This window comes from Miniopterus natalensis, chromosome 19 (assembly GCF_054644295.1).
Source record: "Miniopterus natalensis isolate mMinNat1 chromosome 19, mMinNat1.hap1, whole genome shotgun sequence".
In the NCBI taxonomy this organism is placed as follows: domain Eukaryota; kingdom Metazoa; phylum Chordata; class Mammalia; order Chiroptera; family Miniopteridae; genus Miniopterus; species Miniopterus natalensis.
Window position 1 is genome coordinate 8,113,160 of NC_142099.1, and position 141,444 is coordinate 8,254,603.

The following is a 141,444-nucleotide window of genomic DNA, read 5'->3' on the forward strand; positions in this document are numbered from 1 at the left end:
CAGCCCAAGCGGAGAGGCACCGGACGGGGCTCAGGGAGAGCGCCGGGGCTTGAGGAAGGGCAGGGCCAGGAGGCCTCTGAGCTCCCCTTTCCTCACCTGTGGTCACCTCAAGGATGACCGAGACCATCCAATGAAATTGTGGCCCCCCCCGGAAAATGTATGACAAAGGTAGTGCCCTAGCTGTGGGAGGGTGGCCTGTGGGGGTACGGAGGAAAGTCCCCTGGGGTGGGCAGCCTCCACCCGCCTCCCTCGACCACAGGGGAATGCAGACCCACAATCGCCAGATCTTGTTTTTCGGGAGAAGCCGGAAATTCAGGGGGGTTTTTTTATATGAAATTTTCCAATTTTTAAAATACTGAGCAGGCCAAACAAAACTTGTCACTGGGCCAGACCTGATCCATTACAAATGAGTGAATTACAAATGAGTGATCCCATTTTAATCAAAACACCAAACTAATTGGACAAACATTTCTGTCCTTCTGAGAATTTGGCCCCTGGAGGTGCATTATGTATTCAACTATCAAGTACCCACCGTGGGCCAGGCACAGAGAGGGTTCTAGAGGGGTTTTCTCATCTCCTCTCTGACCACAGAGCCTCTTTTCTCCCTTGTTCCACCCATTAGGTTTTCTGTATGTGGGAAAGTGGGAAGAAAGGAAATAGGAAGAAAGAAGAACATAGGCCTAGAAGAAATGTTTAATTTGTGTCTCGCTCCACAGTTGAAGGTAAAATTATGCCCCAAAGCCACCGTCTTTGTGGCCTCAGAGCTCATTGTCACTCACTGAAAGACCCGCTAATGAAAAGGGCATCTATCTGTGGACTGCCCATGTGTGCCAGCCCCAGTTGTGGTATTGTTGTGATCCTGGGCTTCGCATTTCATTCCTCATAACATTTCTATGATGCAAAGACCACTCTGTACAAGATGGGGACACTGAAGCCTAAAGAGACTAAATAACTTGCCGGAGTTCACAGCGCTCTCAAGTGGTGGGGCTGGGATTTTAATTCAGATGCCGCTGACTCCAGTACACACATTTTTAACTTTATACTGAATGAATGAATGAATGAATGAATGAATGAATGAATGAATGAATGAATGAATGAGTGACTAAGTGAATGAATGAGTGAATGAATCAGCGAGTGAATTAATGAGTGAGTGAATGAATGAATAAGTGATTGAGTGCAAGAGCTGAGGCCCTACTCCCACTCTCCTTCCCCCACCCTCCAGCCCCACTCTGTCCTCCCAACTCACCCAATGGTTCTGGGATTTAAATACTTGAGTTACATTTCTGTAGATTTCTCAGAGAAATCTTGGGGCCATCCCCCCACTTAGTGGCTCAGGGCCTCTTAGGAACTGTCAATGTTTAGATACGCACTGAGCCCCCTTCCTGTCACACTGATCATTTACCTTTTAAACATGTTGGTGAAGGGAAAATATTGGAGAAAGCAGCAGGTTTTCCGCATCAAGGAGGGTTATTATTTACCAGCGTGCTCGTTTCTGTTATTTTTTCTGTACCCTAGTGTACAATCAGAGCTCATAAAAGTGCTACTGTGTGGGAGGTCTATATTTCCTCTCCATTAAGCGTCCCCAGATGTTCGTGGCTCCTGTCCCTTCCTGCCTCCCTGCCTGCTCCGTTTCACCTTCCAGCCTCTCTCCTCTTCTTTGCTCCAGTGAGGAGCTCAGGAGCTCGGCCGGCCCGCCCTGCAGTTGGCTAATCACTCGCATTTCCCAGCCCTGCAACTCCATGTCTGCCTGAGCGTATTTCCTCCTTGATGTGGTCCAGTGTCTACTGGCTGCTCTGACTCAGAAATCCTTCTTTATGAGAACCTGACACCCCAGCGCACATGGATTGATACCCTTGCTGCTTTTGGAAGTCACCAAAGCACCCCCCTCATCTCTGTGCAATCAGAGAGGCCCCTGTGTGGTGCATGCTCACCCCATGACTAGCCAGGGGATCCTCTGTCACTGCGGTCAGCAAGCTCGCAATTCAGGAGGTGCTGGGATGAACCCAGGAAGCACTGTGGTCCTCCAGTGAGGTCCAATGGTCTATTTTTGCAAAGTACCGTCCTAAAGGATACTAGGGATAACCCAGCTAGGGGCTCTCTGCTTTCCACCCAGATCCACCCAGGACCTGCTCTGTGGCTCTGTGGCTCTGTCTAGTCCCCGCTTGGGATCAGTGAGTGATCTGGGGGTGGGAGGCAGTTGACTTTCTCTTTACATTTTCCTGTTCTCTTCGCTCCTTGGTGCTGAAGAATAAAGAAGCTTCCTGGTTCTTCAGGAAAACCATTGGTTCTTGGACCTCCAGGCGACTGATCAAATGAGAAGTTCAGGGGAGGGAGAAGGTGCTAGCACCTGGGGGGAGACGGAGGAGCACGGACCAGCTGATGCCTGAGCTGGCTCCTGAAGCCCGACCAGCTCGAGGGGCGGGTAGGGAGGGCCTGTGAAGGATGCCTGGCGAAGGGAACAGGTGAGCTGTAAACGTCTTCAAATGAGGGTTTACATGTTGTTGGACTGTGACTCTCCAGTACTCAAAAAGCTCTGTTCAATGAGTAAAGAAATGAATGAATGAGTAGCAATAACTGAGTAGTATTGTAATTAAGTAACTGGAAGTTTAAGGATGTGGGGCATCTAAGATCAGTCTAGTTCAGTTCAAATCCCAGTCCAACTATCATTTACAGGATCTGTGACCCTGAGAAAACTTTTTAATGCCCTACGGCTCGGTTTCCTCATGTATACAATTGAGATTAACAAGAGAACCTCCCAAGTTTAACATGATAATTAAATGAGATAATCTATATAAATCAATTAGTGAAATACCCAGCACGTAGTAAACACTTGATACATATTTGCTGTCATAACCATTTTCAAATTAGGAAATTGTTTATGAGGCGCTTGGAAATGCTTTTTTGAAATGTTGATGGAATACTCTCCCTGAAACGTTATTTTCATTAACTTTAATACTGTCCTTTTCACTGATTATTGTCATTGTTAATTTGCAGAGTTAACACTTAGTTAATAGCTGGGAAAGTTCAGCCCAGCCCGACGTAACTATCAAAAGAGGAGCTGTTGGAGGTCCCAGAGTCAGGGGGCTGAGGGATATTATCTTTCATTCCAGGAACAGGGGAGGAGGTGGGACTGTTGCCACTCACTTATGCTTTATGCATTTTCCTGAGTCAGAAGCTGGATCATCAAAACATTTCATTTGCCAGCACCCCAGAGCCCTGCTAACTTTTCTATCCCCTCCCCCACTCCCCAGCACGCCTCAGGCCTAGTCTCTTGTTTTGTGGGTTAGAAAGTGGATGGGATGCAAAGATATTTTAATATTTATGGAAGCAACACATGGATGCTTCAGAGCCCGTGAATAAAGCAGAGTAAACTCTGAGACTAAACCCAAATCATTTCGGACCAGGATGCCCAGGTGAGGAATCCCCACCTCGAGCGAAAAGGAAGACTGCCTCTCGAATTCCGAAAGCCTATCTTGCTTACTGAGAGCTCATTTCAACAGCTGATTAAACAATATCACAGATTCGGTGGACAAACCACCCATCAGCTCGTTTTCTTCTGTTAATACCCTTTTACCTGAATGAACATTTACATTTGGACTCGCTCCAGCTGTTGTTGCTACCAGATGGTTTATAGATGCGTGCTGAGGCACATCTGAAAAGTCACATCTGGAAACCTGAATAACATTCTTCTTAAACATCCCTGGGGGGACCAGGGCCTCAAGAAGAGAAAAATCCAAACTTGTCGTGCCTATTGGGAAGGATGTGAGATATTCACATTTTTCTGTCTTAGTTAAAACTTCCAGAGAACAAACCAGAAATAGACCTAAAATTCTAATTGCAGGGCATTAATGCCATGGAAAAAGTGTCACCTTTTGCGTTGTAGTTTGAAGATGTCACTTATGAGAGCGTCTTCTTTAATACAAGTTTATGGAAATGCCCAACCACTCGAAAGGTCTGTGCTCAAGACCATTTGTCCAACAGCGATGACAGCTTTGAGCTGACCCCCTTCCCAAAAGTTCGCTCCAAGGGCCTGGAGCAAAGGACCTCCCTGGATTGTTTCTCGGTTTAATGAGATAATGTAGTAAAAGTGCTTTGTCCAATGAAAAACACTTTGTGCGTCGTAAAGGGCCACATTAACACGTGATTAGCCCCCTTTAAAGACAAACCGTTTGACCAGAACTCATGCTACAGCAAATAATCCAGGAGTCGAGCACAGAAAAAAGATTGGCTCAGGCAGCTACAAAACCACAACTCAGTCTTTATTTTCAGACCCGTGATCAAACCACCAGAATCAGAGGGTCGGCTTGCATTACAGACTTGGGGTGGGGATAGGGAGCTCCGGTTTTTTCAAAATTGGAAAACACTCTATATAGAATATTACCCTAATTGGGACTTCCTTTTCTACTGTAAGTTTCAGACTTTCTGGGGCCGCAGGGTTATTACAAACCATTCGTGGATCCTTATGCAGAGCCAGCCCTGAGGGTAGTCTGAACAGTGCGGATTCACTAGGCCCTGGTAAATATTTAGTAAATGAACAAATAAGTGAACGGATAGTCCATCTCATTCGTGGATATACTAGTATATTTAAAATCATATCAATAGCATTGTGTTTTGATTATTTATTGCTACATCACGAACTGCTCCGAAACTTTATGGCTGAAAACCACAATGAGCTGTCGCGTCTCGTGGTTCTGTTGGTCGGCTGGTTGGTCCTGCTGGCTTTGCCGGGGGTCACTCGGGTGGCTGCATTCGGGTGGCAGGTCAGCGGGGATAGCTGGGGCCTCCTCTCCTGTGCTTTTCGTCCTCAAGGAGGCTGAACCCTCCCTTCCTCTCTCCCTCCCTCCTCCCACCCTTACTCCATCCTTTCAGGAACCAACCGGGACCTGAAACCTGGTGTTCAAAGCTCAGGGGACAGATCTGGTCTGGAATCGTCCATCCCTTACCCAGCGGGTGAGCCGCAGGTTACTACCTCTGCCGGCCCTCGGTGTCCTCTGTGGAGTGAGAAAACCAGCCTCCACAGCCTGGGGTGGCTGGGATGTCTTTAAAATATTCCAAGCAGTTCCTGGCAAGAGGCAAATGGCTGCTGTTGCCTTGTTCCCATCGCTCCCCCCAGGACGCCCGGCCTGTGCGCGAGCCAGTTAAGAAGCTGCTGACCTAATTGCTCTGCCTTAGCGCCTCTGTCAGCCTCTGTGGCTTTTCTGCTCGCAGGGCCTCTGCCTCTGGGGGTCGGGGCGCTCGGTGTGTGATCTGTGCCTCGCCGGGTGTGTGTTTCTGAGACTGAGGCGCTGGTGCCCCAGGCGAAGGCACCCGGCCTGGGAGGTGGTGCCCTGAGAAGCTTCCCCAGCGCCCCGCGTGCTCCTGTGTGTGGGTTTTGGCAGCTGCTCCAGAGGCCGGGGGAGCTGGGCTGTGGGGCGGCCCCCCTTGGGTGGACCCCGGCCGGCCCTGTGTGTTGGAGAAGGGCTGGCCACCCACCTGGAGGAAGCAGGGACAGCTGCCCAGGCCCAGGCCCAGGCCCAGGCCCAGGCCCAGGCCCAGGCCCAGGCCCAGGCCCTGCAAGCTCTGCTCACAGCTGACCAGCACCTACTCGCTGGGTTTCTCCCAGTCCCCTTGGGGAAGGGCAGGGAGGGCTGCAGGGAGGCTCACCTCTGTCAGGTACCTGCTTCGTTTAGATTCTCTGCCACCCCCGGAGCAGGGCCATCTCACAGTCTGAAAAAGGCCCCCTCCTCTTGCGTGCCTCGAAGCTGCTGCTGTGTTTTTAGGAAATGGATAGAAGCCAAAGTGGGCTTGTAAAGAGGACAATTTATAAATTTTACATGAGCGCTTTTAACAAAGAAGCACTCACTGAAGGACCACATTTGGAGATAATCGGGTCCCGTTTCAGGCCTGGCTGCCTCCTACCCCTCGCTCTCTGCTCTCCAGGGTGGTCCTCTGCAGGCCAGGCCGTGAAACAGGGGAGATGTGTGTGTGTGGAGGGTGGGTGGACTGTGAATATTATAGGAAGTGGACTGGCTGTAGAAACAAGAGGCTGGTGCTGGGCCTCATGGGGGACACAGCTTCCTCTGGACCTGGGTGTGAGGAGGACCGGCCTCCCCAGTCCTTCCTCCAACAGCCCTGCCCAGCTTGGAGCCAATCCAGTCCCGTCTCCAGTCACTTGTCAATGGTTGGGTGAAACTGGGACCTTTGACCCTGGGATCCCTCTGGATCCTTGGGCATAGAGTGAGGACATGGGAGGAGAGCCCCTTTGCCCTGGGTCCCCACATCTCCCCTGGAAAGACCAGGCTAACACTCGAGGCGACATTGTCTCTTAGAAACGGCACATGACCTGGAGGACATGCTCTTGTTCCCGTGGTTCCACGCTGGGCATTAAGGAACCTGCCCAGCGTATCTGCATTAGTAAGACTTAGGGCTGGCGCAGCAAGAGGTCACCGGTTCGATTCTCAGTTCAGGGCACACGCCCAGGTTTTGGGCTTGATCCCCAGTAGGGGGCCTGTAGGAGGCAGCTTCTCTCTCATAGATGTTTCTGTTTCCCTCTCCCTTCCTCAGAGCTTCCCTGCCCTCTGGCTTCCCGCTGGGCTTGGCCAAAGGGAGGCCCCAACGCAGATCCCGGGAAGCAGAGATGGATCTGAGGAAGGCTGAGTAGGGGCTCAAGTGACAGGCACAAGGTCTAGACGCCTGCGAGACTGTGAGCAGGAGACAGGCAGGGAGGCGACCGAGCGCTTTGAGCCAGGATGTTGGAGACGGTTGTGGTGTCGTCAGCTCTCCTAGGGACGGCAGAAGGAGGTATTGCTTCTGAAGAAAGGGGTACAGGGGGCGCCTGGTGCTGAGGGGCAACCGGGACCCGTGCCTGACCCTGAAACTTCAAGCTTTGCTGGAGGCCCACGGACACCCTGACTGGGAGGGCTGGTGGGCAGGGAGCAGAGCCCTGCTCTCCAGGTGCTGCCTCTGACGGGTCCTAGGACAGTCCCCCCAGTTCCCAGAGCTGCCCGGTGAGCAAGTGCGTCCAGATAGTCAGCCAGCAGGAAAGCCTCCTACCTGCTCCCCGCCTCTAACTCCGGCCTCTTCAGGGCCGACCTTTCTTGGGGTGGCGGACGCTGCCAGCGTAGATCATTTAGACTTTGTCTTTCCTGGCGGAAATCCTCTGACAGAGTTTCTTTTAAAGAATCCGGAGTCTTTTCCGAGTCCTTTCCTGGTCGGGCTGAGGATTGGGCAAAGCTGGAGATGCAGCGAGTGCTGGCGCCACCTAGTGACTCAGGAGCCACCTGTCACCTGCTGGACGAAGTGTTTGGTGGGCATGAAAATCACTTGGGCTGCTTGTTTAGAATGAGGGGTCCTGGGCTGCATATTTCCTTTGCCCCCAGCAAGCACCCCAGCTGGTGAGGTGGCCCTGAGGTTTTAATACTGTCTGGGGTGGGGGGGATCCAAGAACCTTTTCTTCTACCCAGCATCTCAGGTGTTGGTGAGGCAGGGCGCTAGGCCACTCTGAGCCAGTCTCACGGAGGACCGTATCTGCTAAGAGCCCTGGGGTCAGGGTGGTAATGCACACGTGCATGGGTTCAAGGACCAGGCTGACAGCTCCGAAAGCTGGGTCTCTAGCAAAATCTCCCCGGCTTTGCTGATAACTTTGACTGATCGCTCTCTATCTCTAGAAACAGACACACATTTAACATGTCCCCTCTGAAGCCTTCATCTCTGCACCTCCTCCCCAGCCTCCTGTTGCTTGGGAAAGAGTCGGCCTTTTTTCTTCTATTCAGGTCCTCCACTGATTGGATGAGGCCCACCCACAGTAGGGAGGGGGGTCTGCTTGACCCTCTCTGCCAATTTAAATGTTCAATTCATCCAAAAACACCTTCACAGACACACCTAGAATAACATTGGATGGAATATCGGGCACCTCATGGCACAATCAAGAAGAATTAACCATCACAAGGCCACTCTTTGTCAACTTAGCACCCATCACATCACCTGAAACCACACAGTCTCCAAATGAAGACAGTAAGAGGTCCTAACTCCACCAAACGTGGTACAACTGTTCTGGGTACAACTGAATATGCACTAGCCCCTCCCCCTGGAGAGGAGGTAAAGTCCTTGAGTGGTATCTACTCCTCTTGATATCCTACAACTCAAATCGATGACGTAAAATTAACAATACTTACATACTATGTTAAAAAGTCAATGCATCTTGTGTTACATGACAAGAGAATAAAAGAGGGAAGGAAAAACATTTTTTTTTAATATATATACTTTCTTCCACTGCCCATTCCATATTTCCTTGGCCCTCAGCAAGTACCTCAGCAGTCGTGGCTCTTTACCTGGTGAGGTGACCCTGAAGGTCACCCCTGAAGGGCCTGGCCGTTAGTAGGCCGGCCTGCATTGGGTCGTTGGATGTTTCCATGAACTCTTCACTGTGGGGTGTGGGACCTGACTTCCTGAGCAGCAGTGAAGGCCCTGATGATACACTATGGGAATGCGGGGTAATGAGTATGCATCGTATGAATCTTGCCCAATGGGAAGTGAGGTGAAAGGCAGCCAGGAGGACAACTCCTCCTTTCTCTCTCCTGCGGATTACTCTGAGGTGGGGGTCCCTCCTCACGGGCTTTCTGGAGAAATTCAATACACTGCGCGCACACAGCTACCAAGCAGCCAGTTGCCCTTTGAAGTAGTAAGTGGCCCCGTTAGGCACGAGGTCACGTTTCTTCACCTGTGCCCTGCCTCACTTCTTTTCTCTCACCTTCCCCTCCCTGGGCTGTTCCTTCCAAATGTGTTAATACCCTAACTTTGCTTCAGGCTCTGCTTTTAAAGGACCTGGGCTAAGACAACTTAAAAATGAATCATGATGAAAAGTGTACATAGAAAAAGTTTTGGAATGCAGCTCAACTATCTAAGAGGGTACTTTATGCATTAACTATCTATATTAGAAAAGAAGAAAGATTGAAAATTAATGTGTTAACTATCCACCTGAGAAGTTAGAGAAGGTAGAATAGACTAAACCCAAAGAATATATAAGGAATGAAATAATGAACTTCAGAGGAGCTAATGAAATGAAAAAGTTCTAGATTGCTACACCCTAAAGTTGTTTTATTGAAAATACAAATACTTAAAAAAATACCTATGGTAAAGTGATGACAGAAAAATAGGAAGACACAAATAACCAAATTAGTATTGAAGAGAGTGGGGAGAATTATAGCAAAGATTTAAAAAATAATAAGCAAATATTTAATTAAATGTTATGCCAATAGACTTGAAAACTCAGTAAAAATGGCAATTTTCTAGTTATAACTTCAATACTGGCTTAAGAAGCATATTCATACCACTAATTACACACACACACACACACACACACACACCCATTCATTAAAGAACGTGAACTGCACTGTACTAACAGAAGAGGGTGCTGTTGAATTAAAAAACCCGGTAAACCAGCTGTTTCAGCTGGGTTCCCACTAAACCAAGTTTGAGACCAGGGTTTGCAGGCAGATAATCTGAGATGTGATCTCAAGGAACAGGAGTGAGGGGCTAGGGAGAGGGTAAAAGGCAGGAGGGAAACTCAGGCCAAGGGGGCACGATGGAGCTGATTACTGCTGTAGGCAACCAGGGCTCAGTCTTGCGGGAGACCCTCCCTGGAACCCTGTCGGATGCAGCACCTGCTGCCCTGGGGATAGAACAGGGGGATGTTGGAGCCACTGGTTGAAATGTAATTTAACCCTATTGGTTAATGTGGCAGCCATGAGGGTGTGCTATTCGGATCTCCTTTCGGGAAGGAATTTGCCATTTGGTTTCAAGGCGTGCGTTTGGCTGAAAGCTTCCATCTGCAGTGCCCTCGGGACCTGCCCTGGCCTGTGAGCCAGTCATGCCCTTGGGGGCAGCACCCAGTTAATGAGCGAGTGTGGCGGGGGCCTCAGGACCTGGGCATTTCTGTCCAAAGCTGGGCTCCTCGAAGGGGCAAGGTTTGTGCTAGAGTTCCCTGTTGGGCCAAGGCTTGGTCAGGTTTGCCCACTGCTGGAGGCTCTCCCTGTCCAGCGCTCTCTCTGTCCAGCTCCCTCCCGTTTCCGTTCACAGGTCTTTGGCCTGCATTGTGGTCCAGAGGTTTTTCCTACCCACTTCTACCCCCACCCTATTTCATCTTTTACAGAAGTTATGCCCAAATAAACCACTTGCATCCCTAATGCCACCTCGGTCTCTGCTCCCTGGAGGACTCACCTGGATCGCCCCGTGGAGCATTGATTTCCTTCCCATTTCCACGTTCGCACACATCTGAGAATGGCCACATGGACTCATGAGGGCAGTGCCTGGAAACCCAAGGGAAGAAAGCTAGAGATACACAATGCAGAGGAGGCAGAAGCTGTCAGCTCACAGATGTGCCCAGCTGGTGGCCTCAGCAAAGGCCAGAGTGGGACAGGTGACCTGAAGAGACGGCAAGCCAGACATGAGGTGTCTGTTACAGCTGAGCACCTTTGACCCATCAGACGCATGCCTGACATCAAACCCTAACCGATATGGAGCCTCCAGGGTGTGGTCAGACAATATGCAGGACTCAGCAACATAAACTAGAGTGTGAGTGGCTGTAACAGGAGCCAAAGCCACCATTTCCTCTCCCCATGTCCCTCCTCCACCTTCCAGAATTCCCTTCCATCCAGCCAACACTTCAGCGGGGCTGGGCTGGGGCCTGTGCGGTGCTTCAGCCTTGTCTCAGAGGGGTCGATGCCCTTGCTGGGCCACGGAGAGGCTTCCCTGGGGTTCCAGGTGGATTTCCATTGCGTGGCAGCCCCCTGGTCTAGGTCTTCTGGTCACCTGAGCCACGCATCCCTGCCAACACTGCAGCTCCTTTCTTTACCTGGGGCTCCACTGCCAGAAGGATCCCCAAAGACCAGGTGGTAGTTATAGCTTCATTTCCAGGGGAATCCCTACCGGGTCCCTGGCAGGAAGCCGATAACTTTCCTTTCCCTCCCACCCACCTGTCCCAAGGGAAGAGTTGGCCAGGCGGGAAAATGCCAGTCATTCCTTTTTGCAAGGAAAGCGCTTCCCCGTTTTCTAAGAGCAGCATTCCTTGGGCTCCTCATATTTGGCTTGAGGGTAAGAGGGCCCCCCACATGGGAGAGAGGAGGAACTAGCATTGTCTACACCATCCCTCTCAAGGCCTCCTTCCTCCCTCGCTGGCTCACTGCTTTCCCTCTGCAGGCCCACGGTGGGTGGGCGAGACAGCCCGGGCCTCCTCCCACGGGGATGGGCCGGCGCTTCTCTTTAGAATACGGTCTATTCCTCACGCAACCTCCTGTTTTCAGCTTTGAGGCTTCGGCAGAAATTCTGAGGCCATCCGAAATGTCCAATTCAAGATGAAAAGACGCCCAGCCTCGCTGTGGTCATAGAAGTGGAAATTAGAGCCATAACAAAGCATCATGCTTTTCTCATCAGTTTGGCCGAAGTTAAGGAGAGCAGTGAAAAGCCAGTTGGACAGGACCTGCCGGGGGTGGGTGAGGTGTGGTGACACATTTTTTCTCTCTTTTTTTCATATTGGGGAAAAGAGGCTTTTGTACCTGGAAAACACTGATTACAGTTCATTGTGTCTTTTTTACATCTAATATGCAATGCATTAAAGTTTTCATTTTTAAAGCCTAATTTACTTTAAACCTTCAAGTTCAACTTACAAACCGTCTTGTTCTATTAACTAACAACAATTAAAAAAGAATTTTAAAAGTTGTTTCTCCCTGGCTCAGTGTTAAACTAATTAATTTTAACAGATTGAAGCCTTAAACATTTACTCCAGTGATTTTTTAAATGAATCATGTTTCCTGAGACATGTGAACGTACAAATGCAAATTTAATATATTGGATTCTTCCAAGCAATGAAACTCCTGTCGTGGCAAACTTAACAAGCAAAATCATTCTCGGCAACTATGTTACTTTCTTAAATTACTAAATCAATCTTATGAATGTGGTTTTTCAGGTTCTCGTACCCGTGTCCCAAGCGGCAGGGACAGACAAGCGGACAAAGCAGGTGCAAGCAGCAGGGTGGCTCTGAGGCTTGTTACAGATCCCCTGCAGTACAGCCCCCTGGAAAGAATTCCACATTATTATGCCATTATTTCGATACTTATTTGTGTGCCCGCCCAGGATTTATGAACTGTTTCTCTCAACCGAGGGAAACAAAATTACACCCTCAGCTGCCTGGTCCTATGAGAGATGCAGGTTGCAAAGCGACGTTTACTGCCTGGTTCGAGGTGCGTCCCCACCCCCTTCTGTGCGCCTTGCTTACCTGTCGCATCGCCCACTCTCTCCAGGGCAGTGTTGGCACAGGTGGAGGTCCTACAAGCCCATCACACCCTTCAGCTGGTTGTCCCCTCCCCACCCCACCCCCACCCCCGCCGTGAGGTCCTCACATCATCCTGGTGGCAGAGGAGTCCCAGCGCCACCGGCCAGTCTGAGAGCCCGACCTCTCCACGAGCTTGGCTTCCTTGGCGTGAAAGGGAAAACCCACCTGCTCTGGCCATTGAGAAAAAAGCGTGACTCGAGTGCCCAGGGAACGAGGCTTCATCCCAGGGTGAAGGAAGCTGGAAAGAATGTCTAACACTAAGGAGAAGCTGGGTAAGCCACATAGTTCTAATTTTTATGGAGCCTGTGAGAAATCTGAGTTCATGAGGCAGCCAAGTAGACCAAATTCCAAGGGGAGACCGGCCCACAGAGGAGGGGGAGACACGCAGATCCTGTCTCCTGGGCGGAGCGTGGGAGAACCGGGCGGCTGCCAAGCGAGCCAGTGAGAAGTAAACTGAAATGTTAACAATCTCCCGGAGGCCAAGGTCGGGTCAGCATGTCACTGGAATAGCTGGGTCCCCAGACTCAAGGAGAGTTGCAAGCTCTTCTTCATGAGCCTCTGCTGTGGGCTCACAGGAAAGCCTAGGGGTGGGGCAGAAGGGTGATCAGTGGCTTCTCTGTGACACAGGGTCCCTGGACCCTTTTTTCCTTGTGAAGCAAAAACATTAAGCCACTGAGGGAGAGAGTGAACCCTCTGGATCCACGGCTTCTGGGAGAAGGGAGGGAACCCTCTCCCGGGACGTAGGCAAAGAGCCACGGCTGCTGGAAGAAAGGTGGAAGCACAAACCCTTTACCCCTAGGGGGAGCGAGAGAGCTCGTGGGTCCAGAATCTGCACTCCTGTCAAGACCGCTGGGCTGGGAAGGGGTAGGTCAATGGAACAGAACAGAGCCCAGAAATGGACCCACAAAAATGTAGTCAACTGATCTTTGGCAAAGGACAATAGCAATACCATGGGGCAAAGAGAGTCTCTTCCACAAATGGCGCTGGGACAACTGGACATCCACAGGCAAAAAAAATTAAACTGGACACAGACCTCACACCCTTCACACAAAAAATAACTCAACATGGACCACAGGCTTCGAGATAAAATGTAAAACTGTAAAACTCCGAGAAGATAAGTAGGAGAAAACCTAGAAAATCTTGTTACGGTCATTTTTTAGATCCAACACCAACAGCACAATCTATGAAAGACACAACTGATAAGTTGGGCTTCATGAAAATTAAAAACTCCTGCTCTGCGAAAGGAAACATCAAGAGAATGAGAAGACAAGCCACAGACTGGGGAAAAATATCTGCAGAACGCACATCTGATAAAGGACTGTTACCCAAACATACAAAGAACTCTTGAAAATCAACAGTAAGAGCACAACCCAACCGAAAATGGGCCAAGGACCTGAACAGACACCTCAACAAAGAAGATGCAGATGGCAAGTCTATGCAGGGTAGCTGGCGTAGCACTGGACAGCCTGAGTCATTTCAGCAGGTCCTGGGGTGGAGAGGCCGTGTCTGCTTGTCAGGCACCTGACCTAGGGGTGATTAGGGCAGGTGAAGGGTGGCCCAGAGTGTGAGAGCCTGATACAGGAGCTGAATGGGGCTCTGGATTGGTTGGTTTGCACGGGACCAGGTGAGCCTGTACTACCTCTAGGCATTAATTACCCCCTGGGAGGTCAGCAAAGCCCATTTTTTATATTCAGAAATACAAAAAGTAAAAAGGCATGATTAACACAACCCTGATCACCAGGATGGATGAAAAGTGTTGTCCTACACCCAGACCTGCCCCTCCGCTCCCCCCTCCTCGCCCCCTTCTGCAGAACCCATGGAAACTGACTTGGGGTGAGGCGGGGGGGGGAATGTGTCTCCCCTTTGTGCCTGTGTCTGCTCCACAGCCAGGAGGAGTCAGAGCCAGGCCCCCAGTGCCAGAGGCTGGTTCACCCTCAGGACATAATGCCACCTGGTGTTAGTCCAAGTAATTAGCTTAACGCGGGATGTGGGGTGTTATTTAAGTGTTTCTCATAAATAGGTAATGAATTACTGATGACGTCTCCATAGATTAAAAACAACATTAAAGAAACTTCCGGGCCCCAGAAGATGTGATTAACTAGCCCAGCCCTGCCCATGATCGGCCCTGGGTGCGATACTTGGCCCGGCCCAGGCAAGTGGAATCACCTTGGGAACACCCAGGAGGCCCAAGGCCGTGTGCACGGACTGGCATCTTCAGCAGGATCGCTGCCCCTGGCTCGTATCCTTCCCCCTAATAACCAGGCTGCCGAAGTGCAGGGTTGACTGTAGGCCTGGGAGGATCCTGCTTCTGAGATCTAAGCTCTGCCTACGTCCCCTCCCAGCCCCCAAGGGAATGATCGCCTGGGAGTGGGCCCGCCTGCCCAGACCTGCAGAGCCGCGTGGGCACCAGGGCCTGGCCCACTGTGGAGCCAGTGCATGTGGTCTGTGGGCCACGGCTGCTTGTTAGGGTCCTCGTGGGCCCAGTGGCTTTACACAGAGCACATTTGCTTTGGTCCACAGCCTACACTCCAGAGCCCATCAAAGCCAATTAATAGAAAATCCTGCCATTTCAACTGCTTTTTCAAGTTTGCACTTGGACATCCCACGAAAATAATTCTTAGACACAGAAGAGACCTTAGAGAGCACTGTCTGAGGTCCTGCAAAGGCCCACAGGAACTGCGAGCCCATTCAAATCATTTGAACAAAAAATTGGGAATGTGCGTTTTTCTGTGGTTTCCATCCTAGTGACAATCGGGTTGTTGAAAGGCCCCTGAGAGCCCATCACACACACCCCTTCTCTCTGGCCCGACTCCATTCCTGGCTTTCTGTTGGAGCATCTTCCCCTCCTTCTTGGAGAGATGCCGAGATGCCCTGGACCTCCCACGCCCACCCTGTTTGCTCACCCCCTACACAGGGCAAGTCCTTCCACCTGGCCCCTTAGGTTTTGAAATTTAAATGTTCTTCTCCCTGGTCTATAAACAGGCTTAAGACTATGTCCAAACAAAACTATAGTGACACCTGTCTCACCTCCGCGTGTCCCTGTCCTATCTCCTTGCTCCACACAGTCTGCACTCTCTACCCGCCTCCTGCTCTCCTCTCCTGCGTCGGCAACGACCTGTCATCTCCGGAAACAATACTCATCTCAGGAGCCCGTCTCCTCCCGAGTCCTGAACCCACGCCGCCCCAGAGCGGTCTGGCTCAGAGATCAGAGGCGGGAATCCACGCTCAGCCAACCGGGGCTGGAAGCCTGGCCCCCCAATCAGCAGCTGTGCGATCGACCGCCGGTCTACGCCTGAGTGTCCTGCCCTGTGAAATGTAGATGATTTAATAGCACAGCGTGGGCCGCAGTGAGGAATGCAAGACACTTAGCACAGTGCCTGGTATATAATCAATGCTCAGGAAATGGGACCTTTTAGCGTTTGTCCCTGCACATCCCAAAGGTGCGTGTACCCGACGAGCTGTGGCCGAGCTCGCCTTTCTCCTCGAAATTCCTCTCCCTCCTGGCTCCTCACCTGTAACTGAGACGTGCCTGTGGCTGCTCAGGCTGCGGCAACTCAAGCCCATCATTGGTTCGGCTCCCCGTGTCTCACCAGCCTCCTATTTGGCCTCCCTGCCTTCGCCCTTTGCTCACAAAGCCGCCCCCCACACATCGGCTCGTCTTACCGTCATAGCCTCCAGTGGCTCCCTAGTGCCTCCCAGAAAAAGCCAAACTTCTAAGCCCACCACACAGGGCCCTCCGAGCTCCGGCGTCTGCCCCTCTCTTCCAGCGGTGCCCACGCTGCCCACCCATCCTGGCCCTGCTTCCTCCCTTCCACTGTCCCCATGCCCGCCTGCCAGCGGGCGCGCTGAGAAATCATGCGGCTCCAACGCTCCCTGCCCTCCTGTCCTCCCCCGGGGACACCAGTGGCAGTACCTCACGCCTCCGGACCCGCAGGCCCACGCCGCCCGGCCACCCCGACCCCACTCTCCGCTCTCCCTCGGCACTGCGCACCGACCGCCATCAGGTACGGCTTCCTGCACACGCCCTGTCACCCTCCTGTGCCTCTGCCGGGGACGCTGCGCCCTCTTTTCCCGCCAAGGGCTCGTCCTTCACGCTCTGCTTGCGGGGTCGGGCCGGGGAGGCCATGCGGCTTCTGCGGGCTGAGCGGCCCCTCTCCCTGTGCCCGCCGTGTTCCCAGCCTGCCTTTGCTCCGTGCGCACTCGGTGTCCAGTTTCCAGGCTTCGTGTAAGTCTCTCCCCGCGGCCCGAGCTCCTCCAGGAGGGGAGGGCATCCCCCCCCCCCCCCCCCCCCCCCCCCCCCGCTGTCACCGATCCTGCTGTTTCCTCTTAATGTGTTACCGCTGACTCTCACTCACAACACGCCTTGTCTGTTTGTCCGTCTCTCCCCGCTAGAATACAGACTCTATGGGGACAGAAACATTGTCTGGATCCCCAGAGCAGGAGCATTGTCTGGATCCCCAGAGCCTCAAATAGTAAGTGCTCAGTAAATACTTGTTGAAAGAATTGTTGAATCGCTGGTCACTGTTACATTATGGAGCTTTGTATCCCTCCCTGGTCACTAACACATTGCCTGACTTGTAATAGTTACTACGTATATGTTTTTGAATGAAGGGACAGATGAATGAATGCTTGAGTGCGTTGCCAGCCTGTTTTAAAGAGCTCAAACACTAGTGTTGAATTCCAAGTTCAAACATTTTGGATGACACTTTTTCTAATATTTTTTCACAACTTCCCTGTCTTCTTAAGTAGAGTACTGTATACAGAATATCCACCTAAACTTTATAACTCAGTGTCGCCAAGAAGGACACTGTTACTCCATGATGTCCAGTGTGCCAAGAGGAGTCACTGGTAAAAAGAAAGGGCGTGAGACTTGGAATTAAATAACCTTCACGATGACCCCCTGTGCAATGCCTGTGGTCTCCTGAACTCACCCCCTCCTCTCTTTTAATGTGTTTCTAATCTAGGCTGGGCTTGGGAATCAGATGACACTTATTAGAAACGTTTGTCAACTAAGTGTAAACAGTATCTAAGTGAGGTGTTGAAATATTGTTTTATTTATAAAGTCTATCTGTTTTAAAGCACGGATTTTGTACTATCTATTTTGTTGATCACAGGCCTTTCTCACTTCACTCCTGCTTTTTCAGGTGTATTATTAACCTCCCAAGAGCAAGTGGTGTTTTAGTCCCTCATTCATTTGCTAAAGTATATTTTAAAGCAACTACCATGTAGAAACAGGGCTATGGGGGTGGGGGAAGAGAATGGTTTCTGGCTGGGAGAACCCGAGAAGGCTTTGGGTGAGAGATGGCATCTGAGTTGGATCTGGGCAGCCAGGAAGAATTTTTGTGGGCAGCATCCTGGGGGTTGGGAAAGCTGTGAGAATAGGCCGGAGGGAGAGAGAGATACATGTGTCAATTCGCGGAGAGTATATCCTGCTACCAGCTTGAGAGCACCCGGTGGGAAGTACCCCGCCTCCCTAGTTGAGTTTGGAAAAAATGGATAAGTGAGACAGATAAATATGACCTTTATTACCGGTTACGATTAAGCTGGAGAACTTGACTTTGGGCAAGAGCTGAATGAAGCTGGCCCACTCGCGACAGGTAATGGGGTCCAGGTTGCACAGCCCACAGCTCAGTTCCTGGGAAGTTTTCCAACTCTTACCTTTCAACTAGAATACTTGAGATTGTCAGATAAAAATGAACAGTAGATGGCATTGAAAGGCGAGCTTATATCTTAAAACTGAGTTTATTTTACAAGACCCCTGTTTCCCACAGAAGCACCACACGGTAAGGCAGCTAGGCTTACTAAAGTGGATTAGATTCACTCTCCGTGAAAACTCAGTGATGATCTGTAGATCGTGGGGGGGGGGGGGGACTATTAGGAAGTATCATAACTGGAACTGGAAGTCCCTGGCCTCCTGTACCTTTGAAGGGTCTATATTGTAAAATGAAAGAGACACATTGTTATAAAGCTCTGCAGTGAAGCCTGGTGGCAGGTTGGGGGGGGGGGCGGGGAGGGGGGCGATGAAGACAGCACATTGAACATATGATGTCCTCTGAAGAAGTACAAAGTACGATATATGGGGACCAGAGGGGAAGGGGAGAGGTGGGGGGGGAAGTGAGGGCTTTGGGGGCTGGAGTTCCCTAAGGAAGGCTAGTTCAGGGAAGGTGTGTGCTTCTCCATCCCAGCTGTCCCCAGTGTTCATTACACGCCTCCACTCAGAGCTGTGTCATGTACGCAGCTTTGGGTCCCAGCCAGATTTCAGACTCCCCACATGGACCCCCAACCCTACCCACACAGGACGACTGAGGAAGGGTGCAAATATTCATCTAAATAGTCCACAACTGCTCAGTGCCTGCTGGGCACCAGCCACTCTCGGTGACCCTCACCACAGGCCCGTGAGCTTGGGCTGGTCCCTCTCACTTCTCAGGAAGGGAGGCAGAGACTCAGCCAGCAGCAGACCTGGTTGAATCGGGGTTTGCACCCCGGCTGCCAGCCTGCAGAGGTGTGCTCTCCCTGCAGTTTCCCGGAGGTGGGGTGGGGGCAGCGACTGCTCCCTTAGGGCAGGAGGAGGGAGGGGGCTGGCTGTGGGGGCTGAGGGGGGCTGAGGTTGTGTGGTTATTTGTGGGGTCATTTCCGGGGCTGCCTGTGAGTTAAGTGGAGTGTACTAGTGGAGGTGGGGGTGCATATGGGTATTTGTTGGTCAGTTCTTGGAATGTGTGTCTGTGAGTGTGTGTTTGGGAAGGCAGGGGTTAGCCCCTGAGCTGTGTGAATATGTGTGTTCGGGATCGGGCGAGGGCACACGGGCTTGGATTTTGCGCATGGTTGTGAACATGTGCGTGTGTGAGTTTGAGGGTGCAAGGATGTTGGGGTGCTGGTGGGGTCAATTCCTGGCCATGTGTTCATGATATGTGAGTGAGCGTGTGTGGGGGGGATCGGTCTGTGTGCCTATGAGTGTGTGTGCGTGTGCGTGCGCGTGAGTGTGCCCGTGCGCGTGAGTGTGCCCGTGCCGGGAGGGGGGGAGGGGGAGGCGCCCGGGGCCCCGCCCTGCGCGGCAGGTGGGCCGGCGGCGGCCCGCTCGCTGCTCTTGGCTCGCGGCCGCGCGGGGCTCGCGGGGCTGGGCTCGGGCTGCGGGGCGGCGCCGGGACAGGAAGCGGAAAGCGGCGGCGCGGCGGCGGCGGGGCTCAGCCTCTCCAGGACCCAGCGCAGGCCGCGCAGCCGGGCGCTGCGAGCCGAGACCGCGGCCGCGGAGCCGCACGGCCGGCGCGAGGTGAGTCCGCCGAGGGGCCGGCGCGGCGGCGGGCGGCGGGCGCGGGGCGCAGACCGCCGGCGGGGAGACGCCCCCGGTCCGGATCCCGCACCCCGGCCGCAGGACTCACACCCGGCTCTCCTCCCGCCTCCCCTCCTCCGGACCTCACCCCGTGGGTGCTCCCCGGGATCCCACTCCGCTCCCATCCCCGCGGGGTGCGCCCCTCCTGCCCCTGCCTCGCGCTCCCCGCCGCACCCCACTTCCTTGGGTCCCGGCATTCCCTCCTGGCTCTTCGGACGCCCTTCTCCCCCGGCTGCCCTTTGGGGTGCGCCCTCGGGGTGCGCGTTCGGGCGGCCAGCAGGGAGCGGCAAGCTTCCCCGGAGGCACCTCGGCTGCGCGGGCCGGGGGGCCGGGCGCGCACCCCGGTCCCCACCCCGCCCCGGGCTTGACCCGGGAACCGCCAGCGCCCGGGGGCCGCCCGGCCCAGGGCCAGAACCCGGCACAGAGCTGGCCTGTGTTCACACCTCGCTTCCAAAAGTGAGGCGGCCCCGGAGGCCTGGGGGGGGGGGGGGCAGCCTGGTGGCGCATCGCGGAGCGCAACAGGCAGGTAGGAGTTTACTTTCAAAAACGCCGGGGTGGAGCCGCAGGCGGCGGGCGCGCCTGTGCGCGCGGGGTCCCGGCCGGGGAGACCTCCCCGCGCCCGGGCCGCGCCGCGGGGGGCAGGACCCGGTTCCCAACCGCTCCGTCTGAACCGCCCTAAGCAACGCGCCCGGAGGAGTGCGAGGCTTTATGAAAATTTAAACGCGTCGCCGGCGGGGGCGGGGTGGGGCGGGGCCGCGGCCTGGCGGGCGGAGGGGAGCTCGGGGAGGCTCGGAGCCGCCGCTGCTGCTCCGTTGTCCCGTCTGCTGCTCGCGGGGGGCCGCTGGGGCGCTCGGAGCTGGTGACGGCCTGGCTGGCACTTGCATTTTCTTAACCCTGCTTTTTTTAAAGTTTTGCTTTTTTTTTTCCGGGGCCCTGGTTGGAAATGAGTGTCTTTTTAGACACTGATTCCAAAAGCTAGCAGGGTGTACAGAAGTTGGCACTTTTCAGTCTGTAAGTTTTACAAGGGTTGCTGGAAATATTATAACTTGCGTCGCCCATCCTCGGGGCTAATTAGCATTCTCCTTGCTGGGGGTGGGCTGTTGGAGGACACAGCTCCTGGGCTCTGCAAGTGAGATGGCAGGAACTGTCTGCGTCCAGGGAGATGTAATTACTCATTTTATGTAACCACTCATTAGAGTTTTTAAGAGTCAAATTAAATCGATGTGATATGGTCGGGGGCTTTGATTTGTGGGAGGGAACTGTTTTATTCTGTGGTTCAAAAGAAATAACACTTTCCGCCTATCTGTGAGCACGTCGCACTTGCCAGACGCTGGTGTCTGCGTGTGATTAGTGTGAAATTTTCACTGTGACGGCGTTGGCGGTGTGACTTGGTTGCAATTCAGCTTGTAAGTAAAATGGGAGAAGTTTGAGAACGGTATATTTGTAAGGACTGCTTGCCAGGCAGTATATCTTTTCACTGTTGTGTATTTGAGTGACCAGCAGAAACCATAAAGGGGAGTTTCCTTTCCAGGCAGCAATTCCTTGTCCCCCGGCTCCACTGACAAATAAACAGGCATTGAGTGAGGAAGGCGTTCTCCCCTCCACCTCCCTACCCCAAGTAAGTACACCGGGAGCCCAGGCCGCAGCAGCATTTGGGTTGCCTGGCACTTATCACATTGTATTTTAATAGGCAGTTTCCACCTTTGGGCTGTGAGCTCCTTAGGATTAGGGCTACTTCAGGTTTGTTTCTTTTCTCCTGGACTCCCCCCGATGCTTGGGACACTGAATCTGTGAGTAGGAGTTGAAATTGCAGCATACTTTATGGGTTATGTGTGATTTGGGACTATTTAGGATGGTTGCCCACCTTCCTTTGTGTAAATAAATAGTTCTGGTAATTGCTCCACTGCTATACATTTCCCGTAGCTCAGAGCACAGGTTTCTGGCATTCGACCCTCCGAGTTCAAACCCTAGTTCCAGCACTTACCAGGTGTGTGACCTCCGTGTCCTTAACTGTAGCGTGAAATTAACATTTTACCTCCCTTATAAGGTTTGGTCTGAGAAGTGAGTGAGATATTACATGGGAATGACTTAAAACAGTCGCTCACACATCCTCTATCTGTAACGTGAGCCAGCTGTGGTTATGGCTCTCGCTGGGCACGGGCAAGTGATTTGGGCATAGTGCTGTGCTATATCCCAGAAGGGGCACAAGACAGGATTCGGTGGACTTGGGGCTGACTCATGTTTCTCCTGGGGCCTTTGATCTGGCCTGAAGCCTGATGAAAAGGGTGCATGTGTGTTCTGCTGTCTGTCTCCATCACTGTCCTTCTGAATCCCTCTTAATGGACATCAATCATTGGACCCGGCACCGTGGGATTACAGAGGAGGTAGTCCCCATGAAATCTATTTTGCTGAAGCTTAGATGTCTAGCAGGGGCAAAGCGCTGGCTTGAAAGCAAATATACACCATAGAACCCCAGGCACGTTAACTTCACAACTCTTCAGAAATCTGTACTGAGCTGCTGGGGTTTTAGAGGTAATTAATGACTCCAGCCAAGAGCAGTTATTTCGGGAAGGTGAGCTGAAATCATCGGCTAGGCAGGTAAAATGAGGTTGACATTTCCTTTCCTTGTGAATAGTGGCCCAGAATCATTCATTTATAAGAGCTCTATTGTAACGAAAGAATCACGGGATTTGCCATAAATGCCACAAGCCCTCTGATCCCCACATCAGTGACCTGGATGATGTTTTATGGTTTATAAACCACAAGTTCAGCAAAATGTTTTGCAGACCTTGCCATTGTTCTCCACACCCTTTCTTACAACCCTGAGGTCCTTCAGGTAAACCCAGTAAAAAACGCACAGCCTTCTCTGATCTCTGGGATAGTCACTTCCAACCTGGGAGCAGTAAAAGGAGGCCTGCAAGGGACAGATTGGAAATCATTTAAATTACTTAGCTATAGTTAATGGTGTTCATTAAAGATAGACTATTATGGACTCCCAAAAAGTATTCATAAGTTCAGTGAAAATGAAACGATAGTTCTATGCCACACTAAGGTATTCTGAGAGAATTTCACTTGATTGAATAATAATAGTGCCCTAACAGTTGTGGGTACTTATCATATGCCAGGCACTGTTCTAAATGATATGAATTATCTCACTTAATAGCCACCATGAGCCTATAAGGTAAGTAAAATATAAATCAGTTGTTATAGTGAGGGAAACCAGCACAGAAAGGTTAAGTAACTCAATCTGAGGTAACACAGCCGATAAGCACCGGAGCCAGGATTTGAACAGTGACAGGCTGTCTAACCCCAGGACCTGTGCTCATTGCTTCTCTTCTGTAGAAAAAAAGTTGACTCTAAACAAAATTATCTAAACTGTCACTTTCCCCTTGAGTGCCATATGAATATACACGGGTAGCTTGAGAAAAGTGTTAGCTTCAAAACATAGTCCAAAGGGGGGGTGGGGGGGGCGGCGAGGGCTGGGTGGAGGTGGGCAAAGGAGGAGGGATATGGGGACATCTGTAATAGTATCAACGATGAAAATAAAGTAAGAAAATAGTAAAAATAATAATTAATGGAGTGAACCCTTTAGAATTATGTATGTGATAAAAATTAAATATTCAGAGTCATGTACACAAAATACTTCCTCCCCTCAGAAGTGCACCCACTGCAGAAGGAGGGAAGTGAGGTGAGGGCAATGGCCCCCTCAGCTCAGGGTGTCTCTGTGCCCTGCCGGGGAGCCTCCTACCCTCCTCACCGGTTCCCTTAATTACGCAACAGCGCCTGGCAGAGCTGTTGATGTTTTTGATTCCTTTCCGTGCAGGTTGGCTTCTGTTTACCACTGTCATTACCGCAGCATGTCCTTTCCCTCCCTCCGACGGGTTTCTGAACGCCACGCTTTCCCCTTAGGGAGTAGGTGCAGCTTATGTGCGTGAATGTGACTTTAGGGGAAGATTCTCTTCGAGGCCACGGGCCTTGACTCTGCTTTTCTAAAGGGTGGCGAGGCAGGTTCCCCGGGACACTTTTGCCCGAGAATTCCAGAATTGAGGATGCTGCCGCTCAGGAGCGTCCTGTGCACCCGTCTCCCCAGCACCCTCCGGCCTTCCCTAGGTGGGTGTGAGGCCCCGGCCCTGTCCGGTGCCCGCCTCCCGCCGTGCCCCTAGCTCCTCGGGTTGTGACAGGCAGGCGGAAGGCAGCGGCCAGGGTGTGTCTGAGACAGAAATGGTGCCTCTGAGTGAGAAGGCGTGGGCGCGGCAGGGCCGCGCGGGTGCCACCCTGGTGGGTCTGCGTCACGGCTGAACCTGATGCCCGCGCCTTTTAAAATGGGACTTTTTTTTAAAAAAAAGTATGTTTTTACTGATTTTAGAGGGCGGAAGGGAGAGAGAGGGAGGGAGGGAGAGAGATAGAAACATCAACATCTATCGGCTGCCTCCTGCACGCCCCCTGCTGGGGATGGAGCCCGAAACCTGGCACGTGCCCTGACCGGGAATCGAACCGTGACCTCCTGGTTCCTGGGACAACGCTCAACCACCAAGCCACACCGGCCGGACAAAACTGAACATTTAAGATATAGACAGCCTCTAAGGGTCCTACACAGTAGATGCATGGCCTCCACGGCCTGAGGATGGCCACAGACACCCTTCACTCAGCACACAATGAGCGCCCGTTAGGACCTAGGAGCTGGGGAGGCGGTAACGAAGGTGGTGGCTGCCCTCGAGGAGCCAGACACCAGGTAGTCGCTCAGATGAACTGGACGTTGTGATGCAGAGCAAAACCGGAACTGGGCCGGAAGGGGTTTAAGCAGGAAAGTGACCTCCACCTTGTGACTGGAGAGATCATGCTGGCTGCTGCCCTGCTGGGTCAGTAGGAGGACAATTCCAGGGTCCGCGTTAACTCCTTTATGTGGCTACCTCCTGCGCAGGCCCGTGTGGCCTCCTAGCGGTTATCACCCTGGGAATCTGGTTCCTTTTTATTACTTTATTATCTTCCCGATAAGGCGGCCCTCTGACCTTATGTGAGTTCTGCTAATTTCCTGTGCATACAGGGGAACTGTCTTGTAAATATTGTCATTGCAGTGATAAGCTTCAGGACGTGCTCTTCTGTTGACTGCATAGTCCCTTCTTACCCACGGCTTCTGTTCCCTGTGGTCAGCCTCTGTCCGAAAATATTAAACGGAACATTCCAGAAATAACCCATTCATAAGTTTTAAGTTGCACGTCATGTCATTCCGAGTAGTGTGGTGGAATCTCGCCCCATCTGCCTGAGAAGTGAGCTGTCCTGCTGTCCAGCGCCTCCTCGCTGGAGATGCTACACGCCCCTTGGTCGGGTGCTTGTGTTCCAGTGACCATTGTTTTACTTAATAGCTTCTCAGTCACCCCCTTCATCTCATCACATGGGCATGGTATCATCTCAGCATCACAAGAAGGGTGAGTACCGAACGGGAGGTGTTTTGAGAGCGAGACCACACTCACATACTTTTATTACAGTATATTGTTATAATTGTTCTGTTTAATTATTAGTTATTGTCAGTCTCTTACTGTGCCTTATTTATAAGTTAAACTTTCTCATAGGTATGCATGTATAGCAAAAACCAATGTATATATAGGGCTCTGCTGTTTCAGGCATCCACCGGGGCTCTTGGAACGCTTTCTCCCCACGAATGAGGGGGGACGGCTGTGAACCGAAGCTCTTACATCGGCTTTTAAAAGGAGTTCACTCTGGAGTCGTGTCACTTGGCTGCCTGTTGCTGCTTCTAAATCCCCACTTAGGTCTCCGACAAGAGTTCACAGTGATGATGGAAACAGTGGGATGTAGAAGAAGGGGCCTGGGCTCTGTAAACTGGATTCGATGAGGAAACCTGCAGGCTTTGTAATAGGTTAGCCCTGGAGGCAGTGGGCGGCTGAGAGCCGGGGCAGTGAGGGGGGATCCTGGGGGCCAGAGGGCACTTCGTGGCGAGATGGGTGTGGGATGAAGGAGAGAGAGTGTGGAAATGGCCCAGGGGCAGAGCTACAGGATGGGTGGGAGGATTGCGTCGCCCCCGGGAGGAAACTGGAGAGCGTCGGTCAGGACAGTGGCGAGCAGCTGTGAGGGTGACCGAGGAGAATCCCAGGTGGAGCCGAGCCCGTGTGGGAACCGTGCCTTGGGGCTCATCCTTTGGGTACTTGCTGGGTGGGTACCTCTATGTTCAGAGTGTCCTGGGGGTGAACGGCAGCTCTTGTCTCAAGGATCTTATATTAGAGTAAGCCCATGGGTGGAGACTAATGGTGAGTTTGAGCCTTAGGGGAAAGCTTGATGGGGAGAGGGGAGGGCGCGTGGGAGGAGTAGCGTTAGTGCATCACATCGATGGTGACGGTGACGGCATGCCCGTGCGCTGGCACCGCTGTGCCCCGGCCTTGCCAGCAGGGTCTCTCCAGCTGCTTACTGGATATGGCAGCGGATGAATGAACAGATGGGATAAAACCCAGGGAAAGGAAGACAAGGTTGTGACCTTTGGATGGGGCTCTTAGCAGTCGCTGGCCGGCTAAGAGCTGCTTCAGCGGAAAGGAGGGAGACTTGGGGTGACCGTCGAGGGGGGAGTGGCAGCATGTACAGGCCAGAATTGTGGGAGAGAAACTGGACAGGGGCGGCTGGTAGGGTTAGGTGAAGCCTTTTTCCCAAAGGGAGCAGCCCGTGATTTACTGCCGGACGTGCCTGGAGTTGCCTTCGTGGATGGCCAGAATTGTTAATGAGCATGCAGCGTGACGTCGCTGGGAGAGGAGTGGAACTTGGGTTGCCAGCTGCCAGAGGGGTTACGTAGGGAGTCTCGATTGACACTCACAACCACCCTAGGAAGTGATCCTAGGAAACGGCCTCGTTTTGCAGGGGAAGAAACAGAAGCCCAGAGAGGTGAGCATCTGCCCCAGAGTGTCACCGCAGGAAGCACAAATAGGATCAGCCAGGTCTGCAGGACCTGGGCTGCCTGCCTCTGAGATCCCCCCAGCCCCCCAGCAACAGGTAGCCAAAGCCAGCTAGAAGAGGGGCTGGAAAGGGCAATCAGGAATTATGGTTTGGAAGGCAGAGGTGTAGGACTTGTGGGTGGTGAACTCCGAGTGGAGAAGAGGCAGTCAGGGTCCTGGGCGAAGCCTGCGGGTCAGCAGAGGGCAGGGCGAAGGGCCCGCAGGGCAAGAGGCTGGTTCGGGGCAGGCCTGCGGAGCTTGGCTCGCCTCCCGATGTTCGTGTCTGCCAGGTAAGAAGCAGTGAAGCCTGAGCAGAAAGGAAGCGAGAGTCTAAGGTGCTGAAAGCTCATTGAAATTGCTCGTGAGCATGGTGGGAGGCAGAGGAGGGGGCCCATGAAGTCTTCCAGGAAAGGGGGGGGAGCAAAACTAACACTTTTCAAAATGCCTGCGACGTTTGTTTTCACATTCACGGTCACCCCAGAAAACAGGCTGCTTTATTTCTGTTTAGGAGATGAGGAGACCTGAGGCTCCCAGGGGAACCTGTCCTGCTCAGGTAACAGCTAGTTAGCAAGCGGCGGGCTGAGGTGCCAGCCCAGTGCCACCTGACTGCAGGTGAGCTGCAGGTGAGCCACAGGTGAGCCTCCAGGTGGGAAGATGGCATAGGCCCTGCCCTGCCCTGCTCCTTTGCCAGAGCTTTCCTTTCCCTGAGAAAGACAAGGAGGACATCAGGTTTCAGAGCGGGAACGGGCGTACGGGTAACCATGACTTTCACGTATCCGGCACTTGGAGCCACTGCTGGGAGCATTCGCACTTGTAGCTCCTTTCTTTCTCCCGGCAGCCCTGTTATGTACATTTTACAGAGGCAGGTTCAGAGAGGTTTAGTATTACGATTGAGGTCACAAAGCTAATAAGCCAGTGACACCTGGGATTGGAACCCAGCTCCGGATACTGTATCTGCTTACATCTTCAGATCAACCCTGGGAACATGGAAAGACGGTGGCTGGTTGATTTGACAAACGAGGAAACTGATGCTCGGGGCCAGTGGCAAATCCCAGGCTGTGCTAGACAGGGAGGAGCTCTGGCTAGAACCCATGTCTCCCTCTGCTCTCCTGGGGCCCTTGATGGCAGAGGGGTACTGAATTGATGAGTCACAACACCCAGGGCCCTGGGTCACAGACCCCAGGGGGGGAATCACCCTGTGAGGGTGGGGGCTCTGCTGGCTCTCAGGGGAGTTGCCTCCAGACTTGCAGGTGGTTGCTGGGTGGGGAGCCATGGCCTCATCCAAAAGGGACAGGGGCATGGTATCTGCAGGGCCTTTGTTTTTTTCTTCGCACGCCTATCACTGGCTCTGTTTACAATTTGAGCTTTCAGGAGCCCTGAGAAGAAGAGCCCCCTTGGGCATTTGGCAGAGACCAGCTCTGGGGTGATGGGTGCGAGGGAGAGGCCCACTTGCAGATCTCCAGTGTTCTAGAAGTTAGCGTGTGGAGCTCAGGAATTTACTTGGAAATGTTTCTGATTTATTTTTACTGCCAAGCAATATCTAATGAAAATGTGGGAAAAGACTGAGGAGCCTGCCGCTCATATCCCTGTTTGTCCTTGTGTTTACCTGAGTGATTTTATAGGGTTGTAACTGCCCCGTGGATTCGGTGCGTCTCTGTCTCCACAGTCCCGTAGCCTGCTTTTTAAATTTACCATCTTCTCATAAACATCTCCATTCTTTGTAATTATCATTTTAAACAGCTATATGATATTTCTCTGGGTGGATAAGCCTATTCCTCTGTTTGGGGGGCATTTAGATTGTTTCTAGCTTTTTACTGTTACAGATAATACAGTAATAATAGTTTTTCTTTAAAAAAGAAATTAGTTTCCCTAAGATAAATCCTCAGGAATTTGGGTTCCTGGATTAAAGAGACTGAGAACTATTTTTCCCCCCTTTTACATTGGCCTTTGGAAACTGTGAGCAAATCCCTTAGAAGCGACTTTCCTGGGTATTGTTTTTTAACCAGCAAGCTGGCAGTGGGGGCTGGGCATCGTGTCTCAGGCTGTGGGAACCCACTGCCCCCAGCCTGAACCTATGGGGGCCAGGCTGTGTCCAGGAAATGGCCAAGGGCCAGGTATCGCCCGCCTCCGGTTTTCCTGCTCCTGTGGTCAGGGTTTGACTTGACTGTCACCTACCTGTCTCCCTCCCAGACACCTGGGGAAGCTTGTTGCCGCACGAGTGGAACATAGAGACCCCAGAGGAGGCGGCTGCTGTCGTTTCCCTTCCAGCCCTTTAGGCTGGCTTTGAACGTTGATATCTGTTTCCCCCCCTTTTCCCAGAATCCGTTCCTGTTGAAGAGTGTGGCCCCTTGATTCCCGGGCCCTTCGAGGTTTCAGGAACCCAGCCGGTGAAATTCTCTACCTCGACGGAGAAGCAGCACCTGCTCCTTCATCAAGAGCAAGCTCTCCATTGCTATGGATACCGAATCCACGTATTCTGGATATTCTTACTATTCCGGTCATTCGAAAAAATCTCACAGACAAGGGTATGTCAGCTGGGGATGCTTCCACTTTTCCTGGTTGGGGAAACTTGTAGGGTGCTGGGGTGTTTAGATTCACTTTCTTTCTTTCTTTTTTTTGTTTTTTTGTTTTGTTAATCCTTACTCGAGGATATATTTTCCATTGATTTTTAGAGAGAGTGGAAGGGGGGGGGAGAGAGAGACAGAGAAACATTGATGTGAGAGAGACATATCGATTGGCTGCCTCCCGCATGCACCCCGACCAGGCTGGAGATCAAACCTGCAACCCAGGTATGTGCCCTTGACCAGGAATCGAACCCGTGACCCTTCGGTGCACAGGCTGACGCTCTAACCACTGAGCAACACCGGCCAGGGCTAGATTCCGTTTTTAATAGCAACAGCGGTTGCAGGGCTGTGGACGCTGGTGGCTTAGACCGTGGTGCGTGAGAAGCTGAACTTGAAGTGTATTTAACGTGCGTGGGGAGTAACCACACCGCCAAGTTGCATTTTATTGCTTCCATAACAGTTGATGACTTTAATTTCTCACGATTGATTTTAAATTAAAGTTTCTCCCTGCAGTGGAAATGTTTTTTCATTTCCAAGTACTTCTCCTAGATGACAGCTCTCCCACAGCTTTGCCAAGAATGTAAATGAAAATTTGAAAAAACGTGTTAATTTGTTGCTTTTCAGCCAAAGCTGCTGACTCAGGGTCCGTTGTGCATTTGCCACGAGGCTTATACAGTGAGGTGGGGTTGGCCTGGCGCCTGTTTCTCTCTGGCTAGTCTTTCCATTGAACCACCCTGGGTTTTGAGAACGCTGCCCCGGGTGCCGGGCGCTGACCCCTCCCCTGAGCAGGATGCGCAGGAGTGCGCTGATGTTCACAGAGCCTGCGGTGCTGCAGACCTACAGAGTGTTTGGCGAGCAGGAATGAGTTCCCTGAGTTCAGTAGAGCAGCGGCCAGCCACGTGAAGGACCATTGGAGAGTGCCCGCCACTGGGACCCTCAGTCCTCACAGCCGCATCCTCACAGCCGTCCGAGAATGGTGGGCGGTGGTGCCCCCACTCCCAAGGTGGTAAGACTGAGGCCCAGAGGCCCTGTGATTTGTCTGAGGTTACAAGGCTGCTAGGTGCCCTCAGTTTTCAGGCCCACTTGCTGGTCCTTTGGGAGCCCACGCTTTTTCCCTGGGCTGTGCAGGAGTAACTGGCAGGGGGGAAAAGGGAAAGGAAATGAAGGCTAACTCATGTGACTCATATGCTAAAACGCATTGTCCCAGAGAGGGCTTGCTGATGGAGGGGGTTGGCGCCTTTGTTCCCAGGCGGCAGAGCCAGTGCAGAGGAAGCAGCCAGCCAGGCCCCAGCTGTCAGCAGACAGAAAGGGCAGGTAGTGGGTGGCGTGGAGAAGGAAAGGGAGGAGTACCCGGTGGGGCGGGCTTTCCCCAAACAGAAAGAGCAAACAAAGGACACAGAGCCAAATCATCTTCCCAGGAAATGCCAGCTGTAAGTGGGACCCCTGTGGGACTTGACAGGGATTCTGGCTGGGGCCAGAGGGGGTTTGCAGCCGCCACCAAGGGCTCAGCTCAGTTGCCTCAATGGATGCCTTCACACACACGCAGGTCCAGGCACGTGCCGGGCCTCCTGCGTGCCCTGGCCTGCTCCGCCTGCCCCTCTCGCACACACACGTGCACAAACACACTTATCTTTACTCATCCAGGCAGATGTTGCATGGAAACAGGCTCAGAGATAAAGACACCAGAGATAAACACACCTGTTCAGCAAAGGCACACAGGTGACCTGGGCCACTTAGGCGGAGCTGAAAAACACCAAGTGTGCTCGTGTCTCTTTCAGTGGCTTGATCGCCTTACTCCCTGTCTCCCGTTTGCATCCTCTGATGGTCTTCACCACTGGGAGCTCCCCAGGGGGCGCTTGGCCCTTCTTTAGAGTTATGGCCTTGGGAGCTATTGGGATAGACATTTGGAGACCTGTTGCGTTGAGGCAGCCACGCTGTGGCTTGCAGCTCTGTTAGCTGGAAAGCACTGACCAGCAGTATTTTTGTTGGTCTTTTCTATTTAGTACTGGCTCAGAGACCTCCCCGGAGCAGTCATTCAAGACCAGTGCTTTTCATAAGAGCCGTATGGCAGTTCTTGCTCCCTTGACAACAGGACCAGCTTGACGCATGGCCCACATTGAGTTGATAGGATGGTCTTTCCACCCGCCCCTCATGTGACTGTGCAGGGGAAGCCCTCGCCTCTGAGCATCCCTCTGTCCAGATGCACGCTATCCCAAGCCTTTCCCCGAGCCTCCCTCCACCTAATGCTGGTTTCATAAAGAAGCCACTGCACTTTGTGACGTTGTACAGCTGAGTGTTACAACCAGTGCTCCCGCGATTGAGCCCCTGCTATATACAGGATATTCCACAGACAGGCCGCCTTCCAAGCAGTTAGTCCAACAGCCGCCTCCCCCAGGAGCATTTGGGTGGGAGAGCCTTGCGGACCGTTTCCTGGATCACTGGGGAGCTGGTGGAAAATGCAGATTCCTGCTGTCTCCCTTCCCGAGGAATTCTCTGAGGGTGGTGCCAGCGAATCTACCCAGATCCACACCCAAATGTTTTCTTTGCACTGGTTTAGGGTTTCTGCCTCTGGGGATGAGAAACCTTCCCCAGGTTATCAAAAATGGCTTTTATCTGGTTCACCTCCGATGTTACCAGAGGAACTAATAGACTGCCACTTCTCCTTTGGGTGCCATTAAGCCCTTTACAAGCCAGGCCGGGTGGGTGGGGGTTGGAGTGATGGTGGGTCCTAGAGAGGCTCTTTCCAGCCCTGGGTGGCTCCCACCTGCTTCTGCCTGGGATTGTCCAGGCTCCGGGAATTGGCACTCAGTGGAGGGATTTTGATTTCCGGTGGAATCTGTGCCGTCACAGGATTTGACCCACGGGACCAGTGAACAGCTAGATAGGTTAGGGCAGAATGTGACTTGGCTGATGGCAGAGAGAGTGACAGAGATGAGAGCAGGTGGGGAAAGGGGAAACAGTAAAATGGAAGAGGAGGCTCCTGGATCTGGCCTGGAGGCGGGGTGGGGACCCTGGGACTCGTCTGAACAGTTCACTCTGGCACGTGGGAAATCTCCCCCAAGTTGTTTATTGTTTCTCACAGTGCATCCTGTGGAAGTGATTGTTTTTGGCAGAGTGTTGGGCACTCCGCTTTGTGCTATCCCCAAAGTCAGTGGGTGCAATGCTCCTGTCCCACCTGGGAGACTTGGGAGTTAGGACAGTGGCTGAAGGAAAGACTGATGTCAGGGTGGCCTGTGGGACGGGTGAGGGAGCTTACTCTTGGCACCGTGGGGCTCCTTTGGTTGTGATGACTGTTCACAGTTGGGGACGGGAGTGCCAGTTCCCATGGTTGGTTGATGCCCAGGTTTGCGTCAACCTTGGACCTCTGAGCTTTGCACAGTGATTGATTCCTTTTGTCAAGATTGATCCTCGGCAGGGTGCGCTCACAGTCACCCTGGGGGACCACCCAGGATTAATATTATGCAGCCAGTCGCCTGCTTTCCTTTGGAGGCCTGAAAACACTCCCACGCGCGCACACACACACGCACACACGCACACACACACAGGTACATGCGCATGTGCACACACACACGCATGCACACACTTGGTGTCATTTGTCCTGGCTTTTGTTTGTTTTTGTGGGTATCTTTGAGTTCAGCTAGAACCTGTGGGAATGACTTTTCGTTTGAATTCGTAGGAATGAGAGGTAAGTGATTCTCTGTGCAGGTTTAGGATTTCCTTTCTTCTTGTTCAGAGGTGTAGGGTGACAGTGTGTCCCAGATTTTTTTGGACAGACCAGAGCTTGAAGATTTTGCAGTGTTGTCCCAATGAAAAGGTCCTAGAAAATACGTTCAATCAAATTATATCCAAATCAAGGCAATCACTTTACAATAACAGTGTGCCTTAGCTACATGAATTCTAAAAGTTGCAATTTTAGGCTCTGAAAAAATATGAGCACTGTTGATGGAGATGTAACAGTCTTTGTTTTGGGTCCTGGAATGGCAGAAAGAAAATGCTAAGAACAACTTAACCTTTTGCACGGTGACAGGGAGTGGCGATAGGTGGGTATTGGCACCGTGTGTGTGTGTGTGTGTGTGTGTAATTTTCCTAAACTCAAAATGAACTTTACAAAATATTTTGATGAGAGTCAATTAACATGGGATAAATATACTAGTTATTATCTTTCTTTTTCAGGGAAAGAAATAGAGAGAGACACAAGTCACCCCGGAATAAAGATGGCAGAGGGTCAGAAAAAGCCGTCACCATTCAGGCTCCCACCGGAGAGCCCCTGTTGGGAAACGACTCCACTCGGACAGAGGAAGTCCAGGTAAGGATCAAAGGCCGCCTGTAAGCACGCGGCCCCTTGATCAGGATTCCTTTTGGTAAATGTTTCTCTAAGCCTTGTTGTAATAGGTTCTCTTGGGCTTTTCTCGTTGTTTTTCCAGCATGTTAATTAGTTTGTCTATGTCCCGTGGTTTCTTGTTGGTCTGAGGACGGCCTGCGCTGCCGTTGGCTGGCTTCTGCTTGCTTCCCAAGTGTGATTGCTGGGCCTGCTCTGAATGGTGTTGAAAAGAAGTCATCCGGGCTGACATAAGGGCGGAGGAGGGAAAAGTTACGGGCTGCGGTCTCCGGGGACTCGTTGCAAGTGGAACAGGAGGAAAGAGGGAAGGACCTTCCTTCCAGAAACCCCGAGTCGCGTGGGGAGAAGGGCAGGGTGGTTAGGACCGGACATGAGATAATTCGGGGGCTGCAAACGTAGATGCCTGGTTGGAAACACAGATGAATGAAATAGGCCCCAGGACACAGCAAAAGGCAAAAGTATATCAGGCGAGCTTGGGGGTGAACAGCGGCCCGCGGCACGGAGTGTGGGGTGGCAGCGAGCGGGGGGCTCTGGGCCCCACGGGGTTGCATTCCCTCCGCGTGGGCCGTGGCAGCCCCTAGCTCCAGATGCCTCACACTGCTCCGGAGCTCAGGGATTCTGTCTGCGGTCCTGGGGCCTGTGCTATTTAAGAAAAGCTGGAAATACGGGTTTTATGTGCAATCCCTATTTCACTCAGTTTTTTAAGCACTGTGGACCCTTGAGCAACACCGGCTTGAACTGTTGCGGTCCATTTACATGCAGATTTTTTTCATTAAGTGCAGTCCCGTAAATGTAGTTCCTCAGCCTCATGATTTTTTTAAATAATACTTTCTCTAGCTTACTTACTTAATTTACTTATTTGTTTTATTATTTTTAATCCTCTCACAAGGATATTTTTTCCATTGCTTTTCAGAGAGAGTGGATGGGGTGCGGGGGAGAGAGAGAGAAACATCGACGTGAGAGAGACACACCGATTGGTTGCCTCTTGTACGCTCCCCAACCGGGGCCAGGGGCCGGGGATTGAGCCCACAACTGAGGTACATGCCCTCGGCTGGAATCGAACCTGAGACTCTTCAGTCCGGGGGCTGACACTCTAACCACTGAGCCAAGCCAGCTAAGGCTAGCTTACTTTATTTTAAGAAAACGGTATATGATACATATAACATACAAAATATATGTTAATTGTTTAGGTTATTGGTAAGACTTCCTTCTAGTCAGCAGTAGGCTATTAGTAGTTAAGTTTTGAGGGAGTCACAGTATATGCAGACTTTTGACTGTGCCCCTAACCCCCACATTGTTCAAGGGTCAACTGTGTTGGTAATTTATGTATTTTTTAAAAAAACACTGTGTGGGGTCTTTTCTCTGGGCCCCCACTGTCTGGCAACCCATCTGATTTAAATAAACATCTGAGCTACACTCGGCAACATGTCTGGTGAAATATAGGCACCTCCGTAGCTGGTGAAATATAGGCATGTCCAGCCTTGGCCCCAAATAAACCAATGCGTGCACACACAGCTGTAAAGACGTAGGACTATGGTTAAACCTCTGCGTACCTGTAGTTTTACACAGATATGCATTTCTAAGCAGATAGGTGGACTGAAATTAGAATTCCTCAGCATATACATTACTATTTCACTGCCTGTCTTGGCTCTGGGAGGGCCAGAGGGATGGTTGGACGGATGGGGCCAATCCTAAGAGTGGACCACCCTAAGGGCTGCAGGGGGTCCGGTTCCTTCTAGATGTGGATCCAGAGGTGCTGGCGGCCCATCGAAGGCATTTCTTCTTTGCAGCTTCTCCATATCTCGTAGCTACATTGGGAAGCTGTTGGTATTTACTCCAGGATGTGGTGGGGAAAACATTGAAACGGGCATTTGGAGGCTGCACTTCTCCTGGGCCATGCGACCTTGGGCAGGCACTGCCTTGCTGGGCCTCAGCGTCTTCCTTGAAAACCTAGGGACTTGGGTTAGAGGATCTTAGATCCTTTCTGTTCTGAGAACCTCAAGCTGGAGACGGCCCTTTGGACATCTGCATTTTTTAGACCCAGATGTGCACACGTTCTTAACATGGACGGAGGATTTAGTTAGCGACTCTTTGGCAGGAAACAGGGTAAGGAGCTAAATCAGAGCAGTGTTGCGGTCAACAAAATGGCAAGATACGAGTAATGAGTTCAGCATTGGTTATCCACTAACCATGAGGCCCACTGCAAAACGGAATCCAGTGTTGCCTTCACTGAGAGTGTTACAGAGTAAACTATTTTAGGTAGCCCGGGAACTTACTTTATATTAAAGCAAGTTGTCATCTTTGAATCTGTAGCTGTTTTTTCTCCCTGCTTGTGATGTTTTTCTTTTTAAAAAAATTAAATTTACACACACAGAAATGAGCAGATTAAAGTATACACTCTGATCAATTCCAAGAGCTGAATAAACCCATATAACTCATAATCCTATCGATATATGTATTTTTATTACCCTAGAAGGTTCTCTCGTGTTCTTCCCGGTCAGTCCCTGGGACAGTCCCCCACCCCCTCCTCTGCAAAGCAGGCCCTGTTTTGATTTCTAGCACTGTAGATTAGTTTTGCCTGTTTTAGAATTTAATGTAATTGGAACCACATTCTTCTGATTTGGACTTTTTTCCCACTCAGCAGCATGGTTTGGAGATTGATCCACGGTGTGGTGTGTTTCCGCAGTTCACTCTTTGGCGTTTTTGCTGAGTAGCGTTCTAGTGTCTGAATGTTCCACAATTTGTTATGCATTCTCCTGCGGACAGGCATTTGGGCTGCACCACTTTTGGCTATGATGAATAAAACTGTTAAGAACATTCTCATACAAGTCTTTTGTGGACATATGTTTTCATTTATTTTGATAAGAACCTGGAAGTGGAACTGCTGGGCCATACAGTGAAGCATATATTTAAATTTAGATGAAACTGCCAGACTGGTTTGCAAGAGCTAGTGTACATTTTATACGTCCACCAGCAAGGTTCGAGCGTCTTGGTTGCTTCTCTTGTCTTAACTAGTCATTTCTGTCATGGTCTGTGGCACTTGTAGCTTTCCAAGCTGAGGAACTGTTACTTCACAGGTCGAGACCTTTGCCACCACCACTGCTCATTGCTATGGCCTGTACATTTCATAAATCATATGTCTTTTTAAAAAATTTATTGATTTTTTTTAGAGGGAGAGAGGGAGAGAGAAAAACATCAATCGGCTGCCTCCTGCACGCCCCCTACTGGGGATCAAGCCTGCAACCCGGGCATGTGCCCTGACCAGGAATCAAACCCTCAACCTCTTGGTACGTGGAGGGATGCTCAACCAACTGAGCCATACCGGCCAGGGCTCATAAATCATATTTTTTATTCTTACTAGATTTGAGGTTATTCTGTTATGAGATCTCTGTCTTGCTGATTCAGCTATTAAACTAGATTTTTCTAAGTTGGTATATTACACATTAATTTCACCCAACTGGTTCCTCTATCTGACTTTTCCAAGTTAAATCATATACACAAGTCTCTGAGGCCCACCCTCTTGGACTCCATGTGGCTTTTCATTGCCCCCTTGCTCTGTTGTTGCTTTCGAGTGGACTCAAGAGGTGCCAGTGAAACAGCAAAATTGTTTAAAATCCTGACGGCTGGGTCTTGTTCAATGAAGAGACTAATTGCTCTAACCAGAAGCTACCTCAGCGTTTAGAAAGAGAGAGAAAGCAATAAAGTAAAAGACAGACATGTTATTACAGTCCTGGCATCCCCATGCCCTTGCTGTTCATTTTGCCATGAGAGCGTGTATTGTGGGAGGAGTTTGTAGCTGCCCTGGTTATAGACGCCTGAATTTGCTTAGCTTGTTCACTGGGAAACATTGTCAAGGAGAGCTTGACACTGGTGTTTTTTGAGTGGGTCTTGAAAACATTGTGGAGCTTCCAAAAAAGCGTGTCCTAGCTGCAGGTAAGCTCTGCTTTGTACAAGGTAAGTTCCCTCTGTGCCTGCCGCCGTCCGAGCTGCAGGAGGGCACTTCCAGAAGTGGCCTTTGTTACCCAGGCAGGGATGGAGGCGAAAACAGAGGGTGTCCTTTGTGAGCCACAGGCGAGCTCTCGGGTGCTCACCTAACAAGCAACAGGACAAGTAGCCCGTGGCCCCCCAGGCCTCTTAAGGGACCCCAACCCGGGGAATGATATCAACTCGTCCAAACGTACAAACAAAAAGGTCAAGTTACGTTCTCTCTGTTTGTGAAGGTAAAGAGATGATACCTTTTGAAAAATTTCAATGAAAATTGTTAAAGTTTTAAACTTTTTTTAAAAAAATATATCTTTATTGATTTCAGAGAGAGGAAAGGAGAGGGAGAGAGAGAGAGAGAAACATCAATGATGAGAGAGTCATTGATCGGCCGCAGCCCGCAATCCGGGCATGTGCCCTGACCGGGAATCGAACCCCGATCGCCTGGGTCCTAGGTCGACGCTGTAACCACTGAGCCACGCCCAGCCGGGCTAAAGTTCTAAAATTTTCTGTATCGAGCGAGCTAGGCTTGGGTTTTCTAGGACGCCCGAGCGGGGGGTCGGTTGGCTCCGCGGGGTGGGACCTCATGTCCACCGTGTCTCCAGGTGCTGGCTTTGGGGCTCTTACAAGTGACCCGTGGCGTGCGGCCCTCCACCCTCCCTGTTCTCTCCCCGTCAGGATGACAACTGGGGAGAGACCACCACGGCCGTCACGGGCACCTCGGAGCACAGCATATCCCAGGAGGACATCGCCAGGATCAGCAAGGACCTGGAGGACAGCGTGGGGCTGGACTGCCGGCGCTCCCTGGGCCTGGCGGTCGCCGGGGCGCTGGGCCTGCTAGTGTTCCTGTCCCCGGTCGCCTTCATGCTGCTGCCCGCGGTCCTGTGGAGGGACGAGCTGGAGCCGTGCGGCACCATCTGCGAGGGACTCTTCATCTCCGTGGCCTTCAAGCTCCTCATCCTGCTCGTGGGCACCTGGGCCCTCTTCTTCCGCAGGCAGAGGGCCGACGTGCCGCGGGTGTCCGTGTTCCGCGCCCTCCTCCTGGTCCTCGTCTTCCTCTTCGTGGTGTCCTATTGGCTTTTCTACGGGGTGCGCATCCTGGACCCGCGGGACCGGAACTACCAGGGCATCGTGCAGTACGCGGTCTCGCTGGTGGACGCGCTGCTCTTCATCCACTACCTGGCCCTGGTCCTGCTGGAGCTCCGGCAGCTGCGGCCCGCGTTCACGCTGCAGGTGGTCCGCTCCGCCGACGGCGAGTCCCGCTTCTACAGCTTGGGGCACCTCAGGTAAGGGGGCGCCCGGGAGGCCTCCGGCAGGCGAGGGGGTGACGGGCTCCAGGTGCCAGGACCGGGGTCTGACTCTGATTCAGGTTTTGAGAAGAGCTGTGTATGTGGGGGGTGTGCGTGGGGGGGGGAGTTCGGGTACATTGACTAGCCTGACTTCTGGATGGGGGGGTGGGGTGCAGTTGCTGGCTCTGAGTTTAGTTGGACCCGCTCTCAATGTTGTTGGCACCTCCCTAAAATGATGGAGGAGGGATGCCCAGTGATGGCTGCCGACCGTGCCCCTGAACTCGGCCTGTGAGGGATGCACCCAGTGATCAGCAGCTCCATTCGCTCAGAACGGTGCATCTGCGTTACCCTGTTGTCCCAGTGGGATTACTAACGGTTCCTGTTTTGTCCACTCTCTGAGGTGCCCTGGTTTGGGCAGTAAGTTACATGGTCACCCTGGTGACCTTCCAGTGAAGGATCAGTGCAGGTGAGAGACCTCAGACCTGTGAGGGTGGGTGTTTTAAAGATGTATTTACGAGAACAAGTTAGAAATACATCGAGACGTCAGGCTTCACATCTGTGCAGAAAACCTGATTCTTTTGTGGTTAACTAGAAGAGCAGTAATCATCATTCATTTATTTAATTTATTTTTATTCATCCCAAGGTAAGCACTTTACGTAAATTGCCATGTTTCGGTCTCCACAGAACCCTTCGATTTAGGTTTTATTAATCTCTCTGTTACAGATGAGGAAATGGGTGTTTGGGGAATTTAAGTAATTTGTACAAAATAACATGGCTGGCCTGGTTTAGGATTCACCCAGCCGTCCACACGTGGGACGCCTGAGTGATGGCGTCTCCCCCTTTGTCTTCGCTGGCCTGTTTTTCGGGTCTGTTTCCTTCCACAAACCGTGACTCCCTGGGGCTGGGGGATGGGTCTCATTGCATCCTCGGCGCCTGGCCTGGAGCTTGGCACACCGCTGGCAGCCACATGGTTACCCGCTGAATGAATCACCTGGGATATCTGACTTTGCCCTCGAGCTGGGCTCTCCAGCTTCATCTGGTGATATACGCCGATGTGTGTAACCTGCTTGGCACCTGGTTATAGCCATCCCTGCTGTGGTGTCATAGCTGCCAAAGGGCACCTCAGTTGTTAACGGAACAATGGGCTTTGTCGTGTGTCTGGCCGGGGCCCAGGAACGTGGAGTCGGGTCACACTGCCAAGCCACCTCGGTGTTGGCACGCACCCTCTCACTCCCCGGGCTCAGCTGGTACATCTTGGACCAGTGGTTTAGCGTTCAAGGCTGCAGCCACCCTGGCCCATCCTCGGAGGGCATCAGCGTCCGATCCATGTGTCTGTGCAGTCCCATTTGGCATTTCCAGGTCTCTCAGATGCCTGTGGGGCTCTGAAGGCAAGTCAGTCACTGCAGCTTGCTCACCTCGGACAGCTCGCTTTCACCCATGTTTCACGCTGGGAGTGAGCAGAAGCTCGTATTAGGACATCTGTGCTGTAGAGCCCGGGCCTGGGGCCCTGCGGCACAGGACAGCTGCCTTCAGAGCACCATCCTAGAACCCCTGGGGCTCACGGTCCCTGGGAGAGACCAGCCCACTGCTGAGCGGTGGACAGTTGCTGACGCGGGGCCTGGGGCCGGGTGATGGGAACACAGGACGAGGGGATTCCAGAGCGTGGCAGCCATAAAGCCCTGCGGGGAGGGGTCTCGGGACAGGACAGGCAATGAGGAAGGGTGGGGGGGTGGAGAGTCCTGCTCTGGTCCCAGGGGAGATGAGTGATATTTGGGACTTTGTAAATACAGGCAGCTAAGGCACTAGTGGTGAGGCCCCCTGGCCTCAGCCCTACCTACCTAGTTGGTGTGAATCCCACCTGTGGAGGGGAGAAGGGGAAGGAAGGAACGGAGGGAGGGAAGGAGGGAGGAAGGGAGGGAGGGAGGGAGGAAGGAAGGAAGGAAGGAAGGAAGGAAGGAAGGAAGGAAGGAAGGAAGGAAGGAAGGAAGGAAGGAAGGAAGGAAGAGTGGTGGGGCTACTTCCCCTCAAGACTCCCTATCACTCCTCCTGCTAATACTGGGTGAGGGGGTGGGGAGGGGACAAGCAGAACAGCCCAGGGCAGGGTCCCTCTGGAATGTTCTGGAGAATGGCAGTCATCCTGGTACCTCACCCATAGCTCTGCCGGCCAGGGGTAGACATGGGCGGGAGAGGCTGGACTGATGGCGCTGTGTGACCCCCAGGCTGGCTGCAAACCTCTCACAATTGTCCTCACCGTGACCTTCCGGTCTTTACTTGCTGACCCTGAAGCCATTAACCCCGGGGAGACCCCGGAGCTCACGTTTCCAGCAGCCTGGGGGAGAGCATGTCCAGGTGGTCCCAGTACCTTCCCTTTGGCTCCTCTCCAGGGCCCTCTGTTTTCCCCTCTCCCTGCCTTCAGTAAGCCCCGCTTTGTCCCTAAGGAGAGACCCTTTGTTCACAAATAGAGCCCTCAGGCAGTGCCTGCGGCCCTGTGACAGCCATTGTCAGAGCTGGAGCAGGCCTGGCATCTTCCTGCTGGCACTGTGTGGGCTCAGTCACCCGCAGACCCTTGGGCTAAATCTGATCCAACCCAGCGGTGGCTGGAAGTCACTGGGCCAGAAATAGAACTTTTAAGCGATTTTGTAAAGTGTAGAAAGAGAAGGGGGAAGGAGAATCAGAGTAGACAAAGAGCGAGCCTGGGGTGGGAATAGCGTCTTCTCGGCTCCGGCGGCGTCACAGGCCCGTCCTCCGCCCTTTATGCCAGGCCTTCCCGCAGCAGCGACCTGTGGGCCGAGGTGCAAGGGGACGGTTGGCTCTTTTTGTTTTGTTTCCAAAGATGATTTTATTGAATGGACTGAGCTATTTTTGAGAGTTGTGTAAAGAGCGCCTATTCTTTAGTTTCTTAGAGAGAATCTGCTGCTTGTCAGCTCTCATGGAAGGTCCTCGCAGGGGCCCTGCTTGTTGCAGGAATGGAGCCATGGCTTATTTGAAAATGTTCAGAAATGTAAAAGGTTGTTGTACAAAGAGACTTCCCGACTTTTGCCCAGTGCCCGAGGGGTGACAAAGGGCTTTTCGTATGTGCGATCTCATTTATTCCTCCTGCCCATCGGGGTGGGGCAGGTGGTGTGGTGGTGTCACCCTTTACAGTGGAGGGACCCTAAGCTGGAGGTTAAGGGACCTGTGCATGGTTGCAAGGACCAGCCACCTTCCTGTGGGTCACACCCTTCCCCGCACCCCCATGCTCTCCGCAGCACCCTGGGGTCTCAGCGTATTTGATTTGTAATTCTGCACACACATGTCACTTGTCACTCTTGGTCCCATTCTCACAATGAGTTGCTAACTTTTCTAGGATTTCCCCAAAGACTAGTGAGTTTTGATCTGAAGCAGCTGGAACCCTCCTTCTGGCCCCCTGGGAACTGTCTGCCCACAGGGACCCACTCTGTCGGATGTTCGTGTTGCTGAAGCTCATGGTATTGAATTCCTGCCAGCGGGTTTTCACTGGGTTTCTAAGCTTGCTTTACTCATTGAGACGAAGAGCATCTTATAAATTGGTGTTGACCGTGGACCTTTTTATCCAGGGTCTGGTTACTGATCACAGAACCACCTCTGCTTTAGAAGTGATTCTTGGCTTGCTTTGCAGACAGTGGGAGTTTATGGTTGTGCATGATTGTAGCGTGGTTCTGTTGAAGAGAAACTGTTATGGACTGAATGTGTTCCCCCACCTCCCAGAGTTCACGGGTGGAAATCCGTAGGAGGAACCCGTTAGTGGATCATGGAAGACAGACTGTCCTTGGTATAAAGTGGCAGAGCACTTGGCTGAACTGTGTTCCTGTCCTGGTGTTTTGTGGCAGGTAGAGCTTCTGAGCAATGAAATTGGATACTTAGCTGAGGAGATTCCCAAGCAAAATATTGAGGATGCTGCTTGGGTTCTTATTGCTTCTAGTAAAATGCAAAAGGAGAGAGATGAATTGAAGAAGGAAGTGCTGAGCAAAAAGGAATCCAGGCTCGAAGATTTGGAAGATTCTCAGCTTCTCCAGATTTTTAAAAAATCTATTTTTAATTAAAAACATTTTAATTACAGTTTACACTCATTGTTATTTTGTATTAGTTTCAGGTGTAGAGTGTAGTGGTTACATAATCACATAATACTTTACAAAGTGGTCCCGCGTATTTCCAGTACCCTCCTGGCACCCTGCAGAGTTATCACAATATTATTGCCTATACTCTCTGTGACTTGTAACCACCGAGCTGTGCTTCTCAATCTCTTTACCTTTTTCACCCAGTCCCCCAACCCTCCTCCCCTCTGGCAGTGGTCAGTCTGTTCTCTGTATCTGTGACTGTGTTTCTGTTTTGTTTGCTCATTTATATATTATTCTTTAGATTCCACATATAAGTGAAATCATATGGTAAGTGTCTCAGCCTATCCAGATTGAAAAAAAAAAAAGATGACTGTGACCTGAAGGGAGCACCAGGGGTGTGGCTGACCACCCATTTGATAAAGAGATTGGGAGATTGGTGTGCGTGTGAACCAGGGATTGAATCAGCCGTTTCAGCAGAAGCCAGGAATAAAGATGAGATTGTCCCAGGAAAAGCATGGTCAGCTAGAATTGAAGGAAACAGAAAGTGGGGTGGGATGAAGGAAGCCTGCTAACGTGCATTATCCTCCAAGAAAAGGAACATGAAACTTGCATCCTTGTGGGCCCCGAGGGCAGAGCATGGAACCAGAGGATTATTCTCAAGAGAGTTGATACCTTATAATATCTATATAAGAGTTAATAACTAATAGCTGCTAGGTTTTGAGCTTGCTTGGGACCCATCCCCCCTTCTCCTTCCCACTTTCTCCCTCTTTTTATTTATTTATTTAGTTATCTTCACCCGAGGATATTTTTTCCATTGCTTTTCAGAGAGAGTGGAAGGGAAAGAGAGAGAGAGGAGAGAAACATCGATGTAAGAGACACACATCGATTGGCTGCCTCCTGCACACTCCCAACCAGGGAAGGGACGGAGCCTGTTACTGAGGTACATGCCCTTGGCCAGAATTGAACCCGGGACCCTTCAGTCCACAGGCAGACGCTCTAACCACTGAGAAAATCCAGCCAGGGCCACTTTCTCCATCTTGAAATGGGAATGTCCGTCCTGTGCCAGATCCACCTTGGTATTTTGGAAGCGCTTAACTCGCCTGGTTTCCCACGTTCGCAGTTGGAGAGGGATTTCACCTCGTACGAATTGTGCTCGAGTCTCACCCACACGTGATTTAGATATTTAGATGAGCCTGGACTTCAGACTCAGAGTTGATGCTGGAATGAGTTAAGACCGTTGGGGCTGTTGGGGTGTAATCAGTATATTTTGCATGTGAGAAGGACATGGATTTTGGGGGGGCCAGGGCTGGAATGTTATGGACTGAACTGTGTCACCCAAAATTCACAGGTTGAAGCTCTAAGCCCCAGTGTGGCTGTATTTGAAGATGGGCCTCTAAGGAAGTAATTAAGGTTAAATGAAGTCGTAGGTCTGATAAAATTAGCATCCTTATGAGAAGAGACCGGAGAGCTGGCACACTCATTGTCTTTGGCCCGAGGAAAGGCCACGAGTGAATGTAGTGAGAGGGCAGAAACTGGATTGGCCAGACCTTGATCTTGGGCTTCTAGGCTCCAGAACTGTAAGAAAATAAGTTTGTTGTTTAAGCTCCTTGATCTGTGGTATTTTGCTATGGCAGCCCCAGCTGAGACAGGAGCGTCCTATGTGCACTGATGACCTTTGCCCCTGAAGTCCCAGGAAACCATGAAATCAGTGAGCGCAGCTCCACCCCGATGACGCAGAGCTCGTGCTCTCCCCTCTCCGGCTCACGCAGCATCCTCCCAACTTGAGTGGGCGCCGCACTTCTCTCGGCTGCACGTTGGTTTTCCAGTTAGAAGTGAGAAAGGAAGGGTTATCCCAGCAATTCCAGGACATATCCAGCTCCCCCTGAAACCTCGTGTCTGTGGTTCTGGGTCAGATGACATCCAGGACAGGGACCGCTGGGCTCTGGGGACCCCCTCCCTTTTCAAAACCAGCGTCCATGGTCTCGAGGACCCAGCTCCATTGGCGGCAAAGTTGGGGAGTGTTTTTTAAAAGGCCATGCTATTTACAATCATGGATTCATAGACAGTTTCATTTTTACAAATGTGCACTTTGTTTTCATTGCTTCTTAGTGAAGATTGTCGCCAGTCTTCACCCCCAGTCCCTGAAAAAGCGACAGGTAAAAATGAGTACAGACAGAGTCGAGCCGAGGCCTTTGCTCAGGCTGCTCTGCTGTGGGAGGGTTTCGGGCGGGCACGGAGCTGCGGCTTGTGCGTTGCCCTGTGGTGCCTGTTCACAGTGGTTTAATGAAAGGTGCTGGGCACTGCAGCCCTGTGTTTGTACAGCTGCCTGCTGGCAGCGGCCACAGCTGGGACGGCCTCCCTCGCATGGCGTCTGCCCCCGAGCCTCCCCCTGCGGCCAAGAGGAGTCACCCCGCAGAGCGTGGCCTGGGGGGGGGGGGAGCCCATGGATGTACAGCTGGTGTGGGTGGCCATCCTGCAGGGCCACAGGGGGGGCTGGGCCGTCAGTCCTGCACCCCGAGTGGTGCTGCTCGCTTTCCTGAAGGCCTCACGCTGCGGGCAGGCCTGGCCTTCTGTACCCTTGCTCATGGGTTGATGGGTGTGATGTGACATCATGCGTGTGAGATGCTGACGCTCGAGAGGGCACAGGGGCAGGGTCCTGCCCTCCCTGCCCAGCCAAGCTGCTGCCTGGCTCTGCTCAGCGTCTGCAAGCAGAGGTCTACTTGGCCCAACTGATCACCCTCGGCCTCCAGACCGCTCACTGTGCACTCCTGGAGTTCTTCCCAGGCCCAGAGGCACCGGTGCTGGTGTGGAGGGACAGAGGCCGGATAAGAGAAGGCCCCTCGAGCGTCCTGGCGGGGTCTGGAGGTGCATAGTCCCCATCTGAGTCTCCTCCTTAGAGAACCCTAAGCAGGTGGTTGTCTTTGATGTTTATCTGATGTGATTCAGCACAGTAATGTAAAGGGTTGAGAAAGCTGAATTTCCATCCCAGGGGCATTTGCAGCCCAGGTCAGGCTTTGCAGGGAGGCGACAGTGTGGTGCGGTCTGTGCCCTGGCCTGGAAGTGAGGCTGCGGTCGCCAGACCTGTAGCGCGAGGGGAAGCTTGTCTTGTAGGTCCCCCCAATTTCTAGAGGTCTGCCAACATTGCTCTGCTGTGGGAGAAGCAGCCTGATGGCCGGCCAGCCATGACTGGATCGTCTCAGGAGGAAGCTGTCTCATTGGTGGTGTCACCACTCAGAACAGCCCACGGCCAAGAATGACGTGGGTGACAGCTCCGTGATGTTCAGTTCCTGAGACCAGCACAACCAGGTCGTTGATGTGGCTGGTCCTCACTGACCCCTCCCAGTGCTGACAGAGAGGTGTCCTGTCATGCCCTGGTGTGGGCTTACTTGTATTATTAGGGAGGGCATTTTCCAGGGTTGTACTTTATTATCAGAAACTTAGGGGCCATACTGGGCACAGAGAAGTGCCCTGGGTGCTTCCCCGGACTGCACTGTGGGGGCCGTTCTGCGATGACCAGACCGTGTCGATTCTGCCGCCTTCGCGATGTCACTATGGATGTTCCTGATTTCTGGTCTTGGTTGGCTGTCTTTCAGTGGGGACACCCTGCAGGGTCTGTCTGCAGAACCAACATTCAAAGCCTAGGCCGGGGACACTTCCCAGCTTGTGAATGTTGATGCGAAGAACTTGGTCCCTGAAGTTTCCACAGAACTGAGAGGCCAGCAGGCTGGGGTCACCCAGGGATCCTTGCAGCCAGCTGGAGAGGCACCATGGGCCCAAACAGCAGGGCCACCAATCTGGGGCCCCTCTCACGATATGGTCTGTCTCGCGTCTCAAGATCCCAAGCAGATACGTGTGTCCCACCTGCTCTATCGAGACAAAGTCCCAGAAAAATCCAGCCTTTCTTCCAGATCGTTCTGCAGTCTAACCCAGATCGGTCGATAAACACAAGTAGATTCCAGCTTTTTCTCCTCCCTGTTCTCAAGTTCCAGGGTGGTCATTACGTGTTATCTGTGTGGGATTTGTGTTCGCCACCTCCCCACACGCAGCTGTAGGCAAACATTTTAATTAAAAGGCAGGAGGGCCAGGAGATACCGGCGCTCATGTGCCCGGTTCTCAGCGGAGGTGGCGGCGGCATTCAGGGGCTAATTATGACCGCGTCTCCGGGGCTCGGTGAGCATTGCTGCAAATCGTCCTGGCGCTTTGGCAGACGGGTCGGCTTATCTGCAAGCCCAGGGAGCGGTGGGGCCCTCACACCCGGCTGAGAGTCCTGTTGACTCTTCTGGCGAGAAGTCAGTCAGATAAAGGCCGAGGGCATCGTCCAGCTCCCTGGGGTTGGGAGTTTGCACAGTAAGCTGAGTCAGCTTGTTTTGGGTCCTGCAGTTTAGAGTTTTCTCAGAGACCCTGGGTTCAGGCCTAAAATGCAGCCACGGAGCAGAAGGGGCGATGGCGGCCTGGGGACCTGAGCGACCTTGCTGTTGGTGACCTTCGGGTCTTCAGGGCAGGCTCACCTGTCCCCTACTCACCCCCCCACCTCGTCCCACCCCTCCCACCTCACCCCATTCGTCTTAGCCTCCCTTGCTCTTTACCTGCCTCCATCGCCTTGCCCTAAATACAAATGTTCGTTTTCTAACGCTGCTGTGGCCAAGGACCACAAACAGGTGGCTTAAATTCTCAGTTTTGGAGGCTAGGAGTGTGAAACCGAGGTGTTGACGGGGCCGCGCTCCCTCTGAGTTTCCTTCCTTCCCTCCCCAGCCTCTGGCCAGTCCTGGGCTCGTAGCGGCATCACTTCCATCTCCATTGTCTCGTGGCCTTCTCCATGTGCCCTTCTTACAGGACAACAGTGTGACCTTATCTTACGGTTGTTACTTCTGCAAAGACCCCCAGGGCCACATCCTGAGGTGCTGCGTGGACCTGGATTTGGGGAGACAGTACTCAGCCCGCCCCGACCGATTTCTCAGGGCTGTTCTGTGAGTCAGCACTGAGACCCTCGTCCCCTCCCTGTCCCGTGTGGGAGGACTGTTTCACGCCCTGTGTCTGCCACACCGCTTCCCCCGCCTGGAGTGAGCTTTCCAGCCGCTGTCCACGTGGTGTGACCGTCATTCATCTTTTAAGAAACTAAGCTTTGCCGCCTCTGTGGGTTTTCACCTGCGGCCCCACATCCAGCCCAGTCGCACATCCCATCACAGCCCCTGAGCCACCTGATTGTGGTCACCGCGGACGGGAGCGGAAGCCCCTGAGGTCTTGTTCACACCCGTATCCCAGTGTTTGGCACTCGGCGGGTGCTCATAATTCATACTTGCCTGTGAATGGAGTTGGGGAGGCTGGTTATTAGGGTTTTTGTGAATGTCAGCAACCTTAGTTGGCTTGTGGGATGGTGAGTATTTAACCTGCAGGGAGGCCTTCGCAGAGTTGGCTCTGTGACCAGAGCCCTTTCTTTAGTGCTTTCCTGTCAGCCCACACCTCGGGGACCAGAACAGTGGTGGCTGGTGCTTGCGTGGGGCATTTGTATGGAAGAAGCAAACTAATATTTGCGAAGATGTGGCTAAAATCTAAACGAGCTCCCCATCCCAGCTAGGGACGGCCTTTCCCCCTGTTCTAGAGGAAGTTAAATACTATAAAGTTTAAGGGTCTTGGACTGGATGAGCTCTGAAGCCTTAATATTTCTGGCTTTGATAGCATGTATTTGTTTAATAGCAGAAGCCATGATCAAATCCAGGGGGAAGTGAATGAGTAGGAAATGGACAGCTGTGTGTGTGTGCACATGCACGTGTGTGTGCACATGCATATGTGTGTATATGCATGTGCACACATGCTTTTCCAGGCCTCAGTCCCCTTATCTGCAAAATAAGAGTTAAAAGGGGGGGGGGGCGATACAAATTCTTGTTTCCCTCAAGGATTTAATAAGCTGTCACCAGAAAGAGGGGCTTGGGCCAGAAGGAAGCAGTGGGTGGAACTTGAAGGCATTTCAGTACCACACAAGAGTAAATTTTCTTTTCAGGCAGAGAGAAGCTGGATGCTACCGGGGGTGTTGTAAAAAGAATTGGTGCATGAATTGGGCATTTGAACTAGATGGGCTGTGATTTCTTCGATTCTGTGTCTCTGCTTGGGTGAACATGAAGATTCTCTTCATTTTGTGTAGAGTACAATTTTGTGATTCAGAGTAAGTGGAGATTGGGTCATGCTTTTATGCCCAGAGGCTGTGTGAATATTCTAGCCACCTGCTGCAAAGCGCTCATACTGAGTAATGTGATATTTTAGATTTGTATGTAATTCTTCCTAGTTTACAAATGCTTTCACTGGCCCCGTTCCACTTGCTCTTCTCCACAGCCACATGGAATAGTTGGTGTTTGCATCACAGGCCAAAAGAGGGGAGATGACTTATGCAGGGTCACAGAGCTGCAGGATCAGCCCTGGAATCTGGGCCTGAATGCCTTTTCTACTTTGTACCATGGATGCTTCCCTTTAGCTGGGCTTGGTTTGCAGGGGGCTGAGTGATAGCAGGAAATACTGCCTAGAAAAACAGAGTAGCATAACTTTATGGTCTAAGTTCCTAAGGGAAACTATGCAGAGGGCCCATCCTGGCTCATGTCCTGTGATGGTTCCCTCGTGGCGGGTCCTTGATGGGGAGAGCGGGACAACCACACACAAGGGACGAATTGGCCTCCCCAACATACTTGGACATGGAAGCTCTCGGTGCTACCATTTATGAGCCGTTTGCTTTGGGTCAGGCACTTTAAAATATATTATCTCATTTAATTTTTAAAGCAGACCTACTCCAGGCAGGCAACTCCTCCTTGGGAGGCAGGAAATTGGAGAGTGAGTTTCTAGTATTTTTTCTGGCCTAAATGCCCACCACCTTTGAAGTCTGGGAAAGTCATCCAATTTGGAATTGTCTCCATTAATATATTGATATATGTTTTTATTTTTTTAAATCCTCACCCAAAGACATGCTTTTTTAAAAGATTTTTAATTGACTTTTAGAGAGAGCAGAAGGGAGAGGGAGAGAGAGAGAAACATTGATGTGAGAGCACAGCATCAATTGGCTGCCTCTTGCGTGCCCCCTGCTGGGCATCGAGCCTGTAACCCGGGCACGTGCTCTGACCTGGAATTGAACCGGAGACCTCTCACTGCACTAGACGACACCCAACCAACTGAGCCACCCCAGCCAGGCGTCTCATTGATATTTAAGCTCAGGAGATAAGCACCACAGGTGACACCAGGCCTCGGCCAGAAGCTGGTATATTTGCATCTTGCATTTTGTTACTAGACTCTCTGACTAGACTGCTGCAGTCATTGCAGTGACCTTGCAGCGATGGTTTTTATACAGTCGAGTAGCAAGGAGCCCACTTATGTTATAGCAGCATTTTCTATAATGTGTTAACTAGCCTGCGGATGAAGAACCTGAGGTTTGGAAAATGAGTTAATTTGTTCAAGGTCAAAGAATAACTGAAAGAGCCAAGTGTGACGTTGTCTAGGGCCAAAGCCAGAGCCGTTGGCATGGTGCAAACCTCCCCCAGCAGATATGCAGAGCATGGGGAAGGCATTCATTTGCTTTTGTTTTTATTTTTCAGGTTTTTATCTTTCAAAAACATGCCTTTGAGATTTTTATGAACTAAAACGTGAACTGTCTTGAGAGGTGCTTCTGTCCAAGCCTATTGAAGAAATGCAGCACACGGGCGAGCCCCTCGTCCCCGTTGCCATGGCAATTGTATAACAGTTGCCAATGACACTGGACGTGTTTTTGTGGTTGATTAGACACAAAAGGCCTCAGCATTTCACAGGCCACCCTCTTTGTCCTGAAGAGAAAATAGGCCAGTAAGGCAGCATGGGCCACAGGGAGCTTCAGATTTGGAAGCGGCTGTTAAATTCCCCGAGCCCTGGTGCCGGTCCGTTCCTGCCCTGTGTTTCTCATGAGTTCAAGTTTGGCCCGGCCTGGACCAAGCAGAATTGAGGGGGTTACTTTTCCATTGGCAACAACAGGAGCTTCTTTTGATCCTGAATATTTTCTTGTCCATGTTGTCTTTTCATAGGCGTACCCGAGATCCCATTACTGGTGTTTTTATGTATTTTCCACAAATATCTGTGGTCTGTGAATGGCCAGTTCCCTGGTGACGTAGGAGAGTGTATGGAACGTGGTATTAATTGAGCTCAGAGGCCTCTCCCTTGGGAGGGTGCTCCTTGCTATGAGGTTAGGTGGGGCCATATCCCCAATGTGTTCACCAGCCCAGGGGCCCCAGCAAATCAGTGCAGGGGGCCCGGAGGCAACACTGGTTCAGGAAAGGGAGTGTTTGCGTGTGGACCATGACAAGGAGAGGTTGCTCAACCTCTGGATGGAGTGGGAGGTGACAGACCAGAGACAGACAGGCAAGGAGGAGACTGCCCTGCTGAGCCGGAGACTCACCGGGCAAGGCTCCGGCACCAGAGGACTTCTGCACAAAATGTGTGACACCCAAACCTCAACTCAAGGGCCACTCACCTCCTAGGGGAGCTGCCCTTGTACCACCCAGTCCCGCGGTCAGCGTTCCTCTGGGCTCATCTGTGTCCCCAAGTATTGCTCTTGTCACAACTTCTGCTCCCTGAACGCTGGGTTAAGGAGAGGCTCCTTCTGTCTTATCTTTGCATTCCCAGGGCTCGGCCGATGTAGGTGCTTAAATATGGCAGTGATGAGTGAGCAGCTAAGGAGCTGCATCACTAGGGCTTTCAAAATGTGGATTTGCTCTTAGCAGCCCAAACTGCCATTATACAAGGTTGGTCTCACCAGAGTGTGTATGTCGAGGTGGATACTAAATACTAGCGAAATGCACATCATGGATCGAGGCACTGGTGGGGTGTAAGTAAGAAAGCTTTGCCAAGACTCTGCTCTCAGGGAGGTTAGCCGACTGACTTCTAGATCATTTCTAGGTTCTGTCTTAAACTCTGAGGCAGAGTCCCAAGAGGAGCTGAAGGGCAGGTTGGCAGAGTATCCAGCTGACTGTGTCCCAGGGTAGGGACAGCCCTGTCTTGGTATCAAGTGAAGATCCCTGAGCCACTCGGAGAGCCGTGGAGCACAGCGTGGCACCCAGCGTCAAAGGCAGCCCGTCCTGGCACCCCGGCTAATTCTAGATAATCCTTCTGAGCTCGTCTACTTCGAAGGGACCCAGGAAGGAAAATATAAAGGGCGAGATACAAATAACTGGAGTTTAAGACGGTGGTTGGTGCCAGTGCATACACTGTCCCACAGAGGCCACATGTACAGAGGAGCAAAGCTGGAGGTTGGTAAATGCAGATTGTAGTCCCAGCCCTTCTGCTTGGGAAATGCATGCTGTGAGCAGGTCATAGATTTTTGAACTTCAATTTTCTTTCCTTGAGTGATTGTAGGGGTCAAAGGATGTGAGGTATGTAAAACCCGCCCTGCATCTGAGACCAAGAGCGTGTTCTTTCATTGCCAGTACTGAGTATGGGCGCCTCCCTCACCACCCTCGTAATTACCTGTGGGCATTACCTCTGCTCTGCTCCTGCCCTGTTCTCCCAGGGGCAGGCAGGTGATCAGTTACAGACCGAGGGACATTGGAGCGATCTCGCTGGCCAGGGGTAGATGGGATGGGTGGGAGGAAGGGGGGGAATCAGGGTTAACTCACATCTGCAGCAGCTCTCAAGTGCGCTCTGCCCTGTGTGGGTGTTGCTCTGATCTATGGAGTACAAAACCCAGCGTTCCTTACACCAGGGCCATGAGGCATGGGGGGGACACTGCACAAGGACCTGGGAAACCTGGAGCCATGCTGTGCTCTTCCACTCGCTAGCTCTGCAGCCATCTGTAAGTGTCCTGACTATTTTGGGGTCCTCAGTTTTGTCTTTTGTGAACTGGGTAAAATAGGGCAGTTCTGTGTGGCCTAAACAAATCTTAAGTTATAACTCATTCCTTTCTCAGCTCTTGGCTAGATGGGATATGACATAGCCTGGAGGGGGTACAGACGCCACTTGATGATAGGACTTAGTTTCCTCTTTAACTAAGAAGAAGGTGGTGAAACCCAGGAGCCTTCTGTGTGCGGTTTTCCTTGGCACCCTGGTATTTCACCCGCCTTCAAAGAGGCCGTGCTCATTTGGTGAAGAAGCTTTGCATTAATCTTGCCCCCTCCCCTTTATTTTCAGTATCCAGCAAGCAGCATTGGTGGTTCTGGAAAATTACTATAAAGATTTCACCATCTATAACCCCAACCTCCTGACAGCCTCCAAATTCCGAGCAGCCAAGCACATGGCGGGGCTGAAAGTCTACAACGTAGATGGTATGTGCCTTGAAACGGTGTCTGTGGTGGGTGCAGGGGGCAGTCGGGGCAACTATTTAGCTTCAACTTCATGGCCCATCTGGTTCTCCCTCTTCTTTGTGTTTGTCTTTATGGTTCATTCTTATTTCAGAACAATTTCTGTCTCTCTCTCTCTCTCTCTTTCTCTCTGTCTCTCTCTCAAACATATTTCCAGAGGAATGTTGATTTATGGTCTACATCTGTGGGAGGTTTGTTCATTTTGGGATTTTATGATTGAAAACAATAGTGATGTGTGTGTGTGTTTCCTGCCTCCTGCTGGGAACATCTTATATTAAAAGCTATTAGGAAACAGTTGCTTTTCAGAATGTAGATGAAGTACCCAAAGCAAGGACTCAGCCACCCAGACCCGTTAGGACTGTATAACTGTCAGTATTCAGGCATCTGGTGAGATACTTACGAGCATTTCTCAATCCTGGCTCGAAGCTGGAGTCGAGTGGGTGGCGAAGAGCCAGAGGCCAGGCCGGGGACATCAGAGCTCTTTCAGGCTATCAGATGGTCAAGTGCGAGAAACAGGACACGGCGGCATTTCTTGCTGGGCCACATGGGTCAGGGCAAGAGCTTTGCAAACCCTACAAGAGGATCATGTTGTTAGCAAGTCAAGTGATTTATAGACGGTGTCAGTTTGGGTGGTGACGTAATATCTTCCGCATTCTAATTTTTATTTTATTATTATTTTTGGCTAATGAGATGTGCACTCTCTCATAAATCCTAAAGGACTGGTGAATTTCTCCCATGACCTGAAAACAGCAAAAATTCCCACTAGGAAAACCAGGTCATTAACCGAGTAGGTGAAACATGAGAGAGCATGAGATCCGCCTCGTCTTCCTGAAAAGTCAGGGTGGTCAGTGGTCAGAGGAACGAGACTGGGACCTCTAAGTCCTTATGAGCAAACAGGCCATTTTGCAGGTCCTCGAACATTGCGGTGTTTTCTGTAAAAGTCGAGGCTGCCGTGACGTTCCAGCAGGGCTGTGTTCCTGTGTGGTCAGTGTCCCTGTGTCCCTGGACTTTGCTTTCCCCTGCCCCTGTTCTCCCGTCCGTCTCTGGCTGTCTCGCTGCTGGACTGTTACCCCGCCCTCTGTAACCGCTGCAGTGTGACGAGTGGTAGGTAGGTAACATCTTCGCACCGTGTTCCTTTCAGCCATCGTTTGAATTGTCGCACATTCTTCATCTCCTCCTGAGTTCTCTCACTATTTGCACTGGTCACACTGGGCTTCAGGGAGGTTTCCTTCCTCTCGTGAGCATATTGAATGAGAAACAGGGGTGCCGTTCACCCTCGTGGGAAGTCACTTTGGGGCTTTGTGTCTGCACTTACCAGGGAGTGGGTGGACCGTCCTCACGGACCGTGGCACTGGTCTTCTGCTCCATTTCACAGCCCCGTGGGGTTAAAACTTTAGCAAATGACCTCTCTTCATTTTTCCTCCGCCGTCCTTTCCCCAAAGGTCCCAGTAACAATGCCACTGGCCAGTCCCGGGCCATGATTGCTGCGGCCGCCCGGCGCAGGGACTCGAGCCATAACGAGCTGTATTATGAGGAGGCCGAACACGAGCGGCGGGTGAAGAAGCGGAGGGCAAGGTACACGGACAGCGAAGGATGCGGGCCTCAGGGGAGCTGGTGGCAGCCGGGACGCGGCAGGTGTGCGGGTCCCGGTGACTCTGTCCTCAGAGCCCGTCCTGAGGTCTCGCTTCCGTTGTCCCCAGGCTGGTGGTCGCGGTGGAGGAGGCCTTCATTCACATCCAGCGCCTCCAGGCCGAGGAGCAGCAGAAGGCCCCGGGGGAGGTGATGGACCCCCGGGAGGCCGCCCAGGCCATCTTCCCGTCCATGGCCCGGGCCCTGCAGAGGTACCTGCGCACCACGCGGCAGCAGCACTACCACAGCATGGAGAGCATCCTGCAGCACCTGGCCTTCTGCATCACCAACAGCATGACCCCGAAGGTGCGCCGTCCCCGGCCTCCAGGTCCCACTGCGGGGCGGCACCGGGAGGGACCGAAGCAGAGGCTCCTTTGAAGCACCAGCTGATAAGAATGGGTTATGCTCCCTTACTTTCTAGTATTTGGGCGCAGTTGGTTTTCCGATGTGCCTTGGAAGGCCCCCAGATTCAAGCCGAGGAAAGACCTGCAGGTAGAGACAGTGGGGGTGGTGCTGAGGGGTCCTCGGTGGGTTCTGGAGCCACATTGACTCCTTCCGACCTGGCTCCCCCACCAACCAGCTGCGACACTTTGGGCCAACAGCTTAATGGCGCTGTGCCTCAGTTTCCTAATCTGTCAATGGGGGATAATACTGATATTCACTTCACTGGGTTGTGGTGAGAAGTAAAGGAGTTCATTCATGTGACAAGCTTAGACCAGTGCCTGTTATATGGTAAGGACTCAATAAGTGGTTATTATGATTAGAGGTAGAACTAATGCAACGTTTTGGATGTTGTGGAATTGGTGTTACTGAATGGTCTTTTAGATGATGACCTGAGCACACTTTTAGGGCTATTACTAGAAACAGCTAATAGAGGGAGGTTCCCAGGGAGACAAAATAGAGTCAGGCTTTAGCAAATGACCTCTCTTCAGACAGAAGTGGGTTCAGATCCTGGCTCCAGCGCTTTGTTGGTTTGTGACTTCGCATAAGTTACTCTACCCTGGTTTCCTCTTTTATGAAACGGGAATGTATGGGATCTGCCCGATGGGGTGGTTGTGTGAGAATTGATCTTGGCATAGAGCACACATGGAACGCTTGGGAGCTGTTGTTTTTAGTGTGAGGGCCTGTGTTCCCACATTGTCCTGTACATACATGTACTACTGCTGGTTACATTGTCACTAACCAGTAATGGCCCCCAGGAAAGCAATCCAGAAATATTCAGTAAAAAAAAACACCCATAAGGCTTCCGTATTCTTTGACTCGCCTGGAAAAAGCACTCGGCACAATTACGTTTCATTCTGCCTTTTGCAGAGTGAGAAAAGGTATGAACACCGTGGCTGTGAATGATCACAGTGTGTCTGCATGTGCGGAGCGAGAGCCTGTGCCACCAGCAGAAGCTGTTCTTTCCCTTTTCTCAGGATGTGGTAGTTTCCCAGCTACTTTCTTTTTCATTTAAAAAATCAATTAAAAATCATAGTCTTCGTATAAAAGTCCAGACATTAAAGAATAGTATAAAGTACAAAGCAAAGTTTCATTTCCCTACCCCAGCAGTTCTTCCTGATAAGAAACGGGGGGGGGGGGGGGGCTGTGTATGTGTGTGTGTGTGTGTGTGTAAACAGAAATGGGGGGCAAGTGGTTTGGGATATATATATATGGTTTGGAAACCTGCTTCCTTCACTTAAAGCTCTCTGGGCCATCTTCCCACATCAGGACTTTAGATCTCCGTCACATACATTGAACTCACTCTCTTTAATAGCTGTGCCTCCTTCCACTGAACCCTGGGATTTGTTAACTGGTTACCTATTGCTACACTTTTGGATGAAGCTCTTTTGTGAGTCTAAACCCGGGTTGGCCGTCTCTGAATCAGTATGATTGGAACGCAGCCACGCCCTTCTATTTACACGCCTTCCACATGGCTGGGCCGAGTCGCTGTGACAGAATGTGGCCTGCGAAGCTGAGAATATTTACATTCAGAGGAAAGTTTGCCAACCCCTGGTCTGAACAGTGCTGGCTCGACTCCCTCTTTGACGTACGTTTTTGTGCATTTGCGCTGGTGTTTCTGAGGGATGCATTTCTGGCGGAGGAACAGCTGGATGCCAGGCGTGGACCTGCCAGGTTGTCCTTGCAAGGGGCGTGGCAGCTTTAGACTTCGCCTCCGGGATGCGAAGCGTCTGTTTATTTCCCTCGCACGCTCGACAGCCTTGGGTGTTACCATTCTTTTCAATCACCGCCCATCTAAGGGAAGGAAAAAGTAATTTTTACTCTTTGAATTTGTATTGCTTTCACTATTAATGTGATGGAATGCCTTTCCCAGCTTAATGCTCCATTTATTACTCTATAAATTATCTTGTTAACTTTCTTTCTCTGCTTGTAGAGTCGTTTCCTTTTCTCGTGACTCACGGAGCTGTTTTGACGTTAGAAGCGTGTTTTGTACCAGACAGGTGCAGGCAGGGGCCTGTGCAGTGGGCTGTACCCCCAGACGGGCTGGTGCCCCCCCGTGCTGTGTCCCTCCGCTGACAGCCTTTCTCCTCTGTTCCAGGCTTTTCTAGAGCGTTACCTCAGCGCGGGCCCCACGCTGCAATATGACAGGGAGCGCTGGCTGTCCACGCAGTGGAGGCTCGTGAGCGACGAGGCCGTGACGAGTGGGCTGCGGGACGGACTCGTGTTCGTGCTGAGATGTTTGGACTTCAGCCTGGTCGTCAGTGTGAAGAAAATTCCCTTCATCGTGCTCTCGGAGGAGTTCGTAGACCCCAAGTCTCACAAGTTTGCCCTCCGCTTACAGTCCGAGACGTCGGTTTAAGTGTCCCACGTTTATGGCTTCATTCAAAGAGAGACGATAGATCTGTGTGCACCCGAGGGCCACCCCGTTCGCGTTGGTTTTTGTGGCTGAGACTGGCAGGCGACCGGCCAGCGGCCTCTTACCGTCTGCACTTTATTTGGAAGGAAGCAGGGATGTCCGCCTTGGGAAACGGTGACTGGGGACCCCTGACTCTTGTGGATGGGACGTCTCAGGAAGCCGTTCCTGGCGCAGCTGTAACCAAAGCGGAGCTGGCGGTTCGGGGAAACCTCGCCTTACAACTCAGTCCCTGCCTCTCGCCCAGCGCCATACCCTCCCTCGGCTTCCAGGGGACGCATCGTAATTCTGGTTCTGGAAGCCAGACACATGGCCACAGATGTGTGTGTATGTAAATGTCCAGTTCCATGCCACCCACGGGAGCCAGGGGCTGGTCTTTGTTGCCTTAGGTTCTGGAGAGAAAGTTCACAGCAAAAGATGTGCACTAATGATTTGATGTGATGATTTTTTTCCCAAAGAGAAAACCTGCCTGCTTTCCTGACCCCGCTTCCCTACTGACCAGAGCAGGTAGCCTTTGCTCACTCTGTGATCGGCACTGTCTTCACCCATCCACCCTCCGCACGACACACACACACACACACACACACACACACAGCCCCCGCCTGGCTGGCAGGCCTGGCCAGGGAAGCACAGCCTTCAGAGCTGCCTGGGACCGGGACCTGACCCTGCCCGTGTGCCTCATTAGTCCCACGGGCTGTCTGCCTAGGGAAGCGTGGATCGCCCACCAGGTAGATCCCAGCGAGGGCAAGCCAGCTAGAATGTCCCCTTGGGGCTGCAGCAGGAGCCTGTCCCCTCCTGCCACTCCTCCGCCCTGCTCCCCGCTGACCAGAGAGGACTGACACTGTAACCGGGACTGGCAGCTTCAGTGTGGAGCTTCTAACGTCCCCGGGGAGACAAGTTCCCCCAAAGCTTCATAGCAGGCTGCCTGCCAGGGGAGACCAGACAGTGCCCCTGCCGTGACAGCTGCTGCTGTCCAGCCCCCGATTTCTGACCACCGTCACTGTGTAACGAGCTCAAGCCCTCTGCCTCCTACTCCCCAGAAGGGCTGTCGGCCCCTGGTGTGGACATGGCTTGTAGAGTTTGGTCAAGGGAGAGGGAGTGAAATGGCCACAGAGTGTAGGGAGAGGAGAGCGGGGAGCCCGTCGGGGGTCCAGAATGATTTATCCGTGATCTGCTTCTTAAATGCAGCTGGGTCCAGTGGGCTGTCCCATGGCCTGGGTTGGGGGTGGGGAGCCTTCCCGGCAGAGCCCTGAGCAGGGGACTTCTGGGAGGGGCCACACCCAGGTCCTCCGAGCCTCCCTCTACCTTCCCGCATCCACAACAAACCTTTCCAAAGCGTCCACTCTTGCTTTTCCTAGGTGCTTAGGGTACCATCCCCTCGCTTTGTCAAGGGCGACACTGTCAGGGTGTTCCGTGTGTGTGTCTCCCCATGCACCTCGCCGGTTCATGCATTCCACCGGTGGGGCGGGATTTGTGTATCTTTCTTGAAATCAGAACCGGCTTTGGATATTTGTAATACATCTGTACCTGAAAAAGTAAACAGTGTTCTTGAATCAACAGCCTTCAGGTCAAAGAGAAGACGTGTTGGGAAGGAAGGAAGGCGAGCCGGCCGGTGTGGCGTGGAGCCAAGGCGCGCCGTTGAACTGCCTGGTTCCGTTGCCGAGACACACACGCCTGTAACCATGGTGCTTCTGTTCCTCATAGTGTTTGCCTGTGGGCCCTCCAAGCTGGACGTTCCTTAGGATGGTGTCTTTCTCAGGAATATATTGTGGGAGATGGTGAATGTCTGTGACTTTGGCTGCCGGAGGTCCCTGCATAGAGTTCGTAATGACACTACTCGCCAGCATCCTAAAGTCCTGGGCTGCCGACCCTGCCTTCAGTTACCAGCCCAGAAGGGGTCCAGTTGGATTGGCTGCTTTGGTGCCTGCATCCCCAGCAGGGCGAAGAACGGTTTAAATTAAGGAGCATATTTTCTCTCTACCCGTTTCTCTCTCTCTCCCTTTCTCAGCCTTGCCATAGGACGATGTCAGACCTTCTGAAGTTACAGTTTCTGTTTTAAATTGAATATCGATTTTTTTTTTTTACACTGACTGGCGTCCTCTTTGAAAGAATACCTAAATAAAATGCAGAATCTTTGGGCACAGACGTTGCACATTCAAACTCTTACCAGCTTGAGTTACTGGTGCAGTGGAAACAGTGCCCGTGATCAGTTAGGGTTTCAGATAGCTGTGTCCCACCGGCTGACACAATGCGTTTTTATTTCAGTTCTTGGAACCAAACAGGCTATTCTTTTCAAAGGGGGTGCCCTGTGCCCTGGGGCTAGTTTAATAAAGATACATCCACATTGGAGGAGACAGGAGTTCATTTGCCTTAAATGTTTGTAGATTTTTCTATAACCTTCAACCAAAGTTACTAAAATGTGGACGTTAAATGCTAAAGAGCAGGAGAAGATGTGAGGAGCGCGTGTCTGAGATCGCTCTCGCCCCGGCGATGTTTCGGCCAGTAGGTAACTTTTGGCCTTAAGTGTGTCCTTCTGACGCTAATGACCATTTTTAACCCGCCGTGACCTGAATGTTAAAGTCTGCGTTCTCGGGGGTGGGCGGGATTTTAAGGTTTTGTCATCCACCCATCCTTCGCATTATCGGTTAAGTCGAAACACGTCCGTAATGCTTTCGCTCACGTTCATAAAGTAAGCCCCAGAGAAAATGCTTGACCAGCTTTTGGCCCAGCTATTGTCATCTCCCGTTCTCCCTCTTGTTTTCAAATCTACAGGACGAATTCTGTACAGCAGGTGGTAAGGGGCAGATGGCCCCTGGGTGCATGTGTACTTGTGTGCGCGTGTATGTGTTGGGTGTGGTGTTGCAGCTCGTTGCCCCAGCGTGGACCTCGTTTCCCATGGGGCGGGCGTGGCTGTGCCGCTGTGTGGGGGAGCCGAGGTGCCCCCTTCTCCTCCGTAGTCCGTGAGAGTCTAGCACCCAGTCTTGCGTCTCATCTTGACCTTTGAGTGCGTGTTCAGATGTGGTTAGAGCTCTGCGGGAGCCATGCCTGCCCCGGGACAGCGAGCGTGCCAGCCACTCGGCGAGACAAACAAGAGCGGGCCTTGGGTTTACTCTCTTCTATCCAGGCCCCGCTGCGTGAGGCTCAGCCCCCTGAACAGCAACGCCTGTCGTGGATGGTTTTGTGTTTCCATGCACATGAGCGTTTCTCAGGGTGTCTGCTACCCGATGGACGACATGCTTGTATGTTAGGCACCTGCACATCTGTGTCACCTGTGGCGGGTGGGCGGGCGGGCATCTTCGTAGGTAACTTGTTTGGTGTTCACGTGGATGAGTGTGAGGGTGCCTGTGTTCCTACCCAGGCTGTATGGTTGAGAGATTTCCTAACTGCACCCATCGTTGGGGAGGTTGCTCTAAAGCTGGGACTTTTCCCTTCCCTCCTTTACTCCTTTCCTTCCGTTACACTGGCTTCTCCCAGGAGTAAACGGCTTTGGCACACACCTGTCCTATGGACTCTTGTTCAGGCCCCTCTGACCTGAGAGCGGAGAGAAAGGTTGAGTTCTACGATAATTACTGCTCCAGCTTCACTACCCTGGAAGCCTTAATATATGCTTCTCAGTATGACTTCAAAACAGCATCATCAAAAAATAAGATTGACCACTGAAGGCAGCACAGAAACATTGACACAATATTTAAAGAGCCCTGCCGCAGAGACCCTGCGATTGTAACACGATGTATTTCTGGGTAGCGTGTTTTATGGATCCTTTTACAAAAAATAAATCACTACTGTGAATTCACTGCCCTGCAACCTTGTGGTCATATTGCATTAAAGTGCGAGCTGTTCTTAAGCCCACAGCACAGTCCCCGAGTGGTACGCAGTGGCTGGCGGATGGAGCTGGTTAGACCCCCAGGGAAGGCACTGTATTGAGCTTTAGCCAAGTGGATGCTCAAAAGACTTAGACTTCAGATCACGTTTTTGATGAGACATTATGGTCAAAGAAGGAAGAGAAGCCTGGCCGGCGTGGCTCAGCAGTTGAGCATCGACCTAGGATCCAGGAGATCGCGGTTCGATTCCCAGTCAGGGCACAGGCCCGGGTTGCGGGCTTGATCCCCAGCGGGGGGGGGGGGGGGGGGGGGGGGGGGTGCAGGAGGCAGCTGATGGAGGAATCTCATTATTGATATTTCTCTCTCTCCCTCTCCCCCTCCCTCTGTCCCTGAAATCAATAAAAAAATATTTTTAAAAATTGTTTAAAGAAGGGTCCTAGCGTATTTATCAGGCACTGCGTGTTGGGGACTGTTCCTGGCAGCCACACTATCCTCACATTCTTTTAGGTAGGGGTTGTCTCAGTGTACAGGTGAGAAAAAGGGTGTCAGAGGGGGAGAGACCTGCCCAAGGTCTCATGGGCAGTAAGTGGAAGTTTGCGTCCAGTGTTTGGTTCCAATCCCTCGGTCACTGTACCTCGAGGTGATCTAAATGATTTTGACATTTTGGTTGCAGAGGAGGGACCTGGGGACACTTAACCTTGAACCAGAACCTGGGGTGGGAGCTTTGTCGGAGGTAGAATTGCTTTTGCTCCTTCACTTTGGGTTTGCCCGGAGGTGTGGCCCCACCGGGGGCTTCTCCTCCGGGAGGGCAGATTTCTTGGGGTTTTCAATGAAAAGAACTGGAGAATCCTCCTGCCCCCAGAAAAACCAGCCCTGCCAGTGCCGCACCTGATATAAGACCCAAGTGCTGTTCCCTGCAGCCACTCTTTGCTTTTGCCCCTCCCCCTCCCTCACCTGCTGGCTTGGGCAGGTGTGCGCCCTGGGCTTTGGTCTTGGGCCGTGTGCCCTGAGGTGTGCCCCGAGGTGTGCCCCGAGGTGTGCCCCGAGGTGTGCAGGGGCTGGCCTGGCCTCCTGAGCTGAGAAGCCTCTTCCTGGTGCTGTGTCGGCACCGTGTCCCTGGTTGGGGTGGAGAAGCGCTGCCCACAGGCCTGGCCTGGGAGGTTTGCAGCTGGAGTCTGGCCTCCCTCCCTGACATCATGTCCTCAGCAAGCTCTTTGCATCCACTGGTTTCTCTCGCAATTTCCCTCAGGAGCTTTAAAGAACAGACATAAAACAGGACTCTGAAAACACTGTTTCCCTCTATTCCAGTGTCTTTGAGTTTTTGGCTCGGTTGGGCCTAAACTACCCTTTTCTCGCCTGCTGTTTGCTTTCAGTAAAGGACAGGGAAGGGGAGATCGTGCTAACTCGTCGGGAGCTGGGACAAGTTTCAAAGGGTAGATAAGAAATCTAAAACTACTGAATAAAATTAGATTTCAGGACTGTGAGTCCCTTTACCGGGCCTTGTCCCATTTCTCCTTAGCTAACCCCACTTGTTTTGTTTCACTTGTAAAATAAATCTCCATCGTGAGTGTCCCCAACACAACAACAGATTCCTGACACATGGAACGTCACTTCCCATACTGCGCTAAGAGTCTACAATGTATATGTCTCAGCTAGAAAACATCAGTGTTTTGACCTTTTCTTGGTGGAATAAAAACACGCTGATCTTAAGCCTTGGGACAAATGTGACAACCCCTGGGCTTCTATCTTGAATGTCTTTGGTATTTCTTTTGGCACTGAAGTAATGTTTGGATAAAAATATTTGAATGTACAGTGGTCTGGTTTCATGTGTGCTTATGTTTATCTGAACTTTCCAGTGGGGACATGAGCTTGCATCCTGAAGGGGCCCATCAGATGGGAGTTTTTAAACCCCATGAGGCTCCAAGCCCTGGGAGGACCAGAGACTTGCTCAGGGAGTCAATCAGGGAGGGGACCCAGGCATCTGGCCTGCAGGACACAGTCTGGTTCAACTCCTGTTGTGGGGAATTTAGACAGTGACGCGTCATCACCATTCCAGGCGCCAGGTGGGAAGAGGTAACATTTGCTTTTCATTTGCTGGCCTTCCTGACTTATAGACATAATGAAATATTCACTTCAAGTTGATCATCTGATTTTTTTTTTTTAAAAAGAAAAAAATCCAAACTTTGGCGATAATTCCTTATCTTTCTCATGGATTCACTGTAGGCTTTAATTAAATAGAAAACTCCTCTGGACCCCTAAATTATGACATGATTGACCAAATTTGATTTCCAAGCCGCCGTCTATGAGTACAAATGCGTGTGGAGTGTCCGGCCGGTGGGTGCTGGCTCAGTGCTGGGGGGACATGGCCGGCCTTGTGGATGGCCGCTTCCTCAGCACGGACGCTAGGGAGAGGGCCAGACAGGTCTGGGCCATGCACGTCTTAGAGAAGTTTATTTGACAGTCACTTTTGCGTTGAAAGAACTGTACATTTCCAGGTGTAGAATCCAGCATCAACCCAAGATGTCCAGTGACCGAACTGTCTGTCTCTATCTCACGGAGCCTTAACCACTCTTGCAAAGATGTGGCCGGGGGTCTTTCGTGTTCTTACTTATAGTTGACACTCACTTTGTAACCAGGAGGCCAGTTTTGCCGATCAGCCCGAACTCCTGATTGCCATTTGCGTGTGACAAGGCCTGGGTGTGGTTTCCTGCACACACTGTGGGGTGGGCTCTCCGGAGACCGTTCCGACCTCAGAGATGAATGAGTGAACTACCAGCAGCCACCTGCGGGGGGCGCTTACCTGCATTCACAGGCTGTGCTGTGAGACCCCCCCCCATTGTAGCATCAGTAAAATGCAGCGTTTTTGAGGGACAGAGTGTACCTGACATCCAAGGCATTTTGTTTCCTTTTGAGTCCCCCTGTCAAACATTTTACATGTTACATTTTTTTTATACTGTCACACTTGGAAAATAAACAGAAATCCCAAGTTGTATTTTGTTTCTTTTTTCATCTAGAGTTTTACGTTTTAGGGAACCTTCAACCTGCATGATTTTGGTAGCATCTTAAAGATAACCAGTCAAGCTTCTGTGAAAATGAGACAATTAGGGTGCATCGAATGGGAAAGTAGGATCGCCATTGTAACAAGAACTACTGGTTGCAATCTTTTTATGGTCAAGAGCATATTCTAAATGAATAGACGATTGGAAATTAAAGCCTTAGGCTCTAAAACCTGGAGATGAAACAGCCTTTTTGAATAAATCAGCAAGTGAGAAAGGATCTTTGCGTCAAGAGTGAGAAGAGTGTCAGACCCTGGATTTGGTGGAGAGGGGCCTGGGGGCTGAATACTGGATTGTTTCTGTGAGTAGCTTGGTCATTTAAATTAATGCCTTATTTGACATAGGTCTGTTTAAAGGGAACTTGATTACTTGACAAAGAAATGTGAGAGGTGCCTCCTGCGACACTCAGTTAGCTTTTTACCTGTGCAGAGAGGTGCCAACAGCGCACGCATTCTCATCTGTTGCATGGACAGGAGCTCAAGAAAGGAACTGATGTGAAGATATTCCGTGTATAGATTATTGATAAGCTATCTCTCTGGGCCATCAGCCAAGATGTGCACAGTACATCCGCACGAGCAAGTGCTACTAGAGAAAAGACGCAAGCTGTGTGCAGACATAAACCAAAGGCGTTTGTGTGACCTCAGGAAAATGCCACCAGCCCTCAGTTTTCTCATCTGTAAAACTGGGAGACTAACCAGACCCATCTCCTAAGAACTTTGCAAAGATTAAATGAGATAATTCCCATAACGCAATAGCATAGTGCTCCAGGCCAAACCTTCCATATCAGTTTTGAAAGTTTTAGACCAATAACTAAGCAGCTACTTACAGACAGTACCCGGGTGGCCCTCGGGGCTAACACAGGAGCCCACAACGGGATTTAATCTCCTTGCTCATGACTCACGTCCTCCCTGTGAGAACAAGGAGATTTCCCTGGGCTGGGCACAGGCCACTTTTATGACAGACAACATTCCTTGGCTGTTTGAAAGATTAGCTTCAAAGATGGCTTTGAAAACTTACCTCCCCAAGAGGTCACCGGAGGTAAGCTTGGGCCTGGCTGGATGGCAGCGTGGCCCAGCTTGGGACACGCCTGCCTTGATTCACGGTGAGGGGCAGAAAGAAAAGTGAGGAGGCCCCGCTGCACTGTCACCCAGCAGTACCAGGGAACTGCAGCGATTCTGGTTAATCAGTTGTTCCCACATCATTCAGTAAAGGACTGCCTACTTGGCGCTGGAGATACAAAGATAAATCCCTTGCCCGTGATTTAGTGAAAGGGCAGATATGGAAATACGTGTTGCAATTTAAATAAGTGCCACGAGCCCCAGCCGGTTTGGCTCAGTGGGTAGAGCGTCAGCCCGGCGACTGAAGGGTCTCGGGTTTGATTCTGGTCAAGGCCACGTACCTCGGTTGCAGGCTTGATCCCCGGCACCAGTCTGGGGCTTGTGTGGGAGGCAACCAATCGATGTTCCTCTCTCTCTGTCTCTCTGCCTCTCTGTCTGTCTCTGTCTCTCTGTCTCTCTCTCTCCATTCCACTCCCTCTGAAAAGCAATGGAAAAAATATCCTTGGCTGAGGATAAGCGAGTGCTGTGAATTGGGGTGTGCACAGAATACCGCAGGAACAGAAGGGAAGGGGGTCCCTTCCGGTCACCTAGGCAACTGGATAGATGGTGAGATCACTCATCCAAACTGGGGCTCCACCTAGAGGAGGAGGGGAAGCCTAGGAGAGAAGGTAGTGGGTTCGGGGTTTGTTCCACTGTTTGAAGTGCTTATGCAGCGTCCTAACCAAGATGTCCAGAGCGGCTGAATGAATGGGTCTCCGTCAAGGTTAGACCCCGACGTGGAGGTCATCACATACAGGCAGCGGCTGAAGGGCATGGAAGATGCTACCCAGGAAAAATGTTAGAGTTGAGAGATACTGTGAAGCCCTCGCAAAAAAAGGGTGGGCAGAGGATGGGAGGCCACAAAGGAAATCAGGAGAAACCCACAGAGAGAGGACAGGGGCAGGATCAGAAGATCAAGAGAGGATTTTCAAATAGTCTTAATATTTTCAAAATATGACTTTAATGACAGCTAGTATTCCATGAGAGGATTTGCCCTATTTTTGAAGAATTTGCCGTGTCTTACACATGTTAAGAGGTTGAGAAAATAAATTAGAACATAATAATTCACGCTTAACGCTAAAACTACCGAGCACAATGTAATTTTTAGAGAGTTCGGAAGGCACTTTGGGGCGTGGGGGGGTGCTTATTTTAGTGCCTCAGGGCATCGCTATGAACTCTTTATTGTTGTCCTGGTCAACTGTGGGAGTGTTGATCAATGGAGAGTTAACTGACCTCTGGATAAGCCAACCTTTACTCCACACGGGAAGGCTCACTGGACAGAGAAGGGGTGACCAGATCCGAGCTCAGGCTAGGGAGCCAGCTGATGGGATCAGGGTCGTGAACCCATCAGAAAAAATGAAAACCTTTCATTCTTTCAGTTCTCCCCACTCCCTTGCGTTTGTGCGAGACTTGTCACCGCAAGGGAAGCTCGGAGTGCAAGTTAACCTTCCGTCCCAGTACCCTAACGTACTAGAAATGGTGGTGACATGCACACACATGAGCTTCAAGGCCTCTTGATCGCCCTCCAAAGGCTCGGACCTATGTTCGTAACGGTCTGGCCTACACTTAAAACAGGGAGCTTAATGGAGCCGAGGGAAGCTGACCCCTCCATCAGAGGGGTCCTAGCTGACGCCCTAGGCCCGGGGGCTACAGGGATTAAGTGTGTGTCTTCCCTGGGCTCTGATGCTAATAAGGTCACTCCATGCTTGTGAGTTAGCAAGCTGTCACTCTGTTACTGTCACAGTCAGAGGCGACACGTAAACTTGAGTAGAGGTGTCAGGGGCTAGTTCTCCCCGGCTGCCGGATTCCAGCACCGCCACCTCTGCTGACGGTGGGGCAGAGAGCCAGAGCCTTCCGGTGACGGTGACAGTCAGCATGGGGATAACCCCCGCGTGTCCCGGCTGAGCGGGGTGACTGCGTGTGGAAAGGCCTCCGCCGAGTGCGTGGCTCCTGCGGGGAAGGGAGAGGGAGAGGGGCTGGGAGGGGGGCTGCTGGGCCGGCTGCGGCTGCCCCGCGCCGTCTGCGCGGACGTGGGGCTGGGGTTTTGTTTCAGCGAAGCCGGGTGGAGCGGGAGCTATTCGTCCTCGCTGTCACTGTCGTCATCGCCCTCCTCATCGGAATTGTCATCGTCATCTTCGTCGTCGCCGTCTTCGTCATCCTCACGGTCATCTTCTTCTGTGTTTATCTTCCCAGAGAGCACGTCCTCAATCCAGTCCTCCAGCTCCTCGGCCGTGGGCAGGTCGTCGTCATCTGGAATCTCCATCCAGACGCTGTCAGCCTGCAGCGAGGGACAGGATGCGCGTGAGAGTGAGAGGAGGCGAGAGGGGCGAGCCAGGCCCGGGGCCCGCGTGGCCCAGCTGGGCGGGCCCTGGGGCACGCGCGCATCAGAAGGTGTGCGCGCTGTTCGGTGGAAACGCCGGCTGCAGAGTGGCACACGCAGCACCCGTGTGCAATATGAAAGGACGAGTGTCCGATGCAGCACCCGTGTGCAATATGAAAGGACGAGTGTGCGCGCGTGTGTGATCTGTGCAAAGGGCTTCGGGGGAAGGGGAGTGCACAGGGAGGCGGGGCTGTGGAGAGTGAGCGGAGGGGTAGGCCTTGGCCCAGCGCTGAGCCCGGCAGCTGCCCCAACCTCATTCCTCCTTAGAGATGCCACTTCCCCCACCCCCACCCCTTATGTGTACCTTGCCTCCCCACCCTGGAGAGTCCCTCCAGGTCACCAGCACGGCCGGCCGTGGCAGAGCCCACTCCCTACCCTAACCTGCCGCCCTCCTTACCTGAGGTCGGTATGTGGGGAAGTTCGAGGGGATGGGAGGAAGCCCAGGACTGGCGCGGCTCCCAGGGGCATTGAAACTGAGTATTTTTATGCATCGTAATTGTACTTGCGTTGTTTGTTTCCTCTGACTATATACAAGATACCTATAGTACAATATATATTCCACTTTTATTTTTTTATTTTATTTTCTTGTGAGTGTGCCCGTAGAAGAGAACATGGAATCACAGGCTGGGGCTGGCTCAGAGATGAGCCTTGGGCCACACTGGCATGTTTCCTGAGCTTGGCAGGGCCCAGGGGCCTACTCACTTTATGAGGGACAGGACTCCCCACACGGTCAAGGCCGCATGGCGGAACCCAGGGCCGGCTGCGGTGCCTGAGCAAGCTTTCATGGGGTATACTCACATCTGTCACGTTCACCACCCCGATCTGTGGCTTGAATAGGTCAATCTTGAAAGTCTTTTCCCAATAGGCAATAAGCTGCGGCGACAGAAAATAAAATTAGACGGTGGGTAAAGGGCATTCCCTGCTAAAATCACTTTTTGTGGTGAACCCACCTGCCATCCCATCATAGAGACTAGGTCACCATTGGTAAAAGGGCCCCAAAACAGCTGTGGGCACTTAGGAAATTGAAGACTTGCCCCAGCCCTCAAGCCCTTTAAATAAGCATGGAAAGGAAAGGATGCCATAACACAAAGTATGAAAACATATAATATAGGAGCTGCTACAGCTGTGAGGGAGAATATTACAGAGGTGGTCCAAAGTTGATCCCCAAATTACTCGGGGCTCTTTTATAGTTTATGTGTGGTGGAAGAGATTTCCCTCCACCTCTCTTTTAATGTCCCATTTAAAAATCCCTTATGCTGTGCCACTCTGCCTCGTGAGGTTGCTGGGAAAGCAGTGACGTGCCATGAGGTGGCATATAAGTGAGAAAAGGGCTCTCCATTCAGCCAGGCCTGGGCCCATGTGGACGAATCTCCGACTGGGGCAGGACTGAAGGATTAGGGGCCACGGGGCTAAAAAATGGAGGTGTCCAGTGGTAGAAAGTCTCCCAAGCAAATATATGGCCTGACAGGGCTTGGGGATAGTCAGGAACCTGGAAATCAGAATAATCTAAAGATTTCTCCTTTGCAAAAAGGAAGGCAAACCTATAGTGCAGGTCAGGAAGAAGCAGACCATCTACAAGCTTGTGTAGCAACAATAGCCCGGATAAACACAATCACAACTAGAAACACAATCAGGCAGTGGCCAAAGTTATAGCATGTAGTGCCGCGTAAGGCCTGTGACTTACTTATGATCACCTGAAATGATGACACTGACCTCAGGTGTCGTGGAAGTCCCTGCCTTTGATCCTCTCATTCTCTATGTGGGATTGGGTTTCAGGATCCTTGTAATCACTAAAACCCCTCAGATTTGTCTATTTAATCATAGTATGACCGGTTGTGACCTATGCACCAAACAATAATTCCTAGAAGCTACACTTATCATTTATAATCGAACAATAATTACATGTGTACTGCTGACCAGTGGTTAGTGCAACCTAAAGGTCTGGGGACTGATAGACGGAGCTTTGGCATCACGCAGACCTGTTGGAATATCACACCTGCCACATCTGTTTTAGCCTCTCCAGCTGTCCTTCCTCTCATCTGTAACACAGGGATTATAATAGCCCCCACTCCACAGGGTTGCTGAGAGGGTTAGAGGGGGTGACGCCTGTAAAGGACTCACCATAGCTCCAGGCATACAGTATAATACAGTAGCTACATTCATTGTCATTACCCCGGGCTTGTGTGTTGTCCGAATTCTGCTTATTCTCTGTAAACTAAGCATCATCAGGACTTTCTGCTCATTGATCACTGACACTAGCAAGAGGTGGGACTTTAAGGCTCTTACACTCTGCAGTCCAGGGCTGGACGTTACACTAGGACCTGGGAGAACCCGGAGAAGACAGACAGGGTCTCTGCCCTCCAAGAGGCTGCTCCTTCCCTCCACGAAGTTCTTGACTCCATGCAAAATGTTCACATCTGGATTTTATTACTTAGTAACTCAGGTTGCCTCAGAATGACGGTCCCCACCCAGAAAATGAAAGAGGTTATAGCTAATGGGTAGGACGGGGTGAAGGGCAGCTATGGAGCTGCTGGCAGAAGCATTTCACCCAGCTCATTTGAGTGGCCCCAGAGAGGGCCTTCTGGTCTCCAGGGAGTGAGAGCAGTAAGTCTAACCATGTCAAGGGCGGCACCAGGCCCCAAGTTCAATGCTGTCCCGGTAGCCAAAATCTCCCACGCTGGATAGGGGCCACCCCTGGGTTTCTGCAAGTGCCCCTCCTGTTTCACATCCTGCTTCATGTGACAGGACCTCACACCACACACAAGCATGAGACTGTGAAGGTGACCAAGGATGGGGTCTGAGCCACTCACCAGCGGAAAGTCATCAGGGTCAATCCAGACGATGCTCAGGTCCGGGTTGTCGGTGTTGTCCCGGGCCACCTGCTTCAGGGTCTCCAGGAACTCGTAGCCATCTGAAACAGGGTTCAAGAAAGCTGGGTAACCCCTGCGCACACGTGGCTTCCCATGCGGGGAGCAGAGACTGCGGCTTTTCCACAAGGGTTTCCTGAGCCATTTGGTGCGGGTGCGTACTCTCAATTATAGGATTATTCTAGCAAATGAGTCAGATGAGAACTGCCTCCATAAAGCAGCTTACTCAAAGGAAACAATAGTTTTTGAGTCAAGAAATGAAAAGTTCACAGGGAAGTACGTAACTCAAAGCCAAGCTCCGATCGCTAATCGGCCCGTGAAGATTGACCGGCCTGGCCTGGGGTCGGAAAGTTCAGCCCCAGAGCAGGGGGACCCCTGCCTGGTCCTCAGCGCTCTTAAAACCAATACCTTGCTGTCCCTCAGCATTTCCAGTAAATGTGCTCTAGGGACCAGAACATTTAGCCTGGACCCTTACTCCTTACAGCCTGGAATTCCTAAACCCTTCCAATGAAGCCAGCTTCTGATCTACAGCTGGTTTCATCATTTGGAGAAGTATGTGGGGCGTCCCTTCCTCCCTCCCTCCGTGTGCTCTGCTCTCCCCCGGTTCAGTCAGCAGCACTCATTGCCCCCCCGGGGGAGGGATGATTCATAAGAAAAGCAGAGACAAGCCTTGTGAGTTTCAAGAACACACATTTTGGGGGTTGTCTTTTTTTTTTTTTTTTTGCTTTAAAAGCTTAAATCTTGTAGGACTGGGAACAGCATAAAACTTATGCCATAAACAAACATTTTGGAAGAATGTTTAGGAAGAAAAAGTTGTGGCAACCCCGCCCCACTCCCAACTAGAAACAGAGTTTAGATTCTGGAAAGTCCCTGGGAATAAGCCTGTGTGTGTGTGTGTGTGTGTGTCTGTATGCACAAACCCAGGCCAACGTGTGCCTAGCTGTCCACATACAGAAATGCCATAATTTCAGGGAATCCTAGAATATCGGGCACCCATGCTCTGTTCTGGAATAAAACTCAGGAAAATGGGAAGACCCAGAATCTCCTGGAGAACCCACCCCCCCCCCGGCAGGAGCACCCCGGCAGGAAGGTCAGGAGCCCTCTTCCCTGTGTTCTGAGGATCAGGAACAAAGCTGAGAGGACAAGATCCAGCAACTGGATGGAGGGACCCACGGGTGACCTTGGAACAAAGCTAGAGGCCAGAATGAGGGGTGTGAAGGGATCGAGGGCCGGGGACTGAGGAGACAGCCAGGGGAACACCATGGGGCTGGTGGAGGCTCTGCTTCCCCGGCGCTGTCAGACTCTCCCTTCCCCTCCTGAGCGGTGGCCGAGCCCCATCCCTCCACAGCCACAGCCCATTTGGCTGGTTCACTCGGCGACCTCCCTGAGTGTGCCTGGAGTCTCAGAGATGGAGCTAAATAAAGCTGAGAGGCCTGGCTCTGTGAGAACGGTGATTGCTTCCCTGCCACACGGCGTGGATGCTGAGATCCCATGACCCAGGGCCCAGGGTTCCTGTAGAGCCAGGTTTCCCACGGCCAGCGCGAGGCCTCTGGGGATCACATCTCTGTGGGAAGGGAGCTCGGTGATCACACTCTCCTCCTTCCCAGGTAGCAAGGGGCTGGTGGGAATAAGGCTGCACCAGGCCCTGGGTACAGTTCCAGGCCAGTCACAGTCCAGTCACAGCCACATCAGCAGCCAGGGCTCCCTTCGGCAAAGAGAGACACGTGTGTCTAAGACCAAGCGATGGCCCAGGAGTAATACCTCCCCCAGATCACTGCCTGCCCTACACTTCTCCTTGTGACCCCATCCTCGGGCAGCTGGCCCTGCTCACCATACAGGACCCTCCCTGAGGCCACGCTAGGTGGTCATGGGACTCAGGGTCTCCTTCCTGGAGAGAGGCCTAGACTCGGGGAGCCAGGCTGTTAGAGCGGCGACTGCTGGTGCTCACATGGCAGGTGACAGAGGTAAGTAGGTGGGGGGATATCACACAGCTTGGAGATTGTGTCTGCTGTTTGATGAACCTGTCTGGGACTCCTCGGAAGTAGAGAAAGCAGCTACCTCCTTAGTTGGGGGCCCCTGGGTGATAACAATGCTATTGCCCTGCGAGCGTGGGCAGACCAGTCTGGAGCAGTTGTCAGTTTTCCTTCTTTTCCCCCCCAGCCCATCAATCTCTTACTCATTTTAGGTTTTTTTCACTGTTTTCATCCTTCCCTAATGGGAAGAATTCATTTTGTCATTGGGAAGGGATATTTAGAGTGCACACAACATATCTGGCCCAGGGCCAGGGCCTTCCATCAATGCAGGATTCAAACCGGGACTGCCGGGGTTTGAATCCCAGTTCCACCTCTTATTAACCATGTGACCTGGGACATGTTTAACTCCTGTGCATGGGGAAAGACAGGAATGACAGTGCTCACCACACAGGGCTGTTGTGAAGATTAGATGTGCTAATATTTGCTAAGTGCTTGGAACACCATTTAGCACTTAGCAAAAACCAAACCTTAAATTTGATAAAGCCACATTTAAATTTGGAAGCCATCAGCGTTCCTATTTGAGACGACGGGTCTCCAAACCATTTGACAAGAACCCAAGGCGGTTGGCTCCGTTGGAACGGACCATCAGAGGCTGTCACTGGTTGTCCCACAAGCAGACAGGAGCCTGTCCTGCCTCCTGGCTCATTCGTGTTGATATGCTCAGCACAGCATTGATACGTCCATCGAGCACGCGCTCATGTAGAAACGCCACTTTGCGAACCTTTCAAGTGTTGTGAAGATGTCAGCCCCAATGCAGACTCATCTGGGGGTGGCAGAGGAGAGCCGTTCATTTTCAAACCTGTCGAATAGCAGCTCAGGCAGCTTTCTGAGCCCAGCGGCTGAGAGGAGGCTCTGGAGGAGGAACCGGGCAGGAGCGGAGCGCGGACTTGGCCTCCCCAGCCAGGCCTGCCCTGGGCAGTGGGGTGAGCATGCACTGCAGAAGGAAGGGCCCGTGGCTCCGGGGCCTTGAGAGCAAACTCCCTCTGGATGGCCGTCACTGTCCTCACAATCATGCACACGTCACGGAATGGCTTTAGGGACCAAAGGAGCTCTTCTCCATAGAGCCCTCAGCATGCTCCAGCTCTTTAAGGAGGGTTGTGTGGTTAATGTAACCTTTCCTTAGAGAGTGGGCAGGGCTTCGGTTGGGGCAATGGGCCACGTGTCCGTTTTTAGCAAGAGCAAAAGTATAGGAGGACCCGCCTAGTCCACAGCCAGGTCTCTCCGCCCCAGTTCTCACATCAGTGACCTGCGTGTAATGACTGACTAGCCTCGGAGTCAGGGGCTTTCACATAAAAGCCTTTCGCTTTCTCAGCCCTGAGCAGACAGCTCCCCACCCCCACCCCACCCCCACCCCACCCAGCTCATTTCTCTCGGCTTCCCAGTAACAAGCCCTAGCTTGGGAAGAGACAGGCTTCGGCCCAGGGATATTTGTGCAGGGATAGGTGGAGGTAGTTTCAGGAGCTTGATTCATCAGCAGCAATCTCGGTCAAACAGGTTCCTGCAGCTTCTAGAGGCCTCTTTGTTCCATTGTTAGCAAGAGCCCGACAGGCCTCCCCACAGCCTGGAAGGGGCAGGGGGTGGGAGGAAGGGCCTGGAGCCTGGCCAGCGGGCTGCTGCCCATGGCGATGGCATCTCTGTTCACACAGCACCAGGGATCCGATTCTGTTTGATTGTAGCTTGTTGACCTCGGGCACTTGGCCTCCTTTGCTGTTTTCTCCTCGAGGGTGGAGGGGTGGCCAGAATCTGCGGAAAGAAGCTGGAACCACACCGGCTTTAAGGACTAGATATCTTTGAAGAGTTTTTCCAACTCTGCAAGTCAATGATGGGGAAACTGGGACATCAGTGGACATTCAAACATTCTAATAAAAAGAGGGGGTTGGGGGGAGAAGGCTGCCAGATCATTTGAAGCGTAGAATTGGTTATGATACAATGGAATATTAGTCAGTCCTCAAAAGGAACGAAGTATGGATACGTGGCACACAAAGGAGGAATCTTGAAAGTGTCATGCTAAGTGAAAGATGCCAGGCTCCATAGGGCCACATAGTACACGATTCCACACAAATGTCCAGAGCAGTCGAATCCATAGAGACGGGAATTAGATTTGTGGTTGCCAGGGGCTGGGGGGGGGGGGGGAATGGGAGCAACTGCTAACATGCATGGAATTTCTTTCTGAGGTGATGGAATGTTCTGGAATTAGACAGTGCTGATGTTTGCGCAGCTTTGTGGATGACTTGCACACTTTAAAAAGGTGAACATTATGGCATGTGGATTGTATCTCAATTTTAAAAATTATAAAAAGAGTTGGGGTTTTAGTCTGCAGGAAACTATGGCAGTTGGTCAATTATCTGCCTGACAGGTATTCATTGAGCACCTACTGTGCGTCAAGGCACATGCATGACAGTCTGTTCCTCCTTCAGGAAATCCGGCTAACTCTGTGCCCGCTTGGGCGGTTTCTCTTCTCTGATCCCCCGATTCCTCATCTGTGCCTATGAACGCACAGGAGGCCGAGGTCCAGGCAAACACCATGTGGTTCCTCATCACCCGAAGCAACGGCGCCCAGACCTGATGGTGCCTCCGAACTTGACTCAGAGCTCCGTGAAATCGCGGGTTCCTGAAGGCTCCGTTCCAGTCACCCCCGGGGTGGCTTTCGTGCCCATGGTTCTTGGCCCTGTCAGGTTCTGGAACCCCTGCCCGGGCCCCTCGGAGCCCAGGGCCCGGCTGCTTAGCCATGAGAAATGAAGACCCCCGCCTCCTCCAGTGGCATTCTGGATTTTTCCAGGTCCGCGAACGCGCCTCGGAACCTCCACGTGCGCTCCTCCTTGGGGGACACTGTCTCACAGACACTGCCCGGGGACCCAGTGTTCTCCCACCTGCCAAATTCATTTTCCTGCCCTTGGCTCTCCGCTGATGCTACACAGAGCGGAGCCGGGGAAAAGCTGTCCAGGTTCCCAAACTAAAGCAAAGCCACTCAGCCGTTTCTAGGGCCGTTTTACACTTTAGAAATCGGCTGCTGCTTTGGCCCAGTTTCTCATTATCCCGGGAAATATTTTCCAGGGAGCTTCCTAAGCACAGGCCATAGGTGACGCCCGAAGGGCACGTTTATTGTCCTTTAAGGTAGGATTGCCATTTACATAGGCTAGGCACGCGAACGTTAACGCGAACAGCAGTTTACACGCATGCGCGCGCACACGCACGCTCACGCGCATGCACCCGCACACACGCACGCACACTCACGCTCGTGCATGCACGCTCGCCCGCAGAGCTAGGCTGCGTGGACGGGCGCCCGGCAGCAGAGTGAGGCCCTGATCCCCCAGCTTCTGAGCCGCGCGCCGTTGAACCGGCCCCGCAGCCGGCAGGCGACCACCAGGGGGTGCCGGCGTCTTTCGGTTGCAGCGCAGGCCGGCGGCGAAGGAAGACACAGGTGAGGGCTGACTAAGTTCTTGCCTAAGGTGTCAAAGGGGGGGGGGCCTACCTGGGTCACTCCTCTCTGCAAAGGCCACTATGTGGATCCCATTCAGATCATCTTCCTGCGGGAGAAGAGAGTCAAAGGTTACGCTCCCAGGTGGAGAGACGCAAAGGAGTCGGGGACAGACGGGCTGCAATGAGAATGGAGGCCGGGGAGGCAGCGGAGGGGGATGCAGAGGCACAGGGGACAGGGGACACAGGCACAGGGGACAGAGGCACAGATGCACAGGGGGACAGAGGCACAGATGCACAGGGGGACACAGGCATGGGGGGACAGAGGCACAGGGGTCAGGCACAGGGGACACAGAGGCACAGGGCACAGAGCGGCATGCACCTCAAGGAAGGGAATACTGGTGAGTAGCTGGGAGGAAGGCGTGGGATTTGATAAGCGGGTTTTTGAGGCAGGAAAACACAAACGACACCCAGGACATTAGCACTGAATGGGCCTCACTCCCGTGGTCTGGCGGGTCCAGGAGGGCAGCAGGGAGAGGCAAAAGGGAGAAGAGCGTGAGCCTGGCTCATCAGCAGCGCTGAGCGCAGCAAGCGCTCTGAACGTAGCCCAGCGAATGTCAGTCCATGTTTCCAGAAGCCGCCACCAGCAAATATAAGCAGCGGTCGACCCGAGTATGGAAACCTCTGGGTGCTGCTGACAGATCCTGACGCTGACCCCAAACAGGCAGCAGACAGTGATCTTCAAGGCAAATTAGGATGTGGGTCCGTTTTGTTCACACAAGTGTCCTGCGTCGCTAAGACAGCGCTTATTGAAGAGCCTGCGTGGTCAGTAGGGGGCACTTTGCTGTCTGCCACTGCTAGGGTGTTGCCTTGGGTTCCTTTTGGCTCTGGAACCAGAACTCGACGGAGCTATATAGGCCTCTAATGCACGTCTAAGTGTGGGGGGGGCACAGAAGAGTCTGGAAATGGGGGCTAGGGAAGGCTGAGGGTGTGGTGGTGGAAAGTGGGTATGGCTGTGGAGGTCAGGATGAGGCAAAGAATCTAGAGAATATTTCAGCTCTATGGGACAAGCTCGTGGCATTCACGTTCCCATGTCTTGGACAGAAAGGACCATATGCCTCCTGTCTCCTTTGCATTGAGCAAGAGCTCGGAGGCACCTCCTTTATAAAAAATGTGATCCTCATGAGACTTGGGCAGGAAGATGTGTGAGAATGAGGCACTGGGGCCAAATCTGAGTGAATACTGACTGTCGCTGACACAGGGAGAGGGATTCGCTGGGCACCCTGAATGCCAGATCAGAATCATCCTATGCAAAAAAAAAAAAAAATACTCCAAGCATCTCAACCCTCTCACGATCCCCGTTTCCATTTTGCTTGATTTGAATGCTGGTGCCATCCTATCTAAATGCTAATTTTTTTCCTTTGAGTTTGAAATGGACAAAACCTGCAAAATTTCTGAGTGAGATTAAATGGAAAATATTATTATTAAGAACAAGAGAGTGGGCACTGCCTTGGTCAGATTCTCCAGGGAATTGAATTTTACAGATCTGTATGTGTGTGCGCAGGTTTATTACACAAATCTGACAGCAGCCAGAAGGGGAGCCTGGGGTTTCACTGCTTCACATTTGCTATTATCACCAGATAGAATACGCTGCTCAGTTCTCAGTAGGCTGCCCTGCGTCCCTGCTCCTGCCATCGGTGGGGAGGCGGCGGGATCAACTCCACGAAGCAGGCTTCATTTCTGCCTGCCCTTCCACAGTGCATTTGGAAATTGGTTTTAGAATCAAGAATCCATATCTGTTTACTGAGAGACTGCTCATAATATGGCTGTCACTCCCCAGGCCTCCGACGGTCCCTGGATGGAGAGCTGTAACCAAGGGAAAGAGCCTCTGTCTTTGTGGGTCCAGAGAGTCAGTATACAACCTGCAAAGAAACAGGGGTGTGCCCTGTGCCAGGTATTTTCAGTAATAAACTCACAGAGCAAGACCCCATGGGCAAGCCTGGAGGGCAGGGCTGCTCAGTGAGCATCCCATGTGCACAGGTGAGGAGGAGCTGTGCTGGCCATCTGCAGGCCTGACCACCTAGGGCCTTTCTCTGAACCCCACAACCTTTGCTGCCGAGACCCCCCCATTTGGTCTCCAGGTCACATTGTCTTGGAAATGATCTTTTTACCTGAATAAATCTTCCCTTCTTAACCAGATGGCTCGATCTCTGAGGGAAGGGATTATACCTTGAAATAATGATGATAATTAAGACGACGATATTAATACCTGCCGTTTGCCTTTGTATCAGTACTTTCTAAGAACATCATTTCTAAGTCTTAAATGAAAGTTTATTTCTGTTCAGTGCTTAAAGGATTGGAGCGACTTAACCTAAAGCCACAGAGCCGGTGGGTGACACACCTGGGAGTCCAGCCAGTTCTGTTTGGTCCCAAAGCCCTTGCTCTTTCTAGCTTACTGACGGAGTCCAGAATAAGCCACGTGGCAGAAAAATTATTCTGAGCTGAAGGCATTTGAATTCCTGAAAACCCTTATTTGCCTAATTGCAGAGCCTCTCAAAAGAACTCAATTGTCATAAATCCTTTCCCAGGATGCAACCCTAATCTTCTCAAACAGATGTTGTCACAAACAACCCTCTGTCCCATTTGTTCTCCTAAGACCCATTTATCTTTCCAAAAGGTCTTCTGTTCTCCCAGGAGGGCCCCTCTGTCCCTCTCTAACCCCTAAGTTAGATGGTAGATAAGCCCCTCCCTGAGTTGCATTTTTGGTGCACTGCCATGAATAGACAAGTAATTAAACCTGTGTGTGTTTTTCCTGTCTTTTGTCAGTTAGTTTGCAGGCCTCCAATACCGAACCTAAGAGGGTAGAGGAACGAGTTTCTGCTTCTTACGTCGCCAACAGTACAGAATGAGCTCGTGAATCTGCTGTCCTCTCTACAGGGTGTGCAGAAGATGCTGCGGACTCAGGTCAGTGGCGCTTACTTACTTAACCTGAAAACTCCCAAGAAGGGGCCCTTATATAACGAGACCAAACACCAGATCCCCCACAAAACTGGAGATGTGGGAGTTTCTTTGACGAATACCTTACTCTGAATTCCCCAGCACTTTGCATGCCCCTCCATCACGGCAGGGAGCATCCTCGACTGGTGCCACCTGTTTCGAGACTGTTTCATTGACTCAACCCCGAACTCCTAAGGACAGGAGAGCAATGCTCGTTTTTATCGCCTCTGTGCTTAGCACAAGCTAATAGGTTCTTATTGAGGCCTATTGAATTTAAAACTCAAAGGGCTACTCCTCTTTGGGAATATGCCAGTCTCTACAAGGCAGAAGGAGTTTGCCACTTTCTTACCCATGTCTCAAACATATCCTCTGGGCGCAGGCGACGTAAGGTAGGTCTGGAAAAAAAAAAAAAAAAGATGAGCTTCCTCGAGTAGGGATTCCGGGACACTGCAGCTGACCCCGCGCCCTGCTGTATACCACACAGAGAGCCGGCCTCAAGCTCTCAGCCTTTTCATAGACCCATTAGACCCAAGGATTAGAAAGTCCGTTACAAACAATGGGTCAGAGGGCGCAGGGTCAGCTCATTCCCAGGGCAAGAAGTCATCTCCTTCCTCCTAGAGAAATGCCACTCCTGAGAGCCCAGAGAAGGCCCAGAATGAGGGGACTGGGAGGGGACGAAGGAAGTCTTGATTTTGTTTTATCATTAGGGCCATCCATCCAAAGCCCTTTAGGGACGTTTGGAAGAGCAGGTAGGGCCTACATTTTGCTCCTGGTTTCATTGCTTTCTGAATGTTGCAAATAGTGCTAGAACGTTGCTATTGGCTTCTCCAAGTACTGCCGCCCTGTAGGGACTGGGACTGGCTGGTTGGTGGACTCATGGTGCCCCAGGTCCAGTGGGCATGCATGAGCATGTGCCGGGAGGGTGGGGCGAGACGGTGAGCCCACCACTACGTTCCATGTTCAGTATTGTCCCTCCCTCAAGAGCGGTGCTCAGCAAACTCCAGCTGGTGGGCCAAGTCCAACCAGTGCCTCCTATTTTTATAAATAAACTTGTTTGGGACACTGCCTCACCCAGTTGTTTAGATATTGTCTACGGCTGCTTTCCCACAAACAGCAGAGTCGAGTGTTGCAACCGAGACCATCTGGCCGCAGGGCCTGAAATATTTACTCTCTGGCCCTTTTCAGAAAAGGTTGCTGATCCACGCTTGAGCTGCTCCAAGTGGTGTCAAATAGTCCTCTCCCAGAAATCCCGTATACAGAATGCTCAGCTTGGCTGAGTTGCTAAACTACTCTGAGTCCAGTTCCTTGATCTGTAAAATTGGGAGATAATAATGACCCCCCCCCCCCCCCCCCCCGCTTATGTTGAATACAGGCGTTGCCAAAAGTAGGTTTACAGTTGGGATACAAATAAACAATACAATAATTAATAAATAAGAATATAAGAATAAACTCTGTGTTTCACTCACTCACAACTGTAAACCTCCTTTTGCCCACCCCTGTATTAGATAAAATAGCTCCCATAAGCACCCAGCATGGTACTTGGTATATAGGAGGCTGTCTCTAAATCACCATGGCTATTATTGTAGAATTCTACTTACATCTTGCTCTGGCTTTGAGGGGATTTGCCGACGGAGGGGAGGCGGTCTAACCCTGTCTGCAAGTGTAGACAGACCCATATCCAGAAAATGTAGCCATATCCCTGACACTGATCGATGACTAAGCCATTCTGTTGAGTTCAGTTCTTCTGGGGACTAACTCCAGGTCGTGGACCTCGGGGGTCTGAAATGTCAGGACTGAGCGGCTCTTCTCTGTTTCCCAGACCCTGGGCGCCCCCACCCCCTGCATGCCATCTGGGGTACCTCTGGTGCTCCTTGATAAACTCCACGAGCTCTTCCTCTGTATAAGGTTTGTCGGGGATGGCAATGGGCTCGTCCATAAATGGCTCATAGAAGTCAACTTCATTCATCTTCAAGGACAGTTTCTTTGCAACCTGTGATGATTGGAAGGAGGACAGAGTTTCCTTGAGGGCTTCTCTGGAGTAGCAGCGGGGGTCGGCCTGTAAGGCGTGTGTGTGCTCTCTGGCAGACTTGAGAGTGTGTGTATATTTTAACTTAAATGTTACAGTGGTAAGAACTCGGCACGTAAGGCATGGCTGAACCAAGCAAAGGAGGACAGACAGGGAGGGGGAATCTCTCTGGCCAACGAGGTGCAAGCAGGGCCGGGGAGCGGTGGGAATGCAAAGTGGGAAATGTGATTCTACAGTTGCCATCGCTCCCCTGAATTTGCCAGGCTGGGGGAGAAGGAAAGGTGAGCCGAGATGCTCAGTGTTCTTGGACGTATGGATTTAATGGAATCAGTTTTGATAGAACAGGTAGTTGATGGGAACCATTTAATGCATATAGGTACCACCCGGCCAGCATGGCTCAGTGGTTGAGTGTCTTGAGCGTCGACCTATGAACCAGGAGGTCACCATTGGATTCCCCGTCAGGGCATGTGCCCAGGCTTCAGGCTTGATCCCCAGTAGGGGGCGTGCAGGAGGCATCCTGTTGATGACTCTCATCATTGATGTCTCTCTCTCCCTCTCCCTTCCTCTCTCTGAAGTCAATTAAAAAAAAAATACTTAAAGCATAGAGGTACTCAAAATCAGGGGCCAACCCATTAATCCTTCATCATCCCATAAACTCCACTTGTTGTTTAGGTTGAAGCATGGGCCTAGGGTTGTCTCTCAGCGCTGCGCTTGGGTGATGGTTTCTCGGCTCTGGGAACCGCCCCCTTGGTTAACAGAAGGCGAGCAGCCATCCTGGTTTGTCCAGAGTGGAGGGGCTTCCTGGACTCAGACTCAGAGCTAAAGCTGGGTTGCGCCCAGCAAGCTAGCCCCAGTTGCTCCTTATACAGAGAAGGAGCCGGGGAGCCAGGTGTAGCCTGGAGGGCACCTCCTCTCTTGATTCAGTGGCCCCACAGTCTTGGGGCAGAGTGGTTGCTGTGTTCACCTGCAGACCTGCTGAACTCAGAGCCTCTGTCTGTGAAATGACTTGAGAGGCCTGGAATGTGCCACGCACTGGAGAAAACCAAATGCCCTTCTTTCCTGGTTCAGAGCTGTGGTCCCAGAAAGCGCAGGATGAACAGTGGTTCCCTTGAAACCGAAGAGGAATTGCCTGAGAGCTGATGCCCGGCTGTGATAACCCACTGCCCAGGGCAGCCAGGACTAAGTGGGGAGGGGGCGGAAATGGGCGTCACAAAAGCTCTTACACAAGGAGGTCCATTCTGAGGAAACACGGGTGTCCCTGTGGTTTTTGTCTGTGACTCCTATTAATTCCAGGTCACTATATTCCCAAGGACATTTCTTATAGTATCTAACAAAGAAACTGGCATTCAACTCAGAGCTCAAGAAAACAGGTCATGTTAAGAGCCACAGTCAGTCAAATGAGATTTTGGGGTCCTGATGATTTTATTTTTTAAAGGACAGGGCGGTAAGGTATTTTTTCTTATTCAGGGGGTGGTACGGTTGATGGTGGGGGAACAAGAGGGCAGGGCATGCCCTAGCCGGTTTGGCTCAGTGGTTAGAGCGTAGGCCTGTGGACGGAAGGATCCCGGGTTCGATCCTGGCCAACAGCACATGCCTCGGCTGCAGGCTCGATCCCCAGCTCCAGGTGGGGCAAGCGCAGGAGGCAGCCGATCGATGTGTCCCTCTCACATCAGTGGCTCTCTCTCTCTCTCTCTCTCTCTCTCTCTCTCCCTTCCACTCTCTCTGAAAAGCAATGGGGGAAAAAATCCTGGGGTGAGGGTTAAAAAAAGGGGGGGGACAGTGCAAGTAGCAACTTCTACAGCCAGCACCCGCGTTTACACACCGCTCTTCGCAGAGCTGGGCCCGGAACGACTCGCGGTCCTGGCTCTCTGACCTCGCTTACTGCTCACACGAAGTGGGAGTGATGGGCGGAGAAAGGGGCGGGAGTGAGCACCGCGGGCTTGCCGCTGGCCTGCGTCTTAGGGCGATTCCTTCCCGAGCCCTCCCTGTGACCGTGTCAGGGAAAAGCTGGCCTTCTAGGGACTTCACAGATGATGAGCCCGAGGCGCAAGGGAGGACGCAGCTCGGCAGGATCATCTGCCCGGAGGGGGCAGAGCCAGCATTGAAACCCAGTTCGCCAGTACGCCAGCTTTTCCTAGAAACTCACCTTTTCCCTGACCCTGTAAAGAAAGCTGTGTGTCCCTATCAGTGCTCCACTGTCACTGCATGTGTTTAGTGAGATGTTTCCTGTTGCTCTGGAGCGTGCTCTCAATTCGCCCCATCGCAGTCTGGTGGAATTTAGGCTTCCTGCAGGTGAGAAGAGCTCATCAGAGCTCTGGGTGCACCCACGTGTGTGAATATACGTGTGTGTGTGTGTGTGTGTGTTGGGGGTGGGGGCTGTCTCTGGTCCTTGGATGCTAGTGTCCAGGTCTGCAGTGTGAAGACCATGAATGTGAGGTTGGGTTGTGATGTTGTTTCATTTCATTCTGGGGATTGCTGAGCAAAATTTCAACTTTCCAGGGCCAGGGCCCAGGAATCCACCATTTTAAAAGCTCCTTGGGGGACGCCAATATGCACAGTGTTTGGAAACGACTAACTCCCAAGTCTACATCAGCAGCCCTGACTGCCCACCCTCTTTACATTTCCCCAACTCATAGCAGTCCCCCATAGCCACGGTTTCAGTTACCCGCTGTTTCAGTCACCTGCACTAAATCACGGCCCGAAAATATTCAAAGGAAAATTCCAGAAACAAGCAATTCATGAGTTTAAATTGTATGTCATCCTGAGTGAGGTGATGGATGCAGCTATGCCTGCTGGACCCCACCATGTCCATTGGGTGCTGTCTCCCACACCCCTAATTGACGGGTGCGAGTTCTTGAGTCCCACATGGTGCTGAGTCCTCTCAGTGGGACAGCCTTTCCCTCTGGCTCCACACAGTGGTGGAGAGTATTTAACTTTCTCTTTCTGAATGTCGTGAGGCCCCACAAGGCTACACAGACAATGGCACCTGTGACTCAGTGTCATACAGGGTTTTAGTGAAGAGCCTTCTGAGTTTTTAATTGCAGCCTGACCTCACCTTCTTTACGGGCCACAGACACGAAGCCATGTGCTGGGCTGGCGGCACATCTGAAAACCGACCCCACCCTGCAGACTGACCTGGGTTGGGATCTCAGCACTCCCATGAATTCACTGGAGACCTTGGATATTACTTAACCTTTCTAAATGTTTTTTTCTCATCTGGAAAATGGGTGGGGGGAGTCTCCCTTTCAAAGTTGTTTAGAGGACTGGAGATTATGTTAGTCCAATATATCAAATTGTGCCCCCCCCCGCCCCCGAAAGCACTGGATAAGCAGTAGCCATTTTAGTGGTACCCGGAGCCACGGTAGAGTACTCCCACCACAGTGGAACCCAAGTACAGTTCCCATTGAGTCAAGGTCCCTCCATCTCAACTGTTCATTGGCTTATAAAGCACTTTCCACATCCAGGAAACAAAGAGCCATTGAATTATAGACGAGTGCATTAGTGACATCTCCCGAAGACGTAGGTCAATGCCTGTCCCCATTCCATCCCTCACCCTCACCCAGAAGAGGGACCGTGTGACCCCGGGGAGGGAGGGGACAGCTCTAAAAAAAGGAAGCAGTGTTAGTGTCCGGCACACTCTGGTTCACCACTTTTCATTGGATGTTTTCAGAAATACCCCTACATCTTCTGAACGAAGCACCCTTGCACTCATCTCTCGTTCATTAGGGACACACCGCCACATTTCTAACACGGGCGGAGGGTGGTTAATGTTGCTAAAAGAAAAGAAAAAATGGTGGGACATTCAGACATTAATACTTTGTGCCTACAAAAGCAGTCAAACTGGGGCATCATGGGTACTCACCCCTTTGTCGAAGGTCGCGAAAAATTTGATGTAAGGCTGGAAGTGTTCAGCTGCTTCTTCAAAAGCCTTGTAATCTAAGAGGAAAGAGATGGAAGGAGAGACATCTTCAAGGTGCACACTGCTGACACTTTTCCTTTTTAAATAATGTAGAGAGTGGGGAGCCAATTAGTCCTAACTGGATAATTATTGAGTAGGTATTATTTAGATAGATAATTATTTAGTACCATTTAAATCCACAGTTCCCCTGAGGAGTTGGACCTGATTGACATTCAATCCCCCAAAAGCACTCTTGGCCACACTGTTGTATGTTTTATGAAACTGGTAGATGGGAAGGAGAAAACTCAGAGAGAACCAGGGAAAGAGAAGGAATTGTCAAGCTCCGGACCAAAAGAAACAGTTCTTTCTCGGAAACTCACCGCTGGTGGTAAACGTGCCCTCTGGAGAGAGTGCAGCCTGGTAGGGAGGAAGATGATGGGAGCAGAAATGCACCCCAATGAAAACGACAGCACAGAAGCATTTTAAACTTCTTAGCAGGAGCACTCTTTTTACTAGATCCTAGTTTTTATTTCCTTCTTTTTAAGTTTTCCCTCTTTTATTCTGACCCCTTAAAATCAATCAAGACCACCCTTGACTGGCCCCAAGCTGGAGCGCAGCCGGTGAAGGGAGGCCTGAGGCACGCGGGTGGGCCGCGCTGTGCCCTGCCACACCCAGGCAGCTACCTGGTCACGCCATTCGGGTTCAAGCCCTAGATCTGGGGGTGATAATGGCAGTGGTGCTGGTGGATGCTCCAGGATCCTGGAGTCAATGATCCTATGACTCATTCCTAACAGGAGTGACCTTTTGCATTTCATGGAATTCCATATCCCTTCGTCATCAGAGGATGAGCTTTGTAGAATTCCAGGAGCGAGAAGCATTGTCTAACATTCAATCAAAGACATTTCAAGAATAGCGCTGGCTCAGGGGACACCGAGATGAGTGAGGCGAGGCCAATGGTCAAAGGTCCAGGGAGCGCTGCCGACTCTTAAAGAATCACAGCGCAGTGTGACATCGGCTAGAACAGAAGTGGGTACAAAAAACACAAAGGAGAGAGGGGCGGGAGAGGGTACAAGGAACCCGTGCATACCATCCACATTCACACAAACTCATCCTCACGTAAGTGATTGCGTTGTCACGAAATAGGTCGCATAGGCTGACAGTCGGAGTAGATGAGTGGAGGGGAAGAAGATGGGTGGGAGATTTGGAGAATGAATAGAGGGACGTGGGAGAGGTTAGAAAGGGAATGGTTCAGGCCATAGCTAAGTCATTTACGTCTATTCAAAGCAGCAGCGGGCTCCATCAGAATTCTCTGTTCCCCCTTCCCTGTCCCCTTTGTTGCTGATGAACCTCTCTCTACCTCCTGAACTCCTACCCCGATGGAAGGCACGGCCTAGACCTGCGTCAGGAGAACTCCTTTCTTCTCTTGGGGAGCCAGTCTGTATCCTCACAAGGATGGAAAAGTGTGGGGCAAGGTAAATCCCAGGTTGGAGCTTCAAGCTAGGATTGGACCCTTAGTCTCTTGCAAACAATTGTCTAGAGGAAACCTGGTCTAGTCTTCTATTCTGACCTCATGAGAAGCACCCCAGACGAGTCAGCATCTGTGTAGAAATGTGAAAATTGAAATAAAGTCACCTAAAGAACTGGGGCAAACTCCCTGGCTGGCCACCTTCCCCAGCACACTCTTAAGGAGGGTGAATAGAGGCTTTTATGTAGCAAATGAGGAGACCATTCAGTTGGGGGAGAGAAAATTGGTGGGTTGTTGAGATGACTAAGGATGCCAGTTGGCAGATGGGGTAGAGACACGGCTTCACAGATAATTTCAAAATATTTTGGAGTTTCCAGAAATAGCCAGAAGCAGCCCTTATTTGCACTTCCCTCATGTACTAATGCTCCCAGATTCTCTTCCGTAGTTGTGCCCACTCCCTCTCTCCAAGGCTGAGACACGAGAAGAAGGCTTAACTCACTGGGCTGTGCTGCCAAAGCAGCTTACGGAAAGGTACTCAGGTAGTTAGTTTTGCTGGTCCCTTCCCTTCCTGATCCCTCCTGACTCCTGCTCACCACCCTCTCACCCCTGTATGAGTTGCGCTGACGCTATGATATGTTCCTGTGCCCACCCAAATGCCGGCCGCAAAGCTTTCAAAGGGGATACACCCAAGGGTGTGGTGTGTTGCAGGCGCCCTCGGTGGTCAGCCGGGTTGGCCAGCAATTTCCCACATTGTGCTGCAGCTGCTAAGCCCAGCCCTACCCCAATTTTCCTCTCATGCTGTCCAAGTGACTGAGAAGCTCTCCAGCTGGTGACCACAGGAGCTACCGGTGTCAGGGAGACAGCCCACTATTTGCCCCATTTTAGGGGAGACTCCAACTGGTGGTTGGGCAGGTGGGAAAGTGGAGGAAGGGCTTTTATATCTGCTGTAAAACACACCCCCCTTCAAGGCCGGAGGACGTGGCCCAGCCTTAAGGTTCTTTCTGCTCCCCTGACGGTTTTGCATAATCAGTGCAGGTGTCCCATTGCCCTGGGTGCAAGGAAGACTCTTCCTCTCTTCTACCCGGCACAGGACTTGATGATGGCCCATCATCTTTATGGAAAACCTGATGTACCTTGTTGAGAACCTAGCCTTAATCTGACAGGCTGGGGTTGACAGACAACTTACATTCTGAGTCTTCGCTCTTGAAAAAGCCAATGAGTTTGATCTGGTCCTCAATGCGTTCAAAGGCTTGGACTTCCAGTTTGTTGCTGATGACCTCCACTGGGTCTTCAATGAGCTGAAACACCACACACACGTACACACAATCGGTTCCTTCCCCCGGAATCAAGCACATAAGCGGAGGGCATTGGAGGGAAGTAGCAGACTTCAGTTGGTGCCTTAACATCCATCCCACCCTCCCCGGATGAGTACATCAGCAGCGCCTTTTGAGGACTTGACTTTAACTCAAGGAGTAGGCTGGTTGGTCTGGGGCAACTCTATTTCTCTTGCCGTTTATTGGTTCAGGAATGGCGTGAGACCCAGCTCTGGTAAATGAATCTCCAGGGAAGAATTGCTGAAAGCTTTAGGAAAGTTCTGCTTTCTCTTTCAGGCAACAATGGGAAGCCAGATGTTTCCCTTCCCTCTCAGTGAATATTAATGAGGAGATGTGATGTATTAGCTGTGCTGCTGGCTACCTTAGGACCAACTTGGAAAGAGTCAGCTTGGGGACAAAGTGAACACACTGAAAACAGCATTATCCATGATTTACAGAGAAACATGGAGCTAGAGCCCTGATTTGATCAAGTCTAAAATCTACTCTCACTCTGGACTTCTATCTGTGAGGGTCAATCACGTATCCTATTGTCTAAGGTAGCTAGAGTCTGGTGTCTGTTACGAGCTCCTGACAGCCTTGGCCTTGCTGGTAGAGCCAGGACAGTGCCACGGTTGGCTGAGCTGTTCAGTTGCTGCCCTCAACTTTTTTAGGGCTTGTAGTTATGTGTCAATGAAAGGGCCAAGGAGAATCTATGGACACTTTTTCATAGGACGTGACCTTCAACTCACTTTGACTCTCTCTCTGGGTTTTTGAGGCTGTGGAGAAAAGGCTAGAGACCACTGTGGACCCGCCGGTAGATAAAAAATCATCAGTATGGATGTTCTTTTCCTTTACAGGACCCTGTGTTCAAAAGCAGCTTGAACTTGACTTCACAGCTGCTATTGAAAGTGTGAGCTTATCTATGGATAAAATATTTTTATAGTGTTTGTTCCTCTTTTAGCCTCAGCATATGGATCTGAGGGCAGTGCACCTCCATGGCTAAGAGGAAGGATGATATGGGGGCTCATTAGTCCTGCCCCATTTTACCCTGCTCTGAGGATAACTCAGCTGATTGATTGTTACCCCTCTTCCTACTGGTCTTCAGGTGACTATCCATCTCCTCCTCACACTCCTCAACTCCTGTTCAGAAGCACTGGAGCAAAGCCAAGGGGATTTCAGGGGAAGTTGGTGTATAACTGCTAAGAGAATTAACATGTTACTACTACACAGTTCTGATCTGTGACCCTCTGATCACCAATAAAAGCATTTCTAAGGTGACTTAAGGGCCAGCTTCCCAGAAGTAAATAGCACTGGGATGTAGGCTCTCCTTGATTTTTTGTGAAGCCTGAGAGACCTGTCTTAGGCCGAGTCTGGTTACCCAGCTTCTGCGTTCTTATTTAAAGGTTTTACTTCCCCCTGTATTTGAACCCAAACAACTCCACGCAGGGCCCCTGTGCATTAATGCTTACGTCCAAGAGAAACTCCACCAGGACATCAGCTGAAAACTCGCCGTCAAACTCAATTGTGCGTTCGCCCTTCAGGACATACAGGCTTCCTTCTTCATGAAAACCTGGGACGAAGAGAGAGTCCCCAGGACAAGATCATCCTGATGTAGGAAAAACCATCATCCCGCCGGCCAGGTCAGGGCGAGCGGAACCAGCCTTAACCCTAGGACTGGCTCCCTTGACACCACACCTCTGAAGCTCTCCCAAAGTGGAAATTTAAACCAAAATAGTCCAGAACCAACAATGCCACCTGGATTTTCACTTGAAAGAAAAATCTATTCTCCATCCCAGCACTGCTTTAATTTTCCAAAAACCCTGTGACCCCATCCACCCCATCACAGTGTTTTAATGCCCACTGCCCACCTGACTCCTTAGCCTGCTATCCAAGCCCTTCCACAATCTCATGCCAGCCCCACCCTGTCCAGATGCCCTTGGGTAGACCTGTGCTCCTTTGAGAACTGCTCTCTTAATCCCTGTCTCCCTTCGCTTCTTGCCCACAGGCTGATCTGACAGGGTGCATAAAAGAAAGGCCACATGATCCTATACCCGTGGTTCTCCTTGCTCCTCAAGTCTGGGGCGACCCCTGCCTCCCTCTGCGATCTTGGTGAGCACCTTCAGGTCTCAGTTCAGGACTCATTTTTCCCAGGAAGGCCACCCCAGTGTCTCCTGCCGGGATTGATCTTCTTTGAGATCCATGTGCGTGCACTCACAGTAGCAGTAAGCTCCCTAAGGGGAGGGCCATTGTTGTCTTGGTAGCTCAGGGCGTCACACGGAGCCTGGACACACTGGGCGCCCCACCAGGCTTTGTGGCCAGGACGAGCAGCTCGCTTTTCTAGGGCAGCTGGATTCGGCACATCTCTCCCCGAGTAGCTGAGGGTGCTGCGAGGGTGGGGTCTGCACCTACTTTCTACCCTCCGCGCTCTTGGCATGAAGCCGTGACTTTAACAGATACGTCCAGCAAGGCCGAAAGAGCTGCGGCTGCCATTTAGTCCAACTGCGGGCGTCCTTAATGCCTTAGATTAATTGTTTTCAAACTCTCTGTTAGCTGGAGAAAGCTTTCTCCAAACGAACTCCTCTACGTATCCTTTAGGGAAAGGGAGACTGCCCCACAACCGCTCTGTCCTGGGGGACATCGGAGGATCCCCGGGCGCACCACCGAGCACCATTTCTAAACCTAAAGGGGCAGTGAATCATGTACCCTTGAACCTGGCAGCGGCCGATCCCAAGGGCACCACAGGGACTGTCAGCCAGTGTCCTGCGGTTGGGTTTTGCTCCGAGTGAAACCGGTTAGGAGGCTGTGGCACTGGTTCAGGCACAGCCCAGGGGAGACCCACTCAGGCAAGCGGGAGGGAAGATGGAGACGAAGGCGCAGGTTCGCAAGTGCCACTGTCCCGGGGACTCCGAGGACCGGCAGTGGAGAGGAGCCTGCCCGCAGTGCCCCAGGCAGAGCCTGGGGAGGGGCCGGCTGAGGCTTCGCAGGCCCCTCGCGCCCTCGGGGAGAAGGGCCCTGGGCCGCTCCTCTGGACGCCTGCCCGGCTAGTCTTCCCTACATTTTTAGGTCACAGGGACTCTCGCGTCTTCCCCAAACTGAATTCACTGGAAATCTAACTTCTCTTTAGAACAGTGGGAAGGGAGAAGACTCAGGAATCGGTAGGTGCTGGGGAAGAGAAAGTTCATTCAGCGGCTTTCGACTAAGGAAATGGTTGAACATGCTTTGCTCTCCTGCTCAAGAGAAAAAACATTCCTTAACTTATCTCTAGAGAAAGAGATACCTCCGACATTCTTAATAATTCATTATCATTTTATAGTCAGGAGTTCTTGCTTGTGTCCAACCTAAGTACTGTCTCCTGCAATTTAAATCCTAAAAAAAAAAAAAAAAAAAAGCTGGTCTTCTTGAAAATAAAATAGAAAACAGTTGTTCGTGATCCTCAGAGATAATGAACTTCCATGTACCTGAAGGTATTTATTGAAGCACCACTAATCTCTCCCCCCATGCTTACTGCTCTGCGTCCAGTTAACCTCCCTTCAAAGGTCCTGTTTTATAACCTCCTGCGATGGCCGCTGTTCGCTGGTCATGCGGAAAACGCAAAATGGGCTGTGCATGGCAGGGTGTTTGAAAAGCAGAGAAGTTACCTATTTTCTCGCTCCTTGGGATTAGCAGTGTAAGGATCTTAGAGTAAACTTGCGCGTGAGCATGACCTACTGACACGGAGATCGCAGCCCGCACGGCGCAGTCGCTCACGCGTAACTCATCGAAATCCTCCCTCTCATCCTCGGTGATAACGCCCAGCTGGGGTTCAGCCTTTCATTTAGAAACCACTGGGACATCAGAGTCACTACCACGAATGCCGTGTGTGTCGGAAATAACAGGTGCTGGAAGGAGAGACCTGACCTCCCTCAGAGACCACCGTGGTAGTGAGATAGAGAAGCCGGCCTTTTAACTCTAGGATCTAAAAATAAAGGTTTAAATCTTTAGTGTCAGTTTCTCCAGGGAGGAATCCTCTTCATCGCACTGATACAAAGATACACGAGATGATTCATGTAAAACCATTCAATTCAGGCCGGTACTTACTTTTACTAAACTCTTCTACAACCCAAGACTAGGCTATGCAAGAGCCTAATAATGAAAATAATATAAAGCCCAGTTATCATGCATGAAACTATACTTTTTTTTTTGTAAGACACTTTGTTTCTTCCTGATATATCTCAAAAAAAAAAAAAAAAATCACACTTACCCAGTTTCTTGGCAAGCTTGGCTTCTTTCTTGGCATCGACCATCACAAAGCCTATGTCTTTATGTTCCAGGACTTGGGCCACAAGCTGAAGGGAAAGACAGGGAGAGTAAGTGAGCCCAAGGCTGAGAGATACAGACCATGTCATGGGATAATGTTTGAGGTTTTCGGGAGGGTTTTCCTTCATACTCCCTGTCACTGTCACCAGCTGGAGCAGTGGGGAGGATTCTTGCTTATCCCCTCCAGAGATGGATGACTCAGTGGGGTGAGTGCTGAACCAAGGAGAGAAAACGTGAGGACCGGCCCCGAGAGAGAAGGTTTGGAAGACTATGTCTACTCTCCCACACCCTTCTCTGTCCTTGGGGTGGATGAAATTTGAATTGGGAGAGAAGAGAATCAGAAAGGAAAGGAAGTCCTCGGATGCTCATGGATACCTGACAAATGAGCCTGGGTGGGGTGAGGCCACAAGAGGACACCAGATAGGCTGGAAGACCTTAGAATAAAGGAAACCTGTGTCCCTGACCTCTAAGCATAGTTCTCGAGTCTCCCCACTCGTGGAGTAGGAGTGTCCATTGGCGTTTCGGGCAAATAGACCTGAGCTGGCCTCTGAAGTTCTCCTGCAGCCCTTGGAGAAGAGGAATTGGTAGGACCTGCAGGTGAAGACAATCCAGTGGTGATCTAGGTGGGCAGATGGCCAAAGACTCCTCTGAGTGGACACCAACCCAGATGACACCAAACACAAGCTTGGGTGAGCTCCTGAAACTTAGACACAGGGAAGTAGGGAGACCCTCCATTGACCGAAATCTAATTCCTGCCATCTGGCTGGATGGGAGCTTAAAAAAGAAACAGAATTGAAGCTACCAGAGAGATCATGAAATGCGAGTATTACTTTTCTTCAGTGAAACTTTAAAAAAAAAGATAACTGTAGATGAACATGCAGTTCTAAGAAGTAACACAGAGAGATAGGGGGCTTTCAGGATGGTGTGGCCAAATCCAACAATTTTGTAACAACTATGGCGCCAAGTGGGGACTGGAAATATCAGGAGGGAGGCTTCCTGGGCCTCAGCGCCAGCAAGCAGAGAATAGACCTGGGGTGGGGCTCGGGAACCTACCTTTTCATAAACCACACGACCATGCCCCTTGATTCTGATGTAGCAGATTTCATGCCACACTCTGGGAAACACTGTTAGAAAGGTGCTAAGGCGTAATGTTTTCCAGCCATGACCCATGGGCCCCTGCCTGGCCCTGTGGGCCCCTCTACCTTAGGCAGAGAAGAGAAATACTAATATTACTGAGAATATAAGAAATTGACTCTGAAAATTAAACACAGAATTTAGCTCTGATCTCTCCTAAGCTTACACCAATATGTTTTGATGGTTCTTTAGTGGATGTAGATGTGTGCCTCTCCTAGGCATGTCAGTCATAGCCTTCTAATTCCCTTATTGCTTATTGACTTTTGAAGACATGGGAGTGGAGGGGAAGGCACTATCTCAGACAAACTCAGTTTTTTCTCCTGGTTTCCTGTTTAACTAAGCATAGCCCCTCACTGTCCTAGGCCTGGACACACAGACAGAAGCGGTAACCACAGGTGGGCAAGAAAGCACACTAGCAGGGCCTGCTCACCTCCTCCGTGGCGCACTGACCCACAGTCCCTGCAGTGTCCCATCACTCTCACCTCCCACCGTGATTAGGCCCAAAGCTTGCCCACTTGAGCTCTGTCATCACTTCCGTCAGCCCTAGCAAGCACCTTGCATGAGCCTAAGCCAAGGGTGACCAGGGCTGGCTGGCTGCACCCCAAGAGAGAGCAGTGAGACTTGGGGGTAGGGCAGGAGAATGGTTATGGTGAAAGCCCAGGGCCTTCTGGGCTGACTCCTGACCCGACCCATTCCCCTCAGGACCAAGATGCCCTGCTGGGCTGGTAGAGCAGGCCAGACATTGCCTGCCTCTCATGTTTGGCTGGATCTCACCTCCGCCTTTGCCCTGGCCCTGAATCTCCAGCTCCTATGTTCCTTTCTCCACTCTGCTAAGCCCAGTCCCACTGCTCACTGCACTTGCTGCCAGCCCTGGCCGCCCTTGGCTGCAAAGCCCAGCTCCAGGTCATGTTTCACCCCAGCCTCCTTTCTGTGAATCCCAGGAGCTCATCGCAGAGACGCAGCGCTGAGACACTTATTTCACAGTCGTGAGCACTGTGCGTCTCTTCTGTGCTATGCATCCTTCCTCCCCGAGAAGGACCCGATTTGTGCCTCTCTCGTATCTCGTACAGTTCCTTAGAGACACTCAGGATTTGTATGAAAAATGGACCAGCCCAAGTACTTCACAAATTCCAGGGACATTTGAGCCAAAGAGAAAGAGGCGACTGCCACCAATTACAGTGATTCGGAGTTACAAATAGGGGAAGGAGAAAAGGTAGCCCCTGCGTCCCCTAAACTCCAGAAGACTGGAGCACTCTTCAGATCTGCCTGCAGTTTTTCCCTGTTGGCTTACAGTCTTTCCGCTGCTGGTTTTGTTTGTTTGTTTGGTTGGTTGGTTGGTTGGTTTACTGCTTCTCAGACGGTCTCACCTATTGTCCACCAGGGAGTGTAATTGTTACTCTCTTTGCCTTTGTACATTGAATGTATTAGATTTCACATCCATGTTGCATGTGAAGTAGCTTTTAAATCATAATTTGAAGGGACCATGCTCCTCTGGTGGGTTCCACCTTCAGAGTATGACATGAGCATTTTTAAATTCAACAGCTTCGTACAGAAATTGAGAATTCTGGCTTTCCTTGAGAAATCAGAAAAGATGGGCCCACATCGCTCACTGCCTTGCAGCAAATAAATAAGTTTCTTAAATAAATGAATGGATAAAAGAGGAGACTGCTGGACCTTGAGGGAGGAGGGGTGTGTGGGTAGGTGGAAGATAGCAGCAGGGAGTCCCAGGAGGAAGGAATGGCACAGCAAAGGTTTGGAGGGCCCACAGGGGAGTGTCGGAGGACAGGCTGACTTCCTTGAGCAGGGGGCTTCTTTGGGGACACGCAAAGGAGTAGCGTCCTCGTGAGAAAGAGTGTGAAGGACTCTGAATGTTTGGACTAGCAGTTCTGACTTGGGAGATGTTGGAATAGAACAGAACATGGTTAGTTTGGGTTTGGGGAGGGTGATCTGGGGGCATAGACCCGACAGATAGAAAGGAGAGTGGAAAGGAAAGGTGACCAGCTGGGAGGCAGATGCCACAGTTAAGTGGGAGGGGGCTGGTCTCAGACAGAGGCAGTGGCAGGGGGTGGAGACGGTGCAACTGGTGAGGTGAAGTTACAAAAGGAGGGTCCGGCAGACCTGATAACTCTTCCTGGCCTTGGAGAGAAAAGGGAGGGAAACCGAAGGAGAGGAGAAGGCAAGATGATGCCAGGGTCTCGGACCAGGACAGAGTGAAGGGCTGAAGAGTGACGTCAGGAGGGCATTCCAGAACCAGGGGCAAGGCTGTCGGCCTGGACTTAGGGGCAGCAAGTTCATGGCAATGGAAGTCCAGCCAGGAGCTGGAGGTGCCAACCTAGAGCTCAGGGGAGAGGTCCCGAATGGAGCTGTGGAGGTGAGAGGTGCAGGCCTGAGGGTGGCCAGAGCAAGAAGCGGCAGAGGACTGTGAGAGAAGCAGGGAGGGGACAAAGAACATTGTGCCGTGACTCCAAAGTCTCGGGTAGAGAGAACCTTGAGAAGAAGAGGGTGGCGGGATCAAGTGTTGCAGGGAGTCACAGGGGGTGGGACCCCCGTGAGGTCTCTCCTTTCAGGACGGGTAAGTCACCGGTGACCTTTAGAGAGGAGCTGGGACAGAAGCCAGAACACTGGGAATTAAGCATCTGAGTGGTGGCAAGGACATGTTAGAGCAGGTGCGGGTCACTTGTTCAAGAGGTTTACCCATGAAAACGGGGACACTAACACAGAAGCACCAGGGGACACGGTCCCCGGGCTGTGCGACTGCTCCCTGGGCCTCAGAGGACAGCACCTACAATATGCCAGGAGCCAGGGTCGAATCTGAGGACTGAGGAGCCTGGGGGGAAATGTCACAGATCTTTGCTCAAAATGAATGTCCCTCAGGCCACTCATTAAAAATACCCTGGCTGCCATCCTGCTCTGCCCATGGAAGCTAAGAGCCCAGCGGCTGTTCTCACCCACTGTCCCTGATACCATCTGGCGGCATGTCAAGCAATTCAACAACTGTGTGTCCTGCCCTGAAACGGGAGAGCTGACGCTTATCCCCCGGTAATCTCCCGTCGCTTTCCACCGCCCTCAAACAGCCTGATCTATGTATAGCTCGGGGTGGGACGGGATGCGTCCACCCAGGAGGCAGGGGAGGGGACGGAGCAGCTATTTTATGAGATTCGGGTGAATACTGGGGCCTCTGGGGGCTGGGTTGGGTGGCCTCTGAAAAAGCCTTGGGGGCGAGGGAAGCTGTCCATTTTTTTATTTTGTGCTATAACCTTGGTCAATGCCAAAGTAAAGACCAAGGGCCACTGCTGTTCTTAGTGTGTTCTTTCCACTCTACCACATTGAGAAACACCGTAGCAGCAACATATTGGGTGTTTACTACCTGCCAGATACCGCTCCCACGCCTACTATGAATTATCTTATCGAATCACCCCCAAACCCACATGAAATAGAAGTTTGCAGATGAGGAAATGGAGGCACAGAGAGGCTAACCAACTTGCCTGGACCACACAGCACTGAAGCGACAGGGATTCCAGCCCTGACATTCTGGCTCCAGAGCCCAAGCTCTCGTCCATGACATCCAACTCCCTACATCCGGGCCTCACGGGGACCTGGGCCCCAGTCCTGGCTCTGCTGCTTGTCAGCTGTGAGACTCTGAGCAGTCACATTCGCTGGGTACCCTGAACCAGGGTGGCTGTGTGTCCCTGTAAGGTAGAGGCAGGTGGGCATGTGAGGGGGTGCCTGTTGCCCCACCTCCCTGCCAGGTGCACAGCAGATGGTGAGGAGAGGCCTGCCTGGCATGAGGCACCGGGCAACAGGCAGGCGGGCGCCGCTGGAACAGGCGCTGGGCACTGAGAAGCGCTCTGGCCTCTCTCCTGTGTGCCTGTCCAAACAGAATCAGCTCGTCTGGGTAAAACCACATCCAGTTTACAGACCAAGGAGGCTCCGTCATATGGACTCGGGACTGCGGGGGGCTAGCTTTCTTGGGGGAGCAAGTCATTTTAGATGCAAGGGCTGAGCTGTTTATCACACAGAAATCCTCCATACCAACCAGCGACGCCCACAGTGCGAAAGAGCAGGGCTGCTGCTTTGAAGGAAAAGTCTGGGGATTCCAACAGATTTCCTGTTTTATTTTCCTGCTTTACTTTACAATAGTTCTCACAATAGTTTTATAGTGGTGACTTTCATGGTATCTCAGGTCTCCACTGAAAAATGTATGACTGTGACGGTTGCCAGATGGGAGGGGGATTGGGGAGCTAGTTACAGAACAGTCATGGGGTGTAAAGCACAGGGTAGGGATCATAGTCAGTAATATTGTAACAACTGTATATATGATGCCAGTGGGTACTGGAAACATCAGGGGCACCACTTTGTAAAGCGTATGATTGATTATCTAATCACCATGCTCTACACCTGATACAAAATAATAGTGAACGTAAACTGTAATTGAAAAATAAAGTTAAATATGTATAACTTTGACGGGAAGTCTCCCTCGGGGGTATGATCACTACACATCCTATCTGGGCTCGAGTTTGAGGCTCTGGGGCCACAGTAGTAGGACAAGGTCCCAATGGTCTACAATGTTCTGAATCAACAGTGTGTTCGCCATGTTGTCAAATCCGTTTCTCTGTTAATTCTATACGTGGAAGGAAGGATTTGCCGATAATCGATACAATCCACGCTCTTGCAACAGCACGTCTTGTCCCTTCGCCATCTCACCAAGCACCGGGTCTATGACTGAGCCGCGCGCAGCGAGCCCTCGCCGCGGGCCAGGGCGCCCGGGCTCTCAGAGGTGGCAGGGCGAGGGACAGCCTGCGCACACGCCTCCCGAGGGCGGGGACGCATCTCCCAGCCGAGCCAGAGCCAGCCCGGCCTCCCGGATCTGTCGGGGCGCCTTCGGGCAGCGAACAGCTGGAAGGGATGCCCGACTCCTGCGCGCTGCTGTTCTCAGCCCAGTGTTCCCACATCCCCCCATCTGCAGATTTACTTGACTCTGGCAACTCCATTTGCCTTCTCTTGGGGTTGGAAATCAAACCTCTGGGACGTTTGCCAGAGCTAAACAGGTTTGGAGGCAGGTCCGCCACGCAGTGCCCAGAGGTTTCTGCCAGGCTGTGTATGTAGTGGACTGAGAGTCCCACGGTTAAAAAAAATCCGTTTTAACCATATTTCAGTGGGATTAAGCAAGGATGACAAACGGGTTCTTGAGTCTGACAAATTCAATCTATTTTTTACTATCATGTTCAATTTATTTTTTAATTAATTTAAAAAGAAATCAAGGATAACTATATCTCCCATACAGGCAATGTATGTACAATTCCTTGCCTTTTCCTTTTCTATCCTTCCATCTATCCACCCATCCACCCACCCACCCGTCCTTCCAGCCATCCATCCAGTCATCCATCCATCCACCCACCCATCCAGCCAGCAATTATTAAGTGCCCAGTAGGTGCTGAGCATTAGTCTCTTTTCTCGTACTGCTCATTCTGGCTGAACACATAGTTCAGCCGTACAGTTAAACATTGCTCAAGTGTAGGTGAAAATCCAGAATACGAACGAAAACCACTTGTCCCTTTGTAAGCTGGCACAGCTCATGCGTGTGAAGCAACCCTATTCAGCTGTTCCTCGGTGCAGAGAAAGGAACGCGACACTTGCAACCAAATAGATGTGAGTTCAAATCCTGATTCATGCTCTGCAATTTTCTAGCTTTGTGATTTGGGGCAATTTCTGCTTAACTTACAGGGTCATTGCTGTGCATGTAATATGAGAATGTATTTTAAGAATTTAATAAAGTAACAAATGAAAAGCACCCGTTAGGTATGGTTTATGGTAAGTTCATAATAAGCACTATTTCCCTTCTCCTCCTTCTGTCCATTCAGCATTCACTCAGCAAACACCACTGAGTGCCCCCTGAGTCAGACACTGGTCTAGGTGCTGGGGTCCAGCAATGAAGAGAACAGAGTCTTCGCCTCTGTGGATTTACAGTCTACAGGGGTGTTGGACAAGATGCAATGGGACAGCCAAGTGCCCTGGGACAAACAGAGTAGGACAGAGAGGATTAAAGAGTGTCAGGAGTGTGATTGATATAGGTGGTCAGGGAGGTAACTTCTTTGAAAAGGTGACATTGAAGCATGGAGCTAAAGGAAGTGAGCTCTTATCAATAGAAGAACATCTCTGTTGATACCAGGGGCCGTGTCTGTGTTGTCTGCATTTTGTAAGCAGCATGAAGACTGAATGAATGAACGAACGAACGAATGAATGAAAGAATGAATGAACATTTCTATTTGGGTGCTCACAAGACTTAGTTTCCCTTTATGGAACACTTGCCAGTTTGCTTTTAGAAGCTTTCCCATGGTTTCCTGTTAAACATGTTGACATCTCAGTATTTCATAGTTGTCTACCTCCGGGGCTCTCAAATTTGTGATTTCTTTTAAAGAAAATGCAGTGTGACATGGCAACCAAATAGATGCCTTTTCCTCTCTTTCTGGGGGTAAATTCTGGACCCCAATGAAAGATTACTCTGCTGGACTCACCATCTAGAAATTATTAGAAAATAACCTGCTTCTCAGCCCTGAAACATCGGCCCTAAGAATAACCCTTCCTGCTGGTAGACAGGCCATTTCCAATCACTTGTATGTGATGACCCTGCTGTTTCATGCCCACGAGGGTTTGGGAGAAGGCTGCCGTGAGGGTCCTGTGTGGATGGCAGCGGGTTTATGTGGGGAGCTAAAGTGGGACCTCCTTCAACAGAAAGAGCAGAAGGTCCTCGCGGAGGGGACACCGAGCGGCAGCCTCGGACCTCCCACCCTAGCCAAGCCCTGCTGACAATCATCAGGAGTTCCTCCAGGTGCTGTGCACCCAGCCCTGCTGGCGACACAGCTGAGTCGTCAGACCCGGCTCACGGGCTGAGCCTTGCACCTGTCTCACTGATGCCAGCAGAGTGCGTGCAGGGGCCAGGACTGCCTTCATCAGCACTCATTGAGTGGCTTTGGGCAACTTGGCCTCTCTGTGCCTCAGTTTCCCCATATGTAAAGTGGGGATAGTAACCACACCCACGTCATAGAAATATTGTAAGGACGAAACCAGCCAGCATGCACCAAGTGCTTAAAGCAGCCCCTGCTCACAGCAAGCGTCCAACAGATGTTCATTATTTTCAGCTGATGATCTCAAAGCAGGTATGATAGCTCTTAGCATATAAATGTGTTAGAATATCAACCCAGGTCTCCCGACCCCAAAGCCTGTGCTCTTTTTCCTCTCATGATGTCCACGCCAGCTGTAGGTGCCTCCAGGGCTCCGACTTCCTGTGTCAACTCCCCCTTGTCACCTCTGCCGGGCCCTCTTGTGTCCAAGGCGTCTGAGGGGTGTTGAGCCCGGAGCAAAGTCCCATCTCACGGTTTTGTATGGGGGCCCAGAACTGGCCTTTGGGGGAGAGTGTGCGGGTGTGTGTATGTGTTTTAGCTTGATAATCAGAAGTGGGGGGCGCTGCTTGCACTGATTTGTTTTGTTTGTGTTTTTTGAGCCCTGGGCTGACTGGACAGTGGTGAGCATATAAATAGAATCCTTACGCCTTCACTTAAAATCTTCCTAAAAATACCTCTCAGTAAGTGAGTGGGACAGTGTGAGATGGAGACGATGGTGTGAGTGAGGGTTTTACGGGCTCAGCAGCCCCGGTTTCACCAGCCTGCGATTTTCCCCTGTACACGCTACGAAGCCCTAAGGACCGTCCCTGCTTTCTCTCCGCTTGCCACCCACAGTGGGACCCGAACTTCCCCATTCAGCCCCCAGATGGAGCCTGAGGAAAAATACCAGGGTCGTGATGGTGTTTTAAAGACACTTAGCTTTTTGTCAACTCGAGCCTTCCTACTGACCACACTGTCGTAAAAACCCTCTGAAAGAGGAGCCTGAGTGGCGATCAGGGGACACTTAGGATCCTGAAGTGCTTTTTAAATCAGCAAAGATATTTGGATGTGTCTGGGATGGTTTTCCTGGATTTTATCAATTTTTTTTTTTTTTTTTGAGAATTCAAATCCATGTGGGTTTTATATGGCAATTCTGTTCATCAAAGTATTTGATTAAGTGGAGCTTTCTGATGGTTAATAAACCGCTGTAATGATCAAATAGCCCTTTCCATAGATTCGTGCCTAGGCTGGGCTGGGCATGGGGACTGACAGGGACCTGGGTGGCTCCTGAGATTCCTGGCATCCACGGAGCTCCTGGTGTGAGTGACCTTAGACTGCCCAGGAGGAGCCACAGGGAGAGCTCTAGGGCGCTCTCACCAGATTCAAGAATGGGCCCCAGCACCAGGTTTACTGACGGGCCACGTAATGCAGATAAAATAAGAACTGACTTCAGCGTCGGCCCTGAGCTCACACCAAGAACTTTCCAAGGAAAAAAATCATCCCATCACTGAGAATGCAGCCAAGGTCCTCACACACCCACACCGTGTAATGTTGACTAAAACCCAACCACAGGGACGGAGGATCACCTGGTGACATTCCCCACACGACCCACCCGGAGATGCAAGGTCAAGGCCTCCCACGTCTCCAGGATCGCAGAGAGAGTGCGAAGACTGGGCCATTAGCACACAGAGTGAGACCCACCAAAAACGCCAGAACCCCTGTCAGCCAGGCCTGTTAGCAATACAGCAGCGTTAACCTTCTCTCCAAAAAACAGCGGCTGGGACTACTGCCCTTGAAACGTCCAGAGGACCCCGTGTGACAAGCACATTCCATTGTCCCGGCGCCTGGGCCCACGCCTGCTCGCCCATCCCAGCTTTGCAGCAAGAACATCTTCCGATCTACCTGGGACTGGGATGCAGCAAGACTTCAGGTCAGGTACCTGCACCCTCCGGCCCCCATCCCCCCGGCTGGCCGGCCGGTGCTCCCCGGGACGGTGGTCGGCACACCCCCCTCCCCACCTCCCGCTCACCTCCAGCACGATTTCTTTCATCTGGAACTGCTTCTGGGCCACCTTATCCGACGACACGGGCTCGTGGTAGTAGAGGCAGAGCAGGTCGTACTTCTTCAGGACCTGCTTGAAGTTCTTCTCGGTGAGGCTCACCACGCGGTCCTTGCCGTCGTAGGTGGGGAAGTTCAGCCCCTCCTCCGCCCTGCAGGAGGCCAGCAGGCAGACCCCCACGACAAACAGATGAGTCCTCTTCATCTGGGACAAGGCGGGTCTTCTTGCCCAAAAACACCGAGCGCGGGAAAGAGGCGGGAGAGCGCTCAGGGGCTTGTTGAGAGGCGGGGAGCGGGGAGCCTGGTTTTTCCCTCCTGCCCTTCCTGGGCCCCGGAGCCGACTCGTCACCTCCTCGGGTCCGGCTACTGTAGTTGTGGGCTCAGGAGGAAGGGAGCCGAGGTGCACGCACACGCACACACACACACACGCACACACACACGCCGACCGAGAGCCAGGCTGGGCCGCCAAGCCCCAGATACCTCACATAGCTCTGCCCGGCCCCTGTCCCATCAGGAACTCCATTTTTAGGATGCACTTGTTTCAGGCTAAAAATAAATCATGTGACAAATAAAGTTCTCCGAGCCACTGTTGAGGGATTCGCTGATACGGCTCGTGGGAGGGGAGTGGAGGGAGAGAGCAGGGGGGGAGCAGGGGGGCGGGAGCCCAGGGATTGAGGAGGCCAGGCCCGTGGAAGAGAGATGGACGGGGGGGGGGGGGGGGGGGGCTGAGGCTCCAGGGAGCAAATGGAGATGTTGGAACGTGCACAGTCCCCCCGGACATTACCGAGTCATTCTGTTATCTAGGCAGGCGATCCAGCCTGTCCCTTCCTGGGACACCTCACCCGTCCCCTGCCTGCTCACTACTGACGTGGGGACGAGAGGGAGCCCCAAAGTGGACTTCACGTTCCCCCCCGTCCTGTCTCCTGTCCTCTCTTCTTAGAAACGCAGCTCCGGTTGGCCACTCGCCATGCCCACATGGCCCCACTGGTCACTGGGCCGAGGGTGCAGGGTCACCCTTTCCCACCAGCCCTCCACATTGAAGGGCTCCGGGGGCACCAGCGCGCCCAGGACCACAGTGCCTTCCCACCGCCCTGCCCACAGCCGAGCTCTGCCTACCCCAGGACTGCCGCCCCCATTTTAAAACGAAATAAAAGTTCAACATCCTCTCTCAGAAACCTTCTGAGGCTTTTGGCCATCACCCGTCGTATTAGTCTTTTTATGTTAACCCCTAATATGTTCCCTTTGCCTCTTTATTAGACACAGGGTGACAGGTGTGAGTTCAAATCCCCACTCTGCCTTTTAATAGCTGAATGAGCTTTGGAGGGTCACTCTCCCTCCCCGAGTCTCAGCTGTCCCCTGTCAAATGGGGACAATTGTAACTATATTGTGAGGTTTGGGACATTTAGATGGAAATGTGTGACACAAAGCAGGCACCCAAACATGGTAGCTATTACACCTACTTCTTTCTCGCTGGCGATGCTGGAACATAGGTTATTACAATAATTCCTTGTTAGTGTCTAGTAGTCATGGTCTGTGACCCTTTCCTGTCCATTTTCTCCCTGCCTCCAGCAGGCGATCAGGGCAGAAGTGATTGGTGCTCATTTCCCAGGTGAGCTGAGATCCAGAGAAATTAGCAACTTGTCTGCGATTGTTTCTAACGGCCACGGAGCCCCGTGCTCCTGGCTGCTTGAATTCCAACTCAGGACAATTCCCCTGTAGACACCCATCTTCTTAAGTGGCCCTTAACCATGTCTTCTGGCCAAACAACAGTCCGGCCATGTCTTTCCACTTTAGAGTGGTCTCTGGCTCTTGGCACTTGAGTCAATTTTTTGTCTTCCTTCCGTTAAGAGACCAGCTTTGGAAATAGCAAGGACCTTGTCGCTCACAGGGTTTGCAGGGGATGGAAGGAAAAGGGAAGTTCAGTGACCTGCAGCCGAGCCTCTACTGCGGCCAGAGGGCCTCCTGCTGAGAGTCAGGCTGACAAGGAGGAGTCACTTTTCCTGTCCAGGAAGCCAGGACCTTGGAGAACTCACCATTAAAACCCGTGGCAGCATCCAGTTCCTTCCAGTGGTGAATTCTCTGTGCGTTTAAATAGAAGCAAAGAACAGCCATTCCAAGGAGTGGTTAGTTTTCCAGGTCACTGCCAAGCATGAGAGATCTCTGCTTTCTTTAGAAAAATGCAGGGGGGAAAGATTTCCTAGGGAAACTACGTTTGTCTTGTCTTTTCGAGGTCAGCTTCCCAAACTGTTCCCAGTTGTCTCAATTTCATTGGCTTATCTTTATTTAGAATTTGCTCTACTTTTCTTAATATACAGTTGGTGTGTTTTTTTTATATGTTACTGAAAAGAAGTGGGAGATATTTAAAGTCAGGGTCTTTGAATTTCCTCCTGACTTGCAAGAGATGAAAAGTACTGGGGTAAAGGGATAATATTTTAAATTTCAGTTTGGCTCTCACATCTGGCTTAGGACCAGCTGAGTATTCACAGAAAAAAACCCCAGTGTGGAAAGTCCCTGTCCCCAGATCCTGGACTGTATTTGGGGCCTCGCAGCCCAGCCCTGACAGAGGCACGGCCACCCACTAACATCTGTGCGACGATCAGGTTTCCCACTGTCCTTCCACGGTGAGTGTGAGGACCTAAATGTGTGTCCCACTCAGTAACAATACTTTTTTATGGTCTGCTTTTATGTATCAGCCTTTTCTCCAGCTGCTGTTTAGTTTCCTAATTTTGTTTTACTTTGCATGATTACTCAGCCACTTTCATTTATTTTGTAAACTGAAAATGCTTCTGACATTTCCAAGTCAACTTCACATTGAGCAAATCAGCTGTTCGGGTTCAGACCAGCCCCTGCCCAAGGCAACACATCCCACTCTCCTAGCTCTGTGTGTATCTTGCTAGGCCAATAGGTATTATTTTGTTTTATTTTGGAATAAGAAGGGATCAAATAAAGTAAATGTGTTAATACAGATGCATGTCAATTATTGTCACAATATATGTCATAGGCCTCTTGCTTTTGCTAATTTTCAGTCCACTCTGTAATGTGCACCCCTTGTGTTTATTTATTCTTGACAGGAGGCTGAGTCATTTTATATACTATTTAATTTGAGCTTCACAATAATCAATTTTATAGATAAATGAGGACTTGAAGCCATAGTTTTTCATTAATTAGTTAATTATATAAATTTGTGTTGAGCATCTTCTATGTACCGCACTCTTCTGGGCACTGGGGATAGATACAATCTAAACCTGAACTCGCTGAGCCTCCACGCTGGAGCCCCGAGTGGGTTCCACTAGAGGGGGCTGTACCCAGCTCTTCGTCTCTCACCATCCCTTTTCTCAGACTTTGTCATCTGTTAAAATATAGAGGTTCATACCTACACTGGAAGGTCTACAGGGCAAAGAAATCTATCTGAGCGACTCGGAAGGAAACAGTCCAGAGTGGCAGAGCCGTGACCAGGAACTCAGGAGGCCTGGGTTCTGGCTGGTCTGACACAGCCTGGCCTTGCTGTGCAACCTCGGTCATCTCCTCCCCTCTTGGCCCTCACGTTTCCAATTTGTGGAAAAGAGGGTCAGACTGGCTGGTCTCCTATGTGGCCCTGACATTTTACAACTTGTTACGCCCATAGAGAATTGTCTCTGACCAGGATACGCCTTGGCACAGCTGCCAGGTCTGAGGACGCTGGATGAGTGTTCCTGCGGAGGAGGGTCGTGATGGGCACGATTCTTCAGGAGTCCAACCTTGCATCTCTCTTCTCCAAAGCAAAGATCCACGAAGTCAGTGTGTCCCAAGGTCCCTTCTTTGGCTAAAATCCTCCCCCCAGTGGGCGATGTGGGGTATGGCACCTTTCTTTGTTGGATGGGTTCCCCCTCCGTCAGGCTAGGCCACTGGCCAGGGAGATAACAGCCTGTGTGCCCGGTAGGGAGAGAGTCCCAGAAAGGCTTGTGTCTACAGCCCTGTGCTCCTTGGCCTCAGTCTAACTCCGCTCAGCTCAGAACAGGCCTGTTCGCAAGCCCAAGACCCCCTTTCCTTTTTACTCTGAATATCGGGCAGCCCCAGGAGCCTTCCCCGTCCCCCTACACCAGGAACCGCCTCAACAGACTAGGCAGAAAAAAAAAAAAATCAATGCTCAGTGGGAAAAGGAGCCCCTCAGCTCTCCCGATAACAATTTCAGGTTTTCACAAATGTCACTTCCTCAGGAAGGCCTTCTGTGTGGACAAGGGCTGACGTTCACTCCCCTTACACTCCCTACTTTTCCTTGGAAACACTTGCCCACTGGGGAGCCTCTTCCCCCAGTGGACTGAGCCTGACTGGAGCGGGAACAGCATCTACTCATTAGTTCTGCCTATGGCAGTTCTCATTAAATATTCATTAAATAAATCTGAAGCACTTACTTTGTGCCAGGCCTTATTTTAAGCACTTTACAAATTTAACTCATTTATTCTTAGCAACCTTGTAAGGCTAGTAATTTTAGCACCCCCATTTAACAGATGGGTAAACTGAGGGACAGGGAGGTTAACTAACTGGCCTAGGGTCACATGGTTAGTAACCACGGAGCTGGGATTTGAACCCACTTGCGTCTGTTTTCTACAGCTTGTAACCACCAGCTAAATGCCTCTAGCAGGGGGCTGATAAAGTCACAGGGGCAAGGAATGGCTTCAGAGCAGTCGATGGCCACCCACAATTCGAGACTGCTCATCTGGGGAGAAGCCCTGGGTCTGGGCCCTGGAGAATCGCGCCCTTGCCTCCTAGTGTGCAAGGGAAACAGGAACTAATGTTTTCAGTGCCCGCTGTGAGCCGATCACTGGGCTCATCCGTTCTTACTTCATCTCATGTACATCCTATCAAGATGAGTATTCTTCCTTCCGTGTCACAGACGACAAAACCAAGGCTCAGCCATCTGCCTGTCACACAGCTGGCAAGTCACAGAGACTGGGTTTGGACCAGGGTCAGTCTGGCTTGTTGCGACCCCAGGCTGCCCTGCGTAAGGAGGGGAGGCCTCCCTGTTTCCTTCAGGGAAACGCAAAAATGGGGAAACTTAGATTACCCAAAATTTACAGAATAAGAAAATAAAGGGAAACCAGGCATTTCTACAGGAAAGAGCAGGAGGGGCGGTTGGAAGGAAATACCTGCAACCATCTTCTCCAATCCTTAAGCTAAAATGAGGTCAATTAGGTGCCCACCTCTGAAAATGTGAGTCCAGGGGATGCTCTTACACGGAATCAATGAGATTCTGGTGGGGTCAGCTGCCCCCAAAGCCCCGGGCCACCAGGAAGGGGTGGGATACCCAAAAGATACTCAGGTCATTGTCCAAGGTCAGAGGAACATGGGGAAGCAGTCACAGTGTCCCCCTGGGTGGGCAGCAGGCTGTTTGTAAGCCGTGAGTAGTCTCTTTATTCTTATAAATGTCATGAACATTTGGACCAGAGTCACCCCCACCCTCGCCAGCTGAGTAGATTATCTCCGGGGCTCACCATTTGCCAGGCGCTGGGCTAAGCACTTCACATGCCAAGTGACTGTTCTGTGTGTCCTCAGATGTCCTGGGAGGTGGTCTCTGTGATTATCCACAGTTTACAGGCAAAGAAACTGAGACGCAAAGGGATGAAATTCCCTTGCCCAGTGTCACAATAATAACAGTAAGCGGACAGGCTGGCATCCGGGCAGCTGGGGCTCTTGCCCTGGGGTACGTGTCATTAACCACCTCGCCGTATGCGCTGTTAAGCGCCTGGGGCAATGTTTTATATGCATAATGGCTTTTGGCTTTACGACTAAAATAAATCAACACAAACATTGGATTTTTAGCAGAGGCCCCCAGATTTCACACCAACCTCTAGTCTCAGGAAATATGACTGTAATTGCTCAGTGCTTCTGAGGTTCAAACCAAAAGGCTGGGTCAGTGGTTCTCAACCCAGGTGATCTGAGAACCCAGGAGACACTGGGCAGTGCCTGAGGATACTTTTGATTGCCACAGCCTTTGGGGAGGGCGTTGGGGTGTTACTGGCACCTAGTGGACAGAAGCTGGTGATGCACTAAACTTTCTAGAATGCTCCAGGCAGCTCTCACAAGGAACTGCCCGACCCAAGTGTCCCTGGTGCTGAGGTTGAAAATCCCTGGGTGAGAGTGACACAGCTCACGCTGTGCTGCCTGAGACTCGCTCTGTGGACGTTACCCAGGGTCTGGTATCTGTGACTTGAGTAGCAGTGATCTGAACCCTGCTCACAGGGCCTGAAGTTTAGGTGCCACAGCAGCATTCTCTGTCTGGGACAGGAGCACTGTCTCTCGCCCCAGCTGGATAGCTTGCTGCTCTTCACAGCTCCTTGTCCGTGAGGGCTACAGGGTGAGTGTAGATTGGGGAGGACACCATCCTTCACAGGTCTAGGACAAGTGTTCACAGCCGGCCTGGCTCTTTGCCTTTCCTGGGTTACGCTTCCACATGGTCCTTCGATTACTCCTCCCGCCTGTCCTGTGTGCTGGTCTCTGAAGATCCCTAACTATCTTGTCCTCAGCATGGGACCAGCCTGGTGGCGTTCAGGTGCTCAGGCTTCTGTGAGATTGTGTCCTGTGGCCAAGTTCTCAAGCCCTAAGAAGACCGTGGACACTCAACCCAAGTAGAGCCTGAGGCAGACGCCTCTGGGTCAGTGCGGTGGCACCTGAGACCCACGGGCTCGCAGGAGTGACAGCTTCAGGACCATCATCTCAGCAACGCCTGGGAATGGCCACTGTGTCATGCAGCGCGTGGCCTGGCTTCGTAGCGTCCACAGCGCTCCTTTGCCACTCCCTTGGAGGACAGAGGCCCTGCTAATCCTCCCTCTGAGTCATAACTAAAACCAGCTCTCAGGGCCGGCAGGCTGTAGAGCGTGAGGGCCACAAATACCTCCCCCTGCTTGCTGCTCCAGCAAATTCCTACCATTCAGTTCATGTCATCACCACTCGCTCCAGTTTTTACAGATGAGAAATTTAACCTCGGAGCAGGTGAGTGACTTTCCCGAGGCTATGGGCAGTAACGCTGTGGACACGTGGGCCCCAGACCGAGGGAGCTCTGACGGCCCAGCGAACGGACACCTGCTGTTCCTCAGGAGGCGACGGCAGAGCCACATGCACGAGAGCAGAGCTCAGAGAAGGGTCAGAGGGAAACTGAGGCACGCCGCCCCACCCAGTTTACTCGGCCTGCCCTGGGCAAGCGCTAGTGCCGCTGACGGGAAATTGGCTCTGCCCTTTTGTTCTCCCTGTCGTCATGACTGTTTTCCTCCTCTAACGATGACACTGGAACCGAATACCTTCGGTCTGAGACGCCCGATCCTCATTAAGCAACGTGGCTCGAGAGGCGCTGCGGGTGACCAGGGATGGATGGGGAGCCATCCCCAGCCAGGTGTTCGGAGCAGCTGCCACTTTCCTTTGTTTGTTCCACCGCCACTGGTTTTAACCTTCCTCGAGAAGGCCCCTCTGCCTGGGACAGGGCGGTAATTCAGGGGCGCGTCTGTTTGGCAGGGCCCAGGGCACCAGCTGAGCCTGATTTACACAGTCTGCGTGCCTGTCCCAGGACGGACGTGAGGCCCGCGCCGGAGGAGGCAGGCGGCCCGGCTGTGAAACTGCATTTTGGAGTCTCACTCCCCCCATATCTCCTGGGCTAACCCAGACCCAGTTCTTGTGGTTAAAGGATCCCCGTTCCACGGTCAGTTTCAAAGCTACTGGTGCCCACTCTCTCTCTCCAGCAGGGGGTGTCCTAGGGCAGAGACCAGGCGCTCATCTCTCCGGCCCGGATCTGCCCCTTCCACGGGTGGCCCTTGGGTTTCCTGCATTTCCTTTCCTTTCCTTTCTCTGGCAAGAACAATTTCCGTTCATGACTAGCAGGTTTAATTGCTACACTTGGGAACCGCTTATCGAGGATGCAGTGCCAAGAACTTGAGATGTAGGTGGACTCAGACACAGTTCTGTCTGAGTTCTCAGGAACTCTTGCTATAGAGACGGAGACAGATAAGCAGTGAGCTGGGAGGTGTAATAGTGGAAACCCAGAAAAAGAGAAACATTTTCTCAAAGAAGGGGTGGAGCAGAGTAGTTCTGGGAGGACTTCCCGGAAGAGGTGCCATCTTGTTTGGGCCTTAAAGAGAATAACTGAATTTTGTTTTTTGTTTTTGTTTTTCCCAAATAAGAAGTGATAGAAAGGGAACAGTGTAACACAGAGGCCTGAAAACCTCAAGAGGTGTGTGAGGTGCAGGGAGGCATGGGACACCAGGTCGACAGTGGACTGGAGAGAGGTGAGTGATGAGATGTGCTTGGAAACAGGCTCTGAGAAGGCTTGGAGAAGGGGAGGCGTGAAAGACGAGGCTGGAAAGTTGGCTGAGGTCAGAGGCCAAAAGATGTCACATGACGAGCTAGTCCACGGGGAGGCAGGTGGAGCTACAAACAGCAGCACCTGCTCGACCGTGGAGCAGGCAGTCAAGCCTTTACATGAAAATACCACTTTTACATTAAATATTTATAGAGATTAAATCTTTTCCTGGAAATAGCAATTTCTAGAAGATAAAACACATACCATGAATAAAACAAGGAAAGCTACTTTGAAAAGACCCTTTTGCAAAGCGGTATTAGGGATATTGTGAATAGTTTTGACAAATGCAAAGCTGTGGCCGGCACCCACCGAGCACTCACGGGGAACCAGGCACGGTAGAAGCACTTTGCATGACTTGCCTCGGCCCTTGGAACAGCCCGAGGAGGCAGGAGTGCTCACCGTCCCCATTGGGTAGTCAAAAGTGCCTAAAAAGATGGGCGTTTGTGGGGTCACGCAATGTGAAGTCAGTCTGATTCCTGGGACCGAGCGGTAACCTGCGCTCTTTAGGACACAGCCAGCTCCTAGGCTCAGGAATGTCAAGTTCTGGGGGTAATGGGGAGCCACAGGGGATTCGGAGCAAAGGGGAGATCTGACCAGTCGATAATGGCTTTTCTGTTGAGCAAGTAAGGAAGGTTGAATACACACTTGTAGAATGTTCAGGGGCTGAGCCTGAAACATGAGTGGGCCACTGGGCCACTGGGAAGGGGAGGCCGGGTCGGTGGGCTTTGGGCTAACTGTGCTAAGGAGCCGGCTGCACAGAGGGACAGGCTCTGAGGACGGGGGCTGCCCGTGACATAAAAAATGGTACGGACCTCATCGCTTACTGGTCTTTTCAACCCTCCAGATGCCTTAAATCACCCCTCAGGGGGAGCACCTGCCGTTATAAAGGCAGAGATCCCAATTTAAACTCCCTTCCTCTTCTTATAACTAAGCCCAGCAACCTACAGACAAGCACATAGCCCTGGTCGGGTGGCTCAGTTGGTTGCGTGTCGTCCCGTGCACCAAAGGGTCGCTGGTTCAGTTCCCAGTCAGGGCACATGCCAAGGCTGTGGGCTCGATCCCCACCCAGCAGGGCGAGTGCAGGAGGCCGCCGACCAAGGTTGTGCTCTCACATCAGTGCTTCTCTCCCTTTCTCTCTCTTGAAAAATCAATAAACTATTCTTTAAAAAAAAATGACAGGCACATAGACCGTTACCTTGTGATCCAAACACCTAAAGTGATGTAGGCGCTCCCGACAGGCAGGGGTGACACTTGCCTGTATTAACAACCACCCCTAGGATGCTTTCAGAGCCCCTGTCCCCATGCCTTTCACCAGCCACCCTAGAGCTACCGTCCTCCAGCAGATCCCCAGGTCCCTGCCTCCCAGGCCCCTTGTCCTTCCCTGTCCGCCTTTCCAAATGAACTTCTGAATTCCACTCCTGCTCTTCCCGGGGTCTGCAAATCCTCCGTGATGAGTACCCATCTGCAGGTTTCATTTTTATGTGGCCTCCCCTCCCCCTTCAGATTGGTTAATAAAAGTACTAAACAGGACTAAACCCCGGGCCGACCCCTGCGGTGCCCTGCTGGCCAGCCCCCTTGGGACCGGCTGCCTTTCATCACCAGGCTTTTGTTTCTATAGTTTTTTTGGCCAATTGATAGCCATCTCCCTTTGTCCTTGTCAAACTGAACTGATTTTGAAAATAAAAATGTTGAAAGGTATCCCAAGATTTTCAAGTTCAAGTCCAAATCCATGCTTTGGAGATTTTTTTTTTCTTTTCTGTACAGCAGAAAACAATTATGCAACCGAGTCCATTTTTTGTTTTTCCTAATTGGATGCTAAATATCAGCATATTTTGATGTGATCTGGGGAGTTGGTGAAATGTTTTATTTTCAACAGGTTCTTTTGAAATTCTGTGCTCAAGAATTAACACTTGCTAACAAAGAGTAAAAATTTCCCTCAGCTTCTCTTTTTGATCACAAACTCAGGCTTGGAGCATTTTGTGCTTAATTTCTTTGGGCATAAAAAAAAATCAAATCGAATAATTTATGTTTATAACAAACTGCAAGGAAATATTGGACAGAGCTACAAAGGATTGTTTATCTCCTAGAAATGCTTTTTCCTTTTGACCTAAATATTCCCCTGGGTTTGGGGGTCCCATCAAGAGGCCTGCCATAGACAGCCATTTCACTTTTCTTAAAGTAGGTTTCCCTTCTTTCATTTTTTTAATAGACTTTATATTTTAGAGCAGTCTGAAGTTCACAGCAAAATTGAGGGGGGAGTACAGAGATCCCCCGTACACCCTCTGCCCTGGCACACACACCCTCCCCCACTATCAACACCCCCCACCGCAGTGGTGCATTTGCTACAACCGATGAACCTACATTGACACGTCACTGTCACCCAAAGTCCGTAGTTTACATTCGGGTTCACCCTTGGTTTTGACAAATACAGAACAACACGTATCCACCATTATGGTAGCGCAGAGAATGTTCCACTGCCCTAAAAATCCTCTGTGCTCTGCCATCCACCCTCCCGCCCTCCCCTAGAAGGTCCCCCGTGACCCCATCTTTTTACTGTCTCCATAGTTTCACCCATTTTCTTTTTATTCTGCATATTCCGCACTTCCCCACGTCCTGGAAGAATAAAAGCCGCCTCTGTCCTCGGGGACTGCGTCCCGAAGGGGTGGCTGTGCCGTGAAATATAAATGCATCTGTTCCCGGACAGTTATTTTCTTTTCCTTGCCCTCCCGGGACTTGGGGCTCCTGGAGTCGAAAGCTCAGGTGGCAGCATCTGGCCCCGAGAAGCCCTCTTTTCAGGCTCTGTTTGCCTTTGCCTCGGTACTCTCGTCATCGTAATGAGGACAGACGGGGGTTTAAAAGCAAAGGCGACCTAAGAAACGGGCCAGACCACTTCCTAATCCAGCTTCCAGGACAAAGGACAGCACTTCCCAGAATTAGCTCGCCAGGGGGACGCCCCCTCGCCTCTGGGCACATAGTTCTACAAAACCTTTTACTTTCCCCCAAAGGTTATTTTTTAAACGTCTTCTACTTTTATAAGAACGCCTGAAAAGAGAGCCTTCAATATTTGGGCCATATCTTTAAAATGCTGTGACCTTTTTCTTGGTCGGGAGGGTTTCACACACAAGCCCATCCAAACGGGAGACCTTGTTAATAATTTTTACATTACAGTGGAACAAAAGAGCATGAAACATAGGAACCCCACCATTCTCAACATATTTCAACTCCATTGCATACAGAAAAGATGGGATAAAAGGGGAAAGAATCATATAGTTCACAGGATAACTTTACCTTTCACCACAAATATATTATTTGTACTCTTAAAATATCACTGTGCATGATAAAAGATTGCTGAAAGCAATATATTATGTATGGTATATATAATAGGTCGATTTACCCTGGGCACGTAATATTTGCTTGTGTTGTACATCGGATAGGCACACATTTTTGTGAACATATTTATGAGAGAATTTACGAATGTCATTTCACTGGTTGGCAGTCTTGTTGACATGGGGACGCGGGTCCTCCGCCTGGCTTCCTTTGTACGTCGGGACATCAGGTCTCGATGGCAATGAGTGGGAGCTGTCCCTTCCCTGAGTCCCCGAAGCCCAGGTTTGTGTTTGTGTATGGGGAGAGTTAATGAGAACAGAATGGCTTTCTTCCCTCGCTTCCCCAATCCCATCTGTTCAAACAAAAGACTGAAAGGGAAAGAGAGACGAGACCCTGCTGGTCAAGGGGGGAGGAATAATAACCCATATCCTTGGGCAGCATTTGAGCACACGCGCCCCTTTTACTGTGAGAAAGCCTGTACTCAGACAAAAGGGAGTCAGGCCAACATAAGTTCCATTTTTTAAAAATCATTATTTAAAAAAAATACATTAGGCCCAAAGGCTAGTGTTGTTGTTTTTTTCAATGACTGCATTTGTAAGACTAGGTTAAAAAATGGGAAATAGGTAAGAGGGAGAGAAAGCAATTTGGCTGGAGTGAAATCTGCTGAGCAAGCCGCCTACGCAGGCAGTTGTGGAAGGCTAATTTTCACCTACTTTGCATGAAGTTCAAGGTCCTAGGTATTCACATGATCACAAAAGAAGGGACTTCTCTTTCTTCCTAAGGAGAGTCCATGAAAATATTGTCATTTCCAGTGGTAGCCAAGAAAACAGGTTGCCCTCTGCTCCTCGGGTCAATGGCTCATCAACAGAAACCGGACAAGCAACTCTCTGGAAGGTCAGAGAACTTTCCCAGAGCAGCTCATTGGGGTTGACCGGCTCTTAGAGGTGCCCCTGGAATGCCCTTGGGCCACCCTCAAAGGGCTAGTGTACAAGGTCCGCTGCTGCTCGGGCACCTGGGGCTGCTTACCTGGGCGGGAGGGGGAAAGACTTTCTGGGTATCACCCCGATAAGTTCAGGCCTGAGCTACTGGACGCTCGCACCACAAAGGGGAAAGTGAGTTTGCCGCCACAATGAACTTTCTTTTTATCCGTATTACAAATCATGTGTGTGATTAAATCGGCCATCGTCGTGAGCGGACAGCCTATTCTTTCCAAAGTGCAGAGAATGAACCCCGTCTTCTCTTGAGTTAACTCTGACGCTCTCCCTCGCGTGCCGAGGACTGTGCGAGATGAAGGGGGCTCACCAGAGGTTGCCAAGGAGTCACGATGCTTAGGTCATGATACATTTGGGAAAAGACCACATCTTCAAAATAGTTTCCCCAGGATGGAAAGGAGAAAGAAAGAAATAAAAAGCAAGTGTGAATGTTAACAAATGTCATTTCAGGATCTCTGGGAGCTGTGACTGTCCCAGGAACCGTAACAAGGAGATGCTAGTGGGTCCCTAGCTCACCCCTGCAGGGCCCGGCAGCCACCCCTGGGGGGTGAACCTGCCCTAAAGTCTAAGGAGGCGCAGGCCCTGGAAAAGAGGCATTTCCTGAGGGCGCAGGGTTCCTTGAAGTTTAGTCCAGTGCAAGTTGAGCCGATCTCCATCCTCCGGCAGCAGCGCTTTCTCCTAAGGGTCCCTTTTCATCGCGTAGTCAACAGTCGTGCTGCCGCTGAAGGGCGGGCCGGGAAGAGACCGTCCAAAGCGGGGATGGATCAAAATCATATTATCTGGCTTTCGCCTGCATCCTATGCTTCTTTTCTACAATGCGTTTTCTTTCCTCATTATTTAGTTTTGCCTGGGCTAATTTTAAAATGAGTTTGTACTCCCCGGGCACTCCGGTCAGTGTTGGCCGGAATGAAACACACGCCTTGTAATCCACCCAGCATGGGATCCGCGTTGGTAACCGGTGGGCTGTCCCCTTCGCTGACTCCACCCCGCCCCTCTCCGTGCAGGGAAAGAGGGCTATAAATATACCAACTTTTCAGAATAGAGGAGCTCCCGAAGGCTTGGCTACGAAAGGAATTTGGGTTAACAGAATTCTATTTGGCCGTGGAGGCCCCTCTGAAAAGTAAAACTGTGCACCAGATGGAAAATCCTGCTCTAGGGGATCATCAGAACCATGCTCGAAAGATCATAAAGCTCTAAAGAGGTAGATTCAAAGGAAAGGTGAGCAGGGCTAATCGTTGGGTGACCGTCCTTTTACTGTCCACGCCAAGTCACAAGAGGCAAATATACTACGGTTGGTACAGACACCTTAGTTAGGCCGGGGACTCCCCTGCCTCCGCCCTCAGCCCTGAGGCCCAGGCACCTTTCAGGAGCGTTCTGTTGGCTTTTGCCATTGCTTCGTGTAAGAGGGTTGACATGCGAGTAAAGGGGACCCGTCATGGACGAAGTATATATACTTTTGAAAGCGCTTCTGTCTTTCGGGCCTTTGACTTAGATTCGGACGCACCGGTTTGTTCCATAATCGTTCACTGTGGGAGACTGAGCGAGGCTGCGGGTGACTTGGAGGGCTGGGGCCCGGGGGCGCGTCCGGGACGGAGGACCTGTCGCCAGCTATGAGGCTTGGGTACCTATAAGGGGGGCCATGAGGCTCTGAACAAAGAGGGTGTGAGCAGATTGCTGCAGCCTGGTGGGTCGTCTGTGCCTGATTTAACTAAACTCTTCCTCTATAGATGAATGAGAGGCATTGAGATTCCTGTAAACAGCAGACTGGAGCAAACGGGACAGTGGCAGAGCAGCCCTCCGCCCTCTGTCAGCCACATTGTGGGGCAAAGCCCATAATCAGCTCTGATAAAGTCATCTGAAAGACTAAAAGGATCAAGACTCTGAAATCCATATTGGTATCATTGACCACGGAGTACCATCTACATGGTCCATATCGTGTTTTCGTGAAGTGAGGTATCTTTTTGGCCATGTCTGCCATGAAAATCTAGTGGGGGGGTGGGGTCAAAAGGTACCTCAGACATTGAGGAGAGTGGACTTGCCAAAGTTTTAAGACCTTTCCTCCAGGGGTGGAAGATGGTAGGAGAGCTGATTGACTTAGGTAGAGGGGAGGAGAGAAGGGAACATGCTCTCAGTTGGTTCCTGTACATCTTCCGAGCCAACTCTAGCGGCCGGTATCGTAAGTGGGCTGAGAAACATAGATGGCCGGCCCTTAATCCAAAGGCCGGTAGCTGTCTGCCTCCTACCTTTGGCACAGGCGCCACTGTCTCCGATCCCGTGGCTCCTGGCAAATGGCAATAGCTCTAGATCGGCAGTCATGCCGCGTGGCACTGGCTGAATATAACCTTTGACAATTAGCTCTTGGTTTTCTCATCTGTGAAGGGGTGGAGTTGTTTTTAGTGAGCTCTGAGGTGCCCTGCAGCTCAAACAGGTTGCGATTCTCAAAACCCCTGAGCTGGGGCTCTCCGTGGGTGGTCGTGATGATGAGGAAAGGGCAGTGGTCCCAGCCCCTGGTCGGAATGTGGCACTGTCTTCCAAGCCTGTGGTTTAATGAAAACCATTGAAAATAGAGATTATTGCCCAATGCCCAGCATAGTACCTGGCCCCACATAAGTGCTCAGGATATTTGTTTAGTGTGATATTATAAAGAATACAGCGGGGGTCTTTGTCCCTGGTTCCTGGCACAGAGTTTTAAACATCCTTGGAATTTCCTGAGCGACAATGGTGTCTTTTATTATCATAAGAGTCCCTTTTGACCATACCTGAGTTTATGCTAAGGAGGTGACTCTTATTAGGCCCTTAAATGGTTTCAAGGGAGAAAGAGACTGGCCACAGAAGAAAAACCAAGCGTGTGATTATGATTAGAGGGTTGGAACTTTCAACTCCATCCCCTGATTAGGAGCAGAGGGGCTGAGTCCACTTAACCCATTTTATCAATGTAATGAAATCTCGGGTCAAAACTGACCAGCCCTGGCCAGTGTGGCTCAGTTGAATGGGCATCATCCTGTGCACCGAAAGGTTGCTGGATCCATTCCCGGTCAGGGCACATGCCTGGGTTGCCAACTTAGTCCCCAATAGGGGGTGTGCAGGAGGCAACCGAAAGATGCTTCACTGTCACATTGATGTTTCTCTCTCACTCCCTCCCTTACTCTCTCTCTAAAGTCCATAAAAAAATATATTTTTAAATGGGTATGTTTTAAAAAACAACAACACTGAATGCCAACACTCAGGAGAGCTTCCTGGCTGGAGGAGAGGCTGATGTGCTGGGAGGGTAACATACCCAGAGAGGGCAAAGATGCTCTGTGCCTTCCCCTGAGACCTTGCCCAATGTGTCTCTCTCATTTGGTGGTTCCTGGGTTGTCTTTAGGAATTCTAGTGAATTATCAAACCTGAAGGGGGCTCATGGAAATCCCTGAATTTGTAGCCAACTCAGACAGAAGTGCAGGTATCCTGGGGATGTCACTTGTAATTGGCATCTGAGATAAGGACAGTCTTGGGGACCTTGCCTTTATCTTGTGGGATACGACACTAACTACCTAAAGCCCTACCTGGAGGACTTCCCCTCTAATTTGTGGGTTCTGTGCTAACTCTGGGTAGCCAGTGTCAGGACTGAATTGAATTGTAGGAGGCCCAGCTCGTGTCAGAGGATTGGTTTTGGAATGTGAGTAATTGCATGGGTGAAAATAAATAACATTCACGAGCACTAGCTCTGTTCAGGGCTCTATTCTGAGTGCTTTCCACGCAGCACCTCATCTAACCCTCCCATCAACACTATGAGGTAGAAGTAGGTCATTAGCACCCTTATTTTACGTGGAGGAAACTGAGGCCTAGAGGGATGAGGTATTCCCATGTCACACAGCTGGTGGGTAGCAAACTAGGGATTTAGACTCGAGCTGTTGGCTTCAGAGCCTGCATCCTAGACCACCACCCCCTACACAGTCCCACCACTCAGCTCCACCTTTGTGACCCCCTGGGCAGCTGCAGCAAATGGAAGAGTCAGGCCTGAAGGTGCCGGGCATAGCTGATCGCAAGTACTCAGAAAGATGGAAGGGATTTCTTCTGAGACTCTTCGGGAAGAGACTGTGATATGGTGGCCACCTGCCTCATCGCAATTCAGATATGAAGTGTGAAATTCCGCAGACTCTATTGATCCAACCAATCGCCAGAATTAATATCATTAAACAGCCACAAGCCTGAACAAAAGTTAATCATGAAGAAGACATTGGTGCTGGCTCTGCCCAGAGGAGAGAGAACACTAATGGAGAGGCCCACTCATGTGAATGGACTGGAAGCTCGCCATAGCTGCCCTCCTCATATCTCTTCGTATGTAAAGTATTTTCTATTTGGAGGGCAGAGCGAGACTAGATTAATAGCAGGGCCAGTGACCCCTATCTGTAAAGGGCCGTGGCCTCTCATAAAAATACTTAATAGAGTTCTTTCCCTTTAATTGCATGCCACAATCTTTGGGGGCCCATTCATCTCTATGGATGCTCCGGGCAGTGGCCTCCCTTTGTAATATGGTTCTGGCTGAGTGTGGAATCAGCTGATGAGGCCAGGGGTCCCAAGGCAGTACACCATCTGGTCAAGGTCATGGGTGGCAGATTACCAATTAGGAAGCATGGCAGGGAGGATGTTGTGTGGCTGGGGGCCAGGAATAAATGGTGGATCAGCCATTAGTACGGCAACCGGTGTAGGTGTTGCAACAGATTAATACACAAATCTATGCTCTTGGGGGGATTCTGCATGAAATCTTGGATTTGGTCTCCAGGAGCTTTCAGAGATGGATTATGAAGCAACTTTATTAAAAGATGAGCATGCACTTGGAGCAGTGGGTCTCCAACTTTCATGGGCATGTGAATTACCTGGAGATCTTGTTAAAATGCAGTTTCTAATTCAGTGGTTCTGAGGTGGACCTGAGGTTTTGCATTTATGATAACACAGGAGATGCCAATGGGCTGCAGACCACCCTTTGAGGAGCAAGGTCTTCCAGCATATCCTACCTGGTTCTCTGCTTCCCCCCAGAAGACCGCCCCTGCAGTAACCTACATCATTGAAACCTAGTGTCCATAGACATGCCTTCTACCCAACTCCTTAGATTAAATGAGGTCTCTCTTGTATGTTAATGGTGATTAAGAAAAATCTGGTCCCTACACTTTAGTTTTTCTTTTTCAAGTTGTACAAGTAATACATGTAATACATGAATATATCTGGAATAGTTTAGCCCAAACATCGTATCGTTTAATCTGCGAACCCTTCCTTATCAATCTCTAACATAAAGACTGTTTTGTTTTAAGACTAACATAACCACAATACCATTATTATTCACAAAGTTAACAATAATTTTTTAATGTCACCTAATATCCAGTTCATGTTCAGTTTCAGATAATTGTCCCCAAAAATGTCTTTTTATGGTTGATTTGTTTGAATCAAGATCTACAAATTGCATTCTTTGATTTGTGTCTTAAATTTCTGTGACTCTCTAACAGCTCCTCCTGTTATTTTTTGCTATTTCATTCCATTTATTTGATGGAGAAAAAAGTTATTTCCTCTGTAAGAATTTTCCTAATTCTGAACTAGTCTTATTGCATCCCTTTGGTGTCACTTACCGTGTCCCTTTAACTCCTGTATTTCCTGTGAGTGGTGGTTAATCAGAGACTTACAGGTTCAGTCCCTTTTTCTTCTTGCAATAATACTCCATAAGTGGTGCTCTGTGCTCCCTAATCCACCACACTGGGAGGACCATATGACTGGTGGTTTCACTTTTAGAGACGTTAGGATTGACCCTTGCGCTCAGATGATATGAACTGGAACATCTATTATGAAGCCTTCCATCAACCTTTTGTTTCCAGTTTTAAGCATCTTTGACAACCCTTGTTTGCACTCTTAAAAGCGTTCCTGTAGCCTCCTGTGCTTCCCCAACATGCCACCTCATTAATCAGCTTTCTCTGCGTGGTGGCGAATTCCCTAACCCCGAGGCTGGCATATAGTCGATACCCAATAATAGTTATTGAATGAGTGAATTCTGCCCCTAACATCTGAGATCAGCGGACGCCTGCCAGAGATTGGTTCTTAGGTTACATTCTTTCTAGAGGTGTTCGAGATGTTTAAAAGCTTGGGAACATTGAAGGCATTCCTTCTAGTAACTCTGTCACTGTTGGGCTTGATGTCCCCTCAGAGACAAGGTATTTAAGCCATGACTGGAGTTCCCACCCAGGCCCATGGTGGCAGAGAAGAGATAGGAAGAGTGCCTTTCTCAATCTTTGAACCAGGGAAACAGCTAAGACCTCAGGGTGAGACACAGTCATAGGCAGCCCTACTGAGGGCCACAGAGACGAGCCTGCTTTGGGAGGGAAGCACGGAGTATTCCAGGCAACAATTTTTCAGATGACTCTCTGCTCATTTCGACCCTAATAACCCACTTTCTGAGCGCCGTGCTCACTGATGCTTGCACTGAGTATTTCCCCCCTTTTCCAGGAAGCCTTTGAATTCAACAGCCCTCGCGTGGACCAGTTCTTCCAGAGCTGTTGCTGGAATACCCTAGCGCAAGGGGCAAGATCGTCGCTTTTGGAGGCCGAAGGGTTAATAACAGCACGTCCAGTAGGGGGAGCCCTTACCAGGGAGATGCCTGTGGTCTGGAACCAACAGGAAATGCTGCAGGAGGCATTTGCTGAGGCCTGCAAGGCAGCCCTTAGAAGAGATGTGTAAGGTTAAAAGGCAACTGCTCACTTCCCAGGTTCCGAATGACCGCGGCCCAGTCGCTCCCCTGCGGCCCCGTCAGTGTGAACCGACGCGCGACGGGCACGCCTGCTCTTGAAACCGGAGGTTCTCGCCTCTCCCTAAGGAGGTGACAGGGCAGCGGAGATGGTAGCAGAGGGCACACTGCCCTCTCCACAGCCCGCCCAGAGACCGCGGCCTCCCCTGTTCTGGGTCCTGGCCATACCGGGGATGCTGGATCTTGGACCTTCGCGGCCTGTGGTGGGTACAGTAAGTTCCCTGACACATCTCCATCGTCACCTCCTGGTGTGCTCCCTGTACTGAGGGTTCTGGAAAGTTCAGCATTTCCTTCACCAATAACTTGGTACTACGCCCCTTCCTGTAGTAAATTCTTTTTTGCTTAAAACACCCAGATTTCTGTTTTCTGCCCTGAACGCTGAGGAAGCTCTGTCTTCTTGCCACTGGCCTGGGTGCAGAACCGAGGGCCCCGGGGTAACAGAAAGTGGGAGATAATAAAGGGGATGCCAGGCCAGGGTGTGGCAGGGCCTGGCGACCCCCGAGAGCAGCTTTGCAAATACAGAAAGGATGTGTTCTTAAGAGTCGCTAGTTTAACTGAACTATTATAAAAGGTCCTAGCGCCCAGGCTTGGAGTTGGGAACAAGGAGGAGCTTGGGCTGCAAGTGGAGCAGAAACGCCTGTTCACCTGAGTCCTTTCCTAGATAAATGCGAGAGGAGGTGGGCACTGCTCGCTCAGTATAGCCCATGTTGTGCAAACAAACCAATGACATGGTAAAAACAAAGAGTAAGGTTGCACACAGGAAGCTTGTATTTACATCCGATCTAACCTCAGGCTCCTGGCTGTGGACCATACCCATTGCTGGGAAGTTTAATTTCCCTGCTGGATCACAGCATGTTGTTTGAATAACCTATCCGTTTACAGCATGGCGATGTGTTGCATTTCTGGGGCACACTGTAGATTCTCACATCTGTTGTTCAGGGTAAGTTTTGTTTTACAGAGTTTGGAAATTGCCTGCAGTTAGGGGTCTAATTTTGACACAACTATCTGGCAAAAAAAACCCCAAAACACCCCCAAAAAACAGAACAGGCAGCAACAGGGGAGGGAGGACATGAGACTTTTTGCAAAAGCTAAAAACGAAAAGGTACAGTTCTGCTGGCTCTTATGGGTCAGCGTCAAAGCAAGTCCTGGAGGCCACTGCGAGAGCAGCAGAGTGACCTTGAATTCTGGGTAAGCTGCGCAGTATCCTGCCAGTGTCCGGGGCAGCCCTGCCCGCCTGTTCTGTGCAGTTCACAAAGGGTCCCACTAAAGTTGTTTGCACATGGCCTGACTGAAGTCACCTCTCCTGGGGTGAAATACCAGTTTGGAGCTGTGTGCTTTTCCAGCTATTTCTTCTGTCACCCCAGCGTGGAGTGTGTCACGGGTCCCCAAGACCACCCTCAGGTTCGATGATTTGTTAGAGGAACACACAGGATCCAGGAAAGCTGTTATACTCATGGTTAGAGTTTATTAAAATGAAAGGATACAGATTAAAATCAGCAAAGGGAAAAGGCATGTGGAACAAAGCCCAGTAGAAACCAGGTACAAGCATCCAGGTGTCCCATCCCAGCAGAGTTCTCACAATGATTATTTTTCCCACTGGTCCAGGTGGGACACTAGATAGGATGCAGAGGCAAATGAACAGCAGTAATAAAAGCACTTCCTTACATGAAGCACAAACTGTGTGGCAGGTCCTGTGCTGGACATTTATTAGACCTCGTGTCATTTAATATCAACAATAACTCTATGATGGTCCCTGCTCTACGATAAGGGACTGAGACTCAGAGAGATTAGGTAACAGGTCCTAGCTCACAGGGCTGCTCAGGCACAGAACTGAGACACACACCATGAGTTAGAACCCTCCTGAGTTTCCAAGTCCCATCGTCACCCGACGGCAAAATGCCCCATTTCCCTGAAATTGGGATCTGGTGGTGGGTACGGGAGCTGTGCCCCAAGACTGGAGTCTGCTGGCATTGTCTACTTGGACGCTTTCCTTCTAGATCTCTTAGTCACTTGCCCCCCATTCACTCCAGGAGCTAATTGGCCACCTGGTCCTCTGGCCCTACCTTTTCATAATCCTAACTCTAGCTCTCATTGCCACTGTTAGCAGACTCTACGGTTCAGGCCTTTATCCCTGGACCCTAAACCACAGGTTGGAATGATGTCCTCTCCCGCGGCCTCACCCCTAACCGTTCTGCCTCTGGCCCATCGGACTACTGCCCACGTTCACCATCCTCCAGGGGTCATTATGAAGGCGAAGTATGCGAATGTTTAGCACGATGACTGGATTGTAGTGATTCCTCCATAAATGGTCATCACTGTCGGATCAGATCAGATCATTCCTCAGCTTAGAAGCTTTCGCTGGTCTCCCATTGTTTACAGAACAAAGTCCAAATTCCTGAGCACAACATTCAAGGCCCCGGATGACCAGAACTCTGCCTACCCTGAAACTTTCCCAGCTTCATTCTTGTCTTATGCCATTCCTCCAACCTGGGATGCCTTTTCCCATTGTGCTTGTTGAAACCTGCTTACTGAGGCCCAGTATAAATACAGTTTCCATGAAGCATTTGCTGATTCACTTAGTTGTATGGTGCTGTAAGTGGGAAATATATATGCAATAAAATCGATTAGGCCCTGAGCTGAATCACTGCTGAAGCCGGGTGATGATAGGGGTTCATTGCACTATATAATATGTTTGTATATGTTCTGAATTTTTTATAATAAAAGATGAAAGATAAACTGCAAACAACATTTATGTTTTATGAACATGCAAATATCATTCCCAGCACAGTTGAGTAGTTCCAAAGTCCCAGGCTCTGTGCCTCTCAAATGTTCCTAATATGAAACAGATGAAACAGATCCAAACATAAATAGACAAATAAACATAAGTAGGTACTCCTTGCTTACAATACACTAATTATTAAATGTTTTGTTACATTTTAGAGTTTCAGAGCTGGGCCATGCCTTTGACATTGCACCTTTCAGAAGTGATACCAGTTTTCTTCTTGGAAGTCCACTGACTTCTTCATATTTGGACTGGGTGCTTCATATTTGAACCTTGATATTTTTACGAAGCTTTGTATTTTTTCTGATGTTTCTAATGACCTTTCTAATTGCTTTAGCCTTGTTTATTTCCCCCCAGATGTAAAGTATATGGAGTCCCTTTTATAATTGCAGCCCTTCATCCTGATACCTTCCGTCTTTCGGCTCTAAACTGGACTATTTATTTGCTTTCTAGGTTAGCTGTACCTACTCTTTGTTTTGTATTATCTCTTTTTTTGGCTTAAGCCTTCATATTTCCTGTAGTATATATTCAAGTAATTTACTAAGAAAGAATACATAGAAAGCAAACTTTCTCAGATCTTGCATGTGTTTAAAGAGGTTCCATTCTGTCTTTATACCTGATAACTTGGCTGGGTATAAAATTCCAAGTTCAAAATTATTTTCCCTCAAGTCTTTTGAAAGTATTGCTTTACTTTCTTTTGACATAATATATTGCTAGTACCAATACATATCTTGTTCTTTTATAGGACATCTCTTTTTTTTACCCCCCAAAAGTCAGGATTTTCTCTGTATCTTTGAATATCTAAAATTTCCCAGTGGTGTGCATACATGTAGGGCCTGAGATCTCCTCTTGACTGCATGGTGGGAAGGAAGGAAGAAAAGGGAAAAGGGAGAGGGGGAGGGGAGGAAGCAGAGTAGGAAGGAGGGGGTGTTAGCTTAGTAAATACATCTTCCTCCCCAGTAGTGAAAAGGGGAGGAAGACTTGTCTCCTCAGTCTACCTGAGGTCAGTCACACTTAGACTTGGGATCACTTTTTTGTCAATTTGAAAATTCATTTAACTATGCTTAGGAAGTCCTCTAGTGTGAAGGTAATAATACAGGAAAGATATTGATTTTTTTTTTTTTTTTCTAGTATGAATCTGTTAGAGGTGGGTGAAGCAATGACCTAGTCTAGAAGATGGATTTTGGTATTGTAAGCCATAACTTGGGAGGGCAGGGATCAGGGGATCTTTGAGACCATCTTTGCAGTTGCCTATTCCCTTTCTGAATCTTCTTTATCCATTTAGTGACTTTCAAATGTTAGAGGTCAAAACATCACCTGTGTCCCTGATCCCTTTAATTTAATTCAGGAACTTCCCGTATATTGGAGACACATTGGTTTCTTCTGGCTGCATCATTCGCTCTCATGAGGGTCAGAGAGATGAGCAGCAGGTTTGGCTCCCTGGTGAATTCTCACTTGAATCTCCCTACCTGCTCTGGGAAGAGAACAGAACTCCAGGCAGCATTGCTGGATCTCCAATCTAGGTGAGCAGGCTCTCTCTGGATCTTCTTCTTGAAACTAGTCTACTTTAACCTGCCATTGCCTATGAATCTTTCCCAGTATGGCTCCCAAGATGTAGTTTCCTCCTTTTTTCTTGTGTTGTTGACACTGTGGTCTTGGCCACGCTGCATTTCTCCTCAATGGCTGAGAATACTGTTACCTGGGGTGATGCTGTTGATAGCAGTATCAAGGCCAAGGTGTCTATATTAGTGCTTGTATTGCAGAAGGGAGCAGGGGAGGGGGTTGGGGGAGTGCATGTAAAGCAAGCAACAAGTTGCTGCGGCTGCTATATTTGGGTAAGAAAGACAGATGGGGTGGGGCGAGTGTTGGGAAAAAATATTTCCAATCACCAGCTTGCTACATACACCATCTTGAGATTATTTCCTCTTTTTATAGTCATAATTATTATGGGAATGTTTTGCATATTGATTGTGCCTTGCTGCTGCAGGGCTGGGGACAGTGGCTCCTCCTGCAAACCGCACTGTACACTGATTCACAGAGGCCATCTCTTAGTGTCACCATCTCTTTCAGGGGCAAACCTTGGAGAGATACAGACTGTCCAACAGCAGAGAAAACCTGATAAAAATTCCCTTGTTCTTTGTACTGGAAAGTAATTTTAGCATCACACTCTGTCCATCTGGACATCATTAATATTGTCAGCCACTCCCTTCAGTAGCCTTTAATGTCTAAATAATTACTCCCTGTGGCCATAATCCGACATGATGTCACTCCCCTCCTGATTTGCATTTCATAGATAACAGACAGCTTGGGAATTACAGGAGGCTTTGTGAGCTGTTCTGAAAGCTAACACTTACTCCCACGATCACCTCAATCACATCATGTCCCCTCCTCTAAATCTGTCACCAAACTGCACAGCCTTCCCCCACTCAATTACCCCTTTCCTTCTGTCACACCGTCACCGGTTCTGTGTATACCGTGCTCAACATCCTGATGGATAACTGGGAACAAAGTTGACTAATCAGCACGTTTTGATGCTTTGCATAGTGCGGACTTCCTTGACTGAATGTCGAGTTTTCATTCCTGGTTGTGATGACCACGCCCCCGATGTATTAATCATGTTTCCGCTCTGTATTCTCCCTTCTTTGCAGACACACAGCCACCACCCTGGGCAAGCGTGATGTCTGGGCCCAGGTCTCTTCGCTGGGTCGCCTCGTGGGCGTCCTCCAGGTCACTGCTTTGTACCCTCTTCCCTGTCACACAGACACGAACAAGCAGAAATACTTTTCATGGAGCCAGGTTGAAAGCGAGGCCAAGAACAGTTCTTTCTTTCTTTTGGAACATTGACTTGCTTTTCTTTTTCTGCCTCTTTTCACATATGCTTTTTTCCTTTAATTCTTCCTTTTCTTCCCCCGTCGCCACTCAATCCCTCTTTTAAACTCTTGGCTCCCCACTCCCCAAGTTTCTTTTTCTCCATGTCTAGGTTTGGCCTTTGTCTACACAATGCGGAGCATCTGGGTATATGGTAAAAACGTGCCGTCAAATACCCAGATGTTTGGAAACATCTGGGCCTTTTGGCACCCAGCAGCAACAGCAGCTGGAGAATGGAATTAATTTTTCACTTTTCAGTCATCACTTGACATGGGATGGACAGAGCCTTCCCAGGCACAGCCGAAGCCCGGCCCATTATCTGCCAGCGATCCTTTCTTCCCCTCACACGGGGAATTATCTCTGTCAATCATTTGATTGTCGGAGAGAAGGGGAAGAAGCTGTTTGTGTCTTCCCAGCCCCTCCGCAATGATGGCTCTATGCCTCAGTTCTTCCCTTATTGAAAGAGCTAGTGGGAACTGACAATCCCTTTAACCTGCGCGCCCGGCGGTGGGAGGAGCGAGCGTGCGAGGCGCTGTTTCTCCCACACGAGTCTGGGGAACTCACAGGCCCCGCTTCTTACCAGCGCTGAGGGCTGGGGGGGGTTCTTTTCCTCCTTCCCTCCTGTATTCTTTACATCACTCTGTTTACGAGAAAAAGCCCAGTGCTGGCAAGCCGTGATTCCTGTGCCCTGTGTCCCACAAAGGGCTGGCTATCTGTATTTTTCTCGGTGGCTCGGAATAACACTGCTGGGCCCCACGGGGCGCTGGGCAGAAGGGCCATCCCTAGAGGCCGCCCCAGCCATCAAGGGTTCACGGTTATCTCGGATTATATGCGGCAGCCTCAAAGTCACTTCCCAGCGTTAATGAAGCTGCAGGGCATCACCGCAAACTCTCTCCCCGAAGGACAAATCCAGGCGGAGGTGCAGTGGCTACAATCCCGGCGGGGCATCTGTGTCTACATGTGCAAATTGTGTGGCTTAATTAAAGAGAGAGAGGGAGAGTGTGTGTGTGTGTGTGTGTGTGTGTGTGTGTGCACATGCAAGCTGTTAGACCCAAAGATGAAGGGAGTGGATGTGTTGGATGTTTCAGGTTTCGGTAGATTTCGTGGAATAGAGACACAGCCCCCAAGTCAGTGCAGTCAGAAAATATATCCGTCAATTTAGTGAAAACCAATTCCGGCGTGAGTGTTCGCTGGCGCCGCATAGACGCGGCCTAAGTGGCTGCGGGGTCAAGGCAGGTCAGCAAAGAGCCCGGGGTCCTGGGCCACGTGGTGCCCCCCCAGCTGTGTCACCCCGCTGCGCCTGCACTGAGGCTGCTGTCCAGTGTCTCAGGCCCCCAGCCTCTGCAGGATGCGGCTCTCCCCTCCCCCTCCCTCCTTCCCGTCCCCCTCCCTCCCTCCACCCCTCCACCTTCTCCCTAGAGGAGGTGACAGACGGGCCTGTAATTTGGTTCCATTCGCTCGACTGGAGCAACACCTGCCCCCCTCCCCTGGGACGCGAGGGTCTCATCCCTAACCATACAAGGAGCCAAAGACAGATCCGGGCCCACATGCAAATAGGATGGGGACAGGGAGAGGGACGGCCTGCCGCTCTCTCCCATCCGCCCACAGGCCAGGAGAATCAAATCCTCCTTGCGTCCAAACTACTAAAAATCACCCCAAACTTTAATTAGGTTTTCAGACTTTTAAAAAAATTAATAATTAGCTATCGTCATAATATCTCCTCCCACGCACACCACGTGACAATAGAAAACAGTGTCTGGCATTAAGCGGCATTGATAAGAAAGTTCGGAAACGGGGCTAGGTGTAAGGGACAGTGACACGAGCTATGCAGGAGTGTGTGCAGCGGCCCTAGGCCAGTGGCATCAGTCACACCGGCAACACAATAGGCTGGAACTCCTGGGTCGCTCGTTTTCTCAGTGTCAGGCATTCTGCCCACACAGCCTCTCTCCTAAGCAGACTCATTTCTTTTTACGTTTAGACTTATACAAAGGGCACTAAACACTAAGCCTTTCTGAGCAATTCCCAGAGTCTCAATGTGGTCGGGGTCCCCCTGCCAGAGGCACTCTTTCTGGAGCAGTGAGTCATGACGTCATCAGCACAGAGCCATAGCCAGACACGGACCACACCCCATATCCACGCCTCAGTCATGGCGCCACTTCTTGGTGATGTTTTGGTCTCAACATGAGAGGACACGTCCACGGGCTGGGCCAATATCTAGTCCAGACCCAGGCAGCTTCAAAGAGAAAATTTGTTCTTTCAGTTCCTGTAGTTTTTTGGTTTTGTTTTTCAAGAGAAACTTTGTATTTTTTCCCTTTTCTTCAAAGTATAAGCTTTTTAATTTTATAGCCCTTCATCTGCATTTTCCCATTCAAATCCTTACTAGTGGTGTGACCTTGGGAGTGTCACTTAACTTCTCTGTGTCCTGGTGTCTTCTCTGTAACTTAGAGGTCCTGCCTCATTGAGCTGTGTGGGACCGAGTGAGTTAATAATGGACAGTGCCCGGGACGGGGTGAGTGCTACATCTGGGCAGTTGTTTTTGCTGATATTGTTACTAGTCTAGTCACTAGGCTACAATGCAGGGCAGACAGTGTGGGGTCTACGTGTGGATTGGTGTCAAAGGCTCCTAGGCGGCTCTGTCTGTCGCTGACACGGTGTGAGACTGTGGGTGAGCCACTCAAAGTGCAAGGGGCCTGCGGGGCTCACAGAGGTTGCATAAGTGACAGATCTGTCACTGAAAGGACCACACTAGGGGCACTTGTTACTGTTCTTGATGATCTTCAGGCCTCCATAGGTGCTGCTGCCAGTGGGCACCCCTCGGTCCTCACTCCTGGGTCCCCAGAGCTTCCTGCCCCGTGTTACCTCCCCACCCCAGTTCCTGACCAATAGCTAAGAGAATCCATCTCTTTTTTTGTTTTCAAATCTTTAAAATCTGCATAAGCTGGGCTCTGGCAGTGTGGCCGCTCTGTCATATTCCAGTGGCCCCTGGTCTCCTTCCTACTTTACCCCGGGCTGCGGTTAGTCAGTTGGCCACCACTAGCCACCCTGGAACACACACGGCGCCCTGGACTGCGGGCTGGCCTCCTGTGCCGGAGCGCGGTTCCCAGGCGCATCCAGCCATGGCGAGGTGGCGGAGGGTGGCGGAGGGTGGCGGAGGGTGGCCACAGGGCGGCTCTTGTCCAACACGCTTAAGAGAAAGTGCCTAAGGTAAGGACGGGGAGGGGAGAGTGAGATGTAAAGTGGAAGGAAGGGAAGCAGAGAGGAAAAAGGCCACGGGGAAAGCTGGGTGGGGCGGGCTGTGAAGTTCCCCTCAAGGTGTAGGTGCTCACTGATGACACTCAGGAAATACTGCATTTGCTTCACTCTAACATTGGTATTTTAGTTACAGTAAAGAAGAAGTAAGTCCTTTATCTTTTAGAGAGACTTACTGATTATTTATGGGCGAAGATGTGATATTTGGACTTGTTTCAAATAGGCCACAGAGGTAGTGGGATAGCGAGGACAGGAGTGTAAATGAAATGTCGGGGCTATTAGAACCCGGTGTGCTTGTCCCTTAGCTTTTGTAGGTGTTCCTAAATTTTCCGTATTTTTTTTTTTTAAAGTAGCTGCTCAGCCCTGACCAGGTGGCTCAGTTGGTGGGGGTGTTGTTCCGTACACGAAAAGGTTGCAGGTTCAACCCCCGTCAGGGTGCGCATGGGAGGCAACTGTTCAGTGTTTCTCACATGAATGCTTCTCTCTCTCTCAAAATCAATAAACATATATTAAAAATAAAAAAGAAAGTAATAATAATAAAGGAGTGGGCATCTCCAGGGAAGCAAGGAAATGGGAATTGGCAGGAGCATTTAGCCTCAGGGGGGAGAGAAGCTAAAATGATGCTAGGAGGTGTCTGGGACAAGGTGCTGAAAGATGTCTGTGCCCAGAAGAACTTGAGTTTTATTATTTATCTGTGATGAGGAGTCAGGAAGAGTTTTCAGGCAGGGGTGACATGCTAGCTTTCAAAAATGGCTCTTGGGGCAGCGTGAGAACCAGCCTCCACGTGCTGAGGAGTGTGGGTGGGGGAGACTTCGGCGCCAGGCCCACCCATGTGCTGGTGAGTAGTCACGCTGTGGACAGTGTCAGATTAGCCCCACCTCCCTCAGGAGGGGCCACCACTAGCCTGCAGTGTCTTCCTGACCCTTCAGCCCCAAGCCGAGGCACACACTTGACCTGGCGAGCAGAGCACAGGCTCAGTCCCCTCCTCCCCATGTCCTTTGGACTGGGTGGCTGGTACACTGCAGAGCCCGCACGCCTTTGTCATTGCCCAAGCTGACGCCTCCGTAAGCACATGGGTGGAGAGATGGGGTGCAGAGGCCAGGGGAGGGAATGTGCATGGTGCAGCTGCCCTCGAGGGGAGCAAAGGAAAAGGGGCGAGTATAATAGGTAAGGGCAGGCACTTTGATAAACCCACAGACATGGCTTCCTGACCCCGGGCAAGTTATAAATTTCTCTCAGCCTTAAGTGCCTTATATGTTAAGTGGAGACGAAAGAACCTACCTCATTGGATTGTTGTGAGAATCCAGTGAGATAATGCATGCAAAGGACTTACCTCAGTGAGCATATAGTACACACTCATACATGTCAGCTCTTAATATTTCTGCTACTGCCAATAATAAAGGAGATAGTCCTTTGGAAAAGGGTATTCACTATACATGCACTCAAGCTGGTGTCCCCTCCTTAGTTCCCGCCACCCCATGCCTCAGTGGGTGGAAGACCAGTATCTGGGGGGACTGGATAAGTCACAGCATTACAGACGTCAGCTCTGTCTACTTACCAGATCATAGCAGTCTGGTGACACCTGCTCATGGTGCAAGGCCACTGGAGGAAGCCCCCAGAACAGGGTTCATGTGGGAAGCAGGTGTTCCCTGCCCAGTCCTCCACCTCAATGCACCCTCATTTCTTTCTAGACCCACTTGCCCTGCCCTCAGCCTGCTTCCCTTCCTGACCCATCCCACCACCCACACTCTCAGCTTCTGCCCCTCCCCTGTCCTCTCCTTCCAAGGAAACGGGTTTTGCCAAGGACTTTTGCCCCTTTCCCCTGGATGTCTCCAGACAGTGACAGAAGCCAGGTGGACCTCTGGGCATAGAGATTTCCAGCACAGGTGGTCTTGTCAGCTGGGCCGGGTGGGGCTAGATTTCCTGGGAGGCAGGATGCCCTGGCCAGTTGTTGAACAGCTGGCGGCAGAGAGGAGGTGAGCTCAACAGCAGAAGGAACTGTGGTCCTGGGTCTGCCTGGGGAGAGGGCAAGCTGGGGGTGAAGGACCAGGCTGCTGCCAGTGGGGAGCCATCCGCACAGGGTGTTTCGGTGGCATGAGCACAGGACAGGTTAACAGGTGGCAGCAACTGTGGAGGCAGCTGGGTAGGTCTATCTGTCTAACAGCTCTCTCTAAAATACCCCCACCAGCACCTGCCGCTCTCATTCTCTGTCTACCCTGCTTTATTTTTCTTCACAGCATTTAGCAATACCTGAAATTAACTCCTGTTTGTTTATTTGTTGTCAGTCTACTATGATCCTCCAGCAGGCTTTGTCTCATTCAGGGCTCTATTTTTAGCATCTCAAACAATGCCTGGCACACAGTAGGTCCTTAATAAGTATGTTGAAGGTAAGACTGAAGGATCACCATTATCATTATTCAAAGAAGCATTGTGACTCCCTTACTATGGCTGGATAGCCACTGAGCCCATGCCTTGCACCAGGGTGAGTCAGTCACCCTCTGGTCTAGCAGAGTGCCACAGTGCGGCCTGTCTCTTTGGAGGGTGCTCAACAGCTTTGGATTTGAAATGACACTGCCAAGATCCTCTCCTGGGATCACATGGGCTGTGCAGCTGGGAAGGGATTTTGGTCTTTGCCTATGTCTGCCCTATGTCCAACTCCAAGGGCGAGGGCCTTCGTCTAGGGAGGTGAGCTAATAGGCTCCTCCTAGAGTAAGTGGCAGAACTGTGTCTGTTAGTTGGAAGTTGGGCTCATAAACCAGGAAAGGGAGACCCCCAGAAGGTCTCCGGAAGTTAGGCGTTGACTTCATTGCTTTGGCATTGGAGCAAGGCCGATTCTTCCGTCCCATAGTAGAGAAGTGCGATGAGGACTGGGAGTAGCCATCTCGCCCCAGTCCTAGAGCAGGGAAGACCTGCACTCAGTCCCCAGGCAGCACGTGTCTGCAGGCTAGCATAACCCGCCACAGCTGCAGTGGCCAGGACTCAGCCCAGATACAGGGCCAAAGAAGGGACTGTTCTTTTTTAGGTCGTGGGTGAGGACATGAAAGAAGAGAGTGAAGCCTCCCTTGCTAGGTTTCTGTGAACCTGACCATAAGGTACCTGGGTGTCAAGTGAAAAACTCACAATCCCACATATTTTGTAGGCATAGCACCAAGCATCCACATAATTGCATTTCTCCTCTGCAACCAGAGATTTGGTGTGATATAGACACATAGTTCATAATATTCTATATATGTGTGTATATATATGTATATACATATAGCTTTAAGTTACTCATGTTTTCTGCTTGTAGAAAGAATATTTCACATTTTTATACTAATATAAGCTTCTGTAGGTGACATTCTCATATCTCAAGTTAGCCCAGGGCTAAATATTTTTTCTTGTTTGCAGGTGTCATGTCTAGGACCTCTGTCTTGGTTAGATGCTTGAGTGCACAGTGGTAATATCAGCTTGTTCTTAATGAGTGCCATGAGGGCTGGGAGTCATCGTATCAGGGGCCATCTTCTCACAAAGCTGTGTGACCTAGTGCAGGGACTTACACTCCCTGGGCCTCAGTTTCCCCACTCTAATTCGAAGAGGTTGGGTTAGTTTACTAAGTTTCCTTTTAGAGCAAAAGAATCTATGATTCAAGTAATATTGTCATATGAGCACTAATTTTTTTCCCCATTGAGAGAAACATGATCTCTGTCACCATCCTCCAGGGGGGTCTATTTATAGACTGGTTAGTGTTCAAGTTTAGGAAGAGCATCAGATATCTCAGTGCATAAATACGTTAAGGTTTTGTTTTGTTTTCTAGTTCCTTCCTGAGGAGTTGAGTCCATTAAGATATTTCATGCTCAGCCAGCACGTTCATTATTTTTTTTGACAATATGCTTAAAATAAAGGAGAGGCCTTTATTCGATACCTTTATTTATATGCAAAACAGCGCACCATTCATGAGATATGAAAAACTTGTCAGATAGAAACCAGATTATATCTATTTTCACTACAAAATATTGCATTATATAAAGCAACAGAGACACAAAAAAACCCTGAAAAAGACTAAAATCTTTGGATAGCAGATGTGGTTTCTTTTTTTTTTTTCTTTTTTCCTTTGTCTTTAAAATACACTCCTTGTTTTAAGAGTTTCACAGCTGAGAACATGAAACATTTTCAGGTTATAGACTTTTCTTTTTGGTTGTCACAGAGGAAAGTAGTTTCTGAATTCTTTTTTTTTTTTTAGGAAAATAACTTAATTTCCTAAAATCATCCCACGTACAAACATCACACACACGCACACAGAAAAGCTACTCTCCTTATAAACAGTTTGTAAAGTACTTTTCAGACATAACTACAGATAAGAATAACAACACTTACTTTTTTAAAAAACTATAGTAGTCAAGTGTCAGTGCTGCTGATCTCACAACGAAAGGACCTTTCAACAACAAACATCTTAATATATAAAATATGTTTAGAAACAGGGAGAAGTGGGACGTTTGTTATGCAAGTGCAATATACTTAGAGCCAAAAGAAAGACCACAGTATAATCTCAACAAACACGTAGAAAGTTAGACGCAATTATTCCACAGGAAAAAGTGTAAACACTTGACTATAAATAAATTGGCACAGAGTATCCAAAGTAAAATCATCACCACTCTGAAAAATAAATGTCTTGGAAAAAATACTCTACTCCTTCTAACATAAATAAAAATAGGTTGTCTTTTTCTAAACTGCACCTATGGGTCCACATGTTTAAGGTCACAAATAGATGTTTTTGGATATATAAAGGGGCACTTCGCCTGAAAAAGCAGTCAGATATTAAGTTTCCCGTTTAAATATGTATTTTCCCCCATCTACGTTAGTGTCGTGCGTCAGGGTTCAATTCTCACCAAGCTCAGGTCTCCCCACAATGTGTCTGTTTGTTCTCAGTGTATCTTTTTGACCTGACCAAATAGGCAGGTTTGTCAGTTGCATTTGGATTCTAACCTAATCTGTCCTTTCACATCGGAACGGAAAGTTTCCTGTTCCACCTTAATGTGTCTAAAATCTCTACCCTGGACGCGATTCCCTCCCTCCCTCTCCGAAAGTTTGGTCCATTAGAAAAATCCAGATCGTCTATAAAGTTATGAGCCTGTACTCCGAGCTTCTGCCCTCATTTTTTTCCCCCAAAACTTGAAGATTCGTGGAAGATAAACAAACTAAGGAGAACTTCAGGTCTCCAGTGAGCTAAATGTAACCACCCTGAAAGGGATCCTAACTCGGGGCGGGGCGGCCTGGGGGCGGCTCATCGCCAGCGCCTCCCGGGGGTCCGCCGGCCTGCAAAACGCCCCCTGCAAGCCCCACGGCTCACCAGACACCCCACCTTCCAGAGTCGGAAACCTCCTGGTCTCCCTACCGATCGGAGAGCACGCAAACCGTCCATAACTTCTTCCCGGGGCGCAAGCCTCCCGCTGAGCCGCCGCCTGCACCGCCAGCCCCGCGGCCCCCGGCGCGCGCCCCTACACGTCCAGGACGTGGTTGAGATAGGAGATGTAGCAGATGGCCAGCCGCAGGATCTCGATCTTGGACAGCTTCTTGTCCGGCGGCAGCGTGGGCAGCAGTTTGCGGAGCTCGGCGAAGGCCAAGTTGAAGGCCTCCACGCGGATGCGCTCGCGGGTGGCGTGGGCCGAGCGGTACTTGGCCGTGGCGCGCCGGCGGCGGCGCTTCTCCTCGCGGCTCAGCGGCTGCTGGTGCGGGTAGAGCGCGGCGCGGCCCCCGCCCTTGCCGTCGCCCTCCGCCTCCTCCACCGGCTCCAGGTCCGACACGTTGCCCAGCACCTTGGCGTCCGCGCCGCCCAGCGACTCCGGATCCGAATGCGCCGAGCTGGGGTGGTCCGAGTCGGCGGCCTGGTCCGGACTCAGCATCATTTTGGAGGCTGGGGGTAGGGGGTGGGGTGGGGGGGAGTTAGAAAAATCAATCAATAAAAGGAATCAGTCTTTTGATCGGAGCGGGAGCGGGGGAGGGCCTACCCCCAGGGCCTCGGTGCGCCCCGGCCTCCTCCCTGCCGGGCCGGCGCGCCCGGCCGAGCTGGCCCCGCGGGGAAGGCGCATCTCGCCCCGGCCAGGCCGCGTCCTGGACCCGACACTCGGCCTGCAGGAGGCCCAGCCCGGCCCGTGGGCCTGGCCCGGGGGACGACCGCCGGCCCGCGAGGCCTGAGTTTTGTGCCTCCTCCGGCCATAGACCAACTCTGTGCCATTCTCCCTCCCTCACTTCGTCTCCGTCGACAAATAATTCCGAAGGACGAACGCATCTGGGTCTTACGGGGCGGGGGGCAGGGATCCCGCCCGCGGGCCTCGCGCTGTTCTGGGGCGCGGCGGGGGAGGGGAGCGCGGGGGCTGGAGAGGAGCCGGGACCCCGCGCACAGTCCGGACCCGGAGCGCGAAGGCGTCCTGGTCCCCCCCCCCCCCCCCGAGCTTCCCCGAAATCATAAAGAAATGGCTAAACAAACGTGGAGGCTTCTTGCAACCCAACCGTTACTCTTACGCCCTCGCAGGCTCCCGAAGCACCATCTGTCACGCAGACAGCCACACACATCGGGGACCCAGGGACGCGGCGACGGCGGGATAAGACAATGCGCGCGGCAGCCTGCCGGCCCCTCCGGGAGAAGGCCGGGGCCGGCCGGGGCGCTGCGAGGAGAGGCTGGGGAGCGGGGGGAAGGCAGGGCCCGCGGCCGGAGGAGGTGGGCCCCGCGCGGGATGCGCGGGCCGGAGCTGCACCTCTGCCCGCAAAGTTTGGGCGCTGGAGGGGCCGGAGTGGAGGGCACGCGGCGCTCCCGGCGGCCTGGCCGACGGCCCAGCGGGTCCGTCCCCGGCTTTCCTCTAACGCCGGGACGGTCGGCGGGCCCGGCTCCGCGCGGAGCCTGGAGGGCGGCCCGACCGCGCGCCCCGGGGAAGGCAGAGGCCCCGGGCTCCCGCTCCGGGGGAATTCGAGCGTCCGGGCGGGGCCGGCACCTGCGGGGACGGGGCGCGCCGAGCGCGGCCGCCGGGAGCGCGGACCCGGCTGCGGGCCTGCGGCCCCTCGGGTGCCGCCCGAGAGACGTGGCCGCTGGAGAAACCCGCGTGGGCGCGGGAGGAGGGTTTGCTTCCAGGGAGACAAAAGCGGGGACGCGCCATCCGCTCCCGGCACCGCACCGGCTTAGGAGTGAGTCTGGCTCCAGGGCGGCTTTCATTTCCCTGCAACACGTCCTCTAAGGCAGAATGAAACAAACGCTCCCGGTGAACTGCATGTGGCTCCCGACGGGCTTTCCACGGCTGCGTTTGTCGGGAGAGCAACCTGCATCCACACACCGGCGTGAAAGCGCGTAAATAGAGAAGCCAGTCGTGGAAAACCAGAATGAGCCCCTGCACAGTTGCAGTTCAGGTAAAAAGTTCCTGGGCTGCCCTCCAAGCATGTTCAATTCTCCTCCATATATCTTTTTTTTTTTTTTTAAATATTTGTAAATAACAGGTCGTGTGTGCATTTTAATTTTTTAACAATGAACCGAAATGCATCTGCCAAGGCAATACGAACAATCTAACTTAGTTCCAAGCTGGACCAAAAAAATTACTTAAAGGAGCCTTACCTTGTAAAAGCCTTTTCGATAATCTTTTTTTCCAATCTTTTAGAGTTAAGATTCCAGGGAACAGGGGGGAGAGGAATTCCGAAATAGATTAAAAGCAGAAAATATTTATTACATTCAAATATGAAAAAGCAGCTGTCATCTCGCCGGTGCCCACAGCGAGGAGGACCGATAATCTCTCAAGAGGTGGATGGTATCAGTGATTGTTTACTTAGCTGATGGATCAAAAAACGCCCTTTCTCCTTTTAATGGTTCTCAAACATTTCAGAAAATTCGTTGATTTTTTTTCCCCCCCCAAAAAAGGACAGGACGTGTTGAAAAGTCTGGTGCCTGTTTTCCTCTTCTAGGTCTCTACAAATAACAAAAGAGATGCAGAGATAAACACGGTCTCATCAAAGGGCCGATCCCTCCACTTTCTAAATGCGGAGGAATCAATAAGAAAGGTGGTTAAGGTAAGATCCCGCTCCTGGAGGATTCCTCTTCCTTCCCTTAAGAGGGCCGAGCAGAAACTGGCGAGTGCAAGGCAGAGATGCGATCTTGCTCAGAAGTGATTTTTTTTTTTTTTTTTTAGATAAGGCTTTGTTCAGCTGATGTCTCCCCAGTTCCCAGGAACACAATACTGTAACTCGGGGGCTAAGCTGTCTTCCTCTTACCTCCTTTACTTGTATGTTGTATAAACAGACACCTATTTCCAGTTTCAAAGTCTTTCAAGGCTTGGTTACATCTCCCACCCCCACCCCCTCCTTTCTTTACCTTGCAGCAAAATATACATAGTCAGTGGCTTGGAGATGCTTGGAGAAAGGTTGGTGAAAAGTGACCGTCTCCCGGAGGAACAGTTGACTGGGAAGCGGAGAGAGACAGGAGAGGGTGGCAGAGCCCGAGCAAAGAGGCAGAGATGCGCGTGGCTTCTTGGCTCTCCTGGTGCCAATTGATTCAGCCTGGAGATGGTGGAAGAGATAAAGGCTTAAGAAAGGGGATGGCATTTTTTTCCCCCCCCAAATTGATATTTAATGGGAAATCCTATTGGACAGAAACCTGGACATGAGTCACTTAATTGGACTTGACATCTGTCACAGCGTTGGAGTTTTCACAGCCCAAATATTTTAGCAGATCAGATTCCCGCTGAATCGGGGCCATAAAATATAACAGTTGAAAGCAGCCCATGATAGAAGCCTCAGCCTCTGAGCAGAATCTGTAGCCACCATCAGACTGTCCTCTTCAGATTACTTGATGCAAATAAACAACCTAATGACTATGGAAAAATTCTCCTGGCATATTACAAACCCAGGATTTTCCCTTAATGTGTAGGAAAATATTTGTGTCCAGAACATGGAAACCTGCATTTTATACGGTACTACAATAAACATATTCAGATATGCACTAGCTACCCCCCTTTTTAGGGATCATTTCTATTTTAAAAGACACTTCAACAAGGCTTGATTACGCATACTCATGTTTGAGAGAGAGCCTGCCACGGCACCAATTTTTCAATATATGATAAAAACCTTTCAATAGCTTGTCATTGGTGGAGCTGGGAACAGAACCCGGGCATTATACTTGCAGGGGTGACTATATGAGACCATCGGACTTTCTGGATGTGTTTGTTTTGCTCTTCACACATTCGTTCATTCACCTTAAAATACGACATCCACGTGTGTTGATTACTGCGGCCCATTCTTGCTTATTTTAACCGGCAACTATTTCGCCGCATGGCAGTGCGTTAGAGCAGGATGTAAACACGCACAAACCACCAGTGTGTCCCCCTTTTGCCTTACAGGGCCCTGTGCCTCTGAATTTAAATGCCTTATAACAAAAGGGAAAATCTAGTCCAATTATTTTGCTACTTTAGAGCGATACTGTTAGCCACCATCAATTACATATTATTTGCAATTATTTTAGCTTTTTTGGTAGTGCAAGCAAGAAAGAAATAAAGAGTATTGTAACCACACTTCCTCCCCAATCCCTGGAGGGACATTTGTGGAGAGAGGAGTCCTCACTTCCCCTCCCTGATCAATTTTGCCCTAAATGCAAGTTTTATCATGGGAGGGGGGGCGCGGCGATCGGGTCACCCCTGGGATGGACCCTCTGGGTTCCTCATGGCTGCCACTAGTCCTGTGTGCCTTTGCACACATTTTTCTTCCTACAGGAGATTCCTGGACCAGAATGGGGTCGGGGTGAGAGCAAGGGGTGCCTCCACCAAAAATGGGCGCCAGCACTTTCCTGCCGAGCCCCTGCCCAGTCCCAGCACAGGAGGACATTTAAGCAGAGGCAGAAGGCAGCCACGTCTGGGGGGCTGTGGGAACAGATGAGGGGATGAACTCCTCCAGGTAGTGAAGGTGAAGGGGGAAGGGAGGTTTTCCTGGCCTGGCCAGGGGCGCCGATGCTGTACATTCGTCCCCGCGTAACTGGAAGCGAGCACGCAGACCTCCACCCAGGTACCTGAGCTGCTCACACCAGCTGGCTGGCTCTGCGGCGCTGACAGGCTCAGAAGCCTGGCGGGCCTCGTCACCAGAGCTCCCCCGGCAAGCTAGAGTGGAGAGGGCCTGGGATCTCTGGCTACCCTGGTGCTAGGGGGGTAGGAGGGGACAATGGGGGCCATGCCGGGGCAGGTTAGGTTCTGCTACGGTGTGTGTGCATCAGACTTTCCATCTCTTTTCCATCCAGGCTTTCTGACTCCACACTTAGGACCTGCGTGTGCATACATTAGTCCCTGAGCAAGCCTGTGCAGACAGGCGCACACTCAGACCCGTGTATAGTCACGCCCAGAGGCACTGTCACTGTCACAGCCACGGACCCAGGCTCGCACACACGCATCTCTCTTCTAGGAGCCCCCCCGGCCCCTGCTGCCACCTTTGCCTTTTCTAAGACCTCCGTGGCACAGATGGTCCCTCCTTCTGTGCTCTTTTCACATCTCCCCTGGAGGCGACACATTGTGCGCCGATTCTGGTTTCCGTACTTGTGTCCCCACTAGGCTGTGACGCTGCCCGGGGAGGGCTGTGGCTCATAGCCCCAGGCCTGATGTCTGAGTTTGACATATTATAGGTACTCAGTATATTTACGGTGAACGACTTCCTGTGCACAGGGGCACCGGGATATTTATAAACAGAAACACATCCACCTAAAGAGACCCGTGGCTTCAATTGTACCGGCTCCTCCCCTTGTGAGGATAGTAACCTGCCCTACTCACTCCACCGGCTGGCTATGGGACTTGCTGTATATG

General features: G+C 51.1%; 3 protein-coding genes across 4 annotated transcripts; 1 reads left to right on the top strand and 2 right to left on the bottom strand.

Annotated features, from left to right (window-relative positions):
- The first annotated feature begins 19,499 nt into the window (after positions 1 to 19,499).
- On the top strand, positions 19,500 to 58,147 carry VANGL1 (VANGL planar cell polarity protein 1). Its single transcript, XM_087828052.1, has 8 exons — positions 19,500 to 19,574; positions 28,889 to 29,094; positions 33,307 to 33,439; positions 38,132 to 38,739; positions 52,947 to 53,080; positions 54,559 to 54,691; positions 54,817 to 55,051; positions 57,285 to 58,147. The coding sequence occupies exons 2-8, from the start codon at positions 29,024 to 29,026 to the stop codon at positions 57,543 to 57,545; spliced, it is 1,575 nt and encodes a 524-aa protein (XP_087684178.1). The 5' UTR covers positions 19,500 to 19,574; positions 28,889 to 29,023; the 3' UTR covers positions 57,546 to 58,147.
- Positions 58,148 to 67,558: 9,411 nt separating this feature from the next.
- On the bottom strand, positions 67,559 to 102,590 carry CASQ2 (calsequestrin 2). Its single transcript, XM_016223462.2, has 11 exons — positions 102,310 to 102,590; positions 92,210 to 92,294; positions 89,439 to 89,539; positions 87,843 to 87,954; positions 85,156 to 85,229; positions 81,127 to 81,257; positions 79,617 to 79,662; positions 76,326 to 76,380; positions 70,764 to 70,864; positions 68,752 to 68,826; positions 67,559 to 67,851 (listed from the first exon to the last, which is right to left on the bottom strand). Exons 1-11 carry the CDS (start codon positions 102,541 to 102,543, stop codon positions 67,648 to 67,650), a joined length of 1,218 nt encoding a protein of 405 aa, XP_016078948.2. The 5' UTR covers positions 102,544 to 102,590; the 3' UTR covers positions 67,559 to 67,647.
- Positions 102,591 to 136,125: 33,535 nt separating this feature from the next.
- NHLH2 (nescient helix-loop-helix 2) lies at positions 136,126 to 136,533 on the bottom strand. 2 transcript variants are annotated; one of them, XM_087827788.1, is made up of 2 exons: positions 136,444 to 136,533; positions 136,126 to 136,407 (listed from the first exon to the last, which is right to left on the bottom strand). In XM_087827788.1, exons 1-2 carry the CDS (start codon positions 136,531 to 136,533, stop codon positions 136,126 to 136,128), a joined length of 372 nt encoding a protein of 123 aa, XP_087683914.1. The 2 variants fall into 2 exon arrangements, with proteins under 2 accessions (XP_087683914.1, XP_087683913.1); XM_087827787.1 differs by having other exon boundaries at positions 136,126 to 136,533.
- Positions 136,534 to 141,444: the final 4,911 nt, after the last annotated feature.

Coding starts and splice junctions, on each gene's coding strand:
- VANGL1 (XM_087828052.1), top strand. CDS start 29,024: ATGGATACCGAATCCACGTATTCTGGATATTCTTACTATTCCGGTCAT. Junction 38,740..52,946: donor TACAGCTTGGGGCACCTCAG/GTAAGGGGGCGC, acceptor CTTTATTTTCAG/TATCCAGCAAGCAGCATTGG. Junction 55,052..57,284: donor CCAACAGCATGACCCCGAAG/GTGCGCCGTCCC, acceptor CCTCTGTTCCAG/GCTTTTCTAGAGCGTTACCT.
- CASQ2 (XM_016223462.2), bottom strand. CDS start 102,543: ATGAAGAGGACTCATCTGTTTGTCGTGGGGGTCTGCCTGCTGGCCTCC. Junction 89,540..92,209: donor CAAGCTTGCCAAGAAACTGG/GTAAGTGTGATT, acceptor TCTTCGTCCCAG/GTTTTCATGAAGAAGGAAGC. Junction 81,258..85,155: donor TCGCGACCTTCGACAAAGGG/GTGAGTACCCAT, acceptor CAATCATCACAG/GTTGCAAAGAAACTGTCCTT.
- NHLH2 (XM_087827787.1), bottom strand. CDS start 136,533: ATGATGCTGAGTCCGGACCAGGCCGCCGACTCGGACCACCCCAGCTCG.